The 144,179-nt window shown below is 38.1% G+C and overlaps 1 protein-coding gene across 9 annotated transcripts; it reads left to right on the top strand.

Moving 5' to 3' along the window:
• The first annotated feature begins 46,675 nt into the window (after window positions 1-46,675).
• Window positions 46,676-127,917, top strand: LOC147911914 (uncharacterized). 9 transcript variants are annotated; one of them, XM_087426971.1, is made up of 5 exons: window positions 46,678-46,942; window positions 47,112-47,240; window positions 70,725-70,799; window positions 94,362-94,414; window positions 95,754-100,541. In XM_087426971.1, the coding sequence occupies exons 1-5, from the start codon at window positions 46,845-46,847 to the stop codon at window positions 95,804-95,806; spliced, it is 408 nt and encodes a 135-aa protein (XP_087283097.1). In that variant the 5' UTR covers window positions 46,678-46,844; the 3' UTR covers window positions 95,807-100,541. The 9 variants fall into 9 exon arrangements, 5 of the variants coding, with proteins under 5 accessions (XP_087283097.1, XP_087283100.1, XP_087283099.1 ...); XR_015550497.1 differs by lacking the exons at window positions 94,362-94,414; window positions 95,754-100,541 and adding exons at window positions 48,183-48,297; window positions 87,301-89,299 and having other exon boundaries at window positions 46,680-46,818; XM_087426974.1 differs by lacking the exons at window positions 94,362-94,414; window positions 95,754-100,541 and adding an exon at window positions 125,581-127,917.
• The last annotated feature ends 16,262 nt before the right edge of the window (window positions 127,918-144,179 follow it).

Genomic DNA, 144,179 nt, shown 5'->3' with positions numbered 1-144,179 from the left:
TCATTATTGTTGTTGTTGTTACCCAAGTCAATTTCTTCTGCTTGGGTCTATAGACTTTATTTTTGCCTAAGTTTGACACCTGTCCCAGAGCTCATGTTCTTGAGCCCTGGCCTCAGATCCAGTGTAAGAGATAAGAGCCTCACTATGATTCTCCTCACTGACCATGTGGAAGTCTTTGTAATTCCAAATCTCACTCTTATCACAGACCCTGTAGTTACCACATATCCTAGATTTTTAGAGGTAGCCCCAATTTCAAATGTCCTACCCTAATGCAAATACAAATAAACTGCGTTTGTCTGAGTTCCCTTAAACTACTGATATGCCTTAGAAATTCCTAAAACTTCATACCCAAACTACATCTCCCAAATTGTCTCTTGCTTTGTCACATTATGTGTTCTGAAGTTGGGTCAATAACTTTACCTCATGTTCTTTGTCAATGTACAAGCTGTGAGCCTCGGGCAGGGAGTAACACATTTTTTTCAGAGAGGCTGATGATTTGGCATCCTTTCACAATAATCCCATAGGAATCCATTTACTTTTTTTATGAAGCTCACTGGCTCCTCTCTACAGTAAGATCTCCTGGTGTGATACATTTTTTGATCTAAGAATTGGCATCAAGTTCTTGTTTGTTTTCAAATGTGTTTGACCCTCATTAAGATTAATAAATTCTCAGTCTCTTCCAGGTTTCCAGGTGGTGAGGTTGAAGAGGAGAAGAAGAAAAAGAAGAGAGAGGACATAGGCAGAGAGAATTGGAATGTATGTATGTATGTTGGAGGGAGTAGGGGTTGTATCTAGCATTTAATTATCCTTATAATACTCTCATAATAATTCTCAGTAAAGTCTCAAAAAATCACAAAATACTTGGAGTGGATTTCTTGTGGAAACTGATGAAGGGGCTGAATTCTACATCAGAGTGCTTGTGGGGGGTGAACTGAGAAAACATACAAGTACACAGGAATGCTCATACAGAGAAAGGCAAGAGAAAATAAGCTGCTAGGACCAACAGGAATTGCAGGGAGGGGTAGAATTGGGACACAGGGCAACCAGATACCTTAAGCAGCTCTTTCTATTTCTATATTCTAGTATTCTTTCTCTGGAAGTACTCTCTTGCCCAAACTGGAGCTCTGGACTCAGTTCCTTCATCATTCTCATGGTCTTTACTATTTCAGTGCTGTCTTTTGTCAGTAGTGGTTTGAAATTTTAAGTGTAAACCACTCCCTATATTCTGTCTCAACCTATACCCTCCTGTTTGGTCTACATCATTGGTTCCCTCACTCGTGTTTCTGCATTTGCCAGTGTCTTCACATTTAGTATGTTTACTTGCATTCTGACTCATAAAGTGAGTAATAAAATCTGCATGCAAAATGCAAAAGCATATAAATCACAGTTACCTTTGAAACTATCTTAACTCAACCATAAAGCATAATATATATGGTTTTGTGAATACAGCCCTCTACAATAACACATACCCGAAGGTTTGAGAAACACTCAACTAGACTAAAGGAAAGAATGTCTATATGCAGATGTCTGGTCATTCAAATCACATGCCTATAAGATGACCATCAAATTCCTAACGTTGAAATCAGATATCTTTAGAGAACTCAATAGTGTGCTTTCATGTAGATGAAAATGTGTTTGTTGTGGTAAGGATTAAATGAGATAATAGAGTCATATTTCATGGCATAGGGGTTTGTGGGTGATTAAATTTTAAAGTCAAAGGTAAATTAAAAGTGGTGGTGTGACTATTTTGTATAATTAAATTTCAATTCAGTATGTGCCCTCTTCCCTGATCCAGATCTCCACATGCTAGCTCCTATTTTTTCCCATGCCTTCCTTTACAGAATTCCTCTCTGGGATCTGACCCTTTCCTTAGGAACTTGGTTACTACAACCTGTGCTCTCTTTCTCAGATCCAATCCTTGGACTCCAGCCTGCCAGCACACACCTATTTGAATCTGACCCACTATGTTCTCTGATTCCACTCTTGTTTCTCCCTGTTTAAGACCTTATGACTTCTACCTCACCATTAGTCCAAACGCTTTATTCTGAGCACTAACCAACAGCATGTTCTATTGCTGGGTATGTCTTCCTGACATTTTAAAATTGTACCCCTGGCCTTTCCCTAAATTTATTCAGACTTCAGGAGAGGCAGCATGAAGAAGTGGAAAGAACAAGGGTTTTGGAGTCAGACATTCCTCGTTGCCAATTCTGGTTTAATAATTTACTAGCTCTGTGACCTTGAGTGAGCTGCTTCACATCTCTGGATTACAGTTTCTTCATTTGTGAAAAAGGAATAGTAATACCTATCTTGAGAGTTGTAGAAGAAGTGCTTATAGTGTGTACCCACAAAGTCTTAGAAATTATTATTTCTTCTATGTCATGCTTTTCTGTCCTATTGGTATCTCCAATCTCTAGCTTGACTTTTTCATCTACTCATTTATTCATCATTTATTAATTGTCTACTATAGACCAGGTACTGTGCTGGCTGGTAGGAATACAAAAGATGGATAAAACATGTTCCCTGTCCTTCAGAAGCTCACAGTTAAGAATTCTATTAAAGATACAAAGGTGTCATAAAGGAGGAAGTATCAATCAACCTAGTTTCTTCACCTGATTAGTAGGGACAATAATGCCTTATCTCAGAGGATTATATGAGGTTCAAATAATATTATGTGTATGAACTGCTTTAAACAATGCAGCCCTGTAGATATAATTTCAATGTGATTGTAACAGACATTTACTAAGAATCACATCAGGCAGTCATACATCTACAGTAAGGAGGTATCATACAACACTCATGCAGTAGGAAGGGTGATTTTTTCCACATACCTCAAGGCTGACATTTGTCCTGTTTGGTAAGAATGGATATGAACTAGGACAGTAAGATTACCTGGATAAAACACTCTTTTCACAAGACTGAGTATAAGAATTTGTCCCTTGGTGATTAATTCCATTATAAATCAGAATATAAAGAACAAGTCAGTCAAAATATCATCCTGTCAGGGAGGCCTTCCCTGACTACTCTATACAAGATGACATACACATATAGCTTCATTCTCCCCCTTTCTCCTCTTTACAATTTTTTCATGGCCCTTTTTACCCCATGCCATATTTACTAGCTCAGTTATTATCTGTCTCACTATATGACAATATTATGTCTATGAGAAAAGGAACTCTGTAGGTTTATTTATACTAAATCTCAAGTATGAACTCAACAGATTATTTGTGGAATGAAATAATGAATCAGGTGTAGCATTGGTAAGATCTGCCAAGAGACTTTGAAGGGGAATTTACTAGGGGTCCTTTGGGAAATGAGTAAAAACTGTTCTCTACATAATTGGTCTATCAAGTGAGTGATCCTTAGATGGTCTGGAATATGGCCATTTGTAATCATGCCTTTAAGATATTACCTGCTCAACCAGTTATGGCTTTACCTAACTAAATTATCTAAATTACCTAACTAAACATTATCTCCTTATCTATTCCATTTGGATCTCAGAAGATGCTCTGTCTAATGTCTTGCTTGAAATCCAGATATACCATATCCATGCAAAACCTTGGGACCAAGGTCTTACTTCTGCTGACCCTCACCCCAAATCATATCAAACATACCCAAATATAACCATATTTCTCATTATATATTAAATTTTTGCCATAAATACTTGAAATATTTTTTTGTAATTTTGCTTTTGAAATTATTTGGCTGGGAATAACTCATTAAATGTATACTTGGCTATGTCATCATGCAATATTTGGGAAATGCTTATAGTAAAAAATTACTGATGTTTTTATGAAACTGAATTTAAATGGTCATCTTGTATTCTATCTGGTAACATTAGATGTAGTCAACAAATGTAGGTTATAACCTATACTCTTCCTTATTGTCCCTTTGATATCTCTACCACATTTACCATTCAGGAGACTCTTCTATGTCATAGGAGGTTTGCCTACCTTTATAAATGTGTTGTTTTTTGAGAGGTGATCCAAGATGGTCTTTTAGACAGATCCTGAACTCACCTCTTCCCATGGAAACACTGAATCTACAGCTATATATAGAACAATTTCCTCTGAAAAAACCCTGAAAACTAGCTGAGTATCTCCTTCACATTGGCAAATGAGAAAAGGGACACATTGAGATGAATAAGAGAGGCTGAGACATAGTCTTGCCATAAACCCCACCCCAGCATGGCAACCCAAAATCGAAAGGGAACTCACAAACACAGAGCCTCACCCTGAGGAGCACAGGGTTTGTACCCCATATCAGACAACACAACTTTTAAGACCTGCATCTGAGAGACAGCCCTCAAAACATCTGGCTTTGAAAATCAATGGGGCTCATGTCCACCAGACCCAAAGGGCTGTAGCAAGCTGAGAAATATCTTTAAAGGGCTCATGTACAATCTCACTTACCCCAGGTCCCAGAGCAGAAGCAGTTGTTTGAAAAGAGTCCAGACTTTATGTGAAAGAAATTCATTTGCTAATCTTAAAGCATCGGCCTGAGGGGCAGGTGCCTATTGGGATGGATACTCTCCAGGGATGAAGGTGCTGTTGGGTGACATTTTTTCTCTTTCCCTCTGCCTTGCTAAAGCTAGCAGGTGTTATTTTTTTTAACTCTAGAACTTGTTTTTCCTCAATGGAAGCCATCTTCACCCTCTTTCTCTGCCATGATCCACAGATGACCAGTATCTCCTGGAGGAAGGGGAGATTTCACACATGTCTGATGCCCTGGTTCTTATGTCTGGTGCCATGGTTTTCATGACTGCAGCCCAGGGATGCCCCTTGATCACCTGGCTCTGGAAGTCAGGGAGGCTTGCATCCTTGGGGCCCATGGGACTGTTACAATTGGAGAGACAGTTCTTGGCAGACTGCTACTCCAAGGGCACTGCACAGATAGCAGACTGAAATGCATTCCCAGTCTTTCTGAGAAAGAGGCCCGTTTGCTTGCCCAAGATCTTTGGCTTGAGGGACAGGCTTCTGGTCTGGCACACTTCTAGAGGCCTGTGGAGGTGCTCTCAGGGAATGGAGGCCAGTGAATGAAATCTTTGCATTGTCCTTCTGCCTTGCTCCAGCTTGCTGGTATTTCCTAGAAAGGAGCTTATACTCTACTCTGGTGCCCTGGTTTTTGCAGCTGCTGCCAGGGGACACTTCTAAATTGCCTGGCTCTGGTGGACAGCGGGGCTTAGGTACATGGGTCCCACAAGACTGTAATCAACAGAGAAAGAATTCTCAAGCAGCTAGCATCCTCAGGGCACAGAAAGAGGCAATAGACCCAGGAACTCAGTCTTTCTGTGAAAAAAGCCTATAAGCTTATCATCATAGATGCAATCTGAAGGGAAGTCTTCTATTTAAACACACATCTAAGGGCTGACTGCAAACTTTTCCAGAAACCTTAGAAGGTGGGTGCTGCCTTCGTGCTCTCCCTCTGCCATGCTCCAGAGTACCAGTATTTCTTGGAGGAGAGCTCTTATACATGTCTGGTACCCCAGTTTTTGTGGCTGCTGCTCAGAGGACACCCCTTGAACACCTGACTCTGGTGGCCTGGGGGGCTTGCATTCCCGGGTCTCATGGGACTGTAACAATTGAAGAGACAATTCTTGGCAAGCTACCACCTCCAAGGCACTGCACAGACAGCAGACTGAAACATACCCTCAAGTCTTTCTGTGAAAGAGGCCTATTTGCTTGTCCTGGAGCTTCTGCCTGAAGAGCAGGCTTCAGGATTTGCACACATCTAGAGGACTACATAGGTGCTCTCAGGGAACAGATGCCAGAGGATGCCATCTTTGTGCTTTCCCTCTGCCTCACTACAGCTCACCAGTATCTCCCAGAATGGAGCTTATACACTCACCTGGAGCCCTGATTTTTGTAACTGTCACCCAGGGAACACCTCCAGATCACCTGTTCTGGTGGCCAGCAGGGCTTATGCTTGTGGTTTCACAGGACTATATATACTTGCATACTTTAAAAGCTGCTGCCCAAAGGTCTGGCATCCAATCAGCCTGAATCTAGGAGCTGACTAAGATCCCCCCTTTCGAGACACTGACGGGTCTTGGCACACCCTCAACTACTGGGAGCTATTAAAAATAAGATAGGCAGCTTGGACAATCACAAAGTTTTAAGACAACCAAAAGCTAAGGTAAGGTTGAATTAATAAACAAATTCAGCAAAGTTGTAGGACAAAAAATTAATACATAGAAATCTGTTGTGTTTCTATACACGAGTAACACAGTATCAGAGAAATTAACAAAGCAATCCCACCTACAATTGCATCAAAAGGAATAAAATACCTAGGAATAAAATTAACCAAGGAGGTGAAAGACCCATATGCTTAAAACTATAAGATATTGATGAAAGAAATTAAAGAAAATAGAAATAAACAGAAAGATATTATGTATTATTGCATGGGAAGAATTAATATTGTTAAAATGTCCATACTACCCAAAGCAATCTACAGATTCAATGCAATCCCTGTCAAAATTCCAATGGCATTTTTCACAGAAATAGGACAAACAATGTTAAAATTTGTATGGAGGCATGAAAGACCCCAAATAGCCAAAGCAATCCTGAGAAAGAAGAACAAAGCTGGAGGCACCATGACCCCTGATTTCAAACTATATTACAAAGCTATAGTAATCAAAACAGTATGGTATTGGCATAAAAACAGGCAAATAGATCAATGGAACAGAATAGAGAGCCCAGAAATAAACCTACACATATATGCTCAATTAATTTACAACACAGGAGCTAAGAATATACAATGGGGAAAGGACAGTCTCTTCAATAAACGGTGGTAGGAAAACTGTGGATAGCCACATCAAAAGAGTGAAACTAGACTATTATCTTACATCATACACAAAAACTAACTCAAAATAGATTAAAGACTTGAATGTAAGACCTGAAACCATAAAACTCCTAGAAGAAAACATAGGCAATAAGCTTCTCGAAATCAGTCTTAGCAATGATTTTTTGGATCTGACTCCAAAAGCAAAAATATACAAATAGAACCACATCAAACTAAAAAGTTTCACAGCAAAGGAAATCATCAACAATCCGAAAAGGCAACCTATTGAATGGGAGAAAATATTTGCAAATCATATATCTGTTAAGGGGCTAATATCCAAAATATATAAAAACTCATACAACTCAATAGCAAAAAAACAAACAAAAAAACCCAATGTGATTAAAAAATGGTCAGAGGATCTGAATAGACATTTTCCCAAAGACAACATATAAATGACCAATAGGTACATAAAAAGATGCTCAAAATCACTAATCATCAGGGAAATGCAAATCAAAACTATAATGAAATATTACCTGACACTTGTTAGAATGGCTATTAATAAAAAGTCAAGAAATAAGTGTTGGTGAAGATGTGGAGGAAAGGGATATAAGACATATAAAAGAATGAAATTTTGCCATTTGTGACAACATGGACGGACCTTGAGGGCATTATGCTAAATGAAATAAGTCAGACAGAGAAAGACAAATACCATATGATCTCATTTATATGTGGAATTAAAAAAATAAGCTCATAGATACATAGAACAGATTGGTGGTTGCCATAGGTGGGGTAGGGGGAGAAAAGGGTGAACTTCTAGTTATAAAATAAATAAGTTATGGGGATGCAATGCACAACAGTGGTTGTACATTGCATAGTGGTGCATGGTGACTATAGTTAATAATACTTTATTGCATATTTGAAAGTTACTAAGAGAGTAGATCTTAAAAGTCTCCATCACATGAAAAAAAAGTTTTTTTGTAATGATGTATGGTGATGGATGTTAACTAGGGTTATTGTGGTGATCATTTTGTAATATATATAAATATCAAATCATTATGTTGTAAACCTGAAACTATTGTAATGTTACATGTCAATTTTACCTCAATAAAAATTTTTAAAAATAGCACCTCAAATAATTGCTCAATCAGGCATGGGCACCACTGGGCTAGGACATGGTGTTGCTTCTCACCTTGGAAGGCAGGGGACTCTTGTCTGACCTCACCTGGAAGCCTGCATGTGGTTTGTCATTTTTTATTTTTATGAGACTTTTTTTTCCTGTTTACACTCTTGCAGAACAAACAGATAATCTACATTGCTGTCTCATCCCTTTGAAAAATCTATCAGGTTTTATTTATTCATTCAATAAATGTTTTTACCAGTTAAAAAAATAAATATGTTGTTTTTCCATTTGCGTCAGTGGGGTTTCCCTGTATTTCCTTACCTTTTCTGAAACTTTCAGATGAAGACAACCATCATTGTTTAGGAAAATGCAGAGTCAATAAGCTAGTTGATTTCCAGATTAAAGCAAAAGCATGCAGATTTTTTCACTAAACACAGACTAGAAGGTATCTGTTGATTAATAAGCCTTCTTCTGACAAGAATATTCCCATCATAGAGGGGATTCTCAGAAATGACCTAGACTTAAGTGTGATTTAGAGATGCTGCTATTGAGAAGAAGATAGGAGGTCCCACCTTCCTCTTCGGAGAGTGAGCAATAGAGGGACAATCAAATCCAAGGACTGTGGGGAAAACTCAGGCACAATCCAGGCAGATGTCACCATTAAAGAGGGGCTGATCTAAACCTGCAGTTTAGAATATGGTATTGGGATTGTGTGAAACAGCTGTACTCAAAGAGAAAAGTGGGTCTTTAACAGAGAAGTCAATTTCATACCAGAGAAATGCCTGAACAAAGCTCAACTCAAGAGAGCTAGACCTCCAAGAACTTTATAAAAAGCCTAAGCAAACTTTCCAATCACCATCATTACTATCTCCAGCCACTACAGCCACTGCTGCCATGGCCATGGCCATGAGCATTGTATACACAACTACCGTCACCATCATCATTACTATCTCTGTTGACCATTGGGATTTCCCATAACCCAACCCTATTTCACCAGCCAGGACATAGGGCTGGCCTCCAATTCAGAAATACTAGTCACAAGGTGGAGGAGGGTGACAGGCCTGAGATAAGTACACTCCAGTTTATAAATGTATTAGATAGGGTTCAGAGCTTAGGTCTCCAGTTGCTGATTCTTAGCCCCATATTTAAGGGAAGGGGGATCAGGCGCGTGGCTGCAGCTCAATTCTCTCCCAGGATCTCAGGTCATAATTACCCCTCAGGCATTGCATCTAAGACAGCCACAAACTATTCCCAGTCCCAAATCATCCCTCTTGCTAATGAGGAGGGAACTTCTAAAAGTCTTGTTGGGTGGATCCTTACTGGTTCCAGGACTGCTGGTTAGGGCAGAGCCTACAGCAGATTTTTAATCATCATAGAGAACTGGAGCAGGGTTGGGGCAGGGCTAGGGTGGGTGAGGACTAACATAATGTAAGAAAAATAATCTTTCAACATCAAGATTTCAAAATGATAATAATTCCACAATTAGCCCCCAGCAGGTGTCACAGCATTCTTGGGATTGGGGGAAGCCACTAGGTTGAACTCACTGGAGTATATAAAATAAGCTGTTAGGTTCTTCAAAAGAAAGGCCAGCAGTTCTGAAGCCAAGCCTAAATCAGGACATAATGGAAACAATCGAAGGACAATCAAGAGAAATAGAAACCAGGATATGCCAGGGGTCTTGGTTTGGGGGATGCCAAACAGAGATACTGGTTAAACAACATGTTAGGAATTAGGATTGCGCCAGGAGTTCAATCCAAGGATGATACAAGGACAAGAATCAACACCATTGGGGCCTGACAGGAACATAGATAGCAGCCAGACAGCTGTATGGAAATCATGGTAGAACTCATCTTCAGGCACTAGAGCCCTAGAGAAGGGTGGGGAAGCCCATGAGATAACTGAAGAGCAGTGGTGGAGCTTAGGGTAAGAGATGGAAGGCAGGGCATAATGTAGCTCAACTGCATTTAAGCATAACCCAACCATGTCTTGTCTACTGCCAAGTTCATTGGCTTCAGGAGAGGGGCACAGTCTGCAGATACCGTGTGTACATACAGAACAGTTGGGATAGGTGTCAGAGCATGGTGAGGCGCAATAGTAAAAATTTGCCCAAGTGAAGAAGAGAGCCATCATAGTGACACATGAAAGCATAAAGATGTTGCTGTGCACAGAGTGCATAGAAGAGGCATTGGAGTTGGTAAATGTGTTGAAGTCTAGCAGCTGTATACATTTGGTTACTAGAGCCGTAAAAATGGGTTCTGGCATAGCTTATATGAAATGGTCCATAGGACCATGCTATATCCTTTGCTCTGAGTTTGAGCTAGCCATACAAACCTCTAGAATTCTCAATGGTAAATAAAATGTTCATTAAGCACCCATTTTGTGCTATTCATTTATTTAACATTTGTTGAACACTTATATCTGTCAGTAACATTGCTAGGTTATGAGGATACAGATATAAACTAGATATGGTCCCTGGCTTCAAGATGGTCAGAGGCATATATGAGCGTGCAAGTTCAAACTTCTATCTGTGTTTAAGGAGTAGAACTAATTGCAAATAATTAAATATAACATGAGATGCACTATCATGTGGGTCTGTATAAAGTCCTGTGGTAGGAGGAGGTAGAACCCCGTGTATGGGATATCATAAGAGGCACCACAGGGGAGGTAGCATTTTAGCCAAATCTTGACATGTGAGCAGGAGTTTTCCAAATGAAGAAAAGGTGAAGGGAACCAGAGGAAGAGAAAACTGCATAAGCAAAAACATAGAGAAACACTCTCATCTTTGTTATTTCCTTCCTTCTGCTAACTTTGGCCTTAATTTGTTCTTCTTTTTCTAATTCTTTGAGGTGTAAAGTTAGGTTCTTTATTTGAGATCTTTCTAATTTCATATTATATGCATTTATCTCAAAAACTTTCTTCTCCGAAGTACTTTTGCAGCCTACCACAGGATTTGATATGTTGTGTTTCCATTTTCATTTGTTTTGAGATTCTTATTTTTATTTCACTTTTGATTTCTTCTTTGACTCATTGGTTGTTCAGAAATGTGTTGTTTAGTTTCCACATATTTGTAGATTTCCCAGCTTTCCTCTTGGTGTTAATTTCTAGTTTTATGTCATTGTGGTCAGAAAAGGTAGTTGGTATTATTTCAGTCTTCTTGAATTTGCTAAGACTTGTCTTGTGTCCTATCATATGCTCTATGCTGAAGAATGTTCTGTGTGCACTTGAGGAGAAAGTATATTCTGCTGCAGTTGGATGGAGCGTTTTCTATAAGTCTCTTAGATCCATTTTATCTAATGTCTGCTTTCACATTTGGAGAATAGATACCTGGTTAATTAAGATTTTATGTCTTCTTTGGTACAATTCACCAGGCTGGCTATTTGAAACCTTTCTTTTGTATTCCAGAAGGTGGAGCTATAGATCAAGTTTGTATTTTCTCCTTTGGCCTATTTTCTTTTCTTTTTAATATGTTACTGAAATTAATTTTTACTTTTTTTCTTTGTTGAGGAAGATTGGCCCTGCAGTAACATCTGTTGCCAATCTTCCTCTTTTTCTTTTTCCTCCCCAAAGCCCCAGTACATAGTTGTGTATCATAGTTGTAGAGTTGTAGCTCTTCTATGTGGCACACCACCTCAGCATGGCTTGATGAGTGGTGAGTAGGTCCGTGCCCAGGATCCAAACTGGCGAACCCCGGGCTGCCAAAGCAGAACATGTGAACCTAACCAGTATGCCACTGGGCTGGCCCCATTGGCTTATTTTCTGAGCAAGTTCCCTGTCTACCGGAGCTCACTTTGGTGGACGCACTAGGGAGTGGCAGCAGAATGAAGAGAGGCATGGGCTCAGCACTTTGGACTTTGAGGGTGACCATGGGCAAGCAGGGGGTTCCTTGAGGTGGGTACTCCCAGAGGTTTGTGGATGGATTTCCTGTGAAGTCCCAAAGTAGACAGCAGGAAATGCATTCCTTTAATGCCCTTTGATATTTTTATCTGCTTTCTTCCCTTTTTCCTCCTTCCACCCAGTCATGGATGCCTATCCTCAGAAATCTGGGTGGTGCTGGAGAAAAATGGCTTTCTCCAGCTGCAAACCACAGAAGTGGAGTAACTGGGCAGTCACTCACCACTTTTCGCTTTCCACCTCCTCCATGGGAGGGATTGTTGCTGCTACCACCAAAATCCCAACCCCTTGCAGTGTTGCCCTGGGGAGGGGGGCCACCTTGGTGAGTTCCTCCCTCTCTGCATCCAAATTCCTCTCTATCACACTCCAATGGCATGCTGGCATCTGCCCTCAGGCAGGCTGTACTTCCACAAATTCTTTCACACCTGTAGGTATGGGCCCAGTTTTGCACTCTCCAGATGATTTCTTTCTCCATTGTGGTGAGTGGGGTGGGGCAGATTCACTAACTCCCTTGGATCTGCAGCCCCCATCAAGGTCCCATTTGTTTATTTTTGGATACACAGGTGGACTAGAAACCTCCTGGGCCCCTTGGTGTAATGCACAGAGACACTTTTGTTTGGCTATGGATGTTTAATTTGCTGTTATAAAAAGGGGAAAGAAGAGAGGAATGACTTATACCACCATGATGTTGGCATCCTGTAGTAAGTCTTAATGCTGGATAGAATGGATCCTCCCACTTTATTCTTCTTTGTCAGGATTTTTTTTTTTTTTTGCTCTTTTGGGGCCTGCGTCATTCTATATAAATGTTAGAATAAGTTTACCTATGTCTACAAAAAATCTTGCTGTGATTTTGATAGGAATGCAATTAAACCCATGGACCAATTTGAAGAGAACTGACATCTTTACTATGCTGAGTCTTGCAATCCATGAACACTGTTATGTCTCTCCATTTATTTAGGTATTCTTTGATTTATTTCATTAGCATTTGGTATTTTTCAGCATACAGATGCTGTATGCATTTTGCTGAATGTATAATTAAGTATTTCATTTTCTTTTGGGTGATTGAAAATGACATTGTGTTTTAATTTCAGTTTATGCATGTTCATTTTTAGTATATAGAAATGGAACTGATTTTTGTATGTTGATCTTTTAACCTGTAAATTCCTGACCTCACTTTAGTTGTAAAACTCTTTTTATTGTAGATTCTTTGGGGTTTTCTATTTAGACAATCACGTCACCTGCATATAGACAGTTTTATGTCTTCCTTTTAAATCTGTATGTCCTTTATTTCTTTTTCTGGCCTCAGGTGGATATAACTTCCAGTAGTATGTTAAATAAGAGTGGAGAGAGTGGACATATGTGCATTTTTCCTAATCTGAGTGAAAAAACAGTCTTTTAGGATTAAGCATGCTGTTAGCTACAGGTTTTTTGTAGATACTCTTTATCAGTTTGAGTTAATTACCCTCATATTCTTAACTTGTGAGAGGTTTTATTATTTTTTTTATCATGACTGGATGTTGGATTTTGTAAAATACTTTTCTGTATCAATTTGTATGATCATATGATTTTCTTCTTTAAAAGCTTGCTGATATGGTGGATTATACTTTTTGCTTTTAAAATATTGAACCAGTTCTTGCATAGCTGAAATAAATCCTACCTTGTTGCAGAATATTCATTTTATACATTGTTGGATTCATTTTTTTGTCTAAGTTCATAAAAGATATTGGTTGATAGTTTTATTTATTTATTTATTTTTCCCCCCAAAGCCCCGGTAGATAGTTGTATGTCATAGCCGCACATCCTTCCAGCTGCTATATGTGGGGGGCCCCAGCATGGTCGGAGAAGCGGTGCGTCGGTGCGCTCCCGGGATCCGAACCCAGGCCGCCAGCAGCAGAGTGTGTGCACTTAACCGCTAAGCCAAGGGCTGGTCCTAGAGTTTTATTTTTTTATAATGTCTTTGGCTTTGGTATCACAGTAAGACTGGTCTCATAAAATTAGTTAGGAAACATTCCCTCCTCTCCTGTTCTCTGGAAGAGATTCTGTGAAATTTTACTCTTTAAGTGACTGGTAGAATTTGCCAGTAAAATCATTTGGGACTGGAAATATTTTATTTTTCAAACAATTTTAATTACATATTTAATTTCTTTAATGATTACACGGCTATATATTATTTACTTCATTTGGTTGAGTTTTGAAAGTCTGTGGTTTTAGAAGAATTATACAATTTTTTTCTAAGTTGTCAAAAATATAAGTGTAAAGTTGTTCATAGTATTCTCCTATCATCCTTCTAATGGCTGCAGGATCTGTAGTGTTATCCCCCATTTCATTCCTGATACTGGTGATTTTTGTCTTCTCTCTTTTAACTTTTGTCAGTCTTTCTAGAGGCTTATCAATTTTATTATTTTTTTCAGTGAACCAGCTTTTAAGGGTTTCATTGATTTTGTCTATTTTCCTATTTCTATTCCTATTCATTGATTTCTGCCCTGATTGCCATTATTTCCTTCTCTCTGATTGCTTTGGGTTTGTTATTCTTTTACTAGTTTCTTGAGGTAGGAACTTAGATTTTTTAATTTGAGACCTTTCCTCATTTCTAATGCAAGCATTTAGTGCTCTAAAATTTTCTCTTCTCCCTGACATGTTTCAATATGCTGTATTTTCACTTCATTCACTTCTCTGCATTTCTTCATTTCCTTTGAAACCATCTCTTTGTTTTGTTGTGTTTAATTTCCATATGTTTATGCCTTTCCTGTTGTCTTTCAGTTATTGATTTCTAGTCTGACTTTATTTAAGTCAGAGAACACATTCCATATGACTTCAATTCTCTTAAATTTGTTGAGGTTTGTTTTATTGCCCAGAATATAGTCTCTGTTGGTGAAAGTTCCATGGACAATTGAAGACAATATGTATTTTGCCGTTGTGTGGAATATTCTATATATATCAATTAAATATCATCATGCCAGTTGATCACGTTGTTCAGTTCTATATCCTTGCTGATTTTCTGCCTAGTAGTTCTATCAGTTTCTGAGAGGGGAATCTTGAAGTTCCCCAATATAATTGTGGATTTGTCTGTTTTTCCTTTCAATTCTGTTAGTTTTGTTTCACATTTTTGAGGCTCTTGTTTGGTGCATACCCATGTAGGATCATTATGTCTTTATGGGATTGATCGTCTTACCATTATGTAACGTCCCTCTTTCATCTCTACCAATTTTCTTTGCCCTGAACTCTACTTTGTTAGATATTAATATAGCTACCCTTGTTTTTTTTGGATGAATGTTTGCATTGTATGTCTTTTCCCTTATGTATTAGTTTCCTAGGGTTGCCGTAACTAAATACCACAAACTGGGTGTCCTAAAACAAAAGAAATTTATTCTCTTACAGATCTGGAGGCTACCAGCCTGCAATTAAGTTATCATCAGGGCCATGTTCTCTCTGAAGGTTCTAGGGGAGGAATCCTTACTTGCCTCTTCTAGATTCTGGTGGCTGCTTGCAATCTTTGGCTTCTAGATATATCATTCTAATCTTTGTCTCCATATTACATGGCCTTCTCCACTGTGTGTCTGTATCCAAATTTCCCTCTTCTTAGAAGGACACTAGTCATCGGATTAGGGCCCACCCTAATCCCATATGACCATATCTTAACTTGATTACACGTGTAAAGACACTATTTCAAAATAAGGTTACATGCACATGTTCTTGTGGTTAGGACTTCAACATATTTTAGGGGATACAATTCAACCTATAATATCATCCTTTTACTTTCAACCTACTTATGTTGTTGAATTTTAAGTGAGTTTCTTGTAAACAGCATATATATGGGTCATTTTTTTTCAATCTACTTTATGTTTTGATTGGTATATTTAGACCATTTACATTTAAGGTAACTACTGATATACTGTCACCAAAGTCTGCCATTTTATTACCTGTGTTTTGTTTCCTCTGGTTCTCATTTATCTTTTCTTGCCTTCTCATGAGTTAATTGAATTTTTTAGGATTCCACCTTGATTTATTTATAGGTTTTTGAGAGAATCTTTTTGTGTGTTTTTTGTAATGGTTCTTTGGAGTATTAAAATGTACATAAGTGACTTATCACAGTCTCTACTGGTATCAATATGTTACCACTTTAAATGAAGTGTGGTAACCTCATGCCCATTTAAGGCCCTTTACTTTCCTCACCTTTAAATATTATCTTGTTTATCAGATTGTGTTATAAGTTTTATCTCATTACTGAATATGAATTCTAAAACTCAAGAGGAAAGGGATAGTCTGTTGTACATACCCATATTTCTGCTCTTCTTGTTGTTTCTTCTTCCCTTCTGATGTTCCAAGATTCTTTTTTTTTATTATTTCCCTTTTGTTTGAAGCACTTCCTTTAGGCAATCTTTAAGGGTATGTCTGCTAGCAACAAATTCTTTTAGTTTTCCTTTGTATCAGAATGTCTTTATTTCCCCTTAATTCCTAAAGGATAATTTAGCCAGATATAGAAATCATGATTGACAGCTTTTTTCTTTCAGTACTTGAAAAATGTTTAAGTGTTACTTCCTTCTGGACTCTATGGTTTCAGATGTGAAAATCACTGTCATTTGAATTGGTATTCCTCTATAGGCAATGTGTTTTTTCTCTCTGGCTTCTATCAAGGTTTTTTCTTTGTCTTTAGTTTTCAGAAATTTAATCATAATGTTGTCTTGCCATGGTGTTCTTTGGGCTTTTCTTGTTTTGGTTTCAGTCACCTTTTGAATCTGTAGATTTGTATCTTTTGTCAAATATGGGAAGTGTTTGGCATTATTTCTTCAAATACCCTTTCTGCCCCATTTGCTTCTCTACTCTTTCTGGTATGCTAATGATACAAATGTTAGAATTTTGTTATTGTCCCGCAGGTCTCTGAGGCTCTGTTCATGTTTTTTTTCCCTCTACTTTCTACTTTCTCTCTGTTGTTCAGATTGGGTAAATTCTATTGATCTGTCCTCAAGTTCACTGATTCCGTCCTTTGCCATCTCCATTCTACTACTGAGCCCATGCAGCTTAGCATTTTGTTAAAAATTTCTATTATTGTATTCATCAGTTCTATAATTTCCATTTTTTAATAACTTTTATTTCTTTGCTGAGCTTTTCTATTTTTTTATTTGTCTCAAGAGAATTTGCAATTGATTATTGAAGCATTTTTCTAATGGCCACTTTAAAATCCTTGCAAGATAATTCCAACAATTCAAAATCTCAGTGTTGGTATAAGTTGATTACATTTTCTCATTCAAGTTGTGATTTTCTCGGCTTTTGGCATGATAAGTGATATACTATTGTATCCTGAAATTTTGTCTATTAGGTTAATGGACTCTAGGTCCTATTTACATTTTTTATTTTAGGAGGCAGTTACTTTGTTTGGGGTTAGCATACAGGTCTTGGGCTACTTTGGTTGGCTGAGGTTTTAATGACAGCTTAATTTTACAGCCATTCTGGTTTTATTTCGATTGATTTGGTGCCATTAGGGCTCCCACTGGATCCTCTTGGTGCTATTTGAAGTGGTGAAAGTGTTTGCACAGGCCAGGCCTCTGGGTTTCTTTAGGATTCCTGGCATCTTCAGGTAGAAAAGGGGAGTATTCATGGCTACAGGGTAAAAGATGCTTCCCTCACATGCACTTGTTGTGGCAGGAACCAATGTCCTATTGTGGGTAATGAAGTGCATTCCTTGAGCCAGACACTTAGTGGGATTCCTCTATTTGTGCCCCTTAGTTTCCCTGGTGTCTCTAGGCAAGTGAAGGGATTAAAGAGGGATCTGTTTGCCTGGTCCAATAATCTCAGGATGAAGGGAGTCTCAGGACCAAAGGGGAAAAAGATGCCTCTCAGGCCAAGCTGCTTGTTGTGCCTAGGTCTATCTTGCTAGTTCAGTCTGTCCACCTGGGTGTCTCTTAGCAGTCTCAGGACCCACAGGGAAGGAGAGGACTTCCCCTAGCCTCTTATACTTGGTGGGGTTCCCAATGGATTCCTCCTTGCTGGTGGTATCAGAGGAATGCCCTTCTGATCCAGGGGAGGAATGTGCTTACTGTCTTTTGTTGCTAGGTTAAGGGTCAGAAATGCTAGGTTTGGGTCACACACCTGTTGTGTGTGTTTGGGGTGGGATATAAGATGGCCTGCTGACACGTTGTTCTTCTAGTCCTGAGATCACAAACCAATTCTCCTTTTTCTTACTACCTTCTTACCACAGAGTTCTCCTTTGGTTGTCTCTTGTATTATTTCAAGGGTTTATAGTTGTGCTTAGTGGGTTAGAGTAGGGAAAAGTGGGTCTACATCATCTTGTATAGACCGGAAGTTCCCCAGTTATTTACTTTTTACCAGAATATACTTAGAGATTCCATGCTTTAGAATGAGGGATTGGATTCAAGTAGGCAGTACTTGAGAAACTATTCTTTGTCATAGATGACAGTCCTCTTTTATCACATGGGAAAGAGAAGAGCAGTACTATATTTCCTGTGGGCTCACTGGCTCTCTAGATGGAGAAAGTAAAGAGTAAATTATTGATTTTTATTCCCACAAATGTTTATTGATGAAATCCTAATAATAATAAAATAACATAATTATAATTATTATTATAGTTGAATATAATCTTTTGTAATACAGGTTTACTCTTGAGAAGAATTAAACTTTTTAAAATAATGATTTTTTTCTTGTTTGATTATTTTACTTTTTCCATTTGTATTGAGATATAATTTACATACATCACAGTATAAGCTGTACAGCAGAATGGTTTGATGTACATATATTTTGAAATGATTACCACAATAAGTTTAGTAAGCATCCATCATTTCATATAGATACAATAAAAAATAAAAATTTTCCTTGTGATGAGAACTCAGGATTTACTCTTAACAACTTCCATATATATCATACACTAGTGTTGACTATAGTCATCATGTTGTACATTACATCTCTAGTACTTATATATAACTGGAAGTTTGTACCTTTTGACCACCTTCCGCCAAGAATTAAAATTTTAAAGTAATGTTTCACTTAGCTTACGTTCAAAGTTATTGTTCCCTATTACCATAATCGATTGAAATGTATCTGTCAATGATGATTTGTAAGGAGATTTTATGTATTTTATCTTTGAAAATGTCTTTTCACACAGATAGGTACTACCAAATATTGATATTACTCCATGTGCATATGATTTTTTAGTAACCATTTTTAAGATAAAATTAAGTACACTCACACTGTTGTGCCACCATCACCACTATACATTCCCAGAATTTTTTCATTATCCAAAACATAAATACTCTGACAAACAATACCACCAATTCTTGGTTATTGTGAATAATGCTGCAATGAACGAATGGATAAAGAAGATGTGGTATATATACACAATGGACTACTACTCAGCCATAAGAAACAATGAAATCCAGCCATTTGTGACAACATGGATGGACATTGAGGGTATTATGCAAAGTGAAATAAGTCAGAGGGAGAAGGTCAAATACCGTATGATCTCACTCATTAAGAAGTAGATAATAACAACAACAAACAAACACATAGTGACAGAGATTGGATTGGTGGTTACCAGAGGGGAAGGAGGGAGGGAGGAGGGCAAAAGGGATAATTAGGCACATGTGTGTGGTGATGGATTGTAATTAGTATTTGGGTGGTGTACATGAGAACATGATGTAATCCATGCAGAAATAGAAGTATAATGATGTACACCTGAAATTTATACAATGTTATAAACCAATGTTACCTCAATAAACAAACAAACAACAACAACAATACCACCATTTTCTCCCTACTCCCATCCTCTGGTAAACTTTACTCTACTTTTCATCTCTATGAATTTTCCTTTTCTAGGTACAATATGTAAGTGGAATCATACAATATTTGTATTTTTATATCTGTTAAATGTTTATCCAGGTTGTAGCATGTATCAGAATTTCATTCCTCTTGAAGGAAGAATAATATTCCGTTGTATGTATATACCATATTTTTTTTATCTGTTCATCCATTGATGGATATTTGGAATGTTTCCACATTTTTTTTGGGTGTTTGAGGAAGACTAGCCCTGAGGTAATATCTATTGCCAATCCTCCTCTTTTTGCTAAGGAAGATTGGCTCTGGGCTAACATCTGTGACCATCTTCTTCTACTTTATATATAGGACACCTGCCACAGCATGGCTTGATAAGCGGTGCATAAGTCCGTGCCTGGGATCCAAACCTGCAAACCTCGGGCCACCGAAGCTGAGCATGTGAACTTAACCACTACACCACCGAGCTGGCCCTGTTATTTCCACCTTTTGACTACTGCAAATAATGTTATGAACATTGGTGTAGAAGTATCTGTTTGAGTCCCTGCTTTCAATTTTTTGAGAGTATACCTAGGAGTGGAATTGCTGGATCATATGATAATTTTATGTTTAACATTTTGAGGAACCACCATGTTGTTTTTCACAATGACTGCACTATTTTACATTCTCACCAGCAATACACAAGGTTTCCAATTTCTCCACTTCCTTGCCAATACTTATTTTCCAAGTTTTTTTTTTTAATAATAACCATACTAATGAGTGTGAAATGGTATCTCATTGGGGTTTTGATTTGCATCTGCCTAAGACTAGTGGTGTTGAGCATATTTTCATATGCTTACTGGCCACTTATATATCTTCTTTGGAGAAATGTCTATTCAAAACTTTGGTCCATTTTTATATTGGGTTGTTTTGTTTTCGTTTTTGAGTTGTAGGAGTTCATTATATATTTCGGACATTAATCTCTTATCAGATATGTGATTTGAAAATATTTTCTCCCATTCAGTGGGTCTTCTTTTTATTCTCTTGATAGTGTCTTTTGATGTAGAAAAGTGTTTAATTTTGATGAAATCCAATTTATCTATTTTTTTCCTTTTTGTCGCCTAAGGTTTTGGCGTCATATCCAAGAAATTGTGAAGTCCAATTTCATGAAGATTTCTCTCCATGTTTTCTTCTAAGAGTTTGATAGTTTTATCTCTTACATCTAGGTCTTTAATCCATTTTGAGTTAGTTTTTTTATATGGTATAAGGTAAAAATCCAACTTCATTATTTTATACGTGGATATCCAGTTTTACCAGAACCAATTACTGAATTGATTGTGCTTTACAAATTACTGACCTTTAAAATTTGCTTTAGGGGCCGGCCCCATGGCGCAGCACTTAGGTGCATGTGCTCTGCTGCTGGTGGCCCAGGTTTGGATCATGGGCACGCACCGATGTACCGCTTGTCAGGCCATGTTGTGCCAGTGTCCCATATAAAGTGGAGGAAGATGGGCATGGACGTTAGCCTAGGGCCAGCCTTCCTCAGCAAAAAAAAGAGGAGGATTGGCATGGATGTTAGCTCAGGGCTGATCTTCCTCACAAAAAATAAAAACATAAATAAATAAAGTTTGCTTTAAGGGCCAGCCCTGGTGCCCTAGTTGTTAAGTTTGGTGCGCTCCACTTCAGTGACCCAGGTTTGGTTCCCGGGCATGGACCTACACCATTCATCTGTCGGTGGCCATGCTATGGCAGCAGCTCACATACAAAAATAAAAGAGGAAGATTGGCAGTGGATGTTAGCTCAGGGCGACTCATCTTCAGGGAATAAAATTGCTTTAATGGAGTGATGTCAGCAAGATGGTAGAAGAGGAATTCTCTACTGTCATTTCCCCACAGAACGTTGATTTTGACAGTCACCCACACATGAGAGTACCTTTGTGGCAATCCAGTGGAAAACTTCCAGAACACTGTGGGAGCAAAGAAGTCCAAAAATAGATGCACTAAAGAGGGTAAGAAGAACAGTTTCACTTTGCCCATGTCACCCCTCCCACAAAGCAGCATGGCTCAGTGTCAAGACAAAATCCCTCAGCCCACAATTTTTCCCATGTGGGAAAGTGAGACATGTGGGTGAGCATCTGGATTTCACAGATGTGTAGGATGCTACCGAATAGGCCCAATTATTTCTCACTTCATTCAGATTACTAAGGTGATCTGTAAGGCTGAGAGGTTAGGAGAGGCTGAGAGCATGGCAGCCAGGGGCCAGAACTCATCAAAGGAACACTACTAACCACTTCATGGTGCTCCTATTAACCATTAAGAATCCTGCCCATGAACCACTAGCGATGTCTCACCTGCAGAACACCCAAACTGGCACAAAGGCACCCCAAATGCTCTCTCTACTTTACCCACACTCCCTTCACACCTCCTATGGCTGGTCCTGACAAGAACTCCTGCAGACAGTAAGTGCTACTCTTTGCAAATGTCTAGGGACCAAGCACAGAAAGCAGGCCACGGGACCCAGCTATGAGGGATTGGGAGAAGGCTCACAAACTGAAGCATTTCAGGGTACTTCCCTAGGGAAAACAAACAAGAGGCTCTCAGCACCCAGCTTGGATTTGAAGGATCAAGAAAAGGTGTACATACAACAGCAGCAGAGTATACATTCTTAGGAACATTTTCTAGGATGTATCATGTTAGGTCACAAAACAAGTCTTAACAAATTTAAGTAAATTGAAATCATATCAAATATCTTTTCCAACTACTGTGGTATGAAACTGGATATCAACTGTAGAAACACTGAAAAATTCACAAATATGTGGACATTAAATAACACATTCCTGAAATAATCAATGAGTCAAGGAAGAAATCAAAAACTGTCCTGAGACAAACGAAAATGAAAACACACCATACCAAAACTTACAGGATGAAGCAAAAGCAGTTCTAAGAGGGAAGTTTATAGCAATAAATACCTGCATTAAGAAAAAAGATAACTACCCACTTTATACATCAATGAATTAGTAAAAGAAGAACAAAATAAGCTCAAAGTTAACAGATGAAAGGAAATAACAAAGATCATAACAGAAATAAATGAAATAGAGAACATAAAAAAATAGAAAAAATCAACAAAACTAAGAGCCAGTTTTTCAAAAAGACAAAAAACAAAACAAAACAAAACAAAAACAATGACACCTGTAGCTAGACTAAGAAAAGAAGAGAGGAGATCAAAATAAATAAAATCAGAAATAAAAGAGGAGACATTAAACTGATACTGCCAATCAGGAATTGGCATTAATTGGAGGAATTAATGCCAATTCTTCTCATAGTCTTTCAAAAAATTGAAAAGGAGGGAACACTTCCAAACTCACTTTACCATGCTGGCATTATCCTAATGAGAGAAGGATACTACAGGAAAATTACAGGTCAATATCTATCTCTGATGACCATAGATGCAAAAATCCTCCATAAAATACTAGCAAACTGAATTCACCAGCACATTCAAAGGATCATATACCAGGCTCAAGTGGGATTTATTCCTGGGATGCAAGGATGGTTCAACATATACAAATCAATAAATGTGATACATTACATTAATAGAATGAAGGATACAAATCATATTATCATCTCAATAGATGTAAGAAACTACATTTGACAAAGTTCAACATCCTTTCATGATAAAAACACTCAATAAATTAAGTATAGAAGGAATGTATCTCAACATAAAGGCCATAATGACAAGCCCACAGCAAACATTATAATCAATGCTGAAAAGCTGAAAGACCAGGATGCCCCGTTTTGTCAATTTTATTCAATATATTACTAGAAGTGTTAGCCAGAGCAATTAGGCAAGAAAAAGAACCAAAGGCATACAAATCAGAAAGAAAGAAGTTAAATTGTCTTTGTTTGCAGATGACATGATCTTATAGAGAAAACTCTAAAGACTCCACGAAAAAAAAATACTGTTGAAACTATTAAATGAAATTAGTAAAGTTGAAGGATACAAAATCAACATACAAAAATCAGTTGCATTTCTATACACTTGTAACAAACTATCTGAAAGAGAAATTACGAAAACAATCCCATTCTAACAGCATCAAAAGCAATAAAACACTTAGGAATAAATTTAATCAAGGCAATGGAAGACCTGTACATTGAAAACTATAAGACACTGATGAAAGAAATTGATACAGATACAAATAAGTGGAAAGATATTCTGGGTTCTTGGGTTGGAAGAATTAACATTGGTAAAATGTTCATACTACCCAAAGGTATTTATAGATTTAATGCAATCTCTATCAAAATTTCAATGGCATTTTTCGTAGAAATAGAAAAAACATTCCTAAAATTTGTATGGAAACCCCAAAGACCCTGAATACTCAAAGCAATCTTGAGCAAGAAGAATAAAGCTGGAAGCATCACACTTCCTGATTTCAGGAAGTATATTACAAAGGTGTCGTAATCAAAACAGTATGGTATTGGCATTAAAACAGACACATAGACCAAGGGAACAGAATAGAGTGCACAGAAATAAACTTACACATATATGGTCAACAAATCTTTGACATGGGTGCAAAGAACACACAATGGGGAAAAGATAGTCTCTGCAATAAATTTTGTTGAGAACTGGATATTCACAAGTAGAGAAAATAAAATCAGACCCCTTTCTAACACTACTCATAAAAATCAACTTGAAATGGATTACTTAAATGTAAGATCTGAAACCCTAAAACTCCTAGAGGAAATCAGAGAAAAAGCTCCTTGACATTAGCATTTCATGGATAAGACATCCAAAGCACAGCAACAAAAGCAAAAATAAACAACTGGGACTACAACAAACTAAATAGCTTCTGCACAGCAAAAGAAACAATCAGCAAAATGAAAAGGCAACCTATGGAATGGGAGAAAATATTGCAAAACACATTTTTGATAAAGGGTTAATATCCAAAAGATATAAAGAACTCACACAACTCAATAGGAAAAAAACAAATAATCTGATTAAAAAATGGACAAAGGACCCGAATTTTTCCAAAGAAGACATACAAATGGCTAACAGGCACATGAAAAGATGCTCAACATCACAAATCAACAGGGAAATGCAAATAAAAACCATAGTGAGTTATCACCTGACATCTGTTAGAATGGCTATCAGAAAGCCAAAAGATAACAAGTGTTGGTGACGATGTGAAGAAAAGGGAGCCCTTGTATACTGTTGGTGGAATGCTAATTGGTATAGCCATTATGGAAAACGGTATGGAGGTTTCTCCAAAAATTAAACATAGAACTACCATATGATCCAATAAACCTACTTCTGAGTATATATCCAAAGGAAACAAAATAGTATCTCAAAGATGTTTCTGCACTCCCATGTTTATTGCAGCATTATTCACAATAGCCAAGATATGGAAAGAACCTAAGTGTCTGTTGACAGATGAATGCATAAAGAAAATGGGATATATATATATATACACACACACATACACACAATAGAATATTATTTAGCCATAAAAAGAAGGAAAACCTGACATTTGCAACAACATGGATGGACCTGGAGGACATTATGCTAAGGAAGACAGGGAAAGACAAATACTGTATATATCACTTAAATGTAGAATCTGAGAAAATAAGTCAAACTCACAGAGAAACAGAGTAGAATGGTGGTTGCCAGGGGGCTGAGGGTGGGGAAAATAGAGACACGCTGGTCAAAGTATACAAACTTTCAGTTAGAAGATGAATAACTTCTAAGGATCTAATGTACAACATGGTGACTATAGTTAATAATACTATATTTTATACGTGAAATTGGCTAAGAAAGTAGATCTTAAGCATTCTCACTACTGGACAAAAAGGTAATTATATGAGGCAATGGATGTGTTTATTAACTTGATGTGGTAATCATTTTACAATGTATACATATATCAAAGCATCACATTGTACACTTTAGATATATATAATTTTTTTGTAAATTATACCTCAATAAAACTGAAAAAAAATAAAATTTGCTTTAAGATGACTCACTTTTGCCACGTTAATGGCAATTTTTCTTAATATTTGTAAGAGCACTTTATATATTAAGGACATTAACCCTTTGCTGCATGTGGTGCAAATACTTTCACCAATTTGTCCTTTGTCTTTTAACTTTACTTATGATATGTGGTGGAAGATTTAAATTTTGTCTGTTAACAAATCTATTGATATTTTACTTTGTGTTTTTTCCACTCATGTCATGTTTTAAAATAGCTTTCCCATTCCAAGATTTTAGAAATGTATTCTCCTCTGGTCCTTTATAGTTTTTTAAAACACTGTTAATGGACTTCAGTTATGTAGAATTGGATTAATGATGATCCTTGGTTCTTGACACACTATAATTACTGGTCCATTTACATCATTTATTTATTTAATAATATAACAAATATCCATGAGCCCACCACTCAACCCAAAAGCTAGTACATTACCAATAACTCATATCTATCTATGGGTATCTCTTCTATCCCATTCTGCTTCCCCATCCCAGAAAAAAACCTGAATATTAGACAATATATTGCTTAGTTCTACTTATTTTTGAACTTTATGAATTAAGATTAAACCATGTGCTATCTTCTGGGATTTGCTTTGTTCAATCAACATTATGTTATTAAGATTTGTCCATTGGGGTGCATGAAGCTATAGTTAATTTTCACTTGAATAATTAATAGAAGTAGGCCAAGTGAATGGTGAATAGAAGAATGGTGGAAAAATAACATGTGTTAAGGCCTTGAAATGGGAAAAAGCATCCCAATCTTGAGGAACTATAGAAAAGAATGCCAGTGACTTTGGAGTACTGAGGCCTGGGGGATGAGTAATCAAAGATGAGTTAGGAGTAGCCGCCAAGGGCCAGACTGCACAGAGCATTGTAGATCATGGTAAGGATGTGAGCTTTTATCCTAAGTGCAATGAAGTCATTAGGAAGGGGAATGACATGGTCTGGTTGGCCATTTTAAAAGATTAATCTGGCTACTCATAAAGAACAGACTAAGAAGAAGAGGTAGCAATAATCCAATCCTCAGGTGGGTGTTATTATTGTTCTCATTTTAGAGACGAGAAAACTAAGGCTCAGAGAGGATCTATATATGGATCTAGAGTTGAGAGACGTAGATTTAGGTATTCATCAGCTTATATTCAGAGCCATAAAATTGAATGAGATCATGTAGAGAGAGAACATAGAAAAGAAAAAAGAGTTAAGGAGAAGCCTTGAGGTACTCTGATATTTAGACTTAGAGGAGGAGAAAAGAAGACTAAATAGGAACAGTCAGTGAAGTAAGAGTAAAACCATGCAAATATTTTTACATAGAAGCCAAGAGAAAAAAAAACCGCTTCAAGAAAGCAGCAGTGAGGGGCCAGCCTGGTGGCATAGTGGTTAAGTTCACACACTCTGCTTCAGTGGCCTGGGGTTCACAGGTTCAGATCCAAGGTGCAGACCTATGCACTGCTTATCAAGCCCTGCTGTGGCAGGCGTCCCACATATAAAGTAGAGGAATATGGGCACGGATGTTAGCCCAGGGCCAATCTTCCTCAGCAAAAAGACGAGGATTGGCAACAGATGTTAGCTCAGTGCTAATCTTCCTCATCAAAAAAAAAAAAAAAAAAGCAGCAGTTGTCAACTATGCCAAATGTTGCTAAAAGGTAAAATGAATTAAAGTCTGAAAAGTAGCCATCTGATTTAGCAACATGGAAGTTAAGTCTGGACAATGACTCGGTGGAGGAGAGCTTGTTCATCTTCCTATTTACTGCTATATACTCAATATGTGCCTGGCAAATAGTTGGGCTCAATAAATACTTGTTCTAACAAGTATTGTACACCAACATTTTGCCAGACATACAGTGATTGTATAACAGTAAACAGAAAGTAGATGATGGCTAATATAAGTAATAAAGGTAAAAAAATATTAGAGGATTAGGGACCTTCTTGAAAGGACAGTGGGAATCTCACAGAGTTAAGGGAGAAGTTGACTCAGAAAGGGCAGGAACCAAGTTTGGAAGATGGTGGTGTAGGAGGATCCTGAGCTCACCTGCTCCCATGGGTACAACAAACCTACAACTACCTGCAGAACAGTTTCCTCTGAGAGAGAAATGGAAACTGGATGAAAAGAACCTCCACAACAAGTGACAATACAGAGAGGTGTGGAAGAGGTAGAGATACAGTCCTGCTGAGAAAAAAAATACCCTGGCCATGATGCTTCATGGTTGGGAGCCATCTCAAAGGTACAGAGCTTTTCGTGGAGGAGTGAGGGATTTGAGCTCCACATTATACACCACAGCCCTTAGATCCAGCACAAGAGAGATGAGAACCCAGAACACCTTTGAAAACCAAAAGGGAATATGCCCGAGAAAACTACAGAACTTCAGGGAAAGGAAAATCAGCTTTAAGGGCCCACATGCAGACTCACTTGACCTGAAAACCAGCAGAAAAACACCAGATAGAAAAGTAAATAGTCCATTTGTGAAATAGACTCACTTACTAAGCTTGAAGCACATCCCAGAGAGGCAGGAGGTGGCTTGGAACCCCCTGCCAGGGGATTGTGGCACTGGTGCCAGTCATTTTTGTGACCTAGTTCAGCTGTGCTGATACAGAGGATGGCAGGCGCCATATGGAATCCTCTCTCTAGCCCGTTAGTGCAGAGGCCTGCCCTTCCCATTAGAGCACCCAAGGCAATCAAGCAGAGCCAGACAGTGCAGGCAGCCCACTCCAGGGACCAGTTCCACTCACCAAAGCACCTGAAACAGTCACACACCGCTGCACCAGAGGCCTTCCCTGCCCTCCAACACACCTGAGGCAGTTGCATGACCCTGAGCCACACCCCCAGTCTGAAGCAGGGGCTTGCTTTGCCCACTAGCACTCATGAGGAAGTTATGCACTCTCTGGCTGCATAGCCAGCCAGTACCTGAGGCCTCCCCCACCCAAGAGCCAGCTTAACAGTCATGCATGGCACAGCTAGCCTCACTGGGGGTCTGCCCAACCCACCAGTGTACCTGAGGCAGCTGAATGCCTCTGGGCTGTGCAGCCAGCCACTCTGGTGAATTGTAGCAGTTGCACACCCCTGGGGCTAGCAACCAGCCATAGCAGGGGCCTGCCATGCCCACTAGTGAGCTTGCAGCAGTCGTGCACTACTGGACCCCAAACCCAGCCACACCACAGGCCTGACTCACTCATCAGCAAACCCATAGCAGTCATGCACTACCAGGCCTCATAACCAGCTGTTCTGGGGGCTTGCCCCACCCAATAACACACCTGTAGCAGCTGCACATGTCCGGGCCTTGCAACCAGGTTGCCCGGGGGCCAGCCCAGTCTACCCATGTGCCTGCAGAAATGGCAGCCCTGCCACAACAGATGGGCACATGCTGCCCATATAGGGGACATCCCTGGAGCATCTGGCATGGGTGATGAGATGGGAGCACAGGCTGGGCCCTAAAAGACATCTCCTAAATAAAACCACTTTTCCAAGATGTGGAAATGGAGCTGAATTACATAATTCATAGAAATAAGAACAGAGAAGTAGGCAAAATGAGGAGACAAAAGAATATGTTCCAAAAAACAGAACAGGACAAATCCTCAGAAAAAGAACTAAACAACACAAAGATAAACAATCTACCTGATAAAGAGTACAAATTAATGGTCATAATGATGCTCACTGAACTTGGGAAAAGAGTAGATGACCACAGTGAGAACTTCAACAAAGAGATAGAAAATATTAAAAAGAACCAGATCAAAGCTGAAGAATACAATAATGGAAATGAAAAATTCATTAGAGGGAATCAACAGCAGAGTACATGACACAGAAGAACGGACCCGTGATCTGGATGACAGAGTACAGGAAATCACCCAAGCTGAACAGAAAAAAGAATTAAAAAGAATGAGGACTGTTTAAGGGACCTCTGAGACAGGACCAAGCATACTAACGTTTGCATTACAGGTATCCCAGAAGGACAAGAGAGACAAAGGGGCAAAGAAGATATTTGAAGAAATAATAGCTGAACACTTCCTTAACCTGTGAAAGGAAACAGACATCTAGGTACAAGAAGCACAGAGAGCATCAAAAAAGATAAACTGAAAGAGGTTGACACCAAGATACTTTATAATTAAAATGAAAAGAATTAAAGACAAAGAGAGAATTTTTTTTTCTGGTGAGGAAGATTGGCCCTGACCTAACACCTGTTACCATTCTTCCTCTTTTTGCTTGAGGAAGAGTGGCCCTGAGCTAACATCTGTGCCCATCTTCCTCTATTTTGTATGTGGGACTCCAGCACAGTATGGCTTGATGAGCAGGATAGGTCTGTGCCCAGGATCTGAACTTGGAATCTGGGCCAGCAAAGTGGAGTGTGCTGAACTTAACCACTACGCCACCAGGCTGGCCGGAAAGAATCTTAAAAGCTGCAAGAGAAAAGCAACAAGGTACATACAAGGGAAACCACACAGTGCTATCAGATAACTTTTCAGTAGAAACCTTACAGGCTAGAAGGGAGTGGCACAATATACTCAAAGTGCCGAAGGGAAAAAAACCTACAGCCAAGAATACTCTACCTGGCAAGGTTATCATTCAGAATGGAAGGATAGATAAAAAGTATGCCAGAGAAGCAAAATCTAAAGTAATTCATCACCACTAAAATGGCCTTACGAGAAATGTTAAAGGGATTTCATTAAGGGAAAAGAAAAGGCCAAGAATAGAAATAAGAAAATTATCAAATAAAAAACATCACTGGTAAAGGCAAATATATACTATAAGTAGTGGATCAACCACTTATAAAGCTAGCATGAAAGTAAAAATACACAAGTACTAAAATCATCTAGTCTACAAAAAGGTTACGGGATATACAAAATTAAAAGAGGTAAAATACGATGTCAAAAACAAAACGGGGGTGGGGGGAGTAAAAGTGTAGGGCTTTTAGTATGAGGTTAAACTTGAGGGACCATGAAATTAATACATATTGCTATATACATAGGTTATTATATATAATCCTCATGGAAACCACAAAACAAAACCTACAATAAATACCAAAAAACATAAAGAGAAAGGAACCCAAACATAACACTAAAGATAGTCATCAAATCACAGGGGAAGAGAGCAGGAGAAGAAAGTAAGAGAGAAGAACTACTAAAACATGCAGAAAACAAGTAACAAAATGGCATTAGGTACACACCTACAATAATTACTTTAAATGTAAATGGACTAAATGCTCCATTCAAAAGATATACGGTGCCAGAATGGATTAAAATAAAGAAGACCTGGGGGCTGGCCTGGTGGCATAGTGGTTAAGTTCGTGCACTCTGCTTCAGCAGCCCGGGGTTCACAGGTTCGGATCCCGGGCACGGACCTACACACTGCTCGTCAAGACACACTTTGGTGGTGTCCCACATACAAAATAGAGGAAGGCTGGCAGAGAGGTTAGCTCAGGGCCAATCTTCCTCATCAAAAAAAAAAAAAAACAAGACCCATATTTATGTTGCATACAAGAGACACACTTCAAACCTAAAGGCACTCACAAACTGAAAGTGAAGGGATTGAAAAAGACATACCATGCTAATGGAAACAAAAAGAATGCTGAGGTAGCAATACATATATCAGACAAAAGATACTTTAAAACAAAAAATGTAACAAGAGACAAAGAAGGGAATTACATAATGATAAAAGGACCCATCCAACAAGAGGCTATAAAACTTGTAAATATCTATGCATCCAACATAGGAGCATCTAAACAGATAAAGCAAATAATAACTGACATTAAAGAAACTGACAGTAACATGATAATAGTAGAGAATTTAACACATCACTCACATCAATGGAGAGACCATCCAGATAGAAGATCAATAAGAAATCATAGGCCTTAAATGACACATTAAACCAGATGGACTTAATAGATATATACAGAACCTTCCATGAAAACACTGCAGAATACATATTGTTTTCAAATGGACATGGAACATTCTCCAGGATAGATCACATATTAGGTCACAAAACAAGTCTCAATAAATTTAAGAAGATTGAAATGATATCAAGCATCATTTCTGACCACAACAGTATGAAACCAGAAAGCAACTACAAAAAGAAAACTTGAAAAGTAACAAATGTAAAAGATTAAACACAATGCTGCTAAACAACTACTGGGTGAATGAAGAAATCAAAGGAGAAATAAAAAACTACCTGGAGACCAACAAAAATGAAAATACAAAATACCAAAACTTATGGGATGCAACAAAAACAGTACTAAGAGGAAAGATTATAGCAATACACTCTTAAAAAACAAGAAAGATCTCAAATAAACAATCTAACATTACAACTAAAGGAACTAGAAAAAGAAGAACAAATTAAGCCTAAAATCAGTAGAAGGAAAGAAATAATAAAAATTAGAGTGGAAATAAATAAAATAGAGACAAAAAAAACCAATAGAAAACATTAATGAAACTAAGAGCTGGATCATTGTAAAGATAAACAAAATTGGCAAACAATTAGCTAGACACATTAAGAAAAAAAAAAGAGAGGAGTAAATAGGAGGGAAGACAAGATGGCAGCATAGGCAGACTCTGAACTCAACTCCTCCCACGGACACAGCAAATTTACAACTACTCGTGGAAAAATTACCCATGACACAGAACTGAAAACTGGATAAGAGGAACTCCTGCAACAACGGACAATCCAAATTGAGGTGGAAGAGGCAGAAACTCCCTTCTGGAGAGAAAAATGCCGCCTTCACAAGCCGCAGCACCTCACGGCTGCCCAGGAGCAGCGCACAGGTACGCAGCCCTCCCTGAAGGCGCGCGGCCCTGATCCGGGGAGCACTCCTGCTGGGGGCAATTTGTGGACCCAGCACAATCGAGGTGAGTGGCATAATATCTGACTTTGCCTGCTACTAAAACATTGGGGAGTACCCCCAGAAAAGCTGGTTCAAAAAGAAAATAAAACTGGCTCTTAAAGAGCCCACACACAAACTCACCCATTTCAGAAAGCAACCTAAAATCACCAGAAAGAAAGGTGCACAGTGCTTTGCTGTAAAGAGACTCACGTAATAGGCCCTGAGTGCATCACAGTGAGGGGTGAGACCTCTCCAGGGACTGCAACAGTGGTGGCGGCCATGGTTGGGGCCCGGTGTGGGCGTGCTGACACAGAAGCCATTGGAGTTCTCCCTGGAGCATGCTAGCCAAGGTCTGCCCCACCTACTAGAGCAGTGATTTAATCCAGCTCAGCCAGGGCAGGCAGCCCACACTAGAGACTGGCCCACCCAACAACAAGTCCTCAGGCAACTTGTGGGCCTGCATAGATTTGTGACTGAATTCTCTGCTGCCTGGCAACTGAGCGGAATTCAGCGGGGCAGGACATGCACAAGAGGCGGGTGGAGAGTGTGGGGTGGTGGTGGAGTGTGTGGGGATCCCGCCATGGAGAGACTGGGTCCACTTCAGGAGGTAGGGGCATGCACACGGGGCAGGACTGTGTTGACTGCGTGTGTGGACCTGTGGGCAACAGGGCTTGTCAGCTGCAGAAGACTTGTGCTTCTCAAAGACCCACATAGGAGATTTGACCCACCTTCCAAAGCCTGAAACAATTGAGTGCTCCTGTGCCTGAGGCCAGCCCCAAAAAGCTGCAATCCTCAGAGAGCTGACAAGAGACCTAAAGGTTGGAGGCTTATAACAACTGTAAGGCCGTGAGGCTAACAAGCTGCCACCCTGGGGGCCTACTCACTTAAAAGAAATACTGCAACACAAATCTGCTATTAGAAATTGTAGCCAACTGTGCTGGGGTTCCCCACACGTGATAAAGAGACTGAAGGGACCAGAACAACTACAAGCAGCTGAGCATTACAACAGCTGGCCAGGAGCATAAGTCGGCCTCCCTGGGTGCCTACAGGGAGAGCAAACAGGCCACAACAGAAGGACACATGTAGCCCACATAGGGGTCACCCCTGGAACATTGAGGACTGAGGGAAGCACACTGCAGGCCTCCTAAGCCATCACTTACATAAGGTCACTTAAGCAAGAGTAGGAGACGTAGCTGACCTACCTATTACGTAGACACAAGCACAGGGAAATAGGCAAAATGAGGAGGCAAAGGAATACGTTCCAAGTAAGGGAACAGGACAAAACCCCAGAAAAGGAACTAAGTGAAACAGAAATGAGCAACCTACCGGACAGAGGGTTCAAACAAAGAGTCTTAAGGATGCTCACTGAAGTGGGGAGAAGAATAGATGGACTCAGTGAGAATGTCAACAAAGAAATGGAAGATATGAAAAAGAACCAATCAAAAATGAAGAATACAATACTGGAAAAGAAAAATTCACGAGAGGGACTCAAAAGCAGAGTAGAGGATACAGAAGAACAGATCTGCGAGCTAGACGAAAGACTAGAAGAAATTACCCAAGCTGAACAGGTAAAAGAGAAAAGAATTAAAAAGAGTGAGGAGAGTCTAAGGGACCTCTGGGACAACATCAAGTGCACTAACATCCGTGTTATAGGTGTCCCGGAAGGAGAAGAGAGAGACAAAGGGGCAAAGAATCTATTTCAAGAAATAATAGATGAAAACTTCCCTAACCTAAGGAAGGAAACAGATATTCAGGTACAGGAAGCACAGAGAGCCCCAAACAAGATAAACCCAAAGAGGCCCACAACAAGACACATCATAATAAAAATGTCCAGAATTAAAGATAAAGAGAGAATCCTAAAAGCTGCAAGAGAATGTCACGTTACATAAAAAGGAAACCCCATAAGGCTATCAGCTGACTTCTCAGCAGAAACCTTACAAGCTAGAAGAGAGTGGCACGATATATTTAAATTGCTAAAAGGAAAAAACTTACAGCCAAGAATACTCTACCAAGCAAGGTTATCATTCAAAATGGAAGGAGAGATCAAAAATTTCCCAGACAAACAAAAATTAAAGGAGTTTGTCACCAACAAACCAGTGTTACAAGAAATGTTAAAGGGACTGATTGAAGGGGAAAAGAGAAGACCACAAATAGGAAAAATTATCTATTTCCATGATAAGAACATAATGGGTACAAATGCACGAAAAAGAGGTTAGATATGATATCAAAAATATAAAAGGAGGGAGGAGGGGAGTTAAAGAGTAGAGCTTTCAGACAGAGGTCAAACTGGAGAGACCAGAAATTCTGTATAGAAGAAGAAAGGAACAGAAAAGGACTACTAAAACACTGAGAAAAAAAAAGTTAAAAAATGGCAGTAAGTACATACTTATAAATAGCTACTTTAAACGTCAATGGACTAAATGCTCCAATTAAAAGGCATAGGGTGGCTGAATGGATTAAAAAACAAGACCCATATATATGCTGCATACAAGAGACACACTTCAGACGTAAAGACACTCACAAACTGAAAGTGAAGGGATGGAAAAAGATACTCCACGCAAATGGCAAAGAAAAGAATGCTGTAGTAGCAGTACTCATATCAGACAAAATAGACTTTAAAACAAAAACTGTAAAAAGAGACAAAGAAGGGCATTACATAATGATCAAGGGAACAATCCAACAAGAGGATATAACACTTGTAAATATCTACGCAACCAATGTAGGTGTTCCTAAATATATAAAGCAATTATTAACAGACATAAAAACAGAAATAGACAGTAATATAATAATAGTAGGGGACTTTAACACTCCACTTACACCAACGGATAGCTCATCCAAACAGAAGATTAATAATGAATCATTGGCCTTAAATGACACACTAGAACAGATGGACCTAGTAGATGTATACAGAGCATTCCATCCAAAAACCGAAGAATACATGTTCTTTTCAAATGTACATGGAACATTCTCCAGGAATGATCACATATTCAGCCACAAAACAAGTCTCCATAAATTTAAGAAGATTGAAATAATACCGAGCATCTTTTCTGACCACAACGGTATGAAACTAAAAATCAATTATAGGAAGAAATCAGAAAAGCCACAAATACATGGAGATTAAACAAAATGCTAATGACAATGACTGGGTCAATGAAGAAATCAAAGAAGAAATCAAAAAATACCTGGAGACAAATGAAAATGAAAATACAACATGCCAGAATTTATGGGATACAGCAAAAGTGGTTCTAAGCGGGATGTTTATAGCAATACAGGCCTATCTCAACAAACAAGAAAAATCTGAAATAAACCATTTAACAATGCACCTAGAGGAACTGGAAAAAGAAGAACAAACAAAGCCCAAAATCAGTAGAAGAAGGGAAATAATAAAAATCAGAGCAGAAATAAATGACATAGAGACTAAAAAAACAATAGAAAAAAATTAATAAAACCAAGAGCTGGTTCTTTGAAAAGATAAAAAAAATTGACAGGGCCGCCCCTGTGGTGTAGTGGTTAAGTGCATGCACTCCGATGCTAGTGGCCCAGATTTGGATCCTGGGTACACACCAACTTACCGCTTGTCAGGCCATGCTCTGGCGACATCCCATATAAAGCAGAGGAAGATAGGCACGGATGTTAGCCCAGGGCCAGTCTTCCTCAGCAAAAAGAGGAGGATTGGCATGGATGTTAGCTCAGGGCTGATCTTCCTCACAAAAAAAAAAAGAAAGAAAGAACAAACCTTTAGCTAAACTCATCAAGAAAAAAAGAGAAGGCACAAATAAGTAAAATCAGAAATGAAAGAGGAGAAATTACAACAGACACCTCAGAAATACAAAAGATTATAAGAGAATACTGTGAAAAGCTATATGCCAACCAATTTGACAATCTGGAAGAAATGGATAAATTCTTATATTCATACAACCTTCCAAAACTGGATCAAGAAGAAGTAGACAATTTGAATTGGCCAATCACCAGTAAGGAGATCGAAACCGTAATCAAAAACCTTCCCAAAAATAAAAGTACACGACCAGACGGCTTCTCTGGTGAATTCTACCAAACATTCAAAGAAGACTTAATACCTATCCTTCTCAAACTTTTCCATAAAATTGAGGAGAGGGGGAAGCTCCCTAACTCATTCTACGAAGCCAACAGTACCCTGAACCAAAACCAGACAAGGACAACACAAAAAAAGAAAACTACACGCCAATATCACTGATGAACATCGATGCAAAAATCCTCAACAAAATACTAGCAAATCGCATACAACAATACGTCAAAAAGATTATACACCATGATCAAGTGGGATTTATTCTAGGTATGCAGGGATGGTTTAACACTCGCAAATCAATCAACGTGATACACCACGGTAATAAAATGAAGAATAAAAATCACATGATCATCTCAATAGATGCAGAGAAAGCATTTGACAAGATAGAGCATCCGTTTATGATAAAAAGTCTGAACAAAATGGATACAGAAGGAAAGTACCTCAACATAATAAAGACCATATATGAGAAACCCACAGCTAATATCATCCTCAATGGTGAAAAACTGAAAGCTGTCCCTCTAAGAACAGGAACCAGACAAGGATGCCCACTGTCACCACTCCTATTTAACGTAGTACTAGAAGACCTAGCCAGAGAAATCAGGCAAGAGAAAGAAATAAATGGGATCCCAATTGGAAAGGAAGAAGTGAAACTGTCACTATTTGCAGATGACATTATTTTATATATAGAAAACCCTAAAGAATCCACCAGAAAACTTTTAGAAGTAATAAAGGAATATGGTAAAGTTTCAGGATACAAAAATCAACATACAAAAATCAGTGGCATTTCTATACACTAACAATGAGGTAGCAGAAAGAGAAATTAAGAATACCATCCCATTTATAATTGCAACAAAAAGAATAAAATACCTAGGAATAAACTTAACCCAAGAGGTGAAAGATCTGTACACCGAAACCTATAAAACATTGCTCAAAAAAATTGAAGAAGACACAAGAAATGGAAAGATATTCTCTGCTCTTAGATTGGAAGAATTAACATAGTTAAGATGTCCATACTTCCTAAAGCAATTTATAGAGTCAATGCAATCCCTATCAAAGTTCCAACAACATTTTTCACAGAAATAGAACAAAGAATCCTAAAATTTATATGGAACAACAAAAGACCCCAAATAGCTAAAGGAATCCTGAGAAAAAAGAACAAAGCTGGAGGTATCACACTCCCTGATTTAAAAACATACTACAGGCCGGCCCTGTGGCTTGGGTGTTAAGTGCGCGCGCTGCGATGCTGGCGGCCCGGGTTCGGATCCCGGGTGCGCATCGAGGCACCGCTTCTCTGCCCATCTTGGGGCCTAGTCTCACATACAGCAACTAGAGGGGTGTGCAGCTATGACATACAACTATCTACTGGGGATTTGGGGGCAAAAAATAAAAAATAAATAAAATCTTAAAAAAAAAAAAACATACTACAAAGCTATAGTAACCAAAACAGCATGGTACTGGCACAAAAACAAACACACAGATCAATGGCACACATCTATGGACAGCTAATCTTTGACAAAGGAGCCAAGAACATACAATGGGGAAAAGAAAGTCTCTTCAACAAATGGTCTTGGGAAAACTGGATAGCCACACGCAAAAAAGTGAAAGTAGATCCTTACCTTACGCCATGCACAAAAATTAACTCCAAATGGATTAAAGACTTGAATGTAAGACCTGAAACTATAAAACTTCTAGAAGAAAACATAGGCAGCACGCTCTTCGACATTGGTCTTAGCCACATATTTTCAAGCACCATGTCTGACCGGGCAAGAGAAACAATACAAAAAATAAACAATTGGGACTACATCAAACTAAAAAGCTTCTGCACAGCAAAGGAAACCATGAACAAAACGAAAAGACAACCTAACAATTGGGAGAAGATAAGTGTAAACCATACTTCTGATAAGGGCTTAATCTCCAAAATATATAAAGAACACGTGCATCTCAACAACAAAAAAGCTAACAACCAAATTAAAAAATGGGCAAAAGACCTGTACAGACATTTCTCCAAAGAAGATATACAGATGGCCAACAGACACATGAAAAGATGTTCAAAATCATTAACTATCAGGGAAATGCAAATCAAAACTACAATGAGATATCACCTCACACCCCTCAGAATGGCTATAATTAACAAGACAGGAAACAACATGTGTTGGAGAGGATGTGGAGAGAAGGGAACTCTCATACACTGCTGGTGGGAGTGCAAACTGGTGCAGCCACTATAGAAAACAATATGGAGATTCCTCAAAATATCAAGGATAGCACTACCATATGAACCAGCTATTCCACTGCTGGGTATTTATACAAAGAACTTGAAAACACCAATGAGTAAAGATACATGCACCCCTGTGTTCATTGCAGCGTTATTCATAATAGCCAAGACTTGGAAGCAACCTAAGCGCCCATCAAGGGACGAATGGATAAAGAAGATGTGGTATATATACACAATGGAATACTACTCAGCCATAAGAAACGATGAAATCCAGCCATTTGTGACAACATGGATGGACATTGTGGGTATTATGCAAAGTGGAATAAGTTAGAGGGAGAAGGTCAAATACCATATGATTTCCTTAATTAAGTAGTAGATTATAACAACAATAAACAAACACATAGAGACAGAGATTGGATTGGTGGTTACCAGAGGGGAAGGGGGGCGGGGGAAGGGCGAAAGGGATAATTTGGCACATGTGTGTCATGATGGGTTGTAATTAGTATTTGGGTGATGAACATGATGTAATCTATGCAGAAATAGAAGTATAATGATGTACACCTGAAATTTATACAATGTTATAACCCAATCCTACTGCAATCAATAAAAAATTAAAAATATTAAAATTAAAATTAAAACATTAATAAATAAATAAATAAAATAAGTAAATAAATAAATGCTAAGATTGCCACTCTAACAAAAAAAAAAGTAAAAAGAGGAAGGCTCAAATAAAACTCAGAAACAAAAGAGTAGAAATTACAACGGATATCACAGAAATACAAAGAATTATAAAAGAATACAACAAAAAGCTATATGCCAAAAAATTGAATAACATAGAAGAAATAGATAAATTCTTAGAATTATACAACCTTCCAAAAAGGAATCAAGAAGAAACAGAGAACCTGAACAGACTGATCACTACTAAGGAGATTGAAACAGTTATCAAAAATCTTCCAAAAAACAAAATCCATGACCAGACAGCTTCCCTAGTTTATTCTACCAAATATTCATAGAAGATTTAATATCTTTCTCAAACTCTTCCAAAAAACTGAAGAGGAGGGCAATCTTCCTAACTAATTTTACAATGTCAACATTACCATGATACCAAACCAGACAAGGACACACACACACACACACAGACAAAATTACAAGCCAATATCACTGATGAACATGGATGCAAAATCCTCAACAAAATATTAGCATATGGAATATAACAATACATTAAAAGGATCATACACCATGATCAAGTGGGAGTTATCCCAGGGATGCAAGGATGGTTCAATAGCCACAAATCAATCAACGTGATACACCACATTAACAAAATGAAGAATAAAAATCACGTGATCATCCCAATAGATGCAGAGAAAGCATTCAACAAGATTCAGCATCCTCAAATCAAAACTACAATGAGATATCACCTCACGCCTGTCAGAATGGCTATAATTGTGCCGGCCCGGTGGCTTAGCGGTTAAGTGCGCACACTCCACTACTGGCGGCCCGGGTTCGGATCCCGGGCGCGCACAGACGCATTGCTTCTCCAGCCATGCTGAGGCCACGTCCCACATACAGCAACTAGAAGGATGTGCAACTATCACATACAGCTATCTACTGGGGCTTTGGGGAAAAAAAGGAGGAGGATTGGCAATAGATGTTAGCTGAGAGCTGGCCTTCTTCAGCAAAAAGAGGAGGATTAGCACAGATGTTAGTTCAAGGCTGATCTCCCTCACACACACAAAAAAAGAATGGCTATAATTAACAAGACAGGAAACAACTAGTGTTGGAGAGGATGTGGAGAGAAGGGAACTCTCATACACTGCTGGTGGGAGTGCAAACTGGTGCACCCACTGTGGAAAATAGTATGGAGATGCCTCAAAAAATTAAGGATAGAACTACCATATGATCCAGCTATTCCACTGCTGGGTATTTATCCAAAGAACTTGAAAACACCAATGCGTAAACATATATGCACTCCTGTGTTCATTGCAGCATTATACACAATAGCCAAGACTTGGAAGCAACCTAAGTGCTCATCAATGGACGAATGGATAAAGAAGATGTGGTATATATACACAATGGAATACTACTCAGCCATAAGAAACGATGAAATCCAGCCATTTGTGACAACATGGATGGACATTGAGGGTATTATGCAAAGCAAAAGAAGTCAGAGGGAGAAGGTCACATACCGTATGATCTCACTCATTAAGTAGTAGACAATAACAAGAACAAACAGACACATAGAGACAGAGATTGGATTGGTGGTTACCAGAGGGGAAGGGGGGAAGGAGGAGGGCGAAAGCGATAATTTGGCACATGTGTGTGGTGATGGGTTGTAATTAGTATTTGGGTGGTGAACATGATATAATCTATGCAGAAATAGAAGTATAATGATGTACACCTGAAATTTATACAATGTTATAAACCAATGTTACTGCAATAAACAAAAAATTTAAAAAAAAATGACAAAAGAAAGATATATTCAGTTGATAGACCATAAAGCCATTAAAATTATAGATACTATAACACATGTAAAAATATTTTTTATAATACTATCTGAAAAAAGGATACAAAATTGTATGTGTCTTACAATTATAACTATATTACATATATATGGAGTATGAACAACAACAAAAAAGATTCAGCATACATTTATGATAAAAAGCTCTCAATAAAATGGGTACAGAAGGAAAGAACCTCAACAAAATAAAGGCCATATATGACAAACCCACAGCTAACATCATATTCAATCGTGAAAAACTGAAAACTATCCCTCTAAGAACAGGAACAAGAAGGGATGCCCACTTTTGCCAATCATATTCAACATAGTAGTGGAAGTCCTAGCCAGAGAAATTAGGCAACAAAACTAAATAAAAGAGATCCAAATAGGAAACAAAGAAGTGAAACTCACTATTTGTGGATGACATGATTCTATATATAGAAAAACCTAGAGTATCTAAGAAAAAACCATTGGAAAGCATAAATGAATACAGTAATGTTGCAGGGTACAAAGTCAACATAAAAAATCAGTTGCATTTCTATACACTAATAACAAACTAGCAGAAAGAGAAATCAAGAATAGAATCCCATTTACAATCACAAGCAAAAAAATAAAATGCCCAGCAACAAACTGAACTAGGGAGGTAAAAGACCTGTACACTGAAAACTATAAAACATTGTTGAAAGAAATTGAAGACACAAAGAAATGGAAAGATATCCTGTGCTCATGGATTGGAAGAATTAACACAGTTAAAATGTCCATACTACTTAAAGCAATTTAATGAGTCAGTGCAATCCCTGGCACAGTTCCAACAACAGTTTTCACAGAAATAGAACAAAGAATCTTAAAATGTATTTGGAACAACAAAAGGCTCTAAAAAGCCAAAGCATTCCTAAGAAAAAGGAACAAAGCTGGAGGCATCACATTCCCTGATTTCAAAGTATACTACAAAGCTATAGTAATCAAAACAGCATGGTACTGGCACAAAAACAGACAGACAGATCAATGGAAGAGAACTGAGAGTCCAGAAACAAATCCATACACTTATGAACAGCTAATTTTTGACAAAGGAGCCAAGAATATACAATGGAGAAAGGAAGGCCTCTTTAATAAATGGTGCTGGGAAAACTGGACAGTAATATGCAAAAGAATAAAAATAGACCACTATCTTACACCATACACAAAAATTAACTCAAATTGATCAAAGACTTGAATATAAGGCCTACAACCATAAAAGTCCTAGAAGAAAATATAGGCAGTATGCTCTTTGTCATCGGTCCTAGCAGTATCTTTTGGACTATGTCTCCTCAGGCAAGGGAAACAAAAGAAAAAAATGAAAAAATGGGACTATATTAAACTAAAAAGCTTCTGCATGGCAAAAGAAACTATCAGTGAAACAAAAAGACAACCTTCTGATTGGGAGAAGATATTTTTAAATCATATATCTGATAAGTGGTTAATATCCAAAATATATAAAGAACTCAACAAGAAATCAAACAACCCAATTGAAAAATGGGCAGAGGATCTGAACATTTTTCCAAAGAAGGTATATAGATGTCCAACAGGCACATGAAAAGTTGTTCAATATCACTAATTATTACAGAAATGCGTATCAAAACCACATGAGATATCACCTCACACCCATCAGAATGGCTTTTATTAAAAAGACAAGAGCCGGGCCGGTGGCCTAGTGGTTAAGTTTGGCGCATTCTGCTTTGGTGACCTCAGTTCAGTTCCTAGGCATGGACCTACCCCACTTGTCAGTGGTCATGCTATGGTGGCAATCCACATACAAAATAGAAGATTGGCAACAGGGCAAATCTTCCTCATCAAAAAAATAAACAAAAAAACAAAGACAAGAAACAACAAGTATTGGGGAGGATGTGGAGAAAAGGGAACCCTCCTACACTGCTGGTGGGATTGTAAATTGGTGCAGCCACTACAGAAAACAGTATGGAGATTCCTCAAAAAATTAAAAATAGAACTACCATATGATCCAGCTATTCCACTTCTGGGTATTTATCCAAAGAACACAAAAACAGTAATTCAAAAAGATATATGCACTCCTATGTTCATTGCAGCATTATTCACAATAGCCAAGACTTGGAAACCACCTAAGTGCCCATCAACAGATGAATGGATAAACAAGGTGGAATCCATAAACATTATGGAATACTACTCAGCCATAGAAAGACGAAATCTTGCCATTTGCTTCAACATGGATAGACCTTGAGGGTATTATCCTAAGTGAAATAAGTCAGATGGAAGAAGCCAAATACCGTATGATTTCACTCACATGTAGAAGAGAAAACAAGAACAACAGGCAAACACATAGATACAGGGAATATATTGGTGGTTACCAGAGAGCAACGGGGTGGGGAGAGGGCAAAAGGGGTAAAAGAGCACATGCATATGGTGGGATGGCAACTAGACTTTAGGTGGTGAACACAGTGCAATCTATACAGAAGTTGAAATATAATGATGTATAATTGAAGCTGATATAATGTTTTAAACCAATGTTACTGTAATAATAAATAAATAAATAAATAAATAAGAAAGGACAGGAACCAGGTCAGCTGGTACAAGAGAAGAATGAATTTATGGATTTTCTCTCCAGCTTTAAAGTAACTTTCCCCTCTGGGCCAGGGATCTCCCCCTGGAATAAGCTATTATGGCCAATAGGGAAGGTTCACATAGCAAAGACACCAGACGTAGCCGTGTAATCTACAGTTTCAAACCATTTCCAAAGAAGGTAAATCCTTATTAATTGGACATCCACTCCATCCTATGTGGTATGTACTAAAATCTAATATCAAGAGGAATGAGATTAAAGGAATGTGTTTACTTTCCCCAGAAAATTAATATTCCAAGCATTTTCCTGTCATAAGAACTTTCTGACATCAGTGAACTGACCAAAGGAAACTGACAGAGAATTTCTGAGATAGAAGGAGCCCTTGGCAACCATTAATTCAACCTTCTCCTTGTATGATGAGAAATATGGGGACTTTGCATGCAGTCTTACCTGTAGTCACATAGCAAATAAGTGGTAGTATTGGGTCTAAAGGAAACTTCTGACCTTTAATACTGTGGACCCTTTCTCTGTCTATGCTCCACAGTGTATAGCACTGTGCTCAGAACATAAACATGGTATCTTTTAAACTTCTCCATGGTATCATGCTCAGGTATAGGCAGCGACCTAGCAAGAGGTATCCGTCATCCGTGGCCCGAAGTCCAGAGAATTGGGCTTAGCTGAGTAGCTTCTATGAGTAGGCAGATAGCTAAGGTTCGGACACACCATGGATAAGCAATCAAGGACATGTCAATGATAGCTTAAGACAGGCCTAAAAGACAGGATTCTTGTCCTCCTGAGTTTTCTCTTCTTAAGGCTAAACATCCATAGGTCCTTCCACTGGAAAAGGGAAGTGGCTGCCTCATATGACCTTGTTTCAAGGTCATAGCTTACAGAATTGCTCAAATAATCCTTCTTGTTTTATGTAACAAACGCCCCTAATTTCAGCTGCTTCCCTTCATCTTTAACCAGTTAACAGCCAGCAAACTGGGATGTCTGCTCTTCCCAATACCATGACTGACTATAAGGTTAATTGAGGAAACATAGTGTAGTGGGAAAGTATGTATATCTGGAGCCACACTACCGGGGTTCAAATACCATTTCCTAGGGGTGTGTTTTTTAGCAAGTCATTCTATCTCCCTGGGCTTTTGTTTTCTCACCTGTAAAATGAGAATAATAATAATAATAATGATATCTACTTCATAGGGAGGTTGTGGGAATCAAATGAGTTAATACATCCTTAAGGTCATGAGAGAGCGTATGTAGATAATCTGACTCCAAAGTAAGAAAGACATCTAGAGACAAAGATTCTATTAATTCAGATGAGCCAGGCCCTCAAGAACTATCCTCCCTAGCACTGACTTGACAAAACCAAGAACTTAAGTCAACCACCAGCAATCAACTGCAAACCCTAAAAGGCAACCCAAAAGCTACTAGGTCACTGTTCCAACTACCATTGCCAACTCAGCCCAGAGGCAAGGTATCTAGATGGATGTTCTAAGGGAGAATAGATGGGGCAAATGGTTCATAACAGATGCGTCTCTCTTTGCTGCCTTCTTTTTTTATTTATTTTATTTTTTGCCCCCAAAGCCCCAGTAGATAGTTGTATGTCATAGCTGCACACCCTTCTAGTTGCTGTATGTGGGACTCGGCCCCAGGATGGACAGAGAAGTGGTGCCTCAATGCGCACCCGGGATCCGAACCCGGGCTGCCAGCATCGCAGCGCGCGCACTTAACCACCAAGCCACAGGGCCGGCCCTGCTGCCTTCTTTTTTGATTTGTTTGTTGTTTAAAAACAGATAACACTCAGATAGATCCTAGAAGATATCACCTTCAATTGTTCTTTCAACAAACATTAATTGAGCCCCTACTATATATGGCGGCCACTGTTCAGTATGCTGAGGATAGAGCAGAGAAGAAAATAGATGAAGTCCCTGATCTTACTGAGCTTATACTCTAGTGGGAGAGACACTTCACCATGGAAGCAAACATACATTTAAGATTGTTTCAGATTGTGATCAGTATCTTGATAAAAATAAAATGGGATAAAGTCACAGAGAGTGCCTGGGCCACAGGGAGTTACTTTAATCTGGATGGTCAGGGAAAGTTTCCCTAAGATCTGAAGGGTATTGGAGCCCACCAGGGGTAGAACCAGACAGAAAGAAAAGGAAGTGCAAAGTCCCTGAGGTCAGACAGATATTTGCATATTGGAATAAAAAGGAGATCATGGCTAGAGGAGAGTGAACAATGTTTTTATAAATCAAGTCAAAGATGTAGGCAAAGGCTGGATCTAGAGATGGTGGTGGCTGGGGCCAGGGTGGTATTAGTGGAGATGGTGAGAAGTGGTCAGATTCTGGACATATTTTTAAGACAACACCAATAGGTTTCTTGATGAATTGGACATGAAGTATGAGACAAAAAGAGGAGTCAAGGAGTTTCGGCCTGAGCAAGCAGATGTTGCCATTAACTGGAATGGAGAATGGCATTAAATATAGTTTCTGATGGGTCATTCTGGAGTTTTACTAGTACTTGTGGATGGGACCTAAGGGCCCTTCTCTGACTTTCAGCTGCCTAGTTATGAAGTGGGGCAGTGGTGTAAGACTGCTGTTTTGGATGAGTTAGAGGCATGAAGCACATTTCTGGGAATCCCCACCCTCTCTGCCCCCCGTTCTAGTCAGAAACCTGAAGACTTACACAGATGAGAAATAGAGAAGACTGAGCATACGGCATCAGGCAGAGGGGAGAGGCCCCAGGGATAGGAGATTGGCTGTAGCCACTTCAGTCCAGAAACTGTACGGGAGTGGGTGGCGCCAAGGAGGGCGCTGCAGGAACTCTCTTGACTATCTGGCAGCCTAGGGAACCACTTTTTACCAGAAACAGAGTAAAGAAAAGAGACAGGGTGGGGTATGGCATTCCCCGGCCTGCCCAGAAGGAGTTTGGGTGGAGCTTACTGTGCAAGCTTCAGGGTAGAGGGGGAGGGGAGGCTGCCACTACCAACTAACCTCAGCTTCCCAAACTCAGCAGAAAAGTTGGAGGCATTGTTGGAAAGGCCAGGAGCCCCGTCATTCTGTCTGCCCGCCAAAGAAGGACAAAACCCCAAGTTATGCGGTGCAGCTTTAAAGGGGCTGGTAATGGACAGAATGTTTAGCAGTGGATGGGGTGGAGCCGCAGGGTGGGGTCTGGGACAGGCAGCTGGGAGAAACCACAAGGAAGAAAAAAGAAAACCATTGCCCCGAATATCGCTAATGCCAGGTGGGGGAAGCTAGCCAGAAAGGGAGGGAAAGGAGGGTTTTAGAGCTCACCTCCACTCCCACTCCCAGTCAACTTTCTAAAACCTTTATGTCTCCTTTTGAGGTAATTAAAATCGAGTAGACACTGGCCCTAGTCGGTGCCCACTGTCCCTAACTCTCCATTTAACTAGGTTTGTAGTAGGAGGAAGTGAGGACCCCTGGTCCACCAGCTCAACCCCGGCCCCGGCCCCGTCCCCGCCCCGTTGGCCCTGGTCCAGGGCTGAGAGGAGAGGATGCCTTCGGAGGCGCAGAATACGAAAGTAAGTCCCTTTCATTTCTCCTACCCACCCCCTCCCCTTCCTTTTGCCACCCTCCCTTGGGTCCCTGCTGGGCAGCAAAGGAACCACCTTACAGAAGGAGACTTTCAAGGAGGATCATGGAGGGTGGATTAGGGTGGGGTGGGATAATGAGGGGAGGGGAGGGGAGGAGGGTTGGTGCTTTAGAGCCTAAAGGAGCTACCACCCGGGGATTAGGCGTGCTTAGAACTTGATGTTGTGTGGTTAGAGCCTTGATTTCCCCTCCTGTCTTTAGAACCAAGACTTACCCCCTGTAGGCGTCCTTTCTTTTTGTCACACTCCAGCATTCCTATCAGGTTGCTTAAAGCCTCTAACTGTGAGCTAGGAGGGCTCCATCTTGCTTGGCTTCTTAAAGGGGCGGTGCACTAGTTCAACTGAGGGAAATCTGTACTGGAAATTCAATTTCGAGAAGGATGGCAGTGACTCGGCTTACTAAGAGACTACGTGTGTTGGGGAAATTTGTGTGGAGAGGACAGTTTTTTTCTCCCTCATACCAGCCTCTATACTTGATGCTAACATCCAGTTGATTCTCAGAAGGTGTACCCTGGGCAATGTTGCCAAATTGCACAGTGGTTAACTGCAGAGTTAATTGGCTCTGCAGTTTTAGCTGAAGGGGAAAATTTGTTTCCTGAGAGGTGCCATGGCAGTGCAGATGACTTGAAAACATTCATTCTACAAATATTTATTGAATCCCAGATTCATTGCCTGTAGCTGGTCCTACTGCTGAGTGGTGTCTGTAATATGTCAAGACCATGTCGAGAGGCGTCACTGACTCCTTTCTTAAGAGACTGGTGGGCAAGGTTTCTTCCTAGAATATGGAGATGAATGTTGAATTTGATTCTGACATTTACCAAGCATCTGTCATATTAGAGGTACAATGGTTCCCGTTTATTGTCTTTTTTTTAGTACCAGGCATCCATATGCCTAAGCCCAAGTGACTGAGAGCTTCAGCTCGAAGAGATAGGAACTCGAGTCAAAATAGCATACAAAGAGAGAGGGGCAGGATGCTTCAAAGGGAAAGGTAAGGCCACCTTGGCTGGTCTGTCATTCCCATGCCCATGTCCAGTTAGGAAGATTGTGTTGGGGAAGAGGGCTTCACCAGCTCTCTTCTCTGGTAAAAAAGAAAAAAACAAAAACACAACTACAAAAAAAAACTGGTGTGGTGGAGACTTGTTAGAAGGCCTCATACAGACCAGTGACATCTCTTCCATGTTTGTCTCTCTCATGTTTCTGCCTAGGGAGGGTGGAAAGACTAGGTGGAGCCTAATGATATCTCACAAGTCAAAGAGATGGAAACATGTTGTTTCAGGTTTTAGGGCTAGTATTTCACTTTGAAAGTTACTCTTGGTCAGTGTAATGCCACAGCTCCCAGCGCTCTGCAGTTTACCAGTTCAGCTGTCTCTGGTATTAAATTCAAGGCACAGAGCCCCTCCCCTCTTTAATGTGCTGGGTTTCATTGCATCCTCAGTGCCAACTCCCATCAAGAGCATGAGTCAGTTTTAGGTTCTGAGGCAACATTTAACTAAAGCATCTTTCTCCATCCCCTCTCTCCTCAATTGGTTTTCCAAACCTCAAAATGACCTTATTTTGAATGGCCATATCATTCAGTCCACTGGATTCAGTTAAAGAATAAAGCCTCACTTAGGATTCTTTCTCTGGCCTATGGGCTCCTAAAAACAAAGGAAACATGAATTCAACTGGAACTCTTCTGGTTACTTTCATCAGTAGGAGTACAGTCTTGTCCCAGAGCCAACAGCTACTTGTACATGTCATATCCACTGAACTCTGCTATCCACCCCCTTACATGGAAGGTGGGGAAGGAACTATGTGCTGTTATTATTTCTTCAAATAGATTCTCTGTCCCTTTGTCTTGCTCTTCTCCTTCTGGGACACCTATAACACGGATGCTAGTGCACATGATGTTGTCCCAGAGGTCCCTTAGACTGTCCTCACTCTTTTTAATACTTTTTTATTTGCTCAGCTTGGGTGATTTCTTCTAGTCTTTCATCCAGCTTGCAGATCCATTCTTCTGTATCCTCTACTCTGCTTTTGAGTCCCTCTAGTGAATTTTTCATTTCCAGTATTGTATTCTTCATTTCTGATAAGTTCTTTATTATATCTTCCATTTCTTTGTTGACATTCTTACTGAGTTCATCCATTCTTCTCTCAAGATCGGTGAGCATCCTTAACACTCTTTGTTTGAATTCTCTGTCAGGTAGGTTGCTCATTTCTGTTTTGCTTAGTTCCTTTTCTGGGGTTTTGTCCTGTTCCCTGACTTGGAACATATTCCTTTGCCTCCTCATTTTGCCTCTTGCCCTGTGCTTGTGTCTATGTATTAGGTAGGTCAGCTATGTCTCCTGCTCTCGGAGAGGTGACCTTATATAAACTATGCCTTAGGAGGCCTGGCAGTGTGCTTCCCTCTCCTCTCCAGTTGCAAATGTTTCAGGAGTGACCCCTGTGTGGGCTATGTGTGTCCGTCTGTTGTGGCAGGGTTGTTCTTCCTGTAAGTGCCCAGGGAGGTTGAGCTATGCCGCTGGCCAGCTGTTGTAATGTTCAGCTGCGTGTAGTTGTTGTGGACCCTTCGGTCTCTTAATCGGATGTGGGGTGTCCCAGCACAGTTGGCTGCAAGGTCTAATAGCACAATCCTGTTGCCATATTTCTATTAAATGAGCAGGCCCCCAGCGTGGCAGGTTGTTAGGCTCAGGGGCTTACAATTCCTATAAGCCTCTAGCCCTTAGGTCTCTTGTCAGCTCTCTGAGGATTGCAGCTGGGGGGGGCTGGCCTCAGGCAGGGGAGCACTCAATTGTTTCAGGCTTTGGAAGGTGGGGCCGACCTCCTATGTGGCTCTTTGAGAAGCACAAGTCTTCTGCAGCTGACAAGCCCCACCACCTACAGGTCCACACACACAGTCAACACAGTCCTGCCCCGTGTGCGAGCCCCGACCTCCTGAAGTGGACCCAGTCTCTCCACGGCGAGAGCCCCACACTCTCCACCTGCTCCTTGCACACACCCTGCCCTACAGAGGTGGACCCAGTCACCAGGCTGTGGCGAATCCAGGCAGCTCCCTTAGCAGGCCCACAAGTTGCCTGAGGGCTTGTTGTTGGGTGGGGCCAGTACCTAAAGTGGGCTGCTTGCCCTGGCTGAGCTGGTTTAAATCAGTGTTCTAGTGGGTGGGGCAGACCCTGGGCTAGCTGGCCCCAGGGAGAACTCCAATGGCCTCTGTGTTAGCACGCCCACGCCAGGTCACAACAATGGCTGCCACTAATGTCCCAGTCCCTGGAGAAGTCTCACCTCTCACCGAGATGCCCTCAGAGCCTATCAGGTGAGTCTCTTTTCCCCAAAGGGCTGTGTACCTTTCTTTCTGGTGATTTTAGGTTGCTTTCTGAAATGGGTGAGTTTGTGTGTGGGCCCTTTAAGAGCCGGTTTTAGTTTCTTTGTGGACCAGATTTTCTCTGGGTACTCCCCAATGTTTTAGTAGCCAGCAAAGCCAGATATTATGCCACTCATCTCGATTGTGCTGGGTCCAAAGAATGCCTACAGTGGGGGCGCTCCCAGGCTCAGGCCCCACTCCTCCAGGGAGGGCTGTGTACCTTTGGGCTGCTCCCGGGCAGCCGTGAAGCACTGCAGCTTGTGAAAGTGGCGTTTTTTTTTCTCCAGAAGGGAATTTCTGTCTCTTCCACCTTAATTAGGATTGTCGTTTGTGCAGGAGGTCCTCATATCCAGTTTTCAGTTCTCTCTCAGGGGTAATTTTTCCAAGAGTAGTTGTAAATTGGCTGTGTCCGTGGGAGTAGGTGAGTTCAGAGTCTGCCTATGCCACCATCTTGACTTCCTCCTTCCTATGTGCTGCTTCCATGGCCGGCCTCCTGTATTTGGTATGCATGGAACATGTGAGAGACTGCTGTGTTTCCATTTTAACATTTGATTGTCCCTTTGTGTTCATGTTGGTTTGTTTTTCTTTGCGAAAGTTTCTAGTTGCAGGATATGGGAACTAGGCAGTTCTTAGCTGTCATAAAATACCATTGCTGAAATATGGTTATTCCTTTTTTAGGACAATGAAAGGTTTGTGAACCCACTAACAAGTACTATAGGCAAGCAATAGAAATCCTTCTCCAAGGGCTTAAAGTGGCTTCCCTGGAGTAATTTAAATTGTTTGGTGTCATGTATTCTGCTTCCTGGGATTATAGAGAATTTTGTCTATGCAGAGGCAAAAGGGTTTCATGAGGAATAATTGCAGAAAGAACATTGCCGTCTCTCTCTGTGTTTTACTAGCAGTAGTTTTGACCCCTTGTTTCCCTTTTGGAATGCCTGGATCTGGTGAGCTAGGCTCTTCTTGCCTAGATTAAACAGCTTGCCCTTACATGTCCTATGGTCTGAGCTCCTTCCTAGTTGTTGCTCAGCCTTCAAGGGTAGGGAGCTATGATAGACAATAGTATCAACACAAAAGTACATTGTGTTATGATATTCATTAATTCAACAAATAATGAGAATCCACTCTGCGCCATCACTGCACAAGACTCTAGGGATATATAGCAATAAACAAAACAAAGTCCCTGCCCTCTTGGAGATTATATTCTAATGAAGGTGTGTTGGTAGAGGGGAAAGACAATAAATAATAAGGTATTTTTTGGGTGGGGATAAGGTAGGAGAAAGGATATAAGGTACTTGTGATTGGGGAGAGCTATTTGATATAGAGCAGTCAAGGAAAGCTTCTCTGATATGGTGATATTTAAGAATATATCTGAATGAACTGAGAGAGCCAGCCTTGTGAATGCCTGAGGGAAGAGTGTTCTAGACAGAGGAAATAGAATGTGAAAAGGCTTGATGTATTCGAGGAATAGCAAGAAGGCCAGTATCACTGGAGTGGAGAGGATGAGAGTAGTAGGACATGAGGTCAGAGAGACAGAGAGGGCCAGATCACATAGGGCCTTGTAAAGACTTTGGCTTTTATTCTGAGTGAGATAGGAAGCCATTTTTAAAGAAAATAATCAACAATTATTTTATGTAAATTTCTACTTTAGTAAGGATGAATCTTCAATTGTTCATCTTAACGCAATCAAGATGGTTTATGTTTTTATGCTTTGGGTAAGAAAAACTTAGCAAGCTTATTGCTGAATTCATGTCAACTAATACAACTTAATTTCATACTAACCATTGTTTTACAACATAATTATCTGAAAAAGGTTTCAACACTGTTGAAACTACTTAAATACAAAAGTCCTTTCAGTGTACTTTAATAAAAAAAAAATCACAAAATATTTATTAGCCCTAGAAGAATGCTTAACCTTTTTAAGAAAACATCACAAGATTTTATAGCACTGTTTTACTCTATCATGAAATTGTGAAAATTATTCACTTGGAAACATTTTTTAACTTTCAGTCTTGTTGGCACACATGATTTCTTCTAAGCTATTCACTATCCTTCTCCCCAAGTCCTTCCCAGTGGGAAGTGTGTTTCATGTATCGTTTCATTTAATCCTCACAATAACCTTGTGAGGTAGGCACTGTTATCATCTCCATTTTACAGATGAGGAAACTGAGGCACAGCAAAGTAAAGTACGTTACCCAAGGTCACACAGCTAGCAAGTAGAAGAGGACCCATTCTCTCATGCCTTCTGAGAAGTTGTTCTATCAGTTTCCTTCTCTCTAATCTTCTTCAACTTCTTTTTCTTCTTTGGTTCTCCTACCTATCCAACCATCACCACCTAATATTGCTAACATTTATTGAAGACCTACTCTGTGCCAGGCACTCTATTGAACACTTTACATGTGTTAATTCATATAATGCTCACAACAATCCTATGAAGTAAGTACTATTATTTCACCCATTTTTCACTTAGGGAAATTGGGGCACAGAAAAGTCAAGCAACTTGCCCAAGTTTACACAGCTAATAAGTGGCAGAGCTGAGATTTGAACCCAGTCTATGAAGTCTACACCTTGACTATTATGCTATACTGCATAATCTTCAGCTTGCAAACACATTCTTTCCCTGGCCTAAATCAAATCTGTTTTTTCAACAACACTTACTCAAATTATCACCCCATTTTTTCTGCAGTTTCCATTTAAATAATTACTGAAACTGCTCTTGCCAAAGTGGCCTAAAGATCTCCTAAATGTCATGTCCAGAGCTCTCTCTTCAGGTTTTCAATGTACTTGATTCTCTACCACATTTAAGGCTGTCGTACATTCCTTCCTTCTTTAAAACCTTTCCTTCCTTGTCTTCCATGACACTTCTCTATCTCGGATTTCCACCTACCTCTCTGACTGCTCTTTTCATTCTCTTCTCTTGCCAATAATCCTTATTTCGGTTATGTGGTCCACTTAAGAGTTTCAGCTGCCATTTATATGCTAAGGAAAGCCTGTATGACAAATCTACATCTCTAAGCTGAATGTTTTTCCTGAGCCTAGACTCACCCATTCATCTGTTAACTGGACATTTTAACTTGACATCTCACACTTAATATGTCTAAAACTGAATTCATCAAACCCTCCACTCCCATTTCTATCCCTGACCAACAGTCACATAGTCAACCAAATAGTAAAGCCTAGAGTCATCTATGACTCTTCCTTCTCCTTACCTTCCAGATTCTGCTTCTTGAATCTTTGTATCCTCTCCATCCCTACTTGTAGTGTCTTTGCTTAATTTTTCATCATGTCTGACCTGGCCTGTGAAAATAGCTGCTTTACTGTTGTTTTATCTGCCTCCAATCTCTATGGCCTTTGTTAAAGGGTTGAATTATGTTCCTCAAAATGTGTTGGAGTCCTAATTCTTGGTACTACAGAATGTGACCGTATTTGGAGATAAGGTATTTGCAAAGATAATCAGGTTAAAATGACGTCATTAGGACAGGCCCTAATCCAATATGACTGGTATACTCAAAAAAAAAGGAGAAATTTGAACACAAAGACAGACTCACATAGAGGAAAGATGATATGAAGAGGCATAGGGAGAAGACAGCCATCTGCAAGCCAAGGAGAGAAGCCTAGAATAGACTTTTCCCTCACAACCTTCAGAAGTAACCAACACTACTGACCCCTTGATTTCAGACTTCTAGCCTCCTGAACTGTAAGGCAATAAATTTTTGTTGTTTAAGCCACCCAGTTTTTAGTACTTTGTTGTAGCAGTCCTAGCAAACTAATACAGACTCCAATCTAGTCTACATATTAGGATATTTCTAAAATATGTGTTCCTACCTTGCCAGTCTCATGTTCAGAATCCTTCAAAGACTCCCCATCACTTACAGGATTAAATCTCTGCCTTTTAGTAAGACATTTCACAGTCTGTCCTCAATCTACCTTTCATGTTTATTGCCTGTGACTTTTCCTCCTCACAGGAAGCACATTAAACTAACTGCTACTACTTGAACATGCCATGGTCTTTCACAAACACCATGCCTTTGTTCACGCTATCAGGAGTTCCAGAAATGTCCTTCTCCCTCTTACAACATATACTATCCCACCGCTACCTTTCCTTCTACTCCATTCTTCTCTTTTTGGTAAGCTCCTATGCATATCATGATACCCAATTCAATTGTTATTTTCTCTGTGAAGCCTAGCTTCACTTGAAGTATAGGTAGGATTTGGATAGCCAGAATGGAGGGGAAAAGGTATTCTAAGTAGGAAGAACCATATAATCATATAAGGTAATGATCATCAACATAATCTGAGTTAGAGGGGGACAGAGTAGGGTTAGGGAGGGGGTAATGTTAGAGAACTCTTTGCACTTTTGCTGGTCAGTGATGGCATGGTAGTAGAGCAGAAAATATTCAGAGGGGTTCAGAATGCTTTTCTGCTGAAGCAGAATATGATCTGCACTTTTGGCTTAATTAAACCTGGCTATATATATTAACTATTAACACATATAAGGCAGATGGTTTTGAAATGGGGAAGCAACATTCATTCATTCATTCATATCATTTGCTCATTCAACATACATGCACTCTATGTGGCTAGCTCTGTCCTAGAGGCTGGGAATACAAAATATAAAACTTCAACCTTGCTGTGGAGCTCAGCTGGGAGACAGACAAAGCTTTAGCTAACATCTAGTATTTGTTGATCACTTACTATATGCCAGGGACCATGCTAAGCCCTTTGCATGATTCTCATTTAAATTCATGATAAAGTTATACCCACTTTGTAGATAAGTGCCTTGAGGGCTTAAGGGAGGTTGAATAAACTCAAGGAAGGAGGAATTGGGAAATTGACAAGTAAGCAGATCATTAACGTGAGCAGGAAGGATGTGGGTGACATTGGGGGTGACGGAGTCAGAGAAGACTTGCTGGAGAAAGTGATGTTTGAGTCTTGAAGGATAAATAGGAGTTTTCAAGGTAGACAAGTAGAGAAAGGAAGGGCATTGTAGATGGAAGGAACATCATGTGTAAATTAATGGAAGTTCCAAAGAGATGTTGTGTTTAGGAAATAGTGAGTGTTTCATTATGGCTGGAGCATAAGGAGGTTCTGGGCCAGTGGCAGGAAAAAAGACTGGAGAAGTAGACAGAATCCAGGACACAACCATAAATAAAGGAGTCTCTGTTTTATATAGGCACAGTATTAGGAGCACTTTCCATAAAAGCCATTCTTTACTATTAAAAACCTTAAGGATTGCATAAAGATCTGCTCCCAGTGCTAAAAAGGAAACTAGAGCCATCTTTGCCACTGAGCATCAGTCAACAGAGACCAGAAAAATTACTGGGGCCAGAAGGTAGACACAAACCTGAGCATTCATTGAGCCCCAAGAGTCATTGCAGATCAGGGAAAAGGGATGAGATCTGTACTTTCTGGGAGGTCAGATTAGTAGAAATGGCTACTAGTCAGGTAGTCAAGCAACAATTAATAATTAATAATAATAACAACACCAATAATAAAAGTGACAGGTACTACTCTAAGCACTGAATTTATTATTTCCATTTGATAAATGGAGAAACTACAGCACTCCAAATCTCTGACCATACCTATAAAGAAACTGGAAAAACTCTGCTAATAATTGGCAGAACTTGAATTTGAACCCAAATAGTTTGGATCCACAATCCACATTTTTAAGTGTTATGGTGTGTTTAGCTAGCTAGTCAGCAAGACCAGAAAGGAAATAGATCAAGTTAGGTCACTAACTCTGGGCTCTGTGGGCAGTATAATGCAGTGCACAAATGAGTGCATATGAAAAATAAAGTAATAGATAAAAGATCTAAGAAGAAACGAAGCAGCAGGTAAGACAGAAAGCTTACTGACTGAGGTCGTGTTACTGAGCCCGCTGTCCAATGCACATATAAGACAATACTATGGCACTGAGTTTTGAGACAAGAAAAGGCTTTATCACAAGGTCGAGTGGCAAGGAGATAGGAGGCAAGGCTCTTAAGTCTATGTCTTCAATCCAGGGTTCGGGGCGAAATTTAAGGAGTTAGGGGCAAAAGCTGATTAACTAGTCTCAAATCAGTCTATATATGGTAGTCAAGTTGCTGGAAGCCAGACTTTCCTTATTGAAGGACTTCTCACTTTGTAAAGGGCTCAGGTGGCAACATTTCTGAAGATTCTTTGTTCTGGGGTCATCCTGGGGCTATGGGTTCCTGCTGTCTCTGTTATTGAGCAAGATTTGATTAATCAACAACCTATTTTAAGGAAGCAAAACTAGTTTAAGCTGGTCAATGTTTTATGTGCTGTTTCAGTCACGTTTCAAGGGCCTACAAACTACATTCAGACCACAGACATACTTTATCTTGAACCATGCTTTTCTAAAATTTGATTTCATCACCAGTGTATAAAAGGTGGAAGATTTCATGTAAAATATAGATTTGCAGCTTTCTTGAAAAACTTGAAACATATGGCATCACTAGGCCTATACTGTTGCATGGTGGCAGTCACCAGGATCTGAGAAGCAACTGCCCCTTTAGACATTTTATTTATTCATTTCTATCCTTTGGTTGCAAAGGGTGGAAACCAGCTGGAGCCAGTTTAAGCACAAGAGGAATGTGACTGGATCTTGAGAATGAACTGGGTTTAAAATGGGAAGTTGTTGGGAACCCAAACTGGTTTTCTATCTGTGTCTCATATCTGCTTCCTTCTGCATATCTACTTATTTCTTCTCTTTTAGCAGATTAGAGCTCACAGTGGGCAAGAGCTAGCTCCTTCATCTCCTGAGTTCATATGTTACAGTTCAGTCACATGGAAAGGTACTGGTGCTCTCTTAGTTACAATTCCCAAGTCAAAGGGAACCGGGCACTGATGGACCTGGCTTGAGTCAGTTGCCTGGTCCTAGATAAACCATCTCTGACCAGGAGGCTAGGGTCATCTAATATAAGCTATGGGCACACCTTTGTAAATCAGAGAGGAGTTATAAGGGGATCATTATTTGTGGAGCAGATACTTCCAAATGTGTCCCCTGTACCAAGAATTATTTTGGTCTTACTCACTTTGTGGTAGCTTCTTGTGTTCTCTTGGAGGTCTCTCAACCTACTGCAGGCCTGGCCTGTCTGATCTGCTTTCCAGGTTAAGTCCTGTTATTTTGGGAGTGTGCAGGGTTCAATGCACCCCCAGTGGCCTTGTCCTTTCCTGTGATAAATCTGTTCCTATTACTGTACAAAGCAATTTGAGGCCAAAATTGCCAGAACACCCTTCCTTAGCTTTCTTTTAGCACTTTGAATCCCACATGGCTTCCTTCCTCCAGTAGCTTAAAACTACCTTATGAATCATTATAATGACCTAAAGGCCAGTGAACGGGACCTGATGAGTGCGTTCTTAAAAAGAATTAACATGGGCTGGCCCGGTGGCACAAGCGGTTGGGTGCGCGCACTCCGCTGTGGTGGCTGAGGTTCGCCGGTTCGGATCCCAGGCGTGCTCCCATGCACCGCTTGTCAAGCCATGCTGTGGCAGCGTCCCATATAAAGTGGGGGAAGATGGGCATGGATGTTAGCCCAGGGCCAGTCTTCCTCGGCAAAAAAAGAGGAGGATTGGCAGACATTAGCTCAGGACCGATCTTCCTCACAAAAAACAAAAAGAGAGAGAGAGTTAACAGCTCTGGATGAAAAAGGGGGAAGTCTGAAGGAGAGCAGCAGATGGTGATGTTCCCAGGACTGGAGAATTAGCAGGGGTTTCACTCATAAGTGTAATGCCTGGGATTTAGAATTAGACAGGATGACAGGGATTTACTGTGTTTCCTCTTTTTGGATCCCCTGAACTCAAAGGAGCTTTCTAAGTTTTGTGGTTCCCAGCTGAGGCTTTGGACACTTATTGTTTCAATGATTTTTTTCAGTGCCTTCTAAGTTCCCTTTCTGATAGTCCTTACGGAAGTAGCAGTTGATATGGAAGGATTCCACTCTCAGCCCAGAGCTTTGGGGTGCAAGGATTGCTAGCCCTAAAGGGTGTTCAGAGGGAAGCTTCCCCTACTCCCCAAAGTACCAAAGTAAGCTACCCTGGCTGAAACTGTCCTTTCTCAAGATCCTGGCAGGAATTCCTTCCCAAAGAATCCCATCTCTCTGTCCAAGTCCTGCTGCCTCTTCTGAGATTTGCTTTGCCTCTTATAAATAGAATAGAATTATCCTGACTTTCTCAAGCTAAGAGTTGCTTATTGCCAGGGTAAGAGTCTACACTCTTCAAAGTGAAGTGGGAAAAACCCAGAGCCAAAGCCAGGCAACTTCCTAGAAAGAGGAATTTTACTCACAACATTTGAAATCTGGGCAAACATTGGTTGGCTTTCGCTTTCCTCTTTGACGAAGTTAAAATTGCAATAAAGTGAATATGGGTCTGTTACTTTGATCCTCTCATGAAGGAGCAGGTTAAGATAGTATTTATCGCAAATGACAATAACAGTTAACATTTATTGAACAATTACTATATGTAAGAAGCTTGTTCTAAATTCTTGACAACACCTATCTGTTAAAATTATTATGATGATTATATAACACATAAAAAGTACCTAGCACAAATTGTTCAATCAGTAAATAGTAGTATTTGTATATTTGCTATCTCCTCTCTTAAAAAAAAAATACTTGGATTGTGTCCACTGTAAGGACATGCTTTTTAATCTCTGAGGGGACATTCTGGCTGCACCACCATCCTTTCATCCAGCCCCACAGTAACAGTTCCAAGACTTCTCCATATCTCTCAAGCCTTCATTCATACCTTCCCCCAACTTTGGCCTCCTAATTTGTTAATGAAATTATACAAGTTCCCTCATTTCCCCCCCACTTCACCTAAGTCAGTACTGCTCAAACTCTAATGTATATAAATCAACTATGGATCTGCTTACAATGCAAATTTTGAGTCACAAAGTCTAGGGTGGGGCCTGAGGAGATTCTACATTTCTAACAAGTTTGTAACAAGATACTTGCAGATCTTGCAGATAATTGCAAGCATATTTGCAGATACTGCTGGGTGGATAATATTTTATGTAACAAGGATCTAAAGAAGATCAAAGTTCATTAATCTCATTTTTTTTTTTTTTTACAGATGAAGAGATTGAGATTTAAAAATGTTAAGTGATTTTCTCAGGGTCATACAGCTAGCAAGTGGTAGAGTCTAGACTTGAACCCAGATCCTTATTTTCATGTTGTACTTATATCCTACACTTCTGCAATTGTTTCTTGAAGCAATTCCTTGATGTTGAATTGCTTTTCCTACCTCACCTCAGCCTATGAGGATTTCCTTGGAGCTTTTGTATGATCTGAATACAACTTTGCTTTGCTGAATTATTACTGTATTTATTTTAAAGCTTCCTTGCAAATACTTTTAGGTTATTTTGGCTGGAAATGTCTCATAACTAGTACATGAAAGCTTCGAAGAACTCTGAAGCAACAAATTCCAACATTCATAAAGTTTTTGTTAGTCTAAAGTGGGGAGTGAGGCTGATTCAGATATTTGGAGATAATGTTCAGAGTTGTTAGGGAGTGAGATGTAAAAAAGGTCAAAATATGCTCCTACTTCTAAGCCTGAAGCACACCAGCTATGTCTAAAGAAGGTTTAGGTCCTCTATCTCCAATGGAGGGAGGGTACAATGTCAACTTACTGGCCAGATGAAGTAGGGAATTCAAGACTTTCCACAGAGAAATCTTTAAAACGATGTCTTGCTAGACCCTACAACTCATATAATTTGATATAACTTGATATAATTTGATAGCAGAGACTCTATGACAGTTGAGAACTTGCAGAAGACGACTCTTAAGCATCACTGTAACCTACCCAGTCGAGGTCTTCTTTCGCAGTTGTGCTATGGATATAATAGTAGCCATCAACAGTTAAGAGTTAGTGATGCCTAAATGGTACCTCCAACTTTCTTCAAAGCTTCCTCTGGCTATATTGTCTTTAAACGAAGATTTGGGATAGTGTGTTAAATTTGTCTTGTTTTGATTCAAAATAATGTCATCCTCATAAACTGAGTAGGCTTGAACAGAGAGTAACCTTGGGAATCTCAAATTTGTATTTCAGATCCTATGACCCAGGGCACCCTTCTGCCAGCCAGAAACAGTACATCCTTATTGTGTAAAATGTACTCAAGCAAAACAGCCTCTTCCTGTGTATTCAAGGGGCAGAAGGGAGCTGGCTTCTGAGTGCCTGGCACTGTTTTAGCCCAGTATAAATATTTTGCTGAATCTTCTCAATACAGCCTTATGAAATATTATTGCCCATCCCATTTTCTTTTACAAATGAGGAAATCTAGAATCAAAGAAGTTAACTAAATAACTTGCAGTCACACAGATAGCATTTGGCCTCTGAGATTTTAACTCAGATCTGACACTAGAGCCCTTGCCCTTAAGTGCCGTATCATGTTGCTTTCAAGTACCTAAATTAGAAAGCGGACAGACTCAAATTTCACAGCCCTCTTTTATAAGTATTCTTCTGTTATTTGCTCATCCACCTTCTCATTGTCTTACCTTTAGTGGGAATAAGATCAATGAAATAACAGGAGCCCTGGAACAGAAGTAAGTAGATAAAAGAGGTTGTTTCTATCTCTGGCCTCTCGTAGCACTAGACTCAACAGTCTTGGTCATGTCTGCCCCCAGTGCATGGCACATAGGAGGAGCCCAGAAAATATTTGTTGAATGAGTGAATGAGTAAATCAATGAGTTTGGGGGAATTATCTACCTACTTTGAGACTTCCTGACAGATTACATATCCTTTCACATGTTCCTGGTCAACTATATGTTGATTACATATATAGGTACCCAGACAGAGATACACATACTCATTCAAAAATTGCCTTCCTGATATACACAGACTCATAGAGATACATCCCTGTATAAATGAATACTTGATATATTAGTTTCTTGCTGCTGTAACAAAGTACCATAAAGTAGATGGCTTTTGGATATTTATTCTCTCACAGTTCTGGAAGTTAGAAGTATGAAATCAAGGTGTTGGCAGGGCCCTGCTCCCTCAAAAGCCTCTAGAGGAAGATCCTTCCTGGTCTCTTTCAGCTTCTGGCCACCCCAGACATTCCTTGGCTTGTGGCAGTATAATTCTAATTTCTGCCTTTGTTTTCACATATCTGTCTTCCTGTATGTGTGTCTCTCTTCACAAGGTGTTTTCCAATTCTTTATAAGGACACCAGTCATATTAGATTAGAGCTCACCCTAATCTTATCTTGATTACATCTGCAAAGACCTTATTTCCAAATCAGGTCACATTCACAGGTATGATAAGTAAATGACAAGCAATAGGATATATTGGAGTGTATAAGGAAGCCATCTGGGTTAAAACTAATTTGGCCTGACCTTGTTTTTCCAAAAGGGCCTGATGTGGCCTGGTGAGCATGCATTGTATATCTGCTTTAAATATTTACCATGTCCCAAAGACAAGAACAATGCCCTTAAAGATAAGGATATAACTTCCCCTACATCAGTATTTCTTTGAGGAGAAGTGTCTCTCCATAAACTAAGGATTAATTGCTGACCTGCTGTGCTCACCTTGTGACCATCCACTTTGTGACCATCAACCTGCTGTGTTCACTGAATTGCTGTGCTGGTAAAGCAATCTCGTGACTATTGTAAAAGGAACATTCCTATCATATATGATACATGCTCTTTGACAGTATATAACCACTCTGTACACTCCACTTCGTTTTTTTTTTTGAGGAAGATCAGCCCTGAGCTAACATCCATGCCAATCCTCCCCTTTTTGCTGAGGAAGACTGGCCCTGAGCTAATATCTATTGCCAATCCTCCTCCTATTTTTATTTCCCCTTTTTCTCCCCAAAGCCCTAGTAGATAGTTGTATGTCATAGTTGCACTTGCTTCTAGTTGCTGTATGTGGGACGCCGCTTCAACATGGCCAGACAAGCGGTGCATCAGTGCGCGCCCAGATCTGAAACTGGGCACCAGCAGTGGAGCACACACACTTAACTGCTAAGCCACAGGGCTGGCCCCTTCACTCCACTTCTTTGGGGTGCTCCTTTCCTTTGTGAAAGGACTCTCACAGGCTATATGGTCCTCAGGGTTCGCTCATAATAAACTCACCCCAATTTTGATTTATAGATTGGTTATATATTACTGGTGGTGACAGGTACCGGTGGGTAAGACCTCAATACATCTTTTTGAGGAACCTGGTTTAACCCTTAACAGTACATCCTCTATCCCTCCATAAATCATGTCCTTTCCATGGGTAAAATACATTAATCTCATCCCAACATCCCCAAAAGTCTCAACCCTGTTCCAGCATCAATTCTAAGTCTAAAATCTTAACTAAATATAATCAACTCATAAAGTCCCAAATCTCACCTTCTAAACCATCTAAATTAGGTATGAGTTATTTTGCAAATTATCTACTTCCAAAATACAATGTTGAGATAGGCATAGTATAGACATTCTCCTTCCAAAAAGAAGGTATTGGAAGGAACAAAGGGGTCATGGGTCCCAAACAAGTCCAAAATCCAGCAGGGAATATTTTATTAGATTTCATGGCCTGAGAATAATCCTCTGTGGCTCAAGGCTCTATCCTCTGGGCTTGGTGGCCTAGTGCTTTCAGCCCACCAGGTAATTGGTCCTGCCCTCTCTGCCTGAGGAGATCTCGTTGGCCCAAGCCTCTGCATCCATAGCTCTGCTCTTGAAATCATTCTTCCTTCATTTCATCCCATTTCTGTCCCTTTTAGTCCAGGATGATAGTGTTTTTGCTGGTATAAAATTCTCATAAACACTGTTGATCACCTCATTCATGGGTACATGGGGCTAGAACTTCAACATATCTTTTGGAGAAGATGCAATTCAACTCATAACACTTGGGTATCCATAAAAAGATGCATGTATATCTGTGTACCATAAAACATCCATGTATAGTCTGATGATTGGGAATCAATAAATACTTATGACCTGATCTCTCTTGTCAGCTCTTCAAACCAAAGGGCATTTGAACTTGGAAAAAATAGGCAATAATTAAAATACATCCATGTGTCTTTTTCCAAAAATAAACAGAATCTAACATTTTCCTTTACTTCAGAGCTCTCAAATTTTTAAATGTTATGGATACAACTAAAGCTCTACTCTTCCCCATCCATTTTCCCTGTCTGCCTGTCAAGAGATAATCACTATCCTAAATTTTGTGTTTATCATTCCCATCCGTATATGTGTTGGTAGTTTTATTACATATGAATGTGTCCACACACAATATACAGTGTTATTTTAAGTGTTTTAAACCTTCACATAAAATGGTATCATACTATACTTATCCTTTTGCAACTTGTTGTTTTTACTCAAAAATGTGATCTGTGACTTATTCATTGATACATATGAATCTAGTTCTTCAAGTTTAACTGTTTGCTAGTATTCCACCCAATGAATACAGTTTATCTGTCCATTTGCTGAGGACACTGGGTTGTTTCCCTCCAAATCTCTCTCTCTATTTGTTAATTGCAACTTTTCTGTAAGAAATATTCGTCTCTCATTCCCATATATTTATTTATTCAATCATTTATGTATATCAGTATGGACTCATGGCAATTTGTTTTATTCTTTGGGTTATAATCCAATACTATCGTTATTTATTTTGTTGCTCAAATTGTTACAGCTTTGGCCATTGGGAACTCTTTCAGCTTGGCTTCTGTGTCCTTTTGACAACACCATCATTCCTTTTTTAGTGGATGATTTTTAATTCTGCTTATGCTATTTTGTTGTTAAAAAGATTAACTTTTGATATAGTCAAATAGATGAATCTTTTCAGTATGGTTTGTGCATTATTTTATATCTTATTGAAGAAATCTTTCCTTGGTTTGATTTGCGTTATTGTAATGAAATCCTTTGTGTCTTCTACAAGTTTTACAGTTTTGCTTTTTATACTTAGGTTTTTAATGCACCTGCAGTTTATTTGTGTGTGATGTATAAGTCTAATTTTATCTTTTCCCATATGACTATATGGTTGTCTAGTCACCATTTAAAAAAATAGTCCCTAACTAAACATTATACCCAACTAAAAGGGTCCAGTGTTCTCAGAACAAATAATATCTATTCCAAAGTGATTTGCCCTCTCTACCTAGATAGATAAGTGGCTGGCAGTGTTATGAAATCTTTCTTTGCTTAAATAAAGCTCTGTATCTTTATTTAAGATTCTTCCCTTAAGAGCTTCTTAAGGAAAGAATAGACAAAATGGCAAACAAGGAGGGTATCCCTGTTATGTTATTAAAAATGATCAGCTATCAAACAACCAGTTTAAGGGGAGCTAAGGTAACTGCCATGATCCAGTGACTCTATAAAGTCTTTAGAAAATATTTTGACCAGGAGTTATCCTCCCTGCCCTGAAATTTTGGATTACTGGCATTTCTATTAAAATTTTTAATTTTTTTCAGCAATTGTTTTTATGCAACACAATTTTCTGTTTGCACTAATGAGTATGTGCATGTGTGTGTAGAATTGTGCTTTCTCACAGTTTTCTCTGCCTTAGGGAGAGACGAGGAGAGACTTGATAGTTGTGACTTGCCTGTGCTTGCGTTCCAACCTAGAATTTTCTTCTTTCTATTTACCAAATATTATCTGTTCTTAAAGGTCCAGCTCAAATCATTCCTATCCATAGGGAACTCCAGTAACATTTACTGTAGTCTCTCAATTTGAAGACGTTTCTAATTGTAAATTGCAGCATGGATTGATAATAGCTCTTCATGGGAAAAAATGCCACATTATAAATTTACATCCATTATATGATGAATCTTAATTTTAGAGCTGTTAAAAAGTAAAAAATTTATATCTTAGAATTGAGGAAATATGGTATTACTTCATCCATTTAGAAATTATATACTTTAAAAAAAATCTTTTGAGTGTTTAGCTGGATGGCTTAGATAATCTGTGTGTAACTTTTGCCATTAGTCTGTGAATTCTGAGGACAGAAACCATTCTCACCTCTGTATTTCTGTTATCTACCACAGTCATGGTATCTAAAAGGTACTCAGTAAATGTTTGTGAATGGAATTCAATTGAATTCTTCTGTCTTCTCATCATAGCACCTGTAATAGGGCTGTGTACAGGGTAGCCAAAGACTTATCAATGGTAAAATAATCAGGTTAACTAGAAAAGGGACATGGCTAGGAAAAGTTAAAGATCTCAAGGATCTACAGCATTCCACTAAAAGTGAGCAAAGATGCAGTGGTCAGAACCAGAATGTCTAACAGTTGAGAAGGCCCTCTCCTCTTTCAGCCATTAGTGAGTTAGCTTTCAGCTGATAGCTTTAACTAATTGTGCCCTCAAAAACAACAGTGTTATAAGAGCATGGGATGATGCCATCAAGAAAAGTAAAGTTTTCAAACTGATTGAAATCCTACTCCCCACACTCACTGTGTGATCCAGCTGCCTGGCTAATTCTCCCCTGTTGGTGGGGCATGGGTAGGCTCCTGGGGCCACTGGGATCGCTCTGGGAAAAAACATAGAAAAGGGGATAGGGGACCACAAGTAGCTGGCTTTGTTGGAGTTGGGGTTGGATCCAACTGTTCTGGTGGCCACATACTTTATAGCTGAAGGGGAGCCACATATACAACCAGGGATAAAGATCAGAATGGAGAGAAGAAGAATTAGTCTCATAAAACTAAGTGCTGGTGAAGATATGAGGGACGATGAACTCTCTGAGTGTAAATTGATACAAGGGCTTTGGAAATAGCTTGGCATTGCTATAGTAAAGTAGAAGACCAGTAATTCCACTCCTGGGTATAGACTCTCTAAGGCCTGGCTACTCCAAGTGTGGTTCACAGACCAGCTCCAACAACATCACTTGGGAGCTTGTCAGAAATGCATAATCTCAGGCCCCACTGCAGACCTAAAGAATCAGAATCTGAATTTTAATAAGACCTCAAGTGATTTGTATGCACATTAAAGTTTGAGAAACATCTAGAGGAACTCTCATCCATGTGCACAAGGAGACATGATCAAGCATATTCATGACAGCATCACAATAGGGAAAGAAAACAGAAACAACCCTAATACCAATCAGTAGGAGAATAGATAGTTATGGTATTTTGATACCATTCATAATTGTGCTAAATAATGAACTAGGGCCACATGGATAAATCTCAAAAACATAATATTGGGGTGGGGGAGCAAATTGCAGGATAAATATAATGTGATGCTATTTGTATAAAACTTTAAAACGTATCAGCTATACTGATTCATACATATATACTAAAAATATAAAAACATGCATGGGAATAAGAACCACCAAATTCAGGATAGTAATTACTTCTAGGTAGGAGAGGAATGGGATTTTGGAGCATCATTCAGTTGGCTTGAAGCATATTTGTAATGTTTTATTTATTTTTCAAAAATGAGCTTAAGTAAATATAGCAGCATGTTCTAATTTGACAAAGTGGGGAGGTGGTTATATGAGTTTTCATTTTTTTGTTCTTTATACTTTTTCAAGGGACCTACCAGAGAGAAATGAACCCAAAAGTATCATGACCTCATTAACATAGGTACCTAAGACATACTGAACCTTTTTCAGTTTCCTTCCTTCAGTTAATTAAATAAATAATCTTTTATTTATATGTAATCTATGGTTGATGACCATCTCTCTCCTCCTCGATATCACTACTAGTTGGGTGGATCCCTAGGCCCTAAAGTCCATATATCCATTCATCAGATATTTTATTGAGCACATACTAGATGGAGATACACTTGTGAACAAGACAAAAAAGTCCTTACTTTTGTGGAGCTTACATTCTAGTGGTAAGAGACTTATAAAAATCCAATAAACAAATACATGGTCAAGATTATTTCAGCTAATGTTAAGTGTCATAATGAAAATAAAACAAGATAATGAAGGGAAAGGGACTGGAGTGTTTATGGGGTGAGGATCCTTTTGATTGAATGCTTAGGAAAGCTCTTATATTAGGTCATCTTTGGGCTGATTCCTAGAGTAATGAGAAGGAGTCAGCCATGTAGTAATCTGAGGGAAGAGCATTGCAGACAGATACCAGCAAGTACAAAGGCTCTGAAATGGACACAAGCTTAGACTATTGGAGGAATAGAGGGCAGAAACCATTCTCACTGCTGTGTTTTTGATCGAAGCTCAATGTGGCTGGTGCAGAGTGAGAAAGTGATGGTGAATTGCTTTGAGAGGGCCTTAAGCATTGAAGCATTGAAACATTGTAAGCCTGTCAGTCTAATCTTTGGAAGCCTGTGACCTGTTAAAAGACTGTTGCAGTGGTCTAAGCAAAAGATAATACTTGGGCTTAGATGACAGCAGAGGAGACAGAAAAGTGGACAGATTCAAAATCTGTTTTGGAAGTAGAATTGACTAGACTTGCAAATGGACTAAATGTTGGTTGGAGATGGGGGAAAAATAAGAGGCAAGGATGATTTTTAATTTTTGGCATGAGTGACAGAGTAGACAGTGGTACTATTTATTGAAATGGGAAAGAAAGGGGGTAGGTTTTGGAAGTAAAACCAAGAGTTCTGTGTTGGGCATATTGGATTTGAGATGCTTATTAGACAAGTGAAGTCACTGGAGCAGCATATTGAGTGACATTAGCCTAGAGATGATATTTGAAAATGTGGGATTGGATGAGATCACCTAAGAAAAGTGTATATGAAGCGTATGGTAGAGAAGGTCTGGTAGAGGAGAAGCCCTCACTGGTTTCTTTGATGAGTATATTCACTGGGTGAGGTGAAGGGACAGCTGGTGAATAGGTCTGTGATGACTAGAAGCTGAATTTAAATTTTAAATTTCACTTATTATGCTTGGTGAGGAAAATAGCCACAAAGACTTGCTAATAGCTCTTGGGAAGGCAGTGAAATGGGCTGCGGCTTTGTAGCCTGAATCTCCAGGGAGTGAAAACTTAGGTTTGATGCAAATGGAGCTGGATGTGTGGCTGCAGAGGAATGTCAATGGCTTACTGCTCTGGTTTTCATCTGCTTTGGAGTTTCAGCTGCCGCATGAAAGGCTGTAAATAAAAGCAATTTCTTTGGAGCACTGCTGTTTGCCACTGCTTGCCTTTCCTTAAGAACTCTGCTAGTCTCTGGAACCTCACTCCTAATCTACCCTGCACACATGGAACCTGGTTGCTGGGTGGGGTAAATGTTTCAAGAGGCCCAAATCTTGGTGTTCACAGAAGAAATTATGAATTGAACTCTAGGAATAGCTTTCTTAACCACTAATTCCCCATTTTTGTTTTGTTTTCTTTTCTTTTTGATAAAATGTACCTTCCATAGGAGCAGTTTCTTGGAATGTTGAGGATCAGAGTAGAATCAAATCAAACTTTTTCTTTGAGTTTTGTGCATACTAATCTAACCCATCATCACCTCCTAGAACTTATCTAAACAGCAAACTTATCTTAACTTGCAAAATGAATACTGTATATTATAATGTAGAAGATCCTTAGGTGTATAATACATACCCCAATATTTTCAAGAACATTTTACTTAAAAAAATCATACATGTATTTAAAGTAGTTTGTAGGAGGAAAACTTTTTTTTCATGAAAACACAGCTTACATTTTTACTGGAGCTACAATAAAATGCAGGGAAACTATTTTTGCCTATAAGCCAGTCCACTATTTTGCATCTTTTACTCACTATATGGATACATTAGATGTAGAAAAGTATTTTCATATGTTTTTGGTAGGAATTGGGAAGTACAACTTGTATGCCAGCAAATGTGGTGGTCTAACAGGTTTTTTTTAATTAGCCTATCTTTTCCCTAAGGAAACATACCCCTATTAATCTGATTAACATTCTCTACCCTTTTTGCCCATGCTAGAAGTTGTTACTATAGAAGAGAAATCAGCAAGTTTTCTGTAAATGTTCAGGCAATAAATAATTTAGGATGCGCAAATCATAGAGTCTCTGTGACAACTACTCAACTCTGCCATTATAAAGTGAATAGAGTCAGAGACCATACATAATCAAATGGGCATGGCTGTGTTCCAATAAAGTTTTATTTACAAAACTACGTGGCAAGCTGGATTTGGCCATGGGCTGTAGTTTGCTCACCCCTGCCATAGAAGATTGTTTTACTTGGAATATCTAGGACCTGACTTATTCACAATTAAAATTTTTTACAATTCCAAATAAATACTTTAAAACAGTTGTTACATGCCAAAGTATATTACAACTAATGATCTTCTCAATGTGGGAGGATCATCAGTGATCCCACAGTCATGGCTGGAGATTATTGTTTAATAATTCTTTATAATCTGTTCCACCCCATGGCATTGAGGCCGCCAAGACATCAACAACAGGTTACTGGAGCCCTTCAAATCACGTCATCATCACCCTTGCCAGCCAGTGGGAGACAGTTTAGTGTAGCAGTTACAAGACCAGACTTTGAATCCAGACAACTGTGAGTTTGCATACTAGCTCTTACTCATTTATTGGCTATGTGATCTACTAAACTCCTCAATGCTTCAGTTTCTACATCTATAAAATGATTTCTTACATGTAAAACACTGGTACTTAGTCAGAACTCCACAGGCATTAGCTATTTTTCTAGTAAATAATTCATCAATTATTACAGTGGTATTTTTTTAATGGATCATCAATGGAAAAGTCCTTTTACAGAAGTTCCATTTTTTGATGTATGTAGTGTTTAAACTCAAATAAATTGTATTCTATGGTACTTGCCTTAGATGAGTGTCTTTTGGCCATGCTAGAGTAATTCTTGCTTTACAGGACAAGGTAAACAGATCAAGACATTGAGATTAGGCTTGAGCAAACATTGTGGTTTACTGAGTCAAATTAACCAATCATATCCTGAATATTTTATCAATGAAACAATCTAAGCTGCTTTCCCAGGTGGTATGGAGAGTTGTTACAAGTGCAGACTTTTCCAAGACATTACTATTTTTGACCTTGGTAGGCCTTTCATGTTTTACCCCAAGTTGGTGGGCAGTGTCCAAATGGAGGGGGGAGATGCTTTTAAAAGAATTATTCTGGTTATTCAACTTGAGTAGAAGGTGCTTTGTTAATAATAATTGAGAAGGGGTAGGTTTCTGGAGCATTTATTTGGTTTGAACCATAGACTAGAAAATATGAAGTTTTAACTTTTGATGTCTTCTGCAGTACTCTCTCACACAAATGCTCCAGGATCCATATGTTTAAGATGGATATGGCAAAACTTAACATTCTTACCAGGAGGTAAGTAATTAACATTTGCTTTAAAGATTGAATAGCATAATGCTAATTATTATTATAAAATGATGACTGTCTCTGAGCCCTAGGACATTAAAGTATGACTTAAATAATTAGTTTCTCTACCCAGCTAATGTAGCTTACGTATCTACCCCACTAGACTCTAATTATGGAATTGTCATGTTTTGGTTCTCCAACAATGGTCACTATGTCCTTCTGCAGTGTTCTAGGGCAACTCTGCCTGTCAAAGCCTGGCCACCTGCATGAGGACCTCCTCAGCTGAGAATTTGGCTAGATGAACATGTGGCACATCTGATGGAGAGGTCTATGGGACACCAAGAAGAGCTGGTTGTCATGAGTCGTTTCTGGCAGAGAGGAGGAGGTTTCAGAGTGGTTGATTGCAGTATGTGTAGTTAGTTATAGAGTCAGTTACAGCATCAGGGAAAGCAACATAATGTAGCTGTTAAGAGCAAAGGCACTGGAGTAAGACAGACAGGCCTGGGTTCAAGTCCTACTTCTGCTATTTTCTGTGCATGACTTTAAGCAAGTTGCTTAATCTTTCAGAATCTCAGTCTCCTCTTCTCCAAAGGAAGGATGATGATAATGTACCTAACTCATTGGGGCTGTTGTGAGGATTAAATATGCTAATGCATAAAAGTGGCTAGCACAGTAACACTAAGTGATAGTTATTATCGATCCTCCACCAGTATCCTCCACTTCTAGGCAGTTAAGCCCTCTGCAGAAATTCTACTAATTTTGTAAGGCCTATCTCCAAGCCTTTCCTGATCTCCTCATGGTACTTAGTATCTCTCTTATGGCACTTATCCTAATTTTCTGTGTCTTACAATTATAAATATACTTGCCTCCTCCCTCCTTACTAGACTGAAAGTATCTTGAGGGTAGAGATGGTATATAAGTCCTCCCAAAAAGACTGAGTATGCCCTGCATATGGTCGGTACTCAATATTTGTTGAGCTAAATTAGATTGAACTGGTTTATACTTAAAATGTACTTTCAAACAAGTACCAGCAATTGGTGTCATGTTGCAACTCTGCTATTGGCTTTTACCTCTGTTCTTTCCAGAGATCCAGCATTGATAGTTCAAGATTATCTGCCACAGATGTGAGTTGGGAGTTCACATAGTTTCTGAGGAAGGATCTTTTCTGTAACACTCACAGTGGGTGATAGAGAGCAAAATGGCAATAAACACTGCCAAGTCAATTCAAGAAAAATTTATTGAGGGTGTTATATTGTACTGGGTCCATGGGGGTATGCAAAGCTCCAGGGGAGAGAAAGATTTGAGGGGAACAAGAGACATAAATTCTGACTGTGCTATGATCTGAATGTTTGTGTCCCCCCCCCATTCATATGTTGAAATTCTAACCTCCAAGTGTCCTGGTATTAGTAGGTGTACAAACACAAATTAGTATTTGTGAGGTACTTATGTCATGAGGATGGAACCCTCATGAATGAGATTAGTGCTTTATAAAAGAGGCTCCAAAGAGATCCCGAGCCCCTTCCACCATGTGAGGACACAGGGAGAAGGCACTGGCTATAAACCCGGAATAGGGCCCTCACTTGATCCTGCTGGCACCTTAATCTTAGACTTCTCAGCCTTCAGGACTTTGAGAAATACATTTCTGTTGTTTATAAGCTACCTAGTTCTGTAATATTTTATTATAGCAGCCTGAAGGGAGTAAGACGGACTGAAAGAATATATTTTTTTTCTTGGCTAGTGAATAAGGATGCAAAAAGTTCCTGGTCTGGGTAGCTAGTGAGTGGTGTGCATGGTGTGGCTTTGGAGGAGTTAGGACTGACTAAGGACCTTGATAGATATGGTAAAAAATATCTTAGAGTAGTGGTTCTCAGTCTTGGCTGTACTTTGGAAACATCTGGCAGGGTGGCTTAAAAAAATAGTGATGATTGGGTCCCAACAGCCAGATGTTCTGATGCAATTGGTCTGGGGTGCAGTTTAAGCATTGAGATTGTTTTAAATATTCCCAGGTGATTCGAATGTGTAACCAAGGTAAAAAATCATGGCTTCAGAGTCGTGTTTCTGGGAGAGCCCCGAGTGGTTTAGTTCAGGTCAGTACTTCTGGCTTAGTAATATAACAGTTAAGTCCATCCATTTATATCAATGACATTCCTTGCCATTATTTGGTAATCTATTTCTTGGCGGGAGAAATACTCTTTAATAACAGAATTATTATTATGACCCCAAGAGATTCATTCAATCACTTACTTATTAATTTATTTGGGAAACATTAGAAAGGACTGTACTAATTTCCTATTGCTGCTATAACAAATGACCACAAACTTAGTGGCTTAAAACAACACAAATCTCTTATCTTATAGTTCTGGAGGTCAGAAGGCCTAAAATCAAGGTGGCAACAGGACAGCTGGGATTAGGGATTAGGGATTAGGATGTGAGCTTTTTTGGAGGATCTTCATTCAGCCTATACAGGGACTGATGATGACAATGGCAATACTACTGCTAATATTTACTTATGTCCTCTAAGCCACATGACAAACAATTTTTTTTTACTGTGGGCCAGGCACTATGCTAAATGCATTAATGGCTTTATCTCAGTTAACCTTATGAGATGGATACTATTATTTCCATACTTCAGATGAGAAAACTGAGGCTCATAGAAATTAAGTGACTTGCTCAAACTCATATAACAACTAAGTGATGAAGCTAGATTTTGAACCCAGTTTAGATTCATTGCCCTAAACACTATGCAAGACAACTTCCTCTAGTATCCCTGACTTCAAAGGCTTAGGAATTCATTCATTAGATATTATAGTTGTTTGAGTGCCTACCAAGTACTGGGCACCTTGGTGTAGTAGTGAACAAGACAAAGTCCCTGATTGACATCATGGAGCTAACATTCTTGTGGATAATAAAGTTAAGTAATCAGAGAAACAAATAATGTTAAGTGGTGATAAGTGCTTTGAGGCAAATTAAAGCAGAGTAAAGGAATACAGAATGAATGACAGGAGGTGAAGGTGTGCCATAGTGGTCTTGTAAATAAAGTGGTCAGAGGAAGCTTCTAAGAAGAGATGACCATGTTCATGGATTAGAAGTCTCAATATTAAAATGGCAACTCTTCTCAAATTGATCTACAGATTCAAAATAATCTCTATCAAAATCCCAGCTGGTTTTTTTTTTTTTTTGTAGAAATTGGCAAGATGATGCTAAAATTTATATGGAAATGCAAAGGGCTCAGAATAGCCAAAACAATCTTGTGAAAGAAGTTAAAGGACTCACATATCCCAATTTCAAAAATTTCAAAACTGTAGTTTTGTAGTACAATAAAAACAATGTGATACTGGCACAAGGATAGACATATAGATCAAAGGAATAAAATTGAGAGTCTAGAAATAAACCCATACACTTATTGTCAATTGATTTTTGAGAAGGCTGCCAAGAGAATTCAATGAGGGAAAATTAGTTTTTTCAACAAATGGTGCTGACATAACTGGTGCAAAAGTTAGACTCCTATTTCATACCATACACAAAATTATGTAAGAGGTAAGTGTAAGATATAGAACTATAAAATTCTTAAAAGAAAATATAGGAGTAAATCTTTGTGACTTAAGTTAGATAGAGCCTTCTTAGATACAACACCAATGGCACAAAGAAAAATAGACAAATTGAATTTTACCAAATTAAAAGCTTTTGTGCTTCAAAGGAATCTATAAAGAAAGTAAAAAGGCAACCCACAGAATAGAAAAAAAAATTTGCAAATCATACGTCTGGTAAGAGTCTAATATCCAGAATATGTAAAGAACACATACAACTCAGTAATTAGGAGACAAAATACCCAATTAAAAATTAGGCACAGGATTTGAATAGACATTTCTGCAAAGAAGATATTCAAGTGGCCAGCTAGCATTTGAATGAATGCTCAGTGTGGGAGATCAAGATTTGGCCACCCTGAAATATATCTCTTTACCTTGATTGTTTTCTCTGAAGGACATTTGACCTCCCCCACTAACTGCCTAAATAATTTGACATGGTGGCTCCTTCCTGGAGCAGATCTTCTATCATGATGGCTATAAAGATAATGGAGGATAGAGGTTACAATAGCAAAGGCACCAAGCCTCTTTTATCAAAAACTCTGTCTCTCCCTGACCACATTATCTATAGATGACCCCGAAAAGAATTGTCCTCCTGCCCTCTGAAGTCCCAGGCCACTACCCACCCCCAACACGTTCCTCGCCTTTAGCTGCAATACTTAAGCAAGCAGCTTAGACAGAGGGACGAGTTGCTCATTTCTGAGTTTCTCCCATGTATACATGTTATTAAACTTGGTATTATTTTCTCCAGCTAACCTGTCTTGTTGATTATTTGGCCAGCCATAAGAACCTTAAGGGAAAGGGCAGAGGGAGATTCTCCCTCTTCCCCTGACATCAGCATCATTAGTCATTAGGCAAATGCAAATCAAAACCACAGTGAGATACCACTTCACACCCAGTAGGATGACTATATTAGACAAAAAAGGAAAATAAGTGTTGGTGTGGATGTTGAGAAATCAGTACCTTCAAACACTACTGATAGAAATGTAAAATGGTCCAGCCACTTTGGAAAAGAGTTTGACAGTTCCTCAGAAGGATGACACATAGTTACCATGTGCCCCAGCAATTCCATTGGTATCTACCCAAGAGAAGTGAAAATGTGTGTCCACAGAAATGTTGGTATGTGAATGTTCATAGCAGGATTAATCATAATAGCCAAGAAGTGGAAATAATCCCAATGTCCATCTACTGGTGGATGAATAAACAAAATGTGATATACATTTTGTGTGACACACACACACACTCAATAGAATACTACTCAGTAATAAAAAATATGAAACACAGCATTATGCTAATTGAAAGAAGGCAGATGTAAAAGACAGTTCTGTACTAAGACGTTGTCTCTGATGTCTAGAATGTAAGGGACAGGAAGGCAGGGACGGAATCTGCCTTATTCATTGCTGTATCCTCAGCTCCTAGAATTGTATCTGATAGCTGATTAAGAAATATTTATTGGGGCCAGCCTGGTGGCGCAGTGGTTTAGAGCGTGCACTGTGCTCAGTCGGCCCAGGGTTCGCAGGTTTGGATCCCGGGAGCACACCGTCACACTGCTTATCTGGCCATGCTGTGGTGGCATTCCATATAAAGTAGAGGAAGATGGCCCTGGATGTTAGCCTAGGGCCAATCTTCCTCAGCAAAAAAAAAAAAAAAAAAAGGAGGATTGACGTCAGATGTTAGCTCAGGGCTGATCTTCCTCACAAAAAAAATATGTTTATTGAATGATTGAATAAATCAATCGAGGAGCTTTAGAAGAGATCAAACAGTGTTTTGATTTTATTTGAATGAGTTGCCAATATTTAAAAGTCATGTATTTTTATATAAAAATCAGGATTTTCAGCTTTTTTGGCCATATCAAGTCTGTATTCCTCTACCCCCTTTAGAGGGGGTATGCATTGCCCAATTCTAACAGCTTGCACTCACCCAATTCACTCATATGTATTACTGGCCTGGCCCTTGTAGTCACTTCAGTTTATACTGGCTAGTAAGAATTAAGGAAAGCTATGTAATGTAAAAAATAGAACAAGCTGCATCATCAGGTGGTGAATGTCACCCCCACCCAAAGTATCTGGCAGTGTTCAAACAGTGCTTGTTGTTTGGGGCATTTTTTTTTTATTGTGGTAAAAATCAAATGACATAAATTTTACCATCTTATCTATTTTTAAGTGTATGTTCAGTAGTGTTAAGTATATTCACATTGTTGTGAAACTGATCTCCATAACATTTTTATCTTGTAAATCACAAATTCTATACCCATTAAACAACAGCTCCCCCTTTCCCCCTTCCCCCTTTATGATGACCATCATTCTACTTTCTGTTTCTATGAATTTGACTACTTTAGATACCTCATATAAGTGGAATTATACAGTATGTATCATTTTGTGACTGGCTTACTTCACTTAGCATAATGTCCTCAAGGTGGTTCATCCATATTATGACATGTGACAGAATTTCCTTCCTTTTTAGGGCTGAATAATATTCCATTGTATGTATACACTGTGATGGTTAATTTTATGTGTTAACTTGATTGGGCCATGAGACACTTGATTGGTGCCCAGACATTTGGCCAAACATTCCTCAGAGTGCGTCTGTGGGGGTGTTTCTGGATGAGAATAATATTTGAATCAATAGACTGAGTAAAGCAGATTGTTCTCCCTAATTAGAGTGGGCCTCATCTAATTAATTGAAGACCTGAGTAGAACAAAAAGGCTGAGTAAGAGAGACCTCCTCCTGCTTGACTACATGAGCTAAGACGTTGGTCTTCTGCAGCCTTCAGACTCAGACTGAAACATCGGCTCTTCTTGAGTCTTTAGCCTGCCAGATTTTAGAGTGGAAATTGTACCATCAGCTTTCCTGGTTCTCAGGCTTTTTGATTCAGACTGGAACTATTTACTGGCTCTCTTGGGTCTCTAGCTTGCCAACTGCAGATCTTGGGACTTCTTGGCTTCCATAATCACGTGAGCCGCTTCCATAATCACGTGAGCCACTTCCTTATAATAAATCAACCTCCCTCCCTCTCTCTATCTCCCCCGCCCCCCCTCTTCCTCGGTTCCATTTCTCCATCCTATTGGTTCTGTTTCTCTGGAGAATCCTAATATAGCCACATTTTGTTTTTCCATTCATCTGTTTGTGAACATTTGGATTGCTTCTACCTCTTGGCTATTGTGAATAGTTGTGCTATGAACACGGGTATGAAAATACCTCTTTGAGATGCTGCTTTCAATACTTTTGGATGTATATCCAGAAGTAGGATTGTTTTATTGTATGGTAGTTGTGTTTTTATTTTTTTGAGGGACCTCTATACTGTTTTCCATAGGAGTTGCACCATTTTACAATCCCACCACCAGTGAACAAGGGTTCCAATTTCTGTACATCCTCAGCAACACTTATTTTCTGGGTTTTTAAAATATAATAGCTATCTTAATGGGTGTGAGGTTATATCTCACTGTCATTTTGATTTGCATTTATTTGATGATTAGTGACGTTTAAAGTCTTTTCTATGCTTGTTTGCCATTTGTATATCATCTTTAGAGGAATGTCTATTCAAGTTCTTTGCCCATTTTTCAAAATTGAGATATAATTGATGTATAACATTGTGTAAGTTTAAGATGTACAACATGTTGATGTGATACATTTATATATCGCAAAATGATCGCCAATATGATTGTTAGTGTTAGCTAACACCTCTAGAATGTTACGTAATTGTCATTCACTTTTGCGATGGGAATAATTAAGATCTACTATGTTAGCAAGTTTGATGTTGATATTACAGTATTGTTGACTATAATTACTATGATGTGCATTAGATCTTGGGCTTATTTATTTACTAGTTGCAAGTCTGTACTCTGAAACAACATCTCTCCTATTCCCCCAACCCCTAGTCCCTGGTAACCACCATTCTACTCTGTTTTCATGAGTTCAGCTCTTTTAAATACCACATATAAGTGATATCATACAGTATTTATCTTTATATCTGACTTATCTCACTTAGCACAGTGTCCTTAATGTCCATTCATGCTGTCACAAGTGGCAGGATTTCTTTATTTCTCATGACTGAATAATATTCCGTTGAATATATATACCATATCTTCTTTATCCATTCATCTGTTGATGGGCACTTGGGTTGCTTCCAAGTCTTGGCTATTGTGAATGCTGCAATGAACATAGGGATGCATAAATTTTTTTGAATTTTTGATTTCAAGTTCTTTGGATAAATATCCAGTAGTAGAATACCTGAATCATATGGTATTTCTATTTTTAATTTTTTGAGGAATCTCCGTACTGTTTTCCATAGGGGCTGCACCAGTTTGCATTCCCACCCAACAGTGTATGAGGGTTCAATTTTCTCCATATCCTCTCCAACTTTTGTTATTTCTTGTCTTGTTAATTATAGCCATTCTGATAGGTGTAAGGTGATACCTTATTGTAGGTTTGATTTGCGTTTCGCTAATAGTGATGTTGAACATCTTTTCATGTGCCTCTTGGATGACTGTATATCTTCTTTGGAAAAATTTCTGTTCATATCCTCTGCCCATTTTTTGATTGGGTTGTTCATTTTTTTGATGTTGAGTTGTATGAGTTCTTTATATATTTTGGAAATTAACCCTTTATTGGATATATGAGTTAAAAATATTTTCTCCCTGTTGGTGAGTTGTCTTTTCATTTTGTTCAGTTTCCTTTGACTTCCGGAAGCTTTTTAGTCTGATATAGTCCCATTTGTTTATTTTTTCTTTTGTTTCCCTTGCCTGAGTAGACATGGTATTTGAAAAGTTACTGCAATGTAAGCGGACTAATGTAGAAGTCCCATCACCGAGGTTCTTGGTCAGCGTAAGAGAGGAATTCAGACACCAACACAACAGTAACAGCAAGTAAGCAAAGATTTATTAGAGGAAAGGTCAGATACACTCCAAGTGAGGAGCAGGCAGTGCCAGAGAATGCATCTGCTCTGAGTCTTGGATTAGTTTTATTTTTATTTCGGCTGTCTAGAAGGGAATTAGCATTGTCTGGTTATCTGCCAATAATGGTTTTTCCTCCACCCACATGTCTAGAGGGGGAGTTCTTGACCTTCTAGGGCAATCTTGGGAACTGTCATGGCAGTCATCCCCCATGGAAGGGAGGCTAATGCATACGGAATTTGTATGTAAATTAAAGAAAAGTCAATGCCCTCTAGAGGTGTATAGCAGAAGGCTTTGTTTTGTGCACTCATTACTTTTATCGTCGTGATTGATGGTCTCTGATTCCGGTGATGGTGCCAGGTGGGTCTCAGTTCCCCTTTGTCTGCATCTTGTAGGATGCCAGCAAGACGCGTCGCTGATGCAGCAAGGTCTCCAGCTATGATCCCTTGTTCATGTCTACCTAGCTACCTATGTCAATAAGACCTATTTCAAAGAGTGTACTGCCTATATTTTCTTCCAGGAATTTTATGGTTTCAGGTCTTACATTCAAGTCTTTAATCCATTTTGAGTTAATTCTTGTGTATGGTGGAACATAATGGTCTACTTTCATTCTTTTGCACGTGGCTGTCCAGTTTTCCCTGCACCATTTATTGAAGAGACTCGTTCCTTATTGTGTATTCTTGGCTCCTTTGTGAAGATTAGCTGTCCATACATGTGTGGTTTTATTTCTGGGCTCTCAATTCTGTTCCATTGATCCGTGTGTCTGTTTTTGTGCCAGTACCATGCTGTTTTGATTACTATAGCTTTGTAGTATATTTTGGAGTCAGAGATTGTGATACTTCCAACTTTGTTCTTTTTTCTCAGGATTACTTTGGTTATTAGGTGTCTTTTGTTGTTCTATATAAATTTTAGGATTCTTTGTTCTGTTTCTGCAAGGACTGTCATTGAGATTCAGATTGGGATTGCATTGAATCTGTAGATTGCGTTAGGTAATATGGACATTTTACCTATGTTTATTCTTCCAATCCATGATCACAGAATATTTTTCCATTTCTTTTTGTCTACTTCAATTTCTTTCAATGATATCTTATAGTTTTCTGTTTATAGGTATTTCACCTCGTTGGTTAAGTTTATTCCTAGATATTTTATTCTTTTTGTTGCAATTGTAAATGGGATTGTATTCTTGACTTCTCTTTCTGCTGGTTCATTATTAGAGTATAGAAATGCAGCCGATCTTTGTACATTGACTTTGTACTCTGCAATGTTACTGTATTTGTTGATTATTTCTAATACTTTTCTGGTGAATTATTTAGGGTTTTCTATATATAGAATCATGTCATCTGCAAACAGTGAGAGTTTTACTTCTTTTTTTCCAATTTGGATCCCTTTTATTTCTTTTTCTTGCCTGATTGCTCTGGCCAAGGCTTCCAATACTAGGCTAAATAAGAGTGGCAAAAGTGGGCAGCCTATTCTGGTTCCTATTCTTCAAGGGATAGCTTTCAGTTTTTCACTGTTGAATATGATATTAGCTGTGGGTTTATCATATATGGCCTTTATTATTTTCTGGTACTTTCCTTCTATGCCCATTTTATTCAGAGTTTTTATCATAAATGGATGCTGTATTTTGTTGAATGCTTTCTCTGCATCCTTTGAGATGATCATGTGATTTTTCATTCTTCATTTTATTAATGTGGTGTATCATGTTGATTGATTTGCGAATGTTGAACCTTCCCTGCATCCCTGGAATAAATCCCACTTGATCATGGTATGTGATCTTTTTAATGTATCGTTGTATTCAATTGGCTAGTGTTTTGCTGAGGATTTTAACATCTATGTTCATCAGTGATATTGGCCTGTAATTTTGTTTTTTTGTGTTGTCCTTGTCTGGTTTTGGTATCAGGGTAATATTGGCCTCATAGAATGACTTAAGTGTTCTCTCCTCTTCAATTTTTGGACGAGTTTGAGAAGGATAGGTATTAAGTCTTCTTTGAATGTTTGGTAGAATTCACCAGGGAAGCCTACTGGTCCTGGACTTTTGTTTTTTGGCAGGTTTTTGATTACTATTTTGATCTCCTTACTGGTGATTGGTGTATTCATGTTCTCTATTTCTCCTTGATTCAGTTTTGGAAGGTTGTATGATTCTAAGAATTTATCCATTTCTTCTAGATTATCCAATTTATTGATGTATAGCTTTTTGTAGTATTCTCTTATAGTCCTTTGTATTTCTGTGGTGTCCGTTGTAATTTCTCCTCTTTCATTTCTGATTTTATTTATTTGAGCTTTCTCTTTTTTTCTTGGTGAATCTAGCTAAAAATTTGTCAATTTTGTTCATCTTTTCAAAGAACCAGCTCTTAGTCTCATTGATTTTTTTTTTTGTATTGAATGTTTAGTCTCTTTCATTTATTTCCACACTGATTTTTTTTTTCACTGAGGAAGATTCACCCTGAGCAAACATCCGTGCCAGTCTTCCTCTATTTTGTTTGTGCATCACTGCCAGAACATGACCACCAACGAATGGTGTAGGTCTGCACCTGGGAACTGCACCCGTGAACCTAGACTGCAGAAGCAGAGTGTGCTGAACTTAACCACTATGCCACAGGGCTGGCCCCAATTTCTGCTCTGATTTTTATTTGCCTTCCTTCTAATGATTTTGGATTTTGTTTATTCTTTTTTTTCTAGTTCCTGTAGGTGCTCTGTAAGATTATTTGAGATTTTTCTTGTTTTTTGATGTAGGCTGTTTTTTTTTTTTTGTGAGGAAGATCGGCCCTGAGCTAACATCTGCCAATCCTCTACTTTTTGCTGAGGAAGACTGGCCCTGGGCTAACATCCATGCCCATCTTCCTCCACTTTAGATGAGACGCCTGCCACAACATGGCTTGACAAGCGGTGCATCGGTGCACATCCTGGATCCGAACCAGCAAACCCTGGGCCACCACAGCGGAGCACGCACACTTAACCACTTGCAACACTGGGCCGGCTCTATGTAGTCTTGTATTGTTAGAAACTTCCCTCTTAGTACGGCTTTTGCTGTATCCCTAAATTTTGACATGTCATATTTTCATTTTCATTTGTCTCCAGGTATTTTTTTGCTTTCTCCTTTGATTTCTTCATTGACCCAATAGTTGTTCAATAACATTTTGTTTAATCTCTACGTATTTGTGACTTTTCCAGTTTTCTTCTTGTAGTTGATTTCTAGTTTCATACCATTGTGGTCGGAAAAGTTGCTTGGTATTATTTCAATCTCCTTAAATTTATTGAGGCTTGTTTTGCGGCTTAATATGTGATCTTTCCTGGAGAACGTTCCATGTGCATTTGAAAAGAATATGTATTCTGTGGTTTTTGGATGGAATGTTCTGTATATATATGTACTAAATCCATCTGATCTAATGTGCCATTTAAGGCCAATGTTTTCTTACTGATCTTCTGTTTGGATAATCTATCCATTGATGTAAGTGGAGTGTTAAGGTCCTCTACTATTATTGTGTTACTGTCTATTTTTCCTTTTACATCTGTTAATAACTGATTTATATATATAGGTGTTCCTATGTTGGGTGCATAGATATTTACAATTGTTCTGTCCTCTTGTTGGATTGTTCCCTTTATTATTATGTAAGGCTCTTCTTTGTGTGTTGTTACAGTTTTTCTTTTAAAGTCTATTTTGTTCTATATAAGTATTGCCACCTCAGCTTTCTTTTCATTGCCATTTGCATGGAGTATCTTTTTCCATCCCTTCAGTTTCAGTTTGTGAGTGTTTTAAGGTCTGAAGTGTGTCTGTTGTATTCAGCATATATATATATGTCTTTTTTGTTTTATCCATTCAGCCACCCTATGCCTTTTGATTGGAGCATTTCATCCATTGACATCTAAAGTAGCTATTGATAAGTATGTGCTTATTGACATTTTGTTACTTTGTTTTCTGGGGGTTTTAGTAGTTCTTCTCTGTTCTTTTCTTCTTCTCTTGCTCTCTTCCCTTGTGATTTGATGGCCGTGTTTAGTATTATGTTTTGGTTCCATTCTCTTTATTTTTTGTGTATTTATTATTTGTTTTTGGTTTGTGATTACTATGAGCTTCATATATAATAACCTATGTAGATAGCAATGTTTATTTAGTTGACCATCTTTTAAGTTTGATATCTCACTAAAAGCCCTACACTTTTATTCCCCTCCCCCCACATTTTATGTTTTTGATATCATATTTAACCTCTTTTTTTGTGTATGTGTATCCATTACCCTCTTGTCATGGAAATAGATATATTTTGTACTTTTGTCTTTTGACCTTCATATTAGCTTCATAGGTGGTTGATTTGCTACTTTGCTGTATATTTGCCTTTACCAGTGATTTTTTTTTCTTTGATAATTTTCTTATTCCTATTTGTGGTCCTTTTCTTCCCACTTAAATCCCTTTAGCATTTCTTGTAAGGCCAGTTTATTGGTGATAAACTCCTTTAATTTTTCTCGTCTGGAAAATTCTTTATTCCTCCTTCCTTTGTGAATGATAACCTTGTGGGGTAGAGTATTCTTGGCTGTAGGTTTTTTCCTTTCAGCACTTTAAATATATCATGCCACTCCCTTCTGGCCTGTAAAGTTTCTGCTGATAAGTCAGCTGATAGCCCTATAGGGTTTCCTTTGTATTTAACTTGTTTCATTTTTCTAGCAGCTTTTAGGATTCTCTCTTACCTTTAATTCTCGACATTTTAATTATAATGTGTCTTGGTGTGGGCCTCTTTGGGTTCAGCTTGTTTGGTACTCTCTGTGCTTCCTGTATCTGGATGTCTGTTTCCTTCCTTAGGTTAGGAAAGTTTTTGGCTATTATTTTCAAATAGATTTCTCTGCCCCTTTGTCTCTCTCTTCTTCTTCTGGGACACCTGGTATATGGATGTTAGTATGCTTGTTGTTGTCCCAGAGGTTCCTTAGAGTGTCCTCATTCTTTTTAGTTCTTTTTTCTTTTTGCATTCAGCTTGGGTGATTTTCTCTAATCTTTTGTCCAGATCACTGATCAGTTCTTCTGTGTCATCTACTGTGCTGTTGATTCCCTCTAGTGAATTTTTCTTTTCCATTATTGTATTCTTCAGTTCTCATTGGTTCTTTCTTATATTTTCCAATTCCTTGTTGAAGTTCTCACTGTGTTCATCTATTCTTCTCCCCAGTTCAGTAAGCATCCTTATAACTATTAGTTTTAAGGGATTGTATAAGAGATTAGCATAAGAGATTGCTTATTGTTTCATTTAGTCCTTTTTCTAAGGATTTGTCCTGTTCCCCTATTTGGAACATATTCCTTTGTCTCCTCATTTTGCCTCTTTCTCTGTGCTTATATCTATGTATTAGGTAGATCAGCTACGTCTCCCAAGCTTGGAGATATGGCCTTATGTAAGAGATGCCTTATGAGGCCCAGCAATGGGTTTCCCCCTGTAATCAGTCCCAAATGTTCCAGGAGTGTCCCTTATGGGGGCTATGTGTGTCCTTCTGTTGTGACAGGGTTGCTCTTGCTGCAGGTGTCCATGGAGGCTAGGCTGGCTCCTGGGCTGGCTGGTTGTAAGGCTCAGCTGTGTGCAGCTGCTGTAGTCACTTTATTGGAGGCAAAAGCCCCAGCACAGTTAGCTTCAAGGTATAATAGCACACACCTGCTGCTGTTTTCTTGTTAAGTGAGTCAGACCCACAGTGTGGCTGGTTGCTAGGCTCAGTGGCTCAGTAAGCCTCAGGTCTGAGAGGCTGTTGTCAGCTCTCTCAGAAGCACAGCTGGGTGGGGCCAGCCCCAGGCATGTCAGCACACAATTGTTTCAGGTGTTGGAAGGTGGGGCAGATTCCCTATGTGGCTATTTGAGAAGGCCAGGAGCAGAAGTCTGCTGCACCCAACAAGGCCTAGTGCCCGTGGGTCCACACACACCACCAACACAGGCCCGTCCATCATGTACACCCTGCCATGAAGAGCCTGACTCACTCGCCCTGCTGCAGAGGTCCCACACACCCTGCTTATGTGGACCCACCAGTTACCCCATGGGCTTGCTGGTTGCAGGGACAGTCCCTAGGGTGGGCTGCCTGCCCTGGCTGAGCTGGATTAAATTGGTACTCTAGTGGGTGGGGCAGACCCCTGGGCTAATAGGCCAGAAGAAGAAATCCAGTGGTGTCTGCCAGCATCTGTGTCAGCATGCCTGTACTAGGTCACTGGGTACAGCTAGTGTCTCAGTCCCTGGGGAGGTGGGCCCAGCTGCCTCCTGCTTCTCTGAGATGTACTCAGAGCTTAGCAAGTGCGTCTCTTTTAGCAAAGGACTATGCACCTTTCTTTCTGGTGATTTTATGTTGGTTTCCAGAACTGGTGAATGTGTTCATGGGCCCTTTAAGAGCAGGATTTTCTTTCTCTCATGTTTGATAGCTTTTCTGGGGAAATTCCTCATTGGTTTTAATAGCCAGCAAAGCCAGGTATTATGACACTCATCTCAGTTGTGCTGGATTCTAAGGCTACTTATTGTGTCATAGCTCTCCCACTCAGATCCCCTGCTGCTTCAGGAAAAGCTTCATACCTTAAGATTGCACTTAGCCGTGAATTACTGTTGCTAGAATGTGTTTTTTTTCTCAGCAGAAAGGTATTTATGCATCTTCTACCTCTGCCAGTGTTGTACCTTGTTGTGGGGGTTCTTTTTATCCAGTTTCCAGTTCTCTCCCAGAGGTAATTGTTCCACAGGTAGTTGTAAATTTGTTGTGTCCATGGGAGGAGGTGATTTCAGAGTCTGCCTATGCTGCAATCTTCCCAGGAATCTCTGTGGTCTGTTTCCTGAGAGCACTCTGATTATGCCTTGTTGGTTAGATTTATTCCTAAGTATTTTAATATTTTTGATGCTATTGTAAATGGAATAATTTTCTTAATTTCCTTTTTGGATCTTTTATTGTTAATTGTTTGGGTTATTTTTTTTTTTTGATGAGGAAAATTGGCCCTGAGCTAACATCTGTTGCCATTCTTCCTCTTTTTGCTTGAGGAAGATTGTTGCTGAGCTAACATCTGTGTCAATCTTCCTCTATTTTGTATGTGGGAGGCTGCCACAGCATGGCTTGATGAGTGGTGTGTTGGTCTGCACCTGGGATCTGACCCTGCGAACCCCGGGCTGCTGAAGTAGAGCACGTGAACTTAACCACCATGCCACTGGGCTGGCCCCTTGTGTGGGGTATTTTTTTAAAGTTTAGTTTATGATTATATAACCTTGATGTTTGAGACTGGGTAAAGTATGGAATTTTCCTATGCAGAATATCATAACAATTTATCCATCTGGGCAATAATAATGGCGCATAATTAGCATTTACTATGTGCCAGGCTTTAAGTGTTAGCCATAAACTCATTTAATTCATAACAACCCTATGAGGTTGTAGTCTCATTTAACAGATGGGAATACTAACACATAGAGAGATTAAGTAACTTGCTCAAGATTATGCAGCCAGGAAGTGGCAGATGCAGTAATAGAAAAACAAACAAAATGATATTGCTTGGATTAGCCAGATAAAGCAATTAAGCTGATAGTAATTATACCCTTGCCTCTTTGACTGTATATTAGGAATAAATCTGCCACACTTCCAATGTAATGGATGTGGGAGAAAAGGATCAGTAAAGAGTTGTCTTTCTGTCTGATAAACAGACATGGAGTAAGGGTAGAGGGAGTTGAATAACAGCCAGGGAATAGGGCTGCTTAAAGCCTTATTTTGTTCTAGATGTTTCTTTGAGACTCAACTTAACCTCCTCATTACTTCCCTTATAAGAAGTCAAGTAACAGAAAGTGTAGGGCAGTGCGGGGTGAGGTGGGGCATTGTTGCAGCATCAGCAAAGGCCTACTCCAAAAGAGTTCATACCTGTAACCAGACACATTTAGTCTGAAGAAAGACCCTTGGGCTGCAAGAATCTCATTCCTTGCCATCGGAAATGAGAGTGTGGAGCAAGGGTGATTGGTGGCATATTTTGTTTCCCTTTTGTCCTCCATACCCTAATAAATGGGCCTTTTCCATTTTTTTATGTCCCTGGTTAAGTATGTTTTTCCTTTTATACCTCTGCAGAGATATTCTTTATTCAATTGAAAGATCCTGGGGGACTAGAGAGAACTGAAATGGACTAAGAATGATGTCACCAAAATGGCAGCATAGGAGACCCCAGCCTCCATCTCCCCACAAAGAACAATAATTAGACAGCTGTCCATGAACAAGAATGGCTCTGGGAGAGATCTGGAGTCCACTTAAGAAACTTCAGCAACACAGTGGAGTAAAAAACTGGAGAATGACTGCACAAAAATGGAGGGAAAACAGGTTCATTTTGCCTGCATCATCCTATTCCCCTGGCTAGCATTGCTCAGTGCCAAGAGGTAACTCCCCAGCTAGAAAAAGTTCCTCTCACTGGGAAAGAGAGAGGTGAGTGAATGACCAGTTTCCCCAGCCTTTTGGTACACTGCATGAAGGACCTACTTCAATTTCACCCCACTCAGAAACCAGAAAAGCTGAGAAGTATAGAGATGGATAGGAACCAGGGAAAAAAGCAGAGGTTACCAATATCAATCAAACAGCAGGAGTGACCACGGTTCCCAGTGATCTGCTCTTCAGATGACCCCAGCAGCTTTCTACACACTGAAGAAACTAATGACCAGTATACCCACCATGGACGCCCTATAGATTTCAATGGATTTTGCCCCACAGGTATTCAGGTTCACAGACACCAGCTGCCGCAGTCCCTCTTGGTGCTTGGAGTCAACCCCACCTGCCAGAGTTGAGACTCACACTGGCTGCCAGCCCAGGCCTCTGCAACTGTGCAAGTGCAAGATGATAGCCTAGATCCCCACAACTGTCCCCCACTGACATGCACATGCTCAAGGCTAGCCCCTCCAGCTGTGCACCTGCATTCCCCTGGCCTGACTTCTGACACTAGCTGTGCACCAGCAGCAAGACCTAGCAGTCATAATAGAGTTGTTGACAGGGCCCCCTCAGCTGCTTTTGCACCCACAGTTGGCCCCAGCTCTTGCTGCTTGCCCTGGCCCCCACCACTATGTGTGTGTCTGAAACTGGCCCCTGCCACTATACAGGTTCCTGCAGCTGACCCCCACAGCTGGGTGTATGCACACCACCAGCTGTAGCCACCACTGCTGCCTGCCCTGGTCTGTAGCTGCTGTACATTGAAGTGCCACACACCCCTCAACTTGGCACCCTGCACCACTTGACCAAGGTTCATAGCATGCCCCAGTTTGCTCTCACCCTCAGGTGAAGGTCTTTCCTTACCAAAGTTGATCTATAAAGTCTGGAAGAGGTGACTGTTTCTTCAAATATACAGACACCTATGCAAGGCTACAGGGATTGCAAAGAATCAGGGAAACATGACACCACTGAAGAAACACAGTAAACTTCCAATAACTGACCCCAACCAAAGAAATGGATACCCATGAATTGTCTGACAAAGAATTCAAAGTAATTATTCCAAAGATGCTCAGAGAGCTATAAGACAACACATATAAACAGTGTAATGAAATCAAGAAAACAATGCAAGAACAAAATGAGACATTCAACAAAGAGATAGAAAACATAAAGAAGCAAGCAGTAATTTTGGAGCTGAAGAATACAATGACTAAACCGAAGAATTCAATAAAGAGCTTCAAAGGCAGACTTCATCAAGCAGAAGAAAGAATCAGTGAGCTCGAAGGTAGATCAATTGAAATTAACCAATCAGAGGAGCAAAAAGAAAGAAGAATGAAAAGTAATGATGAAATGAATTGATTAAAAATTACTCAGACTTGTCTAGAAACATTTTTCAACAGCAAATGAATCATTTGTTGCTATTGTAGAGAGTATTTAAGCATTGAGTAGAGTGCAGGAATATATTAGGTTCTTGTCAACCCAAATTATATGGTTAGGTGCAGTGATAGAAAAGAGATGATTTCTTGAGGGGATGAGTGAAGACTGTTTCTGTGTTGTACATTTTCTATGAAGAATATTGAATACACCGTTTTTGGTCATTTATAAAAAATTACATGGATTAACATAAAACTTGGGATAAATAAATATTTGCTGAAAGGCATTCTGATGAGTAGTATTAACTTATTCACTCAGTACATATTTATTACCACTAACCATGTGCCTGGCACTAAACTAGGTGCTGGAGTACTGCACGAACAAGACATATTTTGTCCCTGCCCTTTTGGAACTTATAGTCTAGTCAAGGGAGGCAGACAACAGACAAAATAAATAGAAAATTAATGATTAAACAAACAGGATAATACAAACTATGAAATATGTTATAAAGGAAATTAACAAGGCATAATGAAAGAGAATGATGAGGGGGGTAACTTAGGGTGGTCAGGCTTCTATGAGGAGATTACATTTGTGTTGAGATCTGAAAAATAAGAATGAACCAACAAAGACAAAAGCTGGAGGGAATAGTGTTCCAGGCAGAGGAATAAGTGCAAGGCCCTGAGGAGAGAATGTGCTTGTCATGTTGGAAGATATAAGTGTGGTAGAAGTGCAGTGAACAAAAGGGAGAGTGAGTAGGTCTGAAAGGTAGAGAGAGTCTTTTAAGGAATAAGGAATTTGTAACAAAACATGTTTATTAATATATTTCCTTTTCTTATTTTTAATCTCTCTCTTGCCTCCCCTCCCCTTTAGGACTTGTTTTCTTATATAAGTGTCACACATAGACTTGAATAAGCCTATGTCTTTTCATGATAGGGCAAATGCACTTTTAGCATGTGTGCTAGCTAAAGTTGACCTGGATTTTATTTTGAGTGTTATGGGGAAGCTATTGGAAGGTTTAAATAAAGGGAGAGATGTTATTTGATTTATCTTTTAAGAAGATTATTTGGGCTACTGGGTAGAGTTGATATTATAGAAGACGAGTTGAAACAGGGAGACCATTTGGAAGGGAGTTGCATCATTCAGGAGCCTCTTTTTTTCTGTTTATTGAGATATAGTTGGCATATAACATTGTGCAAGTTTAAGATGTACAACATAATTTTTTGATATATGTATGTATTGTGAAATAATTACCACAATGAGGTTAATTAACACATCCATCACCTGACGTAATTACATTTTATTTTGTGTGGAGTGAGATCTTTTAAGATTTACTCTATTAGCAACTTTCAAGTATACAATACAGTATTGTTAACTATAGTCACCATTCTGTACATTATACCACCAGAACTTATTCATCATACAGTATTTGTCTCTCTCTATCTGACTTATTTCACTTAACATAATGCCTTCGTGGTCCATCTATGTTGTCGCAAATGGCAGGATTTCCTTCTTTTTTGTGGCTGAATAATATTCCACTGTGTAAAGAGACATGTCCTTCAATATAGGTCATTTAGCCTAGCTTACCAGGGAAGGAAAGGAGACAGGGATTCAGGATGGACACTGTCTAGGAATGAAGAGTGTGCATTTGTCTTATATTTCCCTCAATGTGATATATTGTCAACTTAAGCATGACAGCGGGGTGAAAAAACCTAACACTGGTGTTTTGTGATACATTTGTGAAGCATCAGTGTGTGAGGGTTCTGTTTCTCCCTTCTACAACCAACATTTAATCAAGTCCTTCTTAATGTCAGAGACCATGGAGCTTTCTATGGTCAGGCTGTACAATAGCTTCTCCTCGGATTATCTTAATAGCTCTCAAATCTATGCTATCTTCTCTATCCACATTGCATTTACTCTAGGTCAGGCTGCCATTGTTTTCCGCCTGATTTATTGTAATACCTTTCTAACTGATCTCTCTGTCCCTGGCCTTTATTCCTTCTAATCCATACTCTACATTGGCCACCAGAATGATCTTTCTAAAATGGAGACAGTATAGCCATTAAAACGGCTAAAATTGGGGCTCTGGGACCAGACTGCCGACATTTTGTAAACTAGTTCAACTACTTACCTTGAATAAATTGCTTAACCTCTCAGCCCCTCAGCCACTACATTTGTAAAATGAGGATAGTAATACTGTATCTCCCTCACAGGGTTAAGTGAGGATTAAAATAATTTCAAGCACTTAAAGCAGTGCCTTACCCATTGTAAGTGTTCACTATATAAAAGCTGTCATTTTTTTTATCTGCTATTGTTGCTTTCCTGCCTCCCCATCAGAAGTCACAAATTACAATGCTTACAGGGCCATTCGTTCATTTATGTGAGGTAAAAGAGTGAAGTAAGCAGGAAAATACATTATTCATCTAAAGAGGACAACTTATTCTTGTCACGCAGGGATGAAGTTCTAGCATTGCCAGATCTTATTTTTTAAGTAAACCTGGAAATCTATATTGTTGTATAAAAATAACTCCAAATATGGATACTATTTTTTTTTTTAATCTATAAACAAAAAGAACCTAAAATCACAAAACTACTTTCTGGCTAATGGGCCTCCAGCTTGCAACCTCTGACGGAATGAAATCCAAATTTCTTTACATTGAATTTGATATCTTTTTTGTGTGTGTGTGAAGAAGATCAGCCCTGGGCTAACATCCATGCCAATCCTCCTCTTTTCGCTGAGGAAGACGGGCCCTGAGCTAACATCTATTGCCAATCATCCTCCTTTTTTTCCCCTTTTTCTCCCCAAAGCCCTAGTAGATAGTTGTATGTCATAGTTGCACATCCTTCTAGTTGCTGTATGTGGGACACCGCCTCAGCATGGCCAGACAAGCAGTGTGTTGGTGTGTGCCCGGGATCCAAACCCGGGCCGCCAGTAGCAGAGTGCATGCACTTAACTGCTAAGCCATGGGGCTGGCCCCGATATCATTTTTTTAAAAAACATGATTTCCCTCTCTCATAATGGTTTCAATCAATCTCCTTGGTTGCAAGCCATTGAAACCAGTTCTGTCTGACTTTAGCAGCAGATGATGAATTTTTGGAAAGGGTACTGAGTAACTGGTAGAATTTCTAGGAAGCCTGGAGAATCAGACTAAGAACATAGACAAGAACCAAGCACCATGACCATAATTGCACTATAGGAACCATCTGATATGGACACTGCTGTTGCTACCACTGATACTGGAATACCACAGCTGGAACTGATGCTATCTCTGTCAATGACCACTGCCTTTGGGATCATCACAACTGCTACCCCTAGAAACCATCTGTGTTGCTATCGCTTATAAAATGTACACCTTTGTCTTCCTGTTTATTTGCATCATTTACTCCAGAATCAAATGTCCTGGGCAGGAGAAGCCATGTGATAAGCTGAGCTCAGGTCATGTACCCACATATCATGCTTTAGCAGCCTGAAGGTTTGGCAAAAGTGAGTATCTGCATCTGCACCCATCCTTTCTTCTTTCCCTCTTGTTATGATGGAGGAAGTTGTTCTCCTTTCTGTGGCCAATCCTCTGCTTGTGCATAAGATACCACTTACTCCTGCCTTCTCAGAAACCTTACTATTTCTCCCTTTTATATATTCATGCTCTCTGTCTCTATAGAAGCTTCTCTGTCAGAAAATAAGTATGCTGTAACCTCTTCCATCTTAAAAAATAGAAAATCGCCCCTTTTCCCACTAACAAACAAGTTAATCCATAATTCTCCTCAGCCAGATTTTTCAAGAGTAGTATACATTCACTGGGTACATTGCCTTAGCTCTCATTCACTCAACCTGCCTATCTTGCTTCAGCTCCCAACACTCCACCAAAACTGCCCTTGTAGAGGTCAACAGTGACTTCCTTTTCACCCAGTAGGACACGTGTCAGTACTCACTCTTTATTTCTAGGTGGAATTTGATACATCATTTCGTCCTTCTTGAAACATTAACGTGTTTCCTTACTACCTTCCTCAAATGCACTCTTGCAACTCATTCACACAGTTGTCAATGTGATCTTTTCAAATAAGACATCAGATCATCTCACCACTCCATCAGAATCTCTTCAAAAACTTCCCATTGCTTTTGGAATGAAGTCCAGTCTTTTTACAAAGGCCCTTCTACAAAGGCCCTGGGTGATCAGGGACAGCGAGGAAGGAAGGAGAGGTGAAGTGAGTTGGGAAGGCTAAAAATGAAGAATGGTTTCTCTTTTAATTTTCCCTACCCCTCCAACATCATCTGTATCATTCTTTCCTTTACTCACTTATTCCAGCCACGCTGGTCTTCTTTAGTAACTTGATATTCTATGTTCCTTTTCAGATCACGGGCTTTGACCTTACTGTTCCCTTTGCCTGGTATGTGCTCTGTCCATTCCTTCACCCCCTACTCTTTCTTAACACCTACTTATCTTTTTTTTTTTTCAACTCAAAGGTCATGTCCTCAGTGAAACTGTCTCTAACCCCTGGACTAAGTCAATTCTTCTCAAGGTTCACTCTCATTGTACCTTTTACTTCTCATTTTTAGCATATATAAAATTATAATTAATCAGTTTGTGTTATCTTTTACTGTCTACCTTCCCTCACTAGACCGTAAGCTCTGTGAGAGCAAGGACCATTTTTGTTTCATTCATCAAAGCATCTAAAATTGTTTCTGGCATATGGTTGACACTCAGAAAATATTGGTTGAATTAATAAATAGGTATCCTAAAGCATTTATGGGTTTTGATATAGAATAGATACTCAATAAATATCTGTTGAATGAATGAAGGAATGAGTGAATGCATAGATGAAGGCTACAGGTATGATGTTCTAAGTTGCCATGCTATTCCTATAAACTGCACTTTAGCCCAATAACTAATCTCAATCCTGTTTACTTCCATGGCTTTTAAAGATCCATAAGGCTATCAGTTTAATTCAGCATGGCTTTCTTTTCAGGTATCTTATTTGTGCTTAGACCAATGAGATTCAAAAGAAAGAGAAAGGTCTTTCTCTATTTATTGGGAGAACAAGAACACATATGAAACAAAAAAGAACTTTCCAAGACTGTATATGATAAACAATATAATGCCATGGCAGTGTGGTATCATTGAAAAACGTACTAGACAAAATGATCAAAGACCTCATTTCTAATTAGACATTGTTGATTTGCATCTTTGTCCTATCTTCTCATACTCGTCTTTTCACTCCTCTTCCTGGTGGCTAATTTTAACTAGTTTATATAACAGATTTATGTTTTGCTATTGTTTTGTTTATCATGGGCTGTTGCTGCCTCTCCTTCTAACAATCTGTGTTTTACCCTTTATTCTCCTTACACTTTGTAGCCTAAAAATTATTCTTAGTGACAGAAGGACAAAAAAAAGAAGTAAAATGGAAGGTAAGGAACAACTTTTCCTGTGTCATTCATCAGATTTATACCACTGACCTTGTGCCATTTTTCTACCCATTCCTTGCTTATCTTGCTCTTAATATAACCAAAACATGTCTTTTCTGTTACCCTTATTGTTATTTTTGTAAGCATTGGTGCATTCTTGGCCTTATTCCTTTCTACTCCTTTAAACTATGGAGAGAAATACAGCTCCAGTTTATTTTCACAGTAAAAGAGAGAGGAAAATATTTGAAACAGAGATAAGAAAGGAGAGATGAAGTGATTTGTAGAAAAGAAAATAATATTTATCTCATAGAGTGGTTGTACAGGTTTAAATGTGTCAATGAATGTCAGGTGTTTGGAAAAAACCCTGGCACACAGTAAATACTTAATAAATGTTGGCTATTACTATTTGGATAGGAACTATGATGATAGTTGTATCAGCAAGGGTCCCAGCAGAAAATGATGTCACGCTCGTATTGAGTAATTTAAGGAGAGTTTAATACTGGAACTACTTACAAAGATGTGAGCAAGGGATAGGGAATCCAGAAAGGATAGTGTAATACCATGGGGATGATAGCAGTAGGTGCTATTAGTATTCCTAGGCCTAGAGGGGTGCAAGTAGGGAGTGATTCCTGGAACTCAGAATGAGTAGCTCTAGCCATTGGAGAGGGCCACTTGATAGGAGATGTGATCTTTGGTTGAAGGAAGTACCCAGATCACAGCCACTTTGCAGGGTAGAAGCTGGGAGAATAAATACCTCAATTCTAAACTCCTGCTGGTACCACTCATTGGCTAAATCTCAACCAAAAGCAAGTGGTAGGGGATCCGGCTGATGGAGTACATATAAGGTAGCTTCCTGGGAAACAAAGCAGGGTGGGGAAGGTTGAAGGGTGGATCTAGAGGACAAAAAAGAAGATATTATGACAATCACAATATAGTTATAGATGGTATAGTCTTCTATGTATAGAAGATAAGTTGTGAGGCATTTGTGTTTTGACCAACAAGTCACCTATGGAAACACGTGGAGATTTCTGTGGGAAGATATATATGTTAGTCCACAAATAAGAGTAACCCTGTTTGCGCCCAGGCTTTAATTAATGGCTACAACCCAGAATGCTGCCCTGATTGAAGCTTCTTTATACTTCTATAAAAGTTATACTTATCTTTCTTTGGACCTTTCTCAGTCATAAGACCTAAGACCTCTCTTAAAAGACTCTGTGCCTTTTTAAGGAAGCAGGTATGTTGCTGGTGTTTAAGAGATGACTGAGGAAGGAGGTATATAAAAGAAAGGAGGGGAAGTCAAGATGGTGGCGTAAGCATACTCTGAACTCTCCTCCTCCCGCAGACACAGCAAATTTACAACTACATGTGGAAAAATTACACCTGAGAGAGAACTGAAAACTGGATAAGAGGAACTCATGCAACAAACAACAGTCCTAATTGAGGTGGAAGAGGCAGAAATTCCCTTCTGGAGAGGAAAAACCACCTTCAAAAGCCGCCAGCTTCACGGTCGCCGGGGAGCAGCCCAAAGGTACGCAGCCCTCCCTGGAGGAGCAGGGACCTGAGCCGGGGTGTGCTCCCGCTGTAGGCATTTTGTGGACCCAGCACAATTGAGGCAAGTGGCATAATATCTGACTTTACCTGCTACTAAAACGTTGGGGTGTACCACCAGAAAAGCTGGTTCACAAAGAAATTAAAACTGGCTGTTAGACCCACACCCAAATTCACCCATTTCAGAAAGCAACCTAAAATAACCAAAAAGAAAGCTGAACAGTGCTTTGGTGAAAAGAGACTCAACTGAAAGGCTCTGAGCACATCGCAGTGAGAGGTGAGACCTCTCCAGGGACTGGGACATTGGCGGCAGCCATTGTTGTGGCCTGTTGTGGGCGTGCTGACACAGACACCATGGGAGTTCTCCCTGGGGCCAGTTAGCCAAGGGTCTACCGCACCTACTAAAGCACCAATTTAATCCAGCTCAGCCAAGGCAGGCAGCCCACCCAAGGGAATGGCCCTACCCAACAACAAGCCCTCAGGCAACTTGTGGGACTGCATAGATTGGTGACTGGATTCTCTGCAGCCTAGGGACTTAGCCCACTAAAGTGGGGTAGGGCGTGCACAAGGAGCAGGTGGAGAGTGTGGGGCGGTGGTGGAGTGTGTGGGGCTCCCACCGTGGAGAGACTGGGTCCACTTCAGGAGGTCAGCGCATGAACACAGGGCAGGAATATGTTGACTGTCTGCGTGGAGCTGTGGGTGGTGGGGCTTGTCAGCTGCAGAAGACTTGTGCTTCACAAAGAGTGACATAGGGGGTTGGCCCCACCTTCCAAAGCCTGAAACAATTGGGTGCTCCCATGCCTGAGCCCAGCCCCACCCAGCTGCAATCCTCAGAGAGCTGACAAGAGACCTAAAGGCTGGAGGCTTACAACAATTGTAAGGCCCTGAGCCTAACAGCCTGCCACACTGGGGGCCTTCTCACTTAAAAGAAATACTGCAACACAAATGTGGTATTAGAACTTGCAGCCAACTGTGCTGGGGCTCCCCACACCCCATAAAGAGACCAAAGGGCCCACAACAACTACAAGCAGCTGAGCATTACAACAGCTAGCCAGAAGTATAACTCAGTGTCCCTGGGTACCTACTGGGAGAGCAAACACACCACAACAGAAGAACACATGGAGCCCTCATAGGGGTCACTCCTGGAACATTGAGAACTGAGCAAAGCACACTGCAGGCCTCCTAAGGCATCACTTATATAAGGTTACCTATCCAAGAGCAGGAGACGTAGCTGACCTACGTAACACATAGACACAAGCACAGGGAAAGAGGCAAAATGAGGAGGCAAAAGAATGCATTCCAATTAAGGGAACAGGACAAAACCCCAGAAAAGGAACTAAGTGAAACAGAAATGAGCAACCTAACCAGCAGAGAGTTTAAACAAAGAGCGTTAAGGATGCTCACTGATCTTGGGAGAAGAATGGATGAACGCAGTGAGTATGTCCACAAAAAAATGGAAGATATGAAAAAGAACCAATCAGAAATAAAGAATACAAAACTGCAAAGGAAAAATTCACCAGAGGGACTCAAAAGTAGTGTGGAGGATACAGAAGAAAGGATCTGTGAGCTGGATGAAAGACTAGAAGAAATCATCCAAGCTGAACAGGTAAAAGAAAAAATTAAAAAGAGTGAGGACAGTCTAAGGGACCTCTGGGACAACATCAAGCACACTAGCATCTGTGATATAGGTGTCCCAGAAGGATAAGAGCAAAACAAAGCGGCAGAGAATCTATAAGATGAAATGATAGAGGAAAACTTCCCTAACCTAAGCAACGAAACAGACATCCAGGTATAGGAAGCACAGAGAGCACCAAAGAGGATAAGCCCAAAGAGGTCCACACCAAGACACATCATAATCAAAATGTCCAGAATTAAAGATAAAGAGATAATCCTAAAAGCCACAAGAGAAAGACAAGTGATATACAAAGGAAACCCCATAAGGCTATCAGCTGACTTCTCAGCAGAATCCTTACAGGCTAGTAGAGATTGGCACGATCTATTTAAAGTGCTAAAAGGAAAAAACTTACAGCCAAGAATACTCTACCCTGCAAGGTTATCATTCAAAATGGAAGGAGAGAGAAAAAGTTTCCCAGAGAAGCAAAAATTAAAGGAGATTGTCACCAAGAAACCAGTACTACAATAAATGTTAAAGGGACTTATTTAAGGGGAAAAGAGAAGAATACAAATAGGAAAAATTATCTATTTCCATGATAAGAGGGTAATGGATAGAAATGCACAAAAAAGAGGTTAGATATCATTTCAAAAACATAAAATGAGGGAGGAGAGGAGTTAAACAGTAGAGCTTTCAGACAGAGGTCAAACTAAAGAGACCATCAAGTCTGTATAGAAGGAAAAAGGAACAGAGGAGGACTACTAAAACACTGAGAAAAAAAACGTTAAAAAATGGCAGTAAGTACATACTTATCAATAGCTACTTTAAACGTCAATGGACTAAATGCTCCAATTAAAAGGCATAGGGTGGCTGACTGGATAAAAGAACAAGACCCATATATATGCTGCATACAAGAGACACACTTCAGAGCTAAAGACATTCAGAAACTGAAAGTGAAGTGATAGAAAGATATGCCACGCAAATGGCAATGAAAAGAAAGCTAGAGAAGCAATACTCATATCAAACAAAATAGAATTTAAAACAAAAACTATAAAAAGAGACAAAGAAGGGCATTACATCATGATCAAGGGAAGAATCCAACAAGAGGGTATAACACTTGTAAATATCTACACACCCAACGTAGGAGCTCCTAAATTTATAAAGCAATTATTAACAGACATAAAAAGAGAGGTAGGCAGTAACACAATAATAGTAGAGGACTTCAACACTCACACCAACAGATAGAGCATCCAAACAGAAGATCAATAATGAAACATTGGCCTTAAATGACACACTAGAACAGATGGACCTAGTAGATATATACAAAACATTCCATCCAAAAACCGAAGAATAAACGTTCTTTTCAAATGCACATGGAACATTCTCCTGGATTGATGGCATATTAGGCCACAAAACAAGTCTCCATAAATTTAAGAAGATTGAAATAATACCAAGCATCTTTTCTGACCAGAACGGTATGAAACTAGAAATCACCTGTAGGAAGAAAATCAGAAAAGCCACAAATATGTGGAGATTAAGCAAAATGCTACTGAACAATGATTTGTTCAACGAAGAAATCAAAGAAGAAATCAAAACATACCTGGAGACAAATGAAAGTAAAATACTACATGCCAGAATTTATGGGATAGGACAAAAGCAGTTCTAAGAGGGAAGTTTATAGGAATACAGGCCTATGTCTACAAACAAAAAAAATCTCAAATAAACAATCTAACAATGCACCTAAAGGAACTGGAAAAAGAAGAACAAACAAAGCCCAAAATCAGTAAAGAAGGGAAAACATGAAAATCAGAGCAGAAATAAATGAAATAGAGACTAAAAACGAAAAAAAAATAGAAGAAATTAATAAAACCAAGAGCTGGTTCTTTTAAAAAGATAAACAAACGACGAAACTTTAGCTAGACTCATCAAGCAAAAATGAGAGAAGGCTCAAATAAGTAAAATCAGAAATGAAAGAACAGAAATTACAACAGACACCTCAGAAATACGAAAGATTATAAGAGAATCTTATGAAAAGCTATATGCCAACAAATTGGACAATCTGGATGAAATGGATAAATTCTTAGAATCATACAACCTTCCAAAACTGGATCAAGAAGAAATAGAGAATTGGAATAGACCAATCACCAGCAAGGAGATGGAAACAGTTATCAAAAACCTCTCCCCAAAAATAAAAGTCCAGGACAGAGGGCTTCCTTGGTGAATTCTACCAAACAGTCAAAGAAGACTTAATACCTATCCTTCTCAAACTCTTCCAAAAAATTGAGGGGAGGGTTAAGGTCCCTAACTCATTCTACAAAGCCGACATTACCCTGATACCAAAACCAGACAAGGACAACACAAAAAAAGAAAATTACAGGTCAATATCGCTGATGAACATCAATGCAGAAATCCTAAACCAAATACTGGCAAATCTCATACAACAATACATTAAAAATATTATACACCATAATCAAGTGGGATTTATCTCAGGTATGCAGAGATGGTTCAACATTCACAAATCAATCAACGTAATACACCACATTAATAAAATGAAGAATAAAAATCACATGATCCAGTGATAAAAATCACTGGATCCAAATAGCTGGATCCAGGTTCCAAAGAAACTGAAAACACCAATGCATAAAGATACATGCACCACTGTGTTCATTGCAGCGTTATTCACAATAGCCAAGACTTGGAAGCAACCTAAGTGCCTATCAAGGGACGAATGTATAAAGAAGATGTGGTATATATACACAGTGGAATACTACTCAGTCATAAGAAACGATGAAATCCAGCCATTTTTGACAACATGGATGGACATTGAGGGTATTATGCAATGTGAAATAAATCAGAGGGAGAAGGTCAAATACCATATGATTTCCTTCATTAAGTGGTAGATAATAACAACAATAAACAAACACATAGAGACAGAGATTGGATTGGTGGTTACCAGAGGGGAAGGGGGGAGGGGGGAGGGCAAAAGTGATAATTCAGCACATGTGTGTGGTGATGGGTTGTAATTAGTATTTGGGTGGTGAATATGATGTAGTCTATGCAGAAATAGAAGTATAATGATGTACACCTGAAATGTATACAATGTTATAAACCAATGTTACTGCAATAAGCAGAAAATTTAAAAGAAAACCATATGATCATCTCAATAGATGCAGAGAAAGCATTTGACAAGATACAGCATGCATTTATGATATACTACAAAGCTATAGTAACCAAAACAGCATGGTACTGGCACAAAAACAGACACACACATCAATGGAATAGAATTGAAAGCCCAGAAATAAACCCACACATCTATGGGCAGCTAATCTTTGACAAAGGAGCCAAGAACATACAATGGGTAAAAGTAAGTCTCTTCAACAAATGCTGTTGGGAAAACTGGACAGCCACATGCAAAAAAATGAAAGTAGACCATTGCCTTACACCATACACAAAAATTAACTCAAAATGGATTAAAGACTTGAATGTAAGACTTGAAACTATGAAACTTCTAGAAGTAAACATAAGCAGTACACTCTTCGACATTGGTCTTAGCAACATATTTTCAAGCACCATGTCTGACCGGGCAAGAGAAACAACGGAAAAAATAAGTAATTGGGACTACACCAAACTAAAAAGCTTCTGCACAGCAAAGGAAAACATCAACAAAATGAAAAGACAAGCTAACAACTGGGAGAAGATATTTGCGAAGCATACATCTGATAAGGGGTTAATCTCCAAAATATATAAAGAACTCATGCATCTCAACAACAAAAAAACTACCAACCCAATTAAAAAATGGGCAAAAGACCTGAACAGATATTTCTCCAAAGAAGATATACAGATGGCTAACAGGCACGTGAAAAGATGCTCAACATCCTTAACTGTCAGGGAAATGCAAATCAAAAGTTCAATGAGATATCACCTCACGCCCGTCAGAATGGCTATAATTAACAAGACGGGAAACAACAAGTGTTGGAGAGGATGTGGAGAGAAGGAGACTCTCATACACTGCTGGTGGGAGTGCTAACTGGTGCAGCCACTATGGAAAACAGTATGGAGATTCCTCAAAATATTAAGGCTAAAACTACCATATGATCCAGCTATTCCACCGCTGGATTTTTATCCAAAGAACATCAAAACACCAATGCATAAAGATACATGCACCCCTGTGTTCATTGCAGCGTTATTTACAATAGCCAAGACTTGGAAGCCACCTCAGTGCCCATCAAGGGACGAATGGATAAAGAAGATGTGGTATATATACACAATGGAATACTACTCAGCCATAGAAATGATGAAATCCAGCCATTTGTGACAACATGGATGGACATTGAGGGTATTGTGCAAAGTGAAACAAGGCAGAGGGAGAAGGTCAAATACCGTATGATCTCACTCATTAAGTAGTAGATAATAACAAGAGCAAACAAACACATAGAGACAAAGATTAAATTGGTGGTTCCCAGAGGGGAAAGGGGGAGGGAGGAGGGCGAAAGGGATAATTTGGCCCATGTGTGTGGTGATGGGTTGTAATTAGTATTTGAGTGGTGGACATGATGTAATCTACGCAGAAATAGAAGTATAATGATATTCACCTGACATTTATGCAATGTTATTAACCAATGTTACTGCAATAAACAAAAAAGTAAAAAAAAATAAAAGAGAGTAGAAGATTGTTTCACCAGCTGGTACTAGAAAAAAGACCTTAATCTTAAACACTCAACCTTGTACACCTCTCTTTCTCCACCATTACCTTTCCTGCTGTTCCACTCTTCCATCACCAAGGAATAATCAGACTATATGCAGTTCAGAGGTAAATTGTGCTGGAAGAATTCAGAGAACTCTGATTTGTTGGAAATCAAGAAAGGTCTTATGAGAAAATTGACGTTCAAGCTAGGCTTTGAATAATGGTTATAGGCTTTTACAAAACATAAAGCCAGCATTTTTGTATTTTTTGTTTGTATCTCCTCTTATGTCCCATATGATTTAAAAGATAAATGCATAAACAATAATTATATATCTATGTTGATAGGAACACAATAGGTAAATGTGTGTTTTTTCACTTGTATAAAGATCTCCTTTGTTGTTCTTATTTTTGATAGTATAACTCATGTATTTCAAATAGACACAAAATTAGTAGCATTTACAGTTTTTTAAGACAAACTGCTTTTGAATGGTAGCTAGCTTTCCAGTACTTTGAGGTTCACAAGACATGTCCAGAAAATTTATTACTGTGAAAAAGGAAGGCTGCTGAGATCAAATGGGAGAGGAGACTCTGTGTCTATATGTGTTTGTTTAGATTGATTACCATAACACTGTCCTTCACACATCAGAAAGAGTTTCATATTTTGTGTAGACATCATTAGGCACAAAACTTTTGGAAGACAACTTTGATGCTATATGAATTCTTTCATTTTGATAGCACTGATATGGCTCTCAGATCCACTACTCTATTAGATCTATTAACCCACTGATATTATTTTTTGTTGCAATTCTTACAAAGTGGAGAGTGCTTCTTACAAAGACTGTGCTTCAGGTCCACATTCTATTTTTAAGATTTTATATCTAGTTTTCATAACCAGACCTCGTGATCTATTGGTTCAGATTTGGCGCTTTCACCACCATGGCCTGGTTTTGTTTCCTGGTCAGGGAACCACACCACCTGTCTGTTGGTTGTCATACTATGGCAGCTGTGTTTTGCTGTGATGCTGAAAGCTATGACACCAGTATTTCAAATGCTAGCGGTGTCACCCATGATGAATAGGTTTCAGCAGTTCTTCCAGATGAAGACAGGCTAGGAAGAAGGACCTGGGCACCCACTTCCAAAAAAATTGGCCATGAAAACCCTTAATAGCAGTGGAGCATTGTCTGATATAGCGCCAAAGTGAGAAGATGGTGAAAAAGAAACAAAATGATTGGCAGGATTCTGCTCTGCTGTACACAGGGTCACTAGGAGTAGGAATTGGCTTGACGGCACTAACAACAAATTTGTTTTTTATAAATTTTCCAAGATTGTACTGGATGCAATCTTGGATTGCGACCATGTTTCTTTGAGTTTTTTTTTTTTAATTGATGTAAGAACATTTAACATGAGATCTAGCTTCATGTTAATTATCACAGCATAATGTCCTCTAGGTTCATCCATGTTGTTGTATATAGCAGGATTTCCTTATGTGTTAAGACTGAATGATATTCCAGGGTGTGTGTGTGTGTGTATATATATATATACATACATATATACACCACATTTTCTTTATCCATTCGTGCATTGATGAACATTTAGGTTGTTTCCACATCTTGGCTATTGTGAATAATGTTGCAATGAACATGGGAGTGCAAATTCCTGTCACACTGATTTCAATTCTTTTGGATAAATACTCAGAAGTGGCATTGCTGGATCATATTGTGGTTCTATACTTAATTTTTTAAAATTTTTTGTGAGGAAAGTCAGCCCTGCGCTAACATCTGTCAATCCTCCTCTTTTTTTGCTGAGGAAGGCTGGCCCTGGGCTAACATCCGTGCCCATCTTCTTCTACTTTATATGAGATGCCGCCACAGCATGGCATGCCAAGCGGTGCATCAGTGCACGCCGAGAATCCGAACCAGCGAACCCTGGGCCGCCACAGCTGAGTGCCCACACTTAACTGCTTGTGCCACTGGGCCGACCCCATATACTTAATTTTTTGAGGGACATTCATACTATTTTCCATAGTGGCTGCACCATTTTACATTTCTACCTTAGAGAACAAAGGTTCCAATTTCTCCATATCCTCATCAAAACTTGTTGCCTTTTTTTTTCATAATAGCCATTCTAAAAATTATGAGGTGGTATCTCATTGTGGTTTTGACTTGCATTTCCCTGATGATTCGTCATGTTGAACACGTTTTTATATACCTGTTGACCATTTGTATGTCTTTTTCAGAGAAATGTCCATTCAAGTCCAATGCCTATTTTTTAACTGAGTTGTTTGTGGGGAGTTTTTGTTTTGTTTTGTTTTGCAGAGTTGAAGCAATTTCTTCTATGTTTTGGATATAAACCCCTTATCAAATACTATATGGTTTACAAATATTTTCTTCCATTCTGTAGATTGCCTCTTCACTCTGTTAATTGTTTCCTTTGTTCTGCGGAGGCTTTTTAGTTTGATGTAGTCCCATTTGTCTACTTTTGCTTTTGTTTCCTGTGCTTTTGGTGTCACATCCAAGATATCATTGCTCAGACCAATGTTATGAAGCTTTCTCCCTAAATTTTCTTCTAAAAGTTTTACAGTTTCAGGTCTAACATTTAAGTCTTTAATCAATTTTGAGTTGATTTTTATTTATGGTGTAATATAAGGGGTTCAATTTCATTATTTTGCATGTGGATATCCAGTTTTCCCAACATCATTTGTGGAAAAGATTATCTTTTCCCCGTTGTGTATTCTTGGCATCCTTGTTGAAGATCAATTGACTATATATGTGTGGGCTTATTTCTGGACTCTATATTTTGTTCCATTGTTCTATATGTCTGTTGTTATGCAAGTACTATACTGCTTTAATTACTGTAGATGTATAATATATTTTGAAATCAGTGTGATTTCTCCAGCTTTGTTTTTCTTACACAAAATTGCTTTGGCTATTTGGAGTCCTTTGTTGTTCCATATGAATTTTAGGAATTTTTTTTCTGTAAAAATGCCATTGAGATTTTGATAGGGATTCACTGTATCTATAAATTGCTTTGGGTAATATGGACATTTTAATAATATTAAGTCTTCCAATCCATGAACATGAGATGTCTTTCCATTTATTTTTGTCTTCTTTATTTCTTTCTTCAATGTCATGTAGTTTTCAGGGTACAAGTCTTTCACTTCTTTTGTTAAGTTTATTTCTAAGTATTTTAATCTATTTTTTGTGTGTGTGAGGAAGATCAGCCCTGAGCTAACATCCATGCTAATCCTCCTCTTTTTGCTGAGGAAGACCAGCTCTGAGCTAACCTCTATTGCCAATCCTCCTCCTTTTTCTCCCCAAAGCCCCAGTAGATAGTTGCATGTCATAGTTGCACATCCTTCTAGTTGCTGTATGTGGGACACGGCCTCAGCATGGCCAGAGAAGTGGTGCATCAGTGCGGGCTTGGGATCCGAACACGGGCCGCCAGCAGCGAAGTGTGCGCACTCAACCACTAGGCCACAGGGCTGGCCCCTATTTTATTCTTTTTGATGTTGATGTAAACGGGAATGTTTTCTTAATTTCCTTTTTGGATAGTTCATTGTTAGTGTATAGAAACACAACTGATCTTTGTATGTTGATTTTGTATCCTGCAACTTTGCTGACTTCATTTATTAGTTCTAATGGTTTGTTTTTCTGGGTATGTGTGGAGTCTTTAGGGTTTTTTACACATAAGATCATGTCATTTACAGAGATAATTTAGCTTCTTGCCTATTTGGATGCCTTTTATTTCTTTTTCTTTCCTAATTGCTCTGGCTAGGACTTATAGTACTATGTCAAATAGAAGTGGTGAATGTGGGCATCCTTTCCTTGCACCTGATCTTAGAGGAAAAGCTTTCAGCTTTTTACCATTATGTATGATGTTAGCTGTGGGTTTTTCATATATGGCTTTTATTATGTTGAGGTAATTTTCTTTGATTCCTGGTTTCTTGAGTTTTTATCATGAAAGATTGTTAAATTTTGTCAAATGCTTTTTCTGTATCTGTTGAGATGATCCTGTGATTTTTATCCTTCATTCTGTTAATATGGTGTATCACATTGATTAATTTTCATATACTGAACCATCCTTGCACCTAAGGTAAATTCCACTTGGTCATGGTTGTATGATCCTTTTAATTGCTGTTAAATTTGGTTTTCTAGTATTTTGTGGAAGATTTTTGCATCAACATACATCAGGGTAATTGGCCTATAATTTATTTTCTTATAGTGTCTTTGACTTTGGTATTAGGGTAGTGCTGGCACTGTAAAATTAGTTTGGAAGCATTCTCTCCTCTTCCAATTTTTGAAAAAGTTTAAGAAGACTTGGCATTAATTCCTCTTTAAATGTTTAGTAGAATTCTCCAGGGAATCCATTTAGTCCTGGACTTTTCTTTATTAGGAGATTTTTAATTACTGATTCAATATCCTTACTAGTCGTAGGTCTGTTCAGATTTTCTATTTCTTCATGATTCGGACTTGGCAGATGTTTTGTGCTGGTCTCAGCCTATCAATAACCAATCTTGTGGTTGGACTGACTCTTTTGGTTCTTATTATGATTGCAAGATGCCCTTCAGCAATATGCATAAGGAAACTTTGAAAAAATAAAGGTTTATGACTTACAGGACCTGGAAATTACATAGCACACCTTGGGACACACAGTGAGGTTGCAGATACAGTGAGAGAGAGAGGGAGAGACAGAGAGAGAGAGAGAGAGAAAGAGAGCACACACAACCAGGGGTTCTGCTTTTATTGGAGTAGAAGTTCGGGGCCTAGGGTTTTGTGGATTCACTCTTTTTTGTTGTTTGTTTTTGTTTTATGTTTTGTATTTATTTATTTATTTTTAATTTTTTGTTTATTGCAGTAACATTGGTTTATAATATTGTATAAATTTCAGGTGTACATCATTATACTTCTATTTCTGCATAGGTTAGTCTTTATTGGTCAATTTAAAACATAAGAGAGAAAATTTAAAGCACAGCTACAGGGAAGAAAAAAAACCCAAGTTACCCAAATAGTCAGTGAAATCAACCAAGATATCTAAGACAAAGGAGCCTCAGTGAGGGGAGGTGGCTTGGCTCCTTAGTCTTATGGCTAGCAACGTGTTTATTCAAGATAGCCCTTTTTAAGTGGATGCCTCTTTGAAATGGATGCCTCAGCAATCAAAGCTTAAATCAGGCACTTGTGTTACAAAAAAAGAGAAAAAATCTGTCAGGGTTTACACTATAGTAGATTGTATGTTTCTATGTATTTATCCATTTCTTCTAGGTTTTTCAATTTGTTACAGTGTAGTTGTTCATAGTATTCTCTTACAATCCTTCTTATTTCTGTGGTGTCAATTGTAGTATCCCCTCTTTCATTTCTGATTTTGTTTGAGTCATCACTCTCTTTTTTTCTTAATCTACCTAATGGTTTGTCAATTTTGTTTCTTTTCAAAAATCCAACTCTTATTTTGTTAGCCTTTTTTTAATTCTCTATTTAATTTATTTGTGTTCTAGTCTTTATTATTTCCTTTCTTCTGCTAATTTGGGCTTATATCATACCTCAGAGATTTTGTGGGCTTGGTTCCAGACCACTTCAATAAAGTGAATATCACAATAAAGTGAGTCATCTGAATTTCTTGGTATCCCAGTGTTTACAGTATACTGTAGTCTATTAATTGTGCAATAGCATTATGTATAAAAAAACAGTGTATGTACCTTAATCAAAAAATACATTATTGCTAAAAAATACTAACCATCATCTGAGCTTTCAGCAAATATTAATCTTTTTGCTGGTGGAGGGTCTTGCCTCGATGTTGATGGTTGCTGACTAATCAGGGTGGTGGTTGTTGAAGGTTGTGGTGGCTGTGGTAATTTCTTAAAATAAGATAACAATGAATTTGCTGCATCAATTGACTCTTCCTTTCATGAATGATTTCTCTGTAGCATGCAATGCTGTTTAATAGCATTTTACCCACAGTAGAACTTCTCTCAAAATTGATGTCAATCCTCTCAAATCCTGTGCTGCTTTATCAACTAAGTTTATGTAATATCCTAAATCCTTTATTGTCATTTCAACAGTCTTCACCAGGAGTAGATTCCATCTCAAGAAACTACTTTCTTTGCTCATCAATAAGAAGCAACTCCTCATCCATTAAAGTTTTATCATGAGATTGTAGCAGTTCAGTCACACTTTCAGGATCCACTTCTAGTCTATTTCTGTTGCTATTTCCACCACATCTGCAGTTACTTCCTCCACTGAAGTATTGAATCCCTCAAAGTCATCCGTGAGGTTTGTGATCAACTTCTTCCAAGCTCCTGTTAATTTTGATATTTTGACCTCCTCATGAATCACAAATATTCTTAATGGCATCTAGAATGGTGAATCCTTTCTAGAAGGTTTTCAATTTACTTTGCCAAGATCCATCAGAAGAATCACTATCTATGGCAGCTATAGCCTTACGAAATGTATTTCTTCAATAATGAGACTGGAAATTCTAAATTACTCCTTGACCATGGGCTACAGAATGGATGTTGCATTAGCAGACATGAAAATAATATTAGTCTCATTGTACGTCTCCATGAGAGCTCTTCAGTGACCAGGTGCATTGTCAATGAGCAGTAATATTTCCAAAGGAATCTTTTTTTTCTGAGCAGTAAGTCTCAACGGTGGGCTTAAAATATTCAGTAAACCATGTTGTAAACAGATGTGCTGTCATTCAGGTTTTATTATTTCATTTATAGAGCAAAGGCAGAGTATATTTAGCATAATTCTTGAGGATCCTAGGATTTTTGGAATAATAAATGAGCATTGGCTTCAACTTAAAGTCACCAGCCTCACTAGCCCCTAACAAGAGAGTCAGCCTGTACTTTGGAGACTTGAAGGCAGGCATTGACTTATCTTCTCTAGCTATGAAAGTCCTAGATGACATCTTCTTCAAATATAAGGCTGTTTTGTCTACATTGAAAGTCTGTTGTTTAGTGTGGCCACCGTCATTAATTATTTTAGCTAGATCTTCTGGATAACTTGCTGCAGCTTCTACATCAGCTCTTGCTACTTCACCTTGCACTTTTATGTTATGGAGATGCCTTCTTTCCTTAAACTTCATAAACAGACCTTTGCTGGCTTCCAACTGTTGTGCAGCTACCTCACCTCTCAGCCTTCATAACACTGAAGAGAATTAGGGCCTTGTTCTGGATTAGGCATTGACTTAAGGGAATGTTGTGGCAGATTTGATCTTCTATCCAGGGCACTAAAACTTTCTTCATATTAACAATAAGGTTGTTTCACTTTCTTATTATTCATGTATTCACTGAAGTAACACTTTTATTTTCCTTCAAGAATTTTTCCTTTGCATTCACAACTTGGCTAACTGTTTGGGAAAAGAGGGCTAGCTTTCTGCCTATGTCAGCTTTATTTTTATTTGTTTATTTAATTTTTCATTGTTGACACTTAATTTTATTGTTACTGTGGGCTAACTTGGTCTTACTTTGTTTTTTGTTGTAGCCTATATTCATTAATTTATTCATGATTGTTGAACATTTTTTAGTGTTTTTTATTGTGATAACATGGTTTATAGCATTATATAAATTTCAATTGTACATCATTATATTTCAATTTCTGTGTAGACTACATCATGTTCACCACTGAAAGACTAATTACAATTCATCACCACACACGTGCCTTATCCCCCTTCCACCCTCCTCCCTCTCCCCTTCCCCTCTGATAACAACCAACCCAGTCTCTTTCTCTATGTGATTGTTTGTTGCTGTTTTTATCTTCTACTTATGAGTGAGATCATATGGTATTTGACCTTCTCCCTCTGCCTTATTTCGCTTAGCATAATACCCTCAAGGGATTCATGCTGTCACAATTGGCCAGAATTCATCATTTCTTATGGCTGAGTAGTATTCGATTGTGTATATGTACCACATCTTTTTATCCATTCATCCCTTGTTGGGCACTTAGGTTGCTTGGCTATTCTAAATAATGCTGCAGTGAACATAGGGGTGCATGTATCTTTACGCATTGGTGTTGTCATGTTCTTTGGATAAATACCCAGCAGTGGAATAGCTGGATCATATGGTAGTTCTATTCTTATTATTTTGTGTATGGGGAAGATCAACTCTGAGGTAACATCCATGCTGATCCTCCTCTTTTTGCTGAGGAAGACTGGCCTTGGGCTAACATCCCCGCCCATCTTCCTCCACTTTATGTGAGATGCCGCCACAGTATGGCCTGACAAGCGGTGCATCGGTGCGCGCCTGGGATCCGAACCCAAGATGCCAGCAGCAGAGTGCGCACACTTAACTGTTACGCCACGGGATGGACCCTATTCTTAATTTTTTGAGGAATCTCCATACTGTTTTCCATAGTAGCTGTACTAGTTTGCACTCCACCCAGCAGTATATGAGATTTTACTTCTCTCTACATCCTCTCCAACACTTGCTGTTTCCTGTGTTGTTAATTATAGCCATTCTGACGGGCGTGAGGAGATATCTCATTGTAGTTTTCATTTGCATTTCCTGATAGTTAATGATGTTGAACAACTTTTCATGTGCCTGTTGGCCGCCTGTATATCTTCTTTGGAGAAATGTCTGTTCACATCTTTGCCCATTTTTTAATTGGGTTGATAGTTTTTTAGTTGTTAAAATATATGTGTTCTTTATATATTTTTGATATTAACCCCTCATCAGATATATAGTTTGCAAATATCTTCTCCCAATTGTTATGTTGTCTTTTCATTTTGTTGATGGTTTCCTTTGCTGTGCAGAAGCTTTTTAGTTTGATGTAGTCCCATTTGTTTATTTTTTCTTTTGTTTCCCATGACTGGTCAGATACGGTACTTGAAAATATGCTGCTAAGACCGATCTTGAAGAGTCTATTGCCTAGGTTTTCTTCTAGAAGTTTCATGGTTTTAGGTCTTATATTCAAGTCTTTAATCCAATATGAAATGATTTTTGTGTATGGCGTAAGATAATAATCTACTTTCATTTTTTACTTGTGGCTGTCCAGTTTTCCAAACACCATATACTGAAGAGACTTTCTTTTCTCCATTATATGTTCTTGGCTCCCTTGTTGAAAATTAGCTGTACATAGATGTTTCGGCTTATTTTTGGGCTCTTGATTCTGTTCCATTGATCTGTGTGTCTGTTTTTCTGCCAATACCATGCTGTTTTGGTTACTATAGGTTTGTAGTATATTTTGAAATCAGGAAGTGTGATACCTCCAGCTTTGTTCTTTCTTCTCAGGATTCCCTTGGCTATTCGGGGTCTTTTGTTGTTCCATATAAATTTGGGGATTCTTTGTTCTATTTCTACAAAATATGTTGTAACTTTGATAGGGATTACATTGATTCTGTAGATTGCTTTAGGCAGTATGGACATCTTAACTTTGTTAATTCTTCCAATCCAACAGCATGGAATTTCTTTCTATTTCTTTATGTCTTCTTCAATTTCTTTCAACAAAGTTTTATAGTTGTCAGTGTACAGATCTTTCACCTATTTTATTAAGTTTATTCATAGGTATTTTATTCTTTTTGTCTCTATTGTAAATTGGATTGTATTCTTAATTTCTCTTTCTGCTACTTCATTGTTCGTGTATACAAATGCAACTGATTTTTATATGTTGATTTTCTATCCTGCAACTTTACTGTATTCATTTATTATTTCTAAAATTTTTTTGGTGGATTCTTTAGGGTTTCCTATATATAAAATCATGTCATCTGCAAACAGTGACACTTTCACTTCCTCCTTTCCAGTTTGGATCCCTTTTATTTCTTTTTCTTGCCTGATTGCTCTGGCTAGGACTTCCAATACTATGTTACATAAGTGTGGGGAAACTGGGCATGCTTTTCTGGTTACTCTTCTTAGTTACGTTGCTTTCAGCTTTTCTCCATTGAGAATGATATTAGCTGTGGGTTTGTCATATATGGCCTTTATTATGTTGAGGTACTTTCCTTCTATACCCATTTTATTCAGAGTTTTTATCATAAATGGATGCTGTATCTTGTCAAATGCTTTCTCTGCATCTATTGAGATGATCATGTGATTTTTATTCTTCATTTTGTTAACATGGTATATCACGTTGTTTGATTTGTGGATGTAGAACCATCCCTGCATCCCTGGAATAAATCCCACTTGATCATGGTGTATGATCTTTTTAATGTATTGTATTCGATTTGCTAGTATTTCATTCAGGATTTTTGCATCAATGTTCATCAGTGATCTTGGCCTGTAATTTTCTTTTTTTGTGTTGTCCTTGTCTGGTTTTAGTATCAGGGTAATATTGGCCTCATAGCATGACTTAAGAAGTGTCCTCTCCTGTTCATTTTTTGTTTTTTAATGATTTTTATTTATTTATTTTCCCCCTGAAGCCCCAGTAGATAGTTGTATGTCATAGTTGCACATCCTTCTAGTTGCTGTATGTGGGACTCGGCCTCAGCATGGCCAGAGAAGCAGTGCCTCGGTGCGTGCCCGGGATCTGAACCCGGGCCGCCAGTAGCAGAGCGCACGCACTTAACAGCTAAGCCATGGGGCCGGCCCTTGGGGGAGCTTTTTGATGACTCTTCTGATCTCCTTACTGGTGGTTGGTGTATTCAAATTCTCTATCTCTTCTTCATTCTGTTTTGGAAGGTTGTATGATTCTGAGAATTTATCCATTTCTTCTAGATTATCCAATTTGTTGGCATATAGCTTTTCATAGTATTCTCTTATGATCTTTTGTATTTGTGAGGTGTTGTAATTTCTCCTCTTTCACTCTGATTTTATTCATTTGAGCCTTCTCTCTTTTTTTCTTGGTGAGTCTAGGTAAAGTTTCATCAATTTTGTTTATATTTTAAAAGAACCAACTCTTGGTTTCATTGATTTTTTCTATTGTTTTTTAGTCTCCATTTCATTTATTTCTTCTCTGATTTAATTATTTCCTTCCTTCTACTGATTTTAGGCTTTGTTTGTTCTTCTTTTTCCAGTTCCTTTAGGTGCACTGTTAGATTGTTTATTTGAGATTTTTCTTGTTTGTTGAGGTAGGCCTGTATTGCTCTAAACTTCCCTCTTAAAATCGCTTTTGCTATCTCATAAATTTTGTCATGTTGTATTTTCATTTTCATTTGTCTTTAGGTATTTTTTGATTTCTCCTTTTATTTCTTAATTGACCCAATCGTTTGGTGTCATTTTGTTTAATCTCCACATATTGGTGGCTTTCTGATTTTCTTCCTGTAGTAGAATTCTATTTTCATACCATTGTGGTTAGAAAAGATGCTTCGTTTTATTTCAGTCTTCTTACATTTATGTAGACTTGTTTTGTGGCCTAATATGTGATCAATCCTTGAGAATGTTCCATGTGCATTTGAAAAGAATGTGTATTCTGCTGTTTTTAGATGGAATGTTCTGTATATATTTACTAACTGCATCTGGTCTAATGTGTCATTTAAGGCCAATGTTTCCTTATTGATCTGTTTGGATGATCTATCCATTCGTGTAAGTGGAGTGTTAAAGCCCCCTACTATTATTGTGTTACTGTCTATTTCTCCTTTTATGTCTGTTAATATTTGCTTTATATATTTAGGTGCTCCTATGTTGGCTGCAAAGACATTTACAAATGTTATATTCTCTTGTTGGATCATTCCCTTGATTATTATGTAGTGCCCTGCTTAGTCTCTTGTTACAGTTTTTGTTCTAATGTCTATTTTGTCTGATATGAGTATTGCTATCCCATCTTTCTGTTCATTGCCATTTGCATGGATTATCTTTTTCCATCCCTTCACTTTCAGTTTGTGAATGTCTTTAGGTCTGAAGGTTGTGTTTGTTGTATTCAGCATATATATAGGTGTTGTTTTTTATCCACCCTATGTCTTTTATTGGAGCATTTATTCCATTGACATTTAAAGTTACTATTGATAAGTATGTTCTTATTGACCTTTTGTTCCTTTTTTTCTGGTTATTTTAATAGCTCTTCTCTGTTCCTTTCTCCTTCTCTTGCTCTCTTCCCTTGTGATTTGATGGCTTTCTTTAGTATTATGTTTCAGTTCCTTTTTCTTAATCTTTTCTGTATTTATTTTAGGCTTCTGGTTTATGATTACCATGAGGTTCATATATAATAACCTACATATGTAGCAATAAAGTTGATGATCTCTTTAGTTTGATCTTTCTCTAAAAGCTCTACTCTTTTACTCCCCTCCTCCCACATTTTATGTTTTTGATATCGTATCTAACCTCTTTTTGGGTCTGTGTATCCGTTATTCTCTTATTATGGAAACAAGTAATTTTAGTGCTTTTGTCTTTTGACGTTCATATTATCTTCATAGGTAGTTGATCTGCTTCTTTTACTCTATTTTTGCCTTTACCAGTGATTTTATTCCTTTTTTTGATGATTTTCTTATTCCTAGTTGTCATCTTCTCTTTCCCACTTAAGTAAGTCCCCTTAGCATTTTTTGTAAGACTGATTTCATGGTGATAAACTCCTTTAATTTTTGCTTTTCTGGTAAAGTCTTTATCTCTTCATTCATTCTGAATGATGACTTTGCCAGGTAGAGTATTCTTGGCTGTAGTTTTCTTCCTTTCAGCACTTTAAATATATCGTATTATATGGTCAACTACATCTCCTGATCTTGGAGATGTGGCCTTATGTAAGAGATGCCTTACGAGGCCCAGCAGTGTACTTCCCTCTTGTCACCAGTTCCAAATGTTCCAGGAATGACCCCTGTGTATGCTACATGTGTCCTTCTATTGTGGCAGGTTTGCTCTTTCTGCAGCTTCCCAGGGAGGCTTGACTGTGCCCCTGGCTGGCTGTTTGTCATGCTCAGCTGCGTGTGGCTTCTTGGACCCTTCAGTCACTTTATCAACCTTGAAGAGCACTACCACAGTTGGATGCAAGGTCCAATAGTACATTCCTGTTGCAGTTTCAGTTAAGTGAGTAGGCCCCCAGCGTGTATCTCGTCTTTCAACATGCCTTCCTCACTAAGCTTAATCATTTCTAGCTTTTGATTTAAAGTGAGAGACATCGATTCTTCCTTTCACTTGAACAGTTAGAGGCCATTATAGGGATATCAATCAGCCTAATTTTAATATTGTTGTGTCTTACGGAATAGGGAGTCCTGAGTAGAAGGAGAGACATGGGGGAATGATATATTAGTGAAGCACTCAGAACACACAGAACATTTATCAATTAAGTTTGCTATCTCAAGTGGACATGACTTGTGGAGCCCCCAAACAATTACAATAGTGACATCAAAGATCACTGATCACAGATGACCATAACAAATATAATGAGTAATTTGAAATATTTTGAGAATTACCAAAATGTGACACAGACACAAAGTGAGCAAATGTTGTTGGAAAATATGTTGCCAAATCACTTGCTCAACACAGGGTTGCCACAAACCTTCAATTAGTAAAAAAACGTAGTATCTGTGAAGCACAATAAAGCAAAGCATGATAAAATGAAGTATGCCTTCAGTTTATTCTTCTTTTTCTAGTTCTTTAAGATGTGATGTTAGGTTTTTTGTTTGAGATCTTTCTTTATTTTAATATAGGCTTTTGTCTGTATAAACTTCCTTCTTAGTATTGCCTTTGCTGTATCTTGTGAGTTTTTGGTTTCTTCTTTGACCCATTGGTTGTTCAGGAGTATGTTGTCTAATTTTCACATATTTGTGAATTTCTTCAGTTTTTCTTCTGGTGTTGATTTCTAGTATCATTCAGTTGTTGCCAGAAAAGCTACTTGGTATGGTTTCAATCTTTTAAAATTTCTTAAGAGTTATTTTGTGACCTAATATGTGAAATGTCTTGGAGAATATTCTCTGGACACTTGACAAGCATATGTATTCTACTGCTGTTGGGTAGAATATTTTATAAGTCTATTATCTACATTTGGTCTATGGTATTTTTCGGGTCCACTGTTTCCTTATTGATTTTTTGTCTATATGTTCTATCTGTTATTTAAAATAAGGTATTGAAGTCACCTACTATTACTCTATTGCTGTGTATTTCTCCCTTCAGTTATATCAATCCTTGCTTTGTATATTTATTTGTTGTGTTGCTGGGTATATATATGTGTGTGTGTGTGTGTGCGCACACGTGTGTGTATTCATTCATTATTATTATATCTTTCTGTTGAATTGACCTTTTTTATCATTATATAATGTTCTTCTTTGTCTCTTGTGACAGCTTTTGGCTTACAATCTATTTTGTCTGATTTAAGCATAACTATCCCTGCTGTCATTTGGTTACCATTTGCATGGAATATCATTTTCCATCCCTGTAATTTCAGCCTGTGTGTGTTCTTAAATTTAAAGTGAGTCTCCTGTAGACAGCATATAGTTGGATATTATTTTTTATCCACTCAGCTACTCTATGTCTTTTAGTTAAACCACTCAAATTTAGGGGCCGGCCCCGTGGCTTAGCAGTTAAGTGCGTGCGCTCTGCTACTGGTGGCCCTGGTTCGGATCTTGGGCGCACACCGACGTGCCGCTTCTTCAGCCATGCTGAGGCCGCATCCTACATACAGCAACTAGAAGGATGTGCAACTATGACATACAACTATCTATTAAGGCTTTGGGGGAGAGAAAAGGAGGGGGATTGGCGATGGATGTTGGCTCGTAGCAGGTCTTCCTCAGCAAAAAGAGGAGGATTGGCATGGATGTTAGCTCAGGGCTGATCTTCCTCACAAAAAAAAAAAAACAACACTCAAATTTAAAGTAAGTATTGATAGGAAAGGACTTAACTGTTACCATTTTCTTAATTGTTGTCATCTGTCTTATAGTTCTTTTGTTCCTCTTTTCCTCTTTTGCTGTCTTTCTCTGTGTTTCATTGATTTTTTGTGTTGATATGCTTTGATTCCTTACTCTTTTTCTTTTGTCTATCTTTTATAGGTTTTTTTTTGTGGTTACTGGGGGTTTATGTAAAAATCTTATCGTTATGAGAATTTATTTTAAACTGATAACAACTTAACTTCAATTGCTTACAAAAACAGTACACTTTTACTTCTCCTTCCTCACTTTGTCATTGATACTACAATTTCAATTTACAATTTACACACAATTGTGTGTCTATTAATATATTTTATAGTTATAATTATTTGTAATACTTTTGTTTTTTAACTTTTATAATAAAATTAAAAGTGATTTACTTACCATTTAGACAGTGTTACAGTATTCTGTATTTGTCCATATATTTTTCTTTACCAGTAAGTTTTATACTTTCATATGTTTTGTATTGCTATTTAGCATACTTTCTTTTCAACTTGAATAACTCCCTTTATCACTTCCTGTAAGGCGGTGCTAGTGGTGATAAACTCCCTCAGTTCTGTTTGCCTGGGAATTCTTTATTTCTTCTTCCTTTTTAAAAGACAATTTTGCCAAGTATGGTGTTCTTGGTTGGCAATTTTCTTTTGTTACTACTATGAGTATATCATCCTACTCCCTCTGACCTGCAATTGGATATAGGCTTTTGAGGAGTGGAATCATAGACAAAGTAGTCCAGGGAGAAGGAACAATATGTACAAAGGAATGAGAAGGTGTGAGGTATTCAGGAAATAGCTTGTTGTCCTATATGTCATTCTCTACCCCTGGCACCTCACTACCCAAGTGGAAACCACTGCTGTGGTATTGGTGTATACCTTTACCTGGCACATTTTTTATACTTTTGCCTATGTACCTATAGATTCATAACCAATATATAATATAATTCTGTATGCATATTCTTTAAGTTATATAAGTTATATCATATTGTTCTGCATTTTTTATTTTTCATTCAGAATCTGGCACTGTGTTAGTGCCCGTGGCAATGTCCACTGTCAACAGTGGGGGTTATTGCATTCTAGCCATATGTACACACACACACACAGAGTTCATTCCTTTAGTATTAGATCATACAACTATGGCATATTTTATTTATCTGTTTTCCTGTTGATGGATATTAGATTGTTTCCAGATTTTTACTATTACAAATAATGACACTATTTAAAAATGTGTCAGTTTCTTCAGATATACATGTGTGTGTCTCTACAGCAGAGATTCTTAACCTTTTTGTGCCATGTATTTTTTTGGGAGTCTGGTGAATTGTATGAACCCTTTCTCAGAAAAATGTTTTTAAATAAAAAAGGTACAATGCATCAGATTACAAAGGAAACCGATTTTATTAAAATATACTTATCAAAATATTTAAAAAATTGTGATTGAATAACGTGATTCTTTTTTAAGTCTTTATATAGTAAGACCAGTGGGTCTAATAGCTACTATAAGTTAAAAGTTCTGATGAGTGTAATTGATATTTTGAGGTAGCTCTAGTAATTAATATGCTATAGAAATATCTGGAATTTTTATTAGGGCAATGTTATAGGTACTGCTAATAAAAATGTCTTTTTGCCTACATTCATAATCAAAAGAAATGCTACATTTCAATTAGTAAAAATAAAATTGTATTTATTTTTCATCCAAGATCATAGACCCCCTAAGGTATACAGATCTCAGGTTAAGAAGGCTTGCCTAGAGTCTATACTCAGGAGTGGATTTACTGAGTCACAATGTATGCATATCTTCAGCTTGAATCACTCTCCAAAGTGCCTGTACTAGTTTTCACTCTCACTAGCGGTGTTTGAGAGTTTGTATTGTTTCATACACTCTCCAACACTTTGTATCATTTTCCAGTTTGATGGGTTAAAAATGATATTTCATTGTTGCTTCAATTTGAATTTCCTTGATAACTAGTGAGATTGAACCTCTTTTCATCTGTTTATTGGACATCTGGCTTTCTTCCTCTGTGAACTGCCTTTGTACATTTTCTAATAGATCAGTGAAGCTCTTGTGCAGGAAAAACCATCATCTCTTCTATGCTCAACAGTTAGGTCTCTTCAAGCTCTAGCACTTTCTGACTTGCTTCTAGTATTTTGCTAAAAGTCAAGCATTGGTTGGGTTCAGACAGACTTCAATGAGTAAAGGGGAGAAGAGCAGATGGGAAAATAGTAAAAAATGTTGTTGAAATAGGTAACAAGGGTCTAAACAAGTGAAGCATCAGTGGTTGTAGAAAGAAGAAGACTAATGTAAGAGACGTTGTGAATAAAGAATCCGTAGGCTATTGTTCGAGGGAAAGGAAGAGAATTCGGAGCCAAAATCAAAGCCACAGAAATATCTTGGAAATAGGAGAGTTTTGATTTGTCAGTCTCTTTTCCTTTAAAATTAGTATTGTAAACTTTCTTAAACAGCATTCTCTTTCCCAGACCGTGTATATATTTATGTACATGTGTATAAGTAACTATCAAACAACAAGTTCTAATTATGAATACCTTTTTAGAGCAGTCATGTCCAGAGATTCATACAGTGTCAGTCCAATTTTTGCATGCTATTGAACCTGGGTTTTGGAACTTAGGTTCAAATCTCAGCTTAAGCACTTGGTAGCTGTGAGACCTTGGGCCAATCACTTAACCTCATAATACTATGGGCTCAATACTAGCCTATACACAGAATTATTGTGAGGGAAGTATAAAGTAATATATGTAAAGTATATAATACAGTGTCTGGCACAGAGTGAGTATTCAGCATATTTGTTGAAAAGATCAGTCAAAATTGATATTTCCATTCCTGAAACCCTAGAAGCTGCCATAGTAACTTAAATTCTTTAACCTCTATTAATTTATATATTTTCTTCCATTTTAATTGTAATTTAAAAGTAATAATTCTTGGTGATATGCATAGTAATTCTTAGTTAACTAGACTGATCAGAATATGCCATTCATTTCCTGTGCCAAATGAAAAATTACTGCAAATGATAATAACTCACATTTATTAACACTATATCCAGGCATCCTTATAAGTGTTTTACATTAATTAAGCCATAAATTTTCCCTAAGGGAAAACTAAGGTGTAAAGAGGTTAATTAACTTGTCCAAGGTCATACAACTATAATGGTTCCTGAGACTATGTGTTTAACTATCGTACTTAGAAAGAAGGAGCAACCTGCCCAGTGTCACACATTTGAACTAAGTCCATTTCATCATGTTAATTACTTTAATTTATAAGTTTATTGATTATGTTTACAATATAAATATATATTTTAAGTTAAACACCATGTGGATATATTGTAAAAGAAAACTTTTTATAATGAAACAACATTTTTAAAATTCTCTTAGCTCACTGGGAGAGGTCAGTGGAAAATTGGGGGAGATATTGTATAACTATCTTTAACATTTGATTTTAGAATCCAGGAGGTTCCTTCTATTATGGCAAATGCCACAGGGGTCTAGAAATCTATTTTTTGTCTCCAACTTCAGCCGAAGTCTGCCCTCAAGGAAATGGCATCAGGGCCTATAAAGATAAGTTTTCATTTCCTTTTAAATTTTTCCTACAGCACAGAAATAGACTCTGGAGCACTAGCAGTTGGGGTTTGGCAGGCTTGCAGGCATACTGGAGCTGTGGCAGTGGATATGCATGCTGGGAGGGTGGCTTAAAGAAAATGGTAGACTTCCAAGCACAATGGCAGTAAGCCGACAACAGGGCTTCCTTGCTTTCCCTCTCAGGAACTCCTTACCAGCCCTGAAAGGATTCTTTCTGTACTGGAGGAGGCAAAGGGCAAGTCAGCTTTTCAGACAGTAGGAGAAGAGTGTGTCTGCAGCTGGTAGGAGGGAAAGAGAGGAGAAGGAGGAAGGGGAGTGGAGGAACATGCAGTGGGCCTGAGACTGACACTAAGAATGACTATGGGGTAAAGAAAAGAGAGCTCTGCCATGCAAAGTAAACAAGTAGTCACCTATTCCACAGTGGGGAGTGAGGAGTGTTGTGTGTTTGCTAGTGAAGTCTTGGTTATTTTGAGGGGTGGTAGTGATTGTTAGTGCCATAACCCTGAGCGGGATGGATATTCCCCTTCAGTTATATATAGTAACCCTGTAATTCTCTTTTTAGCTTTAGATAAAAGGAATAGTTTTTTTCCTTTTAGTAACTGATATAAAGCTAAGTGAAGAAAAGATGGCATTCATTTTGGCTAAAAGACTCCAGTGATATTTTTGTTTTTGTTTCATCCCTTCCCTCAGTATAGCTTTCCCTACACCCAAATAACTTTTAAAGTGTTATTGATTTTTATTAATTTTAATTTCCATATTATTAATTATCAATAACAATATGCTACTCAGAAGAAGAAAAAGAAAGCTATCTTTGACATAGCTCTGAGTGGAAATGATAGTTAAGGCTTTTGAGTTCCCTCTCTGTTTGTGAATGTGTGTGTATTAGGTGAAAAGGAGAATGTAAGTGGTGAGCACAGCTGAATTATGATCTTTGGGCAAAGTTTGGTGGTTTGGTGTTTATGGAAGCTGGTATTGCCTATCTGTCTGAGGGAGAATATGTATGCACGTACACATACATATACATATTACATAATATATACTTATCATGTAATATAGCTATGTATTCAGTATAACCATATGATATTGCCATTTTTGTAAGTCAAAAATGGCAGAATATTATATATATATATATAAGAGACTGTCACTCTGTCTCTCTCTGTCTGTCTGTCTGTCTCTCTCTTTCTCTCTTTCTTCCTCTTTCTCTGTCTCTCTTGGGTTCATCCTAAAACACACGTACATACACAGTGTAATCATATATTACATTATGTATATTTATGTACATGTGTATAAGTAACTGGCAATAGCCTATGGATTCTTTATATGTACTTGCTTGATGTACCTTTCTTCCCTTACCTATAAGCATAGCTGTGTACCTGTTCCACTGAACCAATCACAATTCCAAGGACACAACATGCTCCTTCACATCACAGTACTTTTGTATATGTTGTATCCCTTGCCTCAAATGCTTCCTTTCTGTCTCTCTTTAGTCAGAATAGGTATGTTAACATTCAGATTTGGTGATATTTTATTGTAGTATAGAATACATATAAAAGAGTGCAGAAATTATACATGTACAGCTTGATTAATTTTCATAAACTAAACATACCATGAAACCAGCACCTAGACCAAAAAAACAAAAACAGAAACTTATCAACCTTTCAAAAGCCCACCCAACAATCCTTTTCCAGTTACTACATCCCAAGGAAAATCATTATCCTGACTTTTAGCATCATAGATTAGTACTAATTGCCTAATGAGTGGAACCATATGGTATGTACTCAATTGTATCTAGCTTTTTTCACTCACTTTTGAGAGTTCAATCAGTGAATTTATGAGATTCACTGATACTGTTGTATGCAGCAGTGGTTTGTTTTTTTCATTGCTCAGTCATTTTCCATTGTATGAATATACTGTAATTTATCTACTCTTTCTAAGGTGAATGAACATTTGGATTGTGTTCAGTTTTTGGCTATTATGAATAATACTGTATGAACATTTATGTATACGTTTTTTTGCTACATATGAACACTCATTTCTGTTGGGTATATATAAAGGAGTGAAATTGCTGTGCTATAGATTATGCATATGATTAGTTTTAGTCAGTACTGCCAAATAGATTTCCAAAGTGGTTATATCACCCATTCTCTTTTTTCCGAACTTCAAAAATACTGTTTCTCTCGTTTAAGATTTTGGCATTTGAATAACAGAGATGTCAGAATTATGCTCTGTGGCAGGATATATAGTTCAGAAGTATGACTTAATAGGCAAGTAAGTAGTATGTAAGGTTGATATCTTCTAATGAAAGTCTGGAATCCAAAGTCAGGTATGTACCTGAACATATGATAACCTCACCTTGGCACTGAGCTTGACCAAGGGAATAGCTGCATGCAGGTCCAAGATATTCCTCAGAAACATTTTGTAGCTTCATTTAGGACATGAGAATTGGGTAAGTGAGACCCCAACAATTTATATAGAAGAGCATAGAGTAAAATAATGCAGGCTGGAAAAAATTCAAAGCAAGTATTAACCATATTCAACCAAAATCAATAAAACAAAAACAAGAAACAATAACAACAGCAAAAAAACACATAAAATATCTGAATTTAATAATGTAGTATCTGCTGTGACATCAGCAAGAATGGTGGAGTAAGGAATGCCAGAATACTTCTCATCTATAAAAGCAATGAGAACACCGGCAAAAATGGTCAGAATCAATGATTTCAGAGCTCCAGAAATTAACCAAAGCCTTGCAGGAATCTACTGAGCATTTATTGAAAACATATGAATCTCAGTAAGAACAGTAAGCTTTGTAACATTTTAACTTGTCCTATTCCCATGCCCCCTTCTAGCTTCACAGTAGCCTTGAAAATTAACATCATGCAATCACAGTGAAAACCAGCAACCGAGCAGCCACTTAGAGGGAGATGAATGGGGTTGGAGCTTCTTCAAATCCCATTCCTAGAAAATTGTTGTTATTTGACCTGTCTGGCAGTTCCCTGGAAGAACCCGTATGCAAGGCTGTCTTTAACTGAGCTGACTAAGGGCTCACTCCCCCCACAGCAATAACCTATTCCCTTGGGGCATTTGTCAAACACAGAGAAAATTATTTAACATTATGAGTGCCTGAGGTACAGGACAAGAGTTGGGGCAAACAATAGATTAACCAAAAAGCTTAAAAGTAAAATCTAGGGAATGAGATGTCCATACGTGTGTGGATGGGCATACAATGTATAAAGTTATAATTTGTAGGAAAATTCTAGCACAAAATATGAGGAAGGGAATTGAGCTTTATGAGGAGCAAACATTTTGTATATTGAAATTATCAAAAAATACAGTAAAAGAAAAAGGAATTAGGATGGTATATTGCATAATATTTAAGGAAAAAGGAGGCAGTAATGGAGGAGTAGAGGAACAAAAAATTCATAAAATATATATAAAACAAAGAGCAGAATGGTAGATGTAAATTCAACCTTATCCATAATTACATTAATTGTAAATAGATTAAATACTCCAATCAAAGGGAACAGACTGGCACATGGATTTAAATACATGATCCAAATATACTGTCTACAAGAGACACAATTTATTTATTTTTTAATCACTTAACAATATTTATTTAGTGAAAAACATTGTATAAGTTTCACTAGCATATATTCCTGTGTGTGAGTATTTTTCAATTTATTTAGGGAGGTAAAATATACACACAGATTTTAGGACACTTGTGGAATGTGTTTGCAATTGTTCAGTAGGTTCTAACAATGTAATTTTCAAATACATACATTCTTTTTCTATCTTTTAATTGGCATGTTTTTTAAATTTTTTTTATTGAGGTAATGTTAGTTTATAACATTCTACAAATTTCAGGTGTACATCATTATATTTCAGTTTCTGTGTAGACTACATCTTGTTCACCACCCAAAGACTAATTATTATCCATCACCATGCACATGTGCCCAGTCGCCTCTTTTACCCTCCTCCCTCACCCCTTCCCCTCTGGTAGCCAGCAATCTAATCTCTCTATTTATGTGTTTGTACAAGAGACACAATTTAGATTCAAAGACACAACTAGGTTAAAAAGATATACTATGAAAATCATGACCAAAAGAACTAGAGTAGCTATATTAATATAGGGCAAAACAGACTTTAAAAAAAAATATTGTTATTAAATACAAAGAAGGACATTTTATAAAAATAAAAGAGGAAATGGATCAAGATGATATAGTAATGATAAATATATGTTTACCTAAAAACTGAACCCCAAAATACATGAAACAAAAACTGACAGATTGAAGGGAGAAATAGGCCAAACACTAATAGTTGGAAACATCAATACCCAACTTTCAGTAATGGATAGAACAAGTAGGCATGAGATCAACAAGGAAATAGAAGACTTGAACATCACTATAAACCAACTAGACCTAGCAAACGTCTATACAAAACTCCAGCAACTCATTCTATGAGGCCAGCATTACTCTAATACTGAAACCAGACAAAGACATAAGAAAAGAAACTACACATATCTCTCATGAACATAGAGGCAAAAATCCTCAACAAAATATTAACAAATTGAATCTAACTATTTATGAAAGGAGTTATACACCACCACAAAGTGGGATTTAGTCCAGGTATGCAAGGATATTTTAATATTCAAAAATAAATACACGTAATCTATCACATCAACAGACTGAAGAAGAAAAATCATATGATCATATCAATAGATGCAGCAAAAACATTTGACAAAATCCAATACCCATTCATGATAAAAAGTTTCAGCAAACTAGGAATAGAGAGGAACTTCTCAATTTGTTAAAGAACATCTACAAAAAGCTTACTGCTAACATACTTAATGGTGAGAAACAATGCTTTCCTGCTAAAATCAGGAACAAGGCAAGGATGTCTGCTGTCACCTCTCCTATTCAACATCCTACTGGATGTCCTACCTATTTCAGTAAAACAAGAGAGGGAAATAAAATGTATACCGATTAGAAGAAATAAATAAAACTGTTTCTTTGTTTGTTTGTTTTGGCAGATGACATGATTGTCTATGTAGGAAATCCCAAAGAATAAAGAAAAAAACTGGAACTAATAAGTGATTATATCATGCTTGGAAGATACAAAGTTAATATGCAAAAGTCATTTGCTTTATTACATACCATTAAAGAACAATTGGAATTTGAAATAAAAAACCCCAGAATATCATTTATATTAGTACCGAAAAAGTAATACTTAGTTATAAATCTAATGAAATACATACAAGATCTATATGAGGAAAACTACAAAACTTTGATGAAAGAAATCTAAGAAGATCTTAATAAATGGAGCAATATTCCATATAGATGGATAGCAAGAATCAATATTGTCAAGACGTTATTTTTTTCCAACTTGATATGTAGACTCAATGCAATCCCAATAAAAATCCCGTGAAGATTCTTGTGAATATCAACAAGCTGATTCTAAAGTTTGTATGGAAAGCTGAAGACACAGAATAGCCAACACAACTTTGAAATAGAAGAACAAATTTAAAGGACTGACACTCCCTGATTCAAGACTGTCCTATAAAGTTACATTAATTAAGACACAGTGGTATTGGTAAAAGAGTAGACAGATCAGTGGAAAAGAAGAAAAGGCCCAGAAATAGACCCACACAAATATAGTCGACTGATCTTTGTCAAAGGAGCAAAGGCCATTAAATGGAAAAATGATAGTCTTTCCAACAAATGGCTCTGGAACAACTGGACATCCACATGCAAAATCATTTATCTAGACACCTTACAGCTTTCACAAAAATTAAAATGGATCATAAACTTAAAATGTAAAAAGCAAAACTATAAAACTCTTAGAAGATAACATTGGAGAAAATCTAAGTGACTGTGAGTTTGTAGTGACTTCTTAGATACAACACCAAAAGCAAGATAAATGAAAGAAAAAAATTGATGTTAAGATTTCATTAAATTTAAAAACTCCTGCTCTGCAAAAGACGCTATTAAGAGAATGAAAAGACAAACCACAAACCCGGAGAATAATTTTTTTGCAAAACACATATATGGTAAAGGACTGGTGTTCTAAATATAAAAAGAACAGTTAAAACTCAACATTAGGAAAGCAAACAGTGGCTGGCCCCGTGGTGTAGTGGTTAAGTTTGGCATGCTCCACTTCGGCGGCCCAGGTTTGTGGGTTTGGATCCTGGGCACTTACACCACTCGTCAGCCATGCTGTGACGCTGACCCACATACAAATAGAGGAAGATTGGCACAGATGTTAGTTCAGGGCGAATCTTCCTCAGCAAAAAATAAGGAAAGTAAACAACTGGAGTGAAAATCACCAGAGAAGGTATACAAATGGAAAATAAACCTACGTAAAGATGTTCAACATCATACATCATTAGGGAATTTCAAATTAAAAAAACAATGAGATACTATCACACACCTATCAGAATGATGAAAATCCAAAACACTGAGAACACTAAATGCTAGTAAGGATGTGGAGTAAAAGGAACTCTCATTCATTGCTGGTGGGAATGTGAAATGGTACTGCCACTTTGGAACACAGTTTAACAGTTTCTTACAAAACTAAACATACTCTTAACATACAATGCAGTAATTGCAGTCCTTGCTCTTTACCCTAATGAGTTGAAAACCTATGTCCACATGAAAACCTAAACGTGACTTTTTATAGCAGCTTTATTCATCATTGCCAAAACTTGGAAGCAACCAAGATGTCCTTCAATAGCTGAATGAATATACAAACTCTGGTACATCCATACAATTGAATATTATTCAGTGACAAAAAGAGGTGAGCTATCAAGCCACATAATGACGTGGAGCAACTTTAAAGACATATTCCTAAGTGAAAAAAACAATCTGAAAAAGCTCTATACTGTATGATTCCAACTATATGACATTTGGAAAAGACAAATCTTTGGAGACAGTAAAAAGATCAGTGGTTGCCAGACATTCAGAGTGAGGGAAGGAGGGATAGATAATTAGGTGGAGCATAGGTAATTTTCATGGCAGTGAAAATATTCTGTACAATAATGTAATGGTGGATACATGCCATTATACATTTGTCAAAACCTATAGAATGTATAACATAAAAAGTGAACTCTAATGTAATCAATACACATTAGTTTATAATAATGTATAATATTGGCTCATCAATTTTAGCAAATGTACCACATTAATGCAAAATGTTAATAATAAGGCAACTGGGGCAGGGGGAGGAGGCAATAAGGGAACTCCCTGTACTTTCCACTTAATTTTTCTTTAAATCTAAAACTGTTAATGAAATAAAATCTATTACATTAAAAATTCTTCTGTGTATTTTATTTGGTTCCAATTCTGAACTTTTATTGATCTACTAAAAATTAGTGGCCAACAGTTTTATTTTATTTTAGTTTTAAAGTGTATTTTCATATGTAATAGTCCTGTCTCATCTCTGATCTATCAAAAATTTCTTGCCAATTCTCACACATTTATTTTTCCAAATGAATTTTAGAATTGGATTGCCTAGTAAAACAATCCTATAGAGTTTTCCATAAGATTACATTGCATTTACAGATTTTTATGAGAGAGATATATATCTTTTAAAAAATTGAGTCTCCCTTCTTGACTGTAGTGGTGTATACACAAACCTACACATGTAATAAAATTGTAAAGAACTAAATGTGTGCACACAAAGAACAAACTGTGCACACACACACACACACAAATGAGTACAAGTAAAAGTGAGGAAATCTGAATAAAGAACAAGATTGGTAGATTGTATCAATGTCAATATCTTGGTTGTGATATTATACTATAGTTTTGCATAATGTTACCATTAGGGGAAGCTGGTTAAAATGTATACATGGCATGTCTCCATATTATTTCTTACAATGCATGTGAATCTACAATTATCTCAAAAATTTCAATTAAAAAACAAAATCTACAGAAAAGTTGGAAAATAGTATGGCAGAGATGAAAAAAAAATTGAGTCTCCTTACCCAAGAACAATGTGTGCTTTTATATTTATTCAAGTTTTGTTTATCTTTTATAGTAGCAATTTAAAATTTGTTTATATAGGTCATACATATTTATTTTTAGGTTCATTCTTGAGTTATTTTATTTATTACATTGCTAGTGTGAATGAGATCTTTCTTTCCATAGTATTTTCCATTTTAAATGTAGATTTTGATTTATGTGTATTAAGTTTGTAACCAGCTGTAATCAATTGCTTTGGATAGTAATTTAAAAGCAAACCTTTCTGAGTAACTTCTCAATGTGTTACAGTATGATTATGCTTTCTGAACATAGGTCACTTGTCTTTTGATTTTCAACTTTTGGCTCAATCATTGATGCCCAATGATGAATATACAAGATAAAAACAGCATAGTGGTAAGAGGGAAAACATGCTGGTTTTAACTCACTCCAGTTTATTGTTTGGACTGCCAAAAGTCCATTCCTGCCCACTCTGACTCAATGAATATATTAAGGTGTAAGTCCTACATAAGTATCTGTAATTACATATCTATATTAAGCCCATAAAGTTTGGCTAATAATCTATTACTGCCCAGAGAGTCAGAGTTGAAGAGAAGGGAGCTCCAAACACCTTCTCTTATTAACTCATGAAGAGATAACTTGAGAGTTATAGAAAGGTTTAAACTTACCATCATCAAATAAGAGTGATTCTGTGCCTTGGAAGTTGGAGGGTTTCTGAGTGCTTAGATAATTATAGTATTAGAATTGCATTCATTCTCTTTATTTTTTCTGAAATTAGTGGATGATGAGAACATTAGAGATTTTGAGTTAAAGGTAAAGCTATAGAGAGATCTTTAATAACAGTACCAGTGAAATATGTCTACCTGTTACTGGAAAGATATATTGGAATTTTCCAATTTTGGAATGAAAAATCAAGCACTTAAAAAAAATATTACATTGCAGCGTTATTCACAATAGCCAAGACTTGGAAGCAACCTAAGTGCCCATTAAGGGACAAATGGATAAAGAAGATGTGGTATATATACACAATGGAATACTACTCAGCCATAAGAAATGATGAACTCCAGCCATTTGTGACAACATGGATGGACATTGAGGGTATTATGCAAAGTGAAATAAGTCAGAGGGAGAAGGTCAAATACAGTATGATTTCCTTCATTAAGTAGTAGATAATAACAACAATAACCAAACACATAGAGACAGAGATTGGATTGGTGGTTACCAGAGGGGAAGAGGGGAGGGAGGAGGGTGAAAGGGATAATTTGGCACATGTGTGTGGTGATGGGTTGTAATTAGTATTTGGGTGGTGAACATGATGTAATCTATGCAGAAATAGAAGTATAATGATGTACACCTGAAATGTATACAATGTTATAAACCAATGTTACTGCAATAAACAAAAGATTAAAAACAATATTACAGGGCTGGCCCCATGGCTTAGCGGTTAAGTGCGCACGCTCTACTGCTGGCGGCCTGGGTTCGGATCCTGGGTGCGCGCTGACGCACTGCTTCTCCGGCCATGCTGGGGCCGCGTCCCACATACAGCAACTAGAAGGATGCACAACTACCACATACAACTATCTACTAGGGCTTTGGGGAAATAAAGGAGGAGGATTGACAATAGATGTTAGCTCAGAGCCAGTCTTCCTCAGCAAAAAGAGGAGGATTATCATGGATGTTAGCTCAGGGCTGATCTTCCTCACACACACACACAAAAATTACATTCATAGTTCATCAGCAAGGAAAAGCCTCAACTCACCCTAAGAATAAATAACAATAACCAGAATATACTCCTATCCCATTTGGAGATATTCAAAGTGGGCTTGAGGCTTTGCTTCCCGTCTATATCCTATATTTATAGTTTTACTTGTATTGTGTTATTGTCAGTTAGAACATGTCTTTAAACCTTGCCAAAAGCTTGGCGATACCTCTTAAAATTCCCCCACCAATGTTGGTTCAATATCATGGCCATTTTATCTCTACTGTTGTGGATAAAGTTATGAGGCATTTTTGTTAAACTCCTTTATTATGGCTATCAAGTTTCTTTAATTCACTGTTCATTTTATATGGGATCCTGTAGAGGTCAGGAAATTTCTTTGTCCCTATAGCATTTTAAAGTCATGAGCTAGCTAACACAAAATCATACCTGCTAACAGTATAAATAGTCATTCTTTTATCTTTTGTCAATTGATAAATCCAGGTGAAAGCAATTAATTTAGCCTTCAAAATTGACTTCATTGCCGTTAGAAGCTTATAGTTTTAAAAATATTTTTAATTTTGGTAAAATATATATAACACAAAATTTTGCATTTTAACAATTTTTAAGCATACAATTCAGTGGCATTTGTTATATTTATAATATTATACAACCATCAGCACTATCTATTTTCAAAAGTTTTTCATCACCCTAAACAGAAACTCTGTAACCATTAGGCAATAACTCTGACTTTCCTCCACCCTAGGCCGGGTAAACTCTAATCTACTTTCTATCTCTATGAACTTGCTTATTCTAGATATTTCATATAAGTTGAATCATACAATATTTGTACTTTTGTGTCTGGCTTATTTTACATTGCAATATGTTTTCAAAGTTCAACCATGTTGTATTATTGGTGAGAACTTCACTTTTTACGGGTGAATAATATTTCATTTTATGTGTATACCACCTTTCGTTTATCCATTTATCTGCTGATGAACGCTTGGGTTGTTTACACCTTTGTTCCCAGTAATGCTTCAGTGAACATTGTTGTACAAGTATCTGAGTTCCAGTCTTCAATTCTTTTGGGTATATACATAGGAGTAGAATTGCTGGATCATATGGTAAATCTATGTATAACATTTTGTGGTGACACCAAACTATTTTCTACAGTGGCTATACCAACTTACATTCCCACTTTCCACAGACAAGAAAGAGTTCCAATTTCTCCACATCCTCACCAACACTTGCTATTTTCCTTGTTTTTTGATTATACCTAACCTAGTGGGTGTGAAGTCTTATCTCATTATGCTTTTGATTTGTATTTCCTTAATGACTAATTATGTTGAGCATATTTTTATGTACTTATTGGCCATTTTGTATATCTTCTTTGGAAAAATATCTATTCAAGTCCTTTGCCCCTTATTGGATTGTTTGTCTTCTTGTTCTTGAGTTGTAGATGTTGGTTATATATTCTAGATTAGAACATTATCAGATATATGATTTGCAAACATTTTCTCCCATTCTGTAGATTGTCTTTTCTCTTTCTTGACAATGTATTATGATGCACACATATATTTAATTTCGATGAAGTCCAATTTTTCTATTTTTTTCTTTTGTTGATAGTGCTTTTGGTGTCATATCTATAAAACCACTGCCAAATCCAAGGTCGTGAAGATTTACCCCCATGTTTTCTTCTAGGAGTTTTATGGTTTTAGATATTATATTTAGGTTGCCTATTCATTTTGAGTTAATTTTTGTATATGATGTGAGGTAGTGATCCAACTTCATTCTTGAACATGAGAAAATCCAGTTATTCCAGCACTTTTTGTTGAAAGGACTGCTTTTCCCCATTGAATGGTTTTGGCACCCTTGTCAAAAGTAGATTGGCCATAGAAGAATAGGTTTACTTCTGGACTATCAATTCTATTTCAGTGGTCTGTATTTCTATTCCTATATCAGTACCACCTTGTTTAGATTATTGTACCTTTGTAGTAAGTTTTGAAATTAGAAAGTGTGAATCTTCCAACTTTATTCTTTTTAATGGTTATTTTGGCTACTTGGGGCCCCTTGCAATTCCACATAAATTAGAGAATCAGCTTCTCCATTTCTGCAATATGGTTGAAATTTTGATAGGGATCTCATTGAATCTGTAGATCACTTTAAGTCTTCCAATTCATGAACACAGGATGTCTTTCCATTTCTTTAGGTCTTCTTTCAACAATATTTTGTAGTTTTCAGTATACGTCTTTCACTTCTTTGTTTATTTTTTGTAAAGTAAGAATTTTATTTTTTAAAATATTCAAATGACTTTATTGTTGCTAGTTTATAGTTGACGGGTCAAGCATATTCAACTTACTAATAAAAGTCTTTCTATATAAACAAGAAAAAAACAATATTAGTTATTCCTATCATATAAAATACAATTGTAAAATAATTGTTTTTATGAATAGATTTGGGAATGTATATGAGATGGATATAGATTGGTTTAATATATATATGACAATCATACATCTGGGATAAGAAGCTAATGCCATCAAATTATTTCCAACAATAATAATGACAATCATAATTATAATATTATTAATAATGCATAATGGCAATTATACATACAGAATAAAACACTTCAGATTTTGATACTGACAACAAAATATCATTACGCTCTGATAGCCTCACATCATAATGTTAAGTATAGCAACCTATATAAAATTTAACACTCAGGTAACAAAACATCAATTTGCCCAATCTTTTTAGAAGTTTCAGATTATATTTCTATTTCTGTGACTATTTAACTTTGCTATTTTTTATGTTTTGACTAATTAGCTCTCATTTTGCCTTATTCTAAGTGTGTCATACATATACAACAAGAAAAACAATAAAGGTAGTATGTGAGTCCTCTAACTTTCTTCTTTTTTTTTTTAATTCTTTGGCCCATTCTAATTTCGTTACTCTTTTTTTTTTTAATTTTTTGTTTTTTGCAATAACATTGGTTTATAACATTGTATAAATTTCAGGTGTACATCATTCTACTTCTATTTCTGCATAGATTACATCATGTTCACCACCCAAATACTAATTACAACCCATCACCACACACATGTGCCTAATTATCCCTTTCATCCTCCTCCCTCCCCTCTTCCCCTCTGGTAACCACTAATCCAATCTCTGTCTCTATGTGTTTGGTTATTGTTGTTATTATCTACTACTTAATGAAGGAAATCATACTGTATTTGACCTTCTCCCTCTGACTTATTTCACTTTGCATAATACCCTCAATGTCCATCCATGTTGTCACAAATGGCTGGATTTCATCATTTCTTATGGCTGAGTAGTATTCCATTGTGTATAGATACCACATCTTCTTTATCCATTCGTCCCTTGATGGGCACTTAGGTTGCTTCCAATTCTTGGCTATTGTGAATAACGCTGCATCACTTCTTTGTTTAAAGGTATTGCTAAATATTTTATTTTTTAATGCCACTGTGAATGGAATTACTTTCTTATTTTCCTTTCAGATTATTCATTGCTATTATATAAAGCAACTTATTTTGCATGTTGATCTTGCATCCTGCAAATTTCATTTATTAGCTCTAGTGGCTTTTTTGGTGGATTCTTTGGGATTTTCTATATAAAGGATAAAGTATCCTGTGAATAGAGATAGTTTTAATCCTTCTTTTCTAATTTTGACAGCTTTTATTTTTTGTCCCTAATTGCTTTGGGTAGAACTTCCAGTAAATTGTTGAATAGCAGTGATGAAAGCAGGCATCCTTGTTTTGTTCTTGATATTAGGGTGGAAGCTTTTAGTCTTTCACCATCGAGTATGATGTTAGCTATGGGTTTTCCATAAATGCCCTCTATTATGTTGAGTAAGTTCCCTTCCATTCCAGTTTTCTGAGTATTTTTATTATGGAAGGGTGTTTGATTCTGCCAAATGCTTTTACTGCATCAATTGTGATCCTTGACGCTATTAATATGACGTGTTACATTGATTGATTTTCTTATGTTGAAGCACCTTTGTTTTCCTAGGATAAATCTCATTTGTTAGTACTGCATAAACCTTTTAATATGTTTTGAATTTTATTTGCTATTTCTTTGTTGAGGACATTTGCATCAATATGCATAAGTGATATTTGTCAGTAGTTTTTTCTGATAGTATCTTCATCTGGCTTTGGTATGAGGGTAAGCTGGCCTCATAGAATGTGTTAGGAATTATTCCCTTCTCTTCAATTTTTTGAAGTAGTTTGAGAAGAATTAGTGTTGATTTTTCTTTAAACAGTTGATGGAATTCACCAGTAAAGCCATCTGGTCCAGGACTTTTCTTTGTTGGGAGGTTTTTAATTACTGATTCAGTCTCCTTACTAATTATAGTTATATTCAGATTTTTAATTTCTTCCTGATTTATTTTTGATAGGTTGTGTGTTTCTAGGATGTTTTCCATTTCCTCTAGTTTATTCAATTTGTTGATGTACAATTGTTCATAGTATTCTTTTATAATCGTCCTTATTTCTGTAAAATTGGTAATTATGTCCCCTCATTCATTTCTAATTTTAGTTATTTGAGTCTTGCTTTTTCTTCTTAGTCAATCGAGCTAAAGTTTTGCCAATTATGTTGATCTTTTTGAAGAACCAACTTTTGGTTTTGTTGATTTTCTCTACTGTTATTCAATTCTTTATTTTATTTATCTCTGCTCTAATTTTATTATTTCCTTCCTTATACTAGTTTTGGGTTTAGTTTGTTCTTCTTTTTCTAGTTTCTTAAGGTATAAAGAAAGGTTGTTTATTTGAGATATTTATTATTTTATAATATAAGCATTTATAGCTATAAATTTTCCTAAAACATTGCTTTTGTACATCACAAAAGTTTCATTCTCTTGAGTTTTTAATTTCATTTGTCTCGGTATTTTCTAATTTTCCTTGTGATTTGTTTTTTGACACATTGGTTGTTTAATAATGTTTGTTTAATTTATAAATATTTGTGAATTTCCTAGTTTTCCTTCTGCTGTTGGCTTTTAGTTTCATTCCATTGTGATCTGAAAAGATAGATTGTATTATTTCAATATTCTTAAATTTAGTAAGACTTGGTTTGTGGCCTAAAATATGGTCTATCCTGGAAAATGCCGCAGATGCACTTAAAAAAAAAATCTATTCTGCTTTTGTTGGATAGAGAGTTCTCTATATGTGTGTTAGGTCCAATTGTTCTGCAGTGTTGCTTTTGTCTTCTCTTTCCTTACTGATATTCTGTCTGGTTGTTCTATCCATTATTGAAAGTAGGATATTGAAATCTCCTACTATTATTCTAGAGTTGGCTGTTTCTTCCTTTTATTCTGTCAATGTTTGTTTCATATATTTTGGAGCTCTGATGTTAATAATTGTTATGTCTTCTTAGTTAATTGACACTTTATCATTATATACTGTCCTATGTCTCTTTTAACAGTTTTTGACTTACAGTCTATTTTATCTGATATTAGTGTAGTAACTCTTTTGGTTACTGTTTGCATGGAATATCTTTTTCCATCTTTTCACTTTCAACCTATGCATGCCCTTAGATCTAATGTGAGTCTTTTGTAGACAGTCTATATTTGTGTGCTTTTTTTTTTAAATATCCATTCTGCCAATCTATGTCTTTGGATTGGGGTGTTTAATCCATTTAAATTTAAAGTAATTATTGATAGGAAAACACTTAACTTTGTTATTTATTTTGTGTATATCTGTTGGCTATTTTGCCCCTCACTTCCTCCACTATTGCCTTCCATTCTGTTTAGTTGATTTTTTTTTATTGAGGTAACATTGGTTTATAACATTATATAAATTTCTGGCGTGAAACATTGTATTTTGGCTTCTGTACTAACCACATCGTGTTCGCCACCAAAAGTCTAGTTTCCATTTGTCACTGTATGAAGTCCCTCTTTACACCTTTTGCCATCTCTCCCTGTTGGCTGTCCCCTCTGGTAACCACCAATCTTCAAACTGTACCTATGTGTTTGTTTGTTGTTGTTGTTGCTGAGAAAGATTAGCCCTGAGCTAAACCTGTTGCCAATCTTCTTCTCTTTTATTTTCCTCCCCAAAGCCCTAGTACATAGTTGTATATTCTAGTTATAGGTCCTTCTAGTTCTTCTAGGTGAGCTGCTGCCACACCATGGCTACTGACAGATGAGTGGTGTGGTTCCGCACCTGGAAACCAAACCCAGGCCACCAAGGCAGAGGACGCCGAACTTTAACCAGTAGGCCATCAAGGCTGGCTCTTGTTGTTTTTTTATCTTCCACATATGAGTGAAATCAAATGGTATTGGCCTTTCTTTGTCTCACTTATGTCCCTTACCATAGTACCCTCAAGGTCGATCCATGTTGTTGCAAATGCCCAAATTTCATCTTTTTTATGGCTGAGTGGTATTCCATTGTGTATATATACCTCATCTTTATCCTTTCATCCATTGATGAGCACTTAAGTGGCTTCCAAGTCCTGGCTATTGTGTATAATGCTGCAATGAACATAGGGGTGCATATATCTTTTTGAATTAGTGTTTTCATACTTTTTGGATAAATACCCAGAAGTAGAATAGCTGGATCATATGGTAGTTCTATTTTTAATTTTTTGAGGAATCTTCATGCTGTTTGCCATGCTAGCTGCACCAATTTACATTTCCACTAGCAGTGTACAAGCGTTCCCTTTTCTAAACATCCTTTCCAGCTCTTGTTATTTTTTGTCTTTTTAATAATAGCCTTTTTGAAGGGAATAAGATCATATCTCATTGTGGTTTAGATTTGCATTTCCCTAATAATTAGTGATGTTGAGGTCTTTTCATGTGCCTGTTGGCTATCTGTGTATCTTCTTTGAAAAAATGTCTGTTCAGATCCTCTGCCCATTTTTTAATTGGGTTGTTTGTTTTTTGTTGTTGTTGTTGTTGAGTTGTGTGAGTTTTTATACATTTTGGATATTAACCCCTTATCAGATATATGATTTGCAAATATTTTCTCCCAATCAGTAGGTTGTCTTTTCATTTTGTTGATGGTTTCCTTTGTGTTGCAGAAGCTTTTTAGTGTGATGTAGTACCACTTGTTTAATTTTTCTTTTCTTTCCCTTGGCAGAGGAGACATTTCCAAAAAGATATTGCTAAAGACCAATGTCAAAGAGTGTACCGCTTATGTTTTCTTCCAGGAGTTTTATGGTTTCAGGTCTTACATTCAAATCTAATTCATTTTGAGTTAATTTTTGTGTATGGTGTAAGATAGTTATCTACGTGCATTCCTTGGGATGTGGCTGTCCAATTTTCCCAGCACCATTTATTGAAGAGACTTTCCTTTCTCCATTGTATGTTCTTAGCACCTTTGTCAAAAATTACATGTCCCTAAATGTGTTGGTTTATTTCTAGTCTCTAATTCTATTCCATTGATCTGTGTGTCTATTTTTCTGTCAATATCATACTGTTTTGATTACTATAGCTTTGTAGTATACTATGAAATCACAGAGTGTTATGCCTCCATGTTTGTTCTTTTTTCTCTGGATTGCTTTGGCTATTTGGGATGTTTTATTGTTCCATATAAATTTTAGGATTCTTTATTCTATTTCTATGAAAAACATCATTGGGACTTAATAGACTTAACGCAAATCTGTAGTTTGCATTAGTAATATGGACATTTTAACTATGTGAATTCTTCCAATTCATAATCACAGAATATCTTTTCATTTCTTTGTATATTCTGTGATTTCTTTCAACGAGGTCTTATAGTTTTCCATTTACAGGTCTTTCACCTCCTTGGTAAAATTTATTCCTAGGCATTTTATACTTTTTGTTGTGATTGTAAATGAGACTGTATTCTTGATTTCTCTTTCTGCTATTTTGTTGTTAGGGTATAGAAACACAACTGTTTTTATATGTTGATTTTGTTCCCTGAAACTTTACTGTATTCATTTTCTAATTTTTAATAGTTTTCTCGTGGATCATTCAGGATTTTCCATGTATAAAATCATGTCATCTTCAAATAGTGACACTTTCACTTCTTCCTTTCCAATTTAGATCCCTTTTATTTATTTTTCTTGCCTAATTGCTCTGGCTAGGACTTCCTATACTATATTGAAGAAGAGTGGTGAACGTGGGCATCCCTGTCTTGTTCCTGTTCTTAGAACGATAGCTTTCAGTTTTTCATCATTGAGTATGATATTAGCTGTGAGCTTGTCATGTATGGCCTTTATTATGCTGAGGTACTTTCCTTCTATACAAATTTTATTCAGAGTTTTTATCATAAATGGATGTTGGATATTGTCAAATGCTTTCTCTGCATCTATTGAGATGATCATGTCATTTTTATTCTTTATCTTGTTAATGTGATATATCATGTTGATTGATTTGCTGATGTTGAACCATTCTTGCATCCCTGGAATAAATCCCATTTGATCATGGTGTATGATCCTTTTAATGTGTCATATTCAACTTGCTAATATTTTATTGAGGATTTTTGCATTTATTTACATAAGCAATATTAGCCTGAAATTTTCTTTTTTGTGGTGTCTGTGTCTGGTTTGGTATCAGGGTAACGTTAGCTTCATAAAATGAGTTAAAAAGTGTCCCCTCCTCTTCAACTTTTTGGAAGAGTTTGAGCAGAATAGGTATTAAATATTCTTTGAATGTTTGGTAGAATTCACCAAGAAGCCATCCAGTAGTGGAATTTTGTTTTGAGGGGTTTTTTGATTACTATTTCAATCTCCTTAGTAGTGATTGGTCTATTCAGATTCTCTATTTTTTGTTGATTCAGTTGTGGAAGTTTGAATGATCCTAAGAAGTTTTCTATTTCTTCTAGGTTATGCAATTTGTTGTTGTGTAGCTTTTCATAGTATTCTTTTATAATCCTTTGTATTTCTGGTATCTGTTGTAATTTCATCTCTTTCATTTCTTCTCTCATTTTTTTCTTAGTGAGTCTAGCTAAATGTTTGTCAATTTTGCTTATCTATACAAAGAACCAGCTCTTAGCTCATTGAACTTTTCTATTGTCTTTTTAGTGTCTATTTCATTTGTTTCTTCTCTAGTTTTTTTATTTCCTTCCTTGTACTGATTTTGGTCTTTTTTCCTCTTTTCTAGTTGCTTTACATGTAATGTTTGATTTTTATTCGAGGTTTTTCTTGGTTTCTTGAGATAAGCCTGTATTACCATGAACTTCCGTCTTAGTACTGCTTTTGCTATACCTCATAGATTTTGGTATGTCATATCTTCATTTTCATTGTCTCCAGGTATTTTTTGATTCTCCTTTGATTTCCTCATTGACGCAATAGTTGTTCAGTAGCATGTTGTTTAATTTCAACATATTTGTGGCTTTTGCAGCTTTCTTCTTGTAGTTGACTTTTATTTTCATACCATTGTATTCAGAAAAGATACTTGATATGATTTCAATCTTCTTAAATTTATTAAGACTTGTTTTGTGACCTAACATGTGACCTCTCCTGGAGAATGTTCCATGTGCATTGAAAAGAATGTGTATTCTGCTGTTTTTGTATGGAATGTTCTGTATATATCTATTAAGTTCATCTAATCTAATGCGTCATTTAAGATCACTTTTTTAATTGATTTTCTGTCTGGATCATCTATCCATTGATGTAAGTGGGATGTTAACATCCCATACTATTATTGTGTTACTCTCAATTTCTCCTTTTATGTCTGTTAATATTTGTTTTATTTATTTAGGTGTTCCTGTGTTGGACGAATAGATATTCACACGTGATGTATCCTCTTCTTGTATTCTTCCATTTATCATTATGTTATGCCCCTCTTTTTCTCCTATGCTAGTTGTTGTTTTAAAGTCTGTTTTGTCTGATAGATGTATTGCTACTCCAGCTTTCTTTTTGTTTCCATTTGCGTGAACTATCTTTTTCCATCCCTTCACTTTCAGTGTGTGAGTGTTTTTAGATCTGAATTGTGTTTTTTGTAGGCAGCATATGTATGGATCTTGGTTTTTTTTATCCATTTAGCCACTCTATGTCTTTTATTGGAGCATTTAGTCCATTTAAATTTAACGTAATTATTGATATGTATGTGCTTATTGCCATTTTGTTACTTCTTTTCTGCATGTTTTTGTAGTTGTCTGTTCCTTTCTTCCTCACTTGCTCTTTTCTCTTGTGCTTTGATGACTTTCTTTAGTGTTATGTTTAGGTTCCTTTCTCTCTTTTTTTTTTATTTATTATAGATGTTTGGTTTGTGGTTACCATGAGGATCATATATAACAACCCATGTATATAGAAGTCCATATTAATTTGAGGCCTCTTAAGTTCTACCGCATTCCAAAAGCCCTACACTTTTACTACCCTCCCATGTTTTTTTTTGACATCATACTTTACCTTTATTAATTTTGTGTGTCCCTTACTAAGCTCTTATTGTAGGTATAGATGACTTTAGTACTTTTGTCTTTTGACCTTCATACTAGCTTTATAAGTGGTAGATCCACTATATTTACTATATAGTTGCCATTACCAGTGATATGTTTTCTTTGTTAGTTTTTTTATTTCTATTTGTGGCCTTTTCTTTTCCACTTAACCAAGTCTCTTTAACATTTCTTGTAATGCCAGTTTATTGGTGATGAACTACTTTAGTTTTTGCTTGTCTGGGAAACGCTTTATCTCTCCTTCTATTATGAGTGATAACCTTGCCAGGTAGAGTATTCTTGGTTGTAGGTTTTTTTTTTTCCTTTCAGCACTTTGAATATATTGTTCCACTCCCTTCTAGCCTGTAAAGTTTCTGCTGAAAAGTCAGCAAATAGTCTTATGGGAGTTCCCTTGTTCATAATTTGTTGCTTTTCTCTTGCAGCTTTTAAGATTCTCTTTATCTTTAATTCTTGTCATTTTAATTGTAATGTGTCTTGGTGTGGACCTCTTTTGGTTCTTCTTGTTTGGTGCTCTCTGTGCTTCCTGTACCTGGATATCTGTTTCCTTCCCCAGGTAAAGGAAGTTTTCAGCTATTTTTTCTTCAAATAAATTTTCTGCCCCTTTGTCTTGCTATAATGCAAATGTTCATATGCTTGGTGTTGTCCCAGAGGTCCGTTAAACTGTCCTCATTTTTCTAAATTCTTTTTTATTTTACCTATTCACCTTGGGTGATTTCCTCTACTCTGTTGTCCAGATCATTGATCTATTCTTCTCTGTCGTCTACTCTGCTGTTGTTTCCCTCCAGTGAATTTTTCACTTCAATTATTGTGTTCCTCAGCTCTGATTTATTTTTTTTTTATATTTTCTAACTCTTTGTTGAAGTTCTCACTGTGTTCATCTGTTCTTCTCACCAGTTCAGTGAGCATCCTTATTAGCATTACTTTGTACTCTTTATCAGGTATATTGTTTATCTCTGTTTCTTTTAGTTCTTTTTTTTTAAATTTTGTCTTTTTTTATTTTTATTTTTTGTTTATTGTAGTGACATTGGTTTATAACATTGTATAAATTTCAGGTGTACATCATTATACTTCTATTTCTGCATGGATTACATCATGTTCTCATGTTCACCACCCAAATACTAATTAAAACCCATCACCATACACATGTGCCTAATTATCCCTTTCTCCCTCCTCCCTCCCCCCTTCCCCTCTGGTAACCACCAATCCAATCTCTGTCTCTATGTGTTTGTTTGTTGTTGTTATTATCTACTACTTAATGAGTGAGATCATACGGTATTTGACCTTCTCCCTCTGACATTTCTTTTTCTGAGGATTTTCCTGTTCTTTTATTTGCAACATATTCCTCTGTCTCCTCATTTTGCCTACTTCTCTGTGCTTATTTCTATATATTCAGTAGATCAGCGCATCTACCTATGTTGGAAAAGCGGCTTTATGTAAGAGACGTCTTATAGGACCCAGCAGCATGCTCCCCTCTCTTCACCTATGCCAAATGTTCCAAGGGTATCCCCTGTGTGTGCTACATGTACCCTTCTTTTCTTTTGGAGCCACAATTTCTGCGGGCATGCAGGTAGGTGGGGCTGGCTCGCAGGCAGCTGATTGTGAGACCTGACCACATGCAGCTGCTGCAAGTATGCTATTCAGAGGGGCAGGACCCTGACACAGCATGCTCTCAGGCCTGGTGATATACCACTGGTGCGAGCTAACTGGTGGGTGGGACAGACCCCTGGTGTGGCTGGTTGCTAGGACCAGGGGTACACAACTGCTGGTGGGTATGGCAAGCCTTTGGCACAAGCTGTGTGTGGCCTGTTGTCATATGACTTCTTGGGCATGCTGGTAGGCAAGACATACCCCTATGTGGTTGATTGCATGGCCTGACTGCATGATACTGCTGCTAGCTTTCTTGTGGACAATGCTGGTCCCCAGTGCAACTGGCTCACTGGTGGGCAGGGCAGTCCCCCAGTGTGGCTGGGTGTGTGGCCTGGCAGTGCAGGGCTGCTGCTAGCTTGCTGGTGTGTGGGGCAGGCTCCTGATGTAGCAGGCTGTGCAGCTTGTGACTGCTACTGGCTCATTGATTAGTGGGGCAGACCTCTGGTGTGGGCTGGCTGTATGGCCCAGTGGTGCACAACTGCCTCAGGTGTACTTTTGGGTGAGGCAGGCCCATGGTGCAACTGAGTGTGCAGCCCAGTGATGCATGGCTACTGCTAGCTTGCTGGTGGGTAGGGCAGGTCCCCCAGTGTGGCCTAGTGTGCAGATTGTGACAGCTGCTGGCTCACTGGTAGGTAGGGCAAGGCCTTAATAACTGTGTGTGTGGCCCAGTGGTGTGTGGTTGTTGCTAGTTTGCTGGTGGGTGGGGCAGTGTGCAACTGTTTCAGGCACATTGGTTGGTGGGGCAGATCCCTTGTGTGCCTGGTTATGAGGCTCCTCACTGCAATACTGCTGTGGGTATATTGGTGGGTGGGGCAGGTCTGTGACATGGGCTGCTGGTGCTGCCTGGCTGCACATGACTGCCTTGGGTGCACTAGTGGGTGGGGCAGGCCCCCATGCTAACAGAATAGAGGGAGGATTCCAAAATGGTAGCTGCCAGTATCAGCATCATCACAGCTGAACTTGGTCACAAAAATGGCTGCCACTGTCTCACTCCCTGGTCAGGCAGCCCGGCTGCCTCCTGCCTTTCCAGGAGTTGCTCCAAGCTTAGTAAGTGAGTCTCTTTTACAAATGGACTATGAACTTTTCCATCTTGTGTTTTTGTGCTGGGTTCTGGGTTGAGTGAATCTGCACTTGGGCCCTTTCAGAGCAGGCTTTCCTTTCCCTGAAGTTCTATAATTTTCCTGGGCATATTCTTCATTGGTTTTCAAAGCCAAGTATTTTGTGTTCTTGTCTCTCCTGTGCTGGATCTAAGGGCCGGTGTACCTAATGTGGAACTTGAATCCCTTGTTCCTCCAGGGAAAACTCTGTACCTTTAAGATTGCTCTTGACTGTGAAAAGCCATGGGTAGGGTGTGTTTTTTTTCCTCAACAGGACAGTATCTTTGTCTCTTCCACCCCTCGTGTTGTCCCTTGTCATGGAGTTTCTTTTCATATAGTTTCCAAATCTCTCTCTCAAAGGAAATTATCCCACATGTAGTTGTAGATTTGTTGTGGTCAAGGGATGAAGGAAACTCAGAATCCTTTCGCTGCCATCTTCTATACTCCTCTTTTATTTTTTTTTGTGAGGAAGATTAGCCCTGAGTTAACATCTGTTGCCAATCCTTCTCTTTTTGCAGAGGGAGATTGGCTCTGGGCTAACATCTATGCCCATCTTCCTCCACTCTATCTGTGAGGCACTTGCCACAGCATGGCTTGATAATTGGTGCATAGGTCCTCATCCAGGATCTGAACCTGTGAACCCCAGGCTGCCAAAGTCGAGTGTGCAAACTTAACCACTACACCACCAGGACAGCACCCTTCTTGTCTTTCTTTTTTTTTTTTTGTGAGGAAGATCAGCCCTGAGCTAACATCCATGCCAATCCTCCTCCTTTTTTTGCTGAGGAAGACCGGACCTGGGCTGACATCTGTGCCCATCTTCCTCCACTTTACATGGGATGCTGCCA

Source organism: Ceratotherium simum, chromosome X, assembly GCF_057802395.1.
Source record: "Ceratotherium simum simum isolate JZ-2026a chromosome X, ASM5780239v1, whole genome shotgun sequence".
Taxonomy (NCBI): domain Eukaryota; kingdom Metazoa; phylum Chordata; class Mammalia; order Perissodactyla; family Rhinocerotidae; genus Ceratotherium; species Ceratotherium simum.
The sequence above is the reverse complement of the archived record's forward strand: the minus strand, read 5'-3'. Positions and strand labels throughout refer to the sequence as shown.

Bases quoted from the DNA above. Each gene is read 5' to 3' on its own strand.
- LOC147911914 (XM_087426971.1), top strand. From the start codon at position 46,845: ATGGGGTGGAGCCGCAGGGTGGGGTCTGGGACAGGCAGCTGGGAGAAA. The intron at 47,241-70,724 runs GTAAGTCCCTTT...TGTCTTCTGCAG, and splicing joins CGGAGGCGCAGAATACGAAA to TACTCTCTCACACAAATGCT. The intron at 70,800-94,361 runs GTAAGTAATTAA...TACACTTTGTAG, and splicing joins CTTAACATTCTTACCAGGAG to CCTAAAAATTATTCTTAGTG.